This window comes from Camellia sinensis, chromosome 2, assembly GCF_055761805.1.
Source record: "Camellia sinensis isolate YWXY chromosome 2, ASM5576180v1, whole genome shotgun sequence".
Taxonomy (NCBI): domain Eukaryota; kingdom Viridiplantae; phylum Streptophyta; class Magnoliopsida; order Ericales; family Theaceae; genus Camellia; species Camellia sinensis.
This window is the reverse complement of record NC_138962.1, coordinates 117283923-117428101: the sequence shown is the minus strand read 5'-3', so window position 1 is coordinate 117428101 and position 144179 is coordinate 117283923. Positions and strand designations below refer to the sequence as shown.

The window sequence follows — 144179 nt, the reverse complement described above, 5'->3', positions numbered from 1 at the left end:
AGAGTTAGAAGCAATACGTACATTGTTGAATGTAGAAACAGATTGTATTACATCAAACAGGTTCAAGAAACAAGAAATGATGGCCAAAGCACGAAGATAAAAACATAGAGAAATTATAAATGCATATACAGATTCCACAAAAACAGGTATGAGGGGAATCGTATAGCAAAATTCAGCAGTAAGTCATATGAGCATGGCCAAGAATAGTAAACAGCAGTAGAGAATTAAAGTTAAAATAAAAAAGAATCGGAGGACTTACCGATTGAAGCCAAAGTGAGATATGCCGAAATCAGACAAGCTAAATGATCAAAGTCAAATGATGAGTGGTGTGCTGACGGTAAACGACGAATGCAGTTGTAGAGAGCTTGTGAACGCAGCAATAGAAGATTTGGAAATGTTAGAGGGAGAGAGAGAGAGAGAGAGTCTAAGAGACAAGGGAAAAATTGTGAATTGCAAAAGTGAAAAGACGGAGAGAGAACGAAGAGTTTTGTCAAAAACGCGAAAATGTAGCAAACCATAATGAAATATTTTGGACGTCATGTTTGTCAGGCGGCGTGTGCAGAAGCAACGCATCCTGATAGCGCGTGTCAGGTACGGACCAATGAGGGATGGACGCGTGGAGGAAATGGCTGAGAAAACTGTGCGTGACAGCTCATATACTAATAAAACTCTTGGAGTTCTCAATTTAATGAAGCGAAAACCTTGGCTAGTGGAACGATCTGGGGTTAAGGAACTCGAAGAACTTGGTTTTTGGTTCTTGGTCATTGATAGAGATGGGCAGTTGAGTCCTGAGTACTTAAAACCGACGAGTCATGATCTAGGTCGAAGAAAAGAGTGAATTTCAGTTGACGTTCTTCAAAAAGAAACAATGTAGGTTCCATCATCTCAGGTTGCTGAAGTAATAGAAACTAAGGGGCAATTATGTATTTTGTAAATGATAACACATGGCAAGGTGATGCCGAAGTGTCAACCGAGGTGCCACGTAGCTTGGTCATGACGTCGAGGTGATCTCGGCTAGGCCGAGGTTATCTGCGGGGATACCGGAATCTGTGATAAGCAGATAAGGGGTAAGAGTCCTAGAACATGAGAGGATCTCAGTTTAGATAAAGATAAAGCTCTTAGGGAGTTATTTCTATCTGGCTGAGGGTCCAGGATAGGCATTAAGCCTGAGTCCACTGAAGTGAGGCTTCTACAGAGATCAGGTCGCTGTTGGCTATAAAAGTAAGGCACCCACGTGGGTCTCAGGTTTGTGTAATAGACTGCGAGCAGTAAGTTCTTTCTTGTGAGTTTAAGCACAATTTGCTATCTTTGAGAGATATCGATTATTGACTTGATCGTCGGAGTGCTCCCGGGTGGACGAACCACCGCCGGATTCTTATCTTTCTGTGACAGGTTATTTGGGCTTAATCTATTATGCAGGTACTCTCTAATTGAGTTCCCCTTTTGATTTTCGTCGAAAATCAACACCCACAGTTGCATTTTTTTTAATTTTGTTTTCTTTTGTACTGCCGCCCTAACAATGGTAACTAACTTTTTTCTTTCTTTTTTTTTTTTTAATAATTTGTTTTTACATAATGTCGTTGCAAGCGTGGGCACCTAGTCAGCAGGACAAATTGATAGGTTGTAACTTAGTATATATAATTACATATTATACAATAACTAATTTAAGAGTATAGAATATTTATGAAACTTTTCATAATATTTCTTTCTTAATGCCTAACATTACTTATATATATATATATATATATGGAGAAAGATTTCCTCCAGTCCAAAATCTAGATTGGAGGGGACTGTTTGGGCCTGTAGGGCTCACCACGGGCCACATTTCAATAATTCAAACTATTCATTTTGTCAGGCACTTCGTGCATTTAATCCACAAAAAAAAAAAAAAAAAAAAAAATTAGATTGATTTGATAAACGCAACTTGTTTAATTTATTATTCTGTCATAAAAAAATATAGTTTATTTTTTAAAAACATAATTATAGCTCATTTTTTTAAAAAAAAATAATATAATAAATTGAACAAGTTACAGTTATCAAATCAATCTAATTTTTTGTGTGGATAAAATATATAAAATATCCAACAAAATGAACGATTTGAATCATCAAAATGAAACCCTGATAAGCTTCATAGGCCCACAGGTATTCTCTTCTTCCCTCTTAGTTTCAATACCTATTTGTTCTTGTTTTCTTAATATGTATGCATGTAGGATAGTTCTTATGGCATGATCATTATTTAACTCATGTAATTTCTTCATTTTATTAACTTTTTCACATTTCTCTTGCATGTTCTCTCTATCTTATTAGAAAATCATATTTTTAGGCTTATTTTAATAACATAGTAATCATGCATGGCTCGGTTTGATCATCGCAAGGGTGCTTACGGATCGGTTCTGTGTAGTTCGGATGACGGGTTGGACCCGCTTGATGGGGCACAAGTTTGGAAAAAATGGAACCGCATCCGCCTGCAATGCGAGTTCAGATTGAGCGAGTAGGTCATGTGATTGTGCGGACAATTGCAGGCAGTTTATGAATTAGATTTTTCTTTTTTCAGGCTTTTGTGTTGGGGCCTTCCCCACTTTTTGAAGCCATAAAAAAACAAACATAAATAAGTTTTTTTTGCACTTTGAATATGCATATAACAAACAAAGGCACAAAAAAACAAGACAAACATTTTTTTTTAATTATTATTATTCAACCTAGCTTTATCACATACAATAATGAAAACATTTTTTTTTATTACATAAAAAAGCAAAATATTACAATTGTGGGAACAAAAGTCTGCAAACCCACAACACAACCAGCAAACCAAATCATTAATAAATGAAGATGGAGGATTCCAGATTTGAGATTCATACTTTCGAACAATGAAACATTTTTTTGTTTGTTTGTTTTGTTTTGTTTTTTTTTTGTTTTGTTTTGTTTTGTAGTTTCTATTTCTACATCTTCCAGATCTGGTTTGCGATTGGGTGACGACGACTGGGAGAAGAAGAGGGAATGACGGCAAGCATCCAATGACATGGCTGGGTTGATGTGCGAGAGGTGATAGAGCGGCGATGGACTAGGAGCTGATCTGTGAGAGATGACAGCGACCGTAGAGGAGAGAGATGGGTAAAATAGGTCAATGTTGGGGTAAAATGGAGAATTAGTAGATGTCAATTTTTGGATTAGATAAAATGGTTGCTTTCATTCAATGACCTTTTCCTTTAGTATCCTAGCTCCCGAATCTAAAATTCTTTGGTTATGATCAGGTCCTTAACTTAGTTTTTATCGTTAAATGTTTCTTAATTCTCTTTTAAAAATTAAGTGGCGACTCTTTGTTGGACAAAGCGAGTTGGTGTGGGAAAAAGGTTTAGACTCAAAAAAAGGTACGTGGCCCACACATACATTACCAAATTCCTCATTAAAGTCTAAATACATATCATAAGTGCAAAAGTAAGAGTACAAATGAATGAATGAAAATATTCTTTCTTGTATTATACAAATGATGAAGCACATAATTACAACATATTACAATGCATGCCCTAAGGCTTACATCAAGATTTACAAATAAAATAATTACTACATTCTTGTTACATTACATGGGTGTTTCGCAAACAATCCATCGATGTTTAAATTACAATAAAAAGAATTCCTCAATTCTTGAATCACGCATCCGATTCTACACTTAAAAAAAAAAAAAAAATTGTTTTACAACTTGGATGAATACAACGGTCTGTTAGGAATTTACAATGATTCTAACCAATAACATTCTATAGATAAAGATGATCATGAATGCTTACGTTATTCATATACATACATATATATATATATATATAATGATGTCTTTTGATATCCAAAATATTTATATGCATACATATATTTTTCAAAAGAAGTCCTCTTTTGCAATTTAAGAAAAAAAATTCTAATTAAGCAATTATTTTTTTAAAAGTGTTCTTGGTCCTTTATTACAATTTAAAAGCTTTACACACATGAACAAACCCAATAGAAGGCTTTAAACATTTTAAGGCCATGAGAACATGCTATTTTAGTAATTTTTTGATTTTTTATGAAAAGATATATAGAAAAATAGAGAGAATAATGTGATAATTTATAATATTTTTTGACTTTTTAACTAAAATGATTACTCCCCAAACGAGACCTTAAGTCATTAGTAACATACTTTTCATTATCACCAACATATCATTCTTCTAAATCATATTTTGGTCTGGGAATCCTCTTCCTATATATATATATATTGTACGGGGAGGAAATAATTCTCCTCGTATAATCTTGTTGACCAAGTCCACGCTCCTCCGTACGACGTCGCTTTGTCACCTGAAAACACAAACGTGAGCTAGCCGGCGGGTGTGTGCCGGAAACCTCTCCGATGCCTAAGTCAGAAAACTTGACAAATAGACAAAGCTCTAAGTTCTCAGAAAGATTGTGTTCAATTACCTCCTCCAAGGTGATGCTTGTGAGCTTTTATAAGTTTCATATGGCACATTCCTAGTAGGACTTGTATTTCTCCATGTAGAGTCCTCCTAGGATTCATACTCTTAAGGATAATGCTTATCCTTTCACACCCTCCCCCACTGCTTAAACCAAGTGGGATGGTTTTCTCCATAGCCGAACTACCACACGGCCGAAATAACACTGGCTATGCTGAGCCACAGAGAAGGCCGAACTATCCTTAGCTCGGTCTTCTCCTTTAACTCATTACTTCGGCTGCCCCTGTTCAACCTTGGTGTGCTTAGATCAAACTTCCAAGTAACAAGTTTTGACCGACCTAACCAGATTGTGTCACGACCGGACTAATTCTGAAACCGGTCTTCCCAGAACATACTGCGACCGGACTAACTCTAAGACCGGCCCTACTCCGAGTTGTCTCTGGACCGGAGTAGCCTTACTCTTCCTTGGGCCGAAGCAACTATCTCTTCTTGAGCCGGAATAAACTCACCTCCTTGGGCCGAAGTAACTTTGTCTCCCCAAGGCCGGAGTAACCTTGCCCTCTAGGCCGGAGTATTCAGTACGGCCTTTTTACCTAGTCCTCTGCGTTTTGGGCCTCAAAACCCAACTCGAAGCTCGGCCCAATTTTTCCAAAAATTACCCTCTCAATTGCCCCTTAATTCCATCTGTGCAACATGATTGGGATTACCAGCCTTCTGGCCGAGCTAGAGTTTGTTACGCTTTTTCAGCCGAGCTAAAAAACCCTTTTAGCCTTTCCAGCCGAACTAAGTTTACCTCGGGTATCACTATGTCCGGTCAAAACGTCTCTTCAATCACAGCGACTGTAACGCTTCCCATTCCAGTGACACGTGGCAAACTCTGATAAGCTGTGACCAACTGTCATGCCGCCCTTCAAAATTTTTGTACTGTTCCCGCTTCTTTTTGCCGCCTTTTTCTCTCCCTTCTTTCACAAAACAACCTTTTTACTCTTCTGAATCATTTACCTGCATCTACCTTCTCTCTCTATCTTCATCTTCTTTCTGTGCCTCTACTTCCATACTCAAGCTTGTGTTCTTGCTGCCACCGTTTCCGACTCCAGTCTCCTTTCTCTCTTTTCTGGTAAGAAAATCTAATCATCTTGCTCTCTATGTTTTCGTAATTTACTTTCCATGCCTTGTATGTTTTTTGCAAACATCTTTCTCCATTTATCTGCTTTGCTTTTGTACTTTTTATGAAGAAACCAGTAGAACTCCATGCATGTATGAACTATTTTGTAGGAAAATAGTCTTAGATCCAAAATCACCTAGCAACCGGACTAGGATACTGTTTGTGTTATGTATGTAGATAGATTCAGAGAATGACCGAACTAGAACTTGTAGGAATGTCAGTAGTTTCTTCTGACCCACTCGAGCCAAGATAAGTTCACCGAACAAGCTTGCACTTACCGAACTAGGTACTTCGGTCTCCAACCGAGCTAAGACCTTGGGGCCAAGCCGGCTTTCTTAGTTCTGAAACCGAACTCGGAAAGCCGCCCCTAGGGGCTCAGCCGGAGTAACTTTCCTCACACCGCAACCGATTTAGGCCTTGGGACTAAACCAGCTTTCTTAGTTTTTTAGACCGAACTCAGAAAGCTGCCCCTAGACGTTAAACCGGTCTAAACTGCTCAAAACCGAGCTAAGAAACCTTCTGATGAGCCGAGGTAGAACCAGCCCACTAAGCCGAAGTAGGATTTGTATATCTTGCTTATAATTTGTAGCGCGGTCCAACGATCTGTGCTTAACCCCTTTGTTTTCTACTTTGCAGACTTAGGTTGCCCAGGCACTCCTGCGTGTGCTCAACCGAGCTACTGAGCCTAGTTTTTGTACCGAAATAATTTATTCATAAATTATACAACAAATGGGTAAGTATAGATATTTAGTCGAAACCCCTGGTGGCATGGCCGAATTTAGGCAAGATTACCAGATTCCTAATGATGTCCATCTGACGTTGGCCGAAAAAGATGCTACCCCCTGGAACAATGAAGGCTTCGTCCCCTTTACCCTTCAATCCATAATAGAAACCGGACTACGGTTTCCTGTCCAACCGCTAATCTGCGAATTTCTTAGACAGACTAGGTTATGCCCCACCCAACTATCCACCAATACATATCGTATTATAATGGGGATAGCCGCATTAAACCACCAAACCGGACTAAATCTTGGTCTGGCCGAGATCTTTCATCAATACTCTATTGGCTCAAAGAATGCTGGGTGGGTCTACTACCTTAGAATTCGCCGCCGTCGAGAGAAGATAATCAAACACACTCCGGATAAAGATCTTAATGATGATGATTTCTTTTGGGTCTCTGGGAACTTTGAGGATTTTCAAGCTCAAATTCCTGGCCGACCTATAAATTGGAAAATGGGAGAGCCTGGTAATTTTACTTCGGTCTTCTGCTTTGTGTGTTATCTCGGTTGTTTAGTCTATTAGCCGAACTAACACTTCTCTCTTTTGTGCAGATTTCGCCCATCTCCATTCCTTGTATAGCTATCCCAACCTCGGAGTCTTGCGAGCCGCATTTCGGATTAAAGAAAGAGATTGGGCCAAGCTTCTAAATTTTGAGCCGACCTATCGCTACAGCGGTCGCCGAAAAGCAAGGGTGACTGACTTCCTTCTTGAAGAGGCACCGGAGCCGGACCCAACTTTGCCCGAGATAAGACTTGTCCCTCTAACCGCAGAAGAAGAGATGGCGAAAAGGAGCAGAGTCAGGGCCCTTCTCACCGAAACAGCTAGGCCCGAAGTGGCGCCTCCCAGCCAACCGCAGCCTGCTGTTGTCGCCCTTCCTTCCCAACAGCCATCCTCTTCCCACCGAACCAAACGTGCCCGAACTTCCGAACCCGAACGAGTTTTGATTGATGAAGAAACTCCTATTCAGCCGAGCTTACCACCGAGTCCCCAACCGGAGTCTTCCGACCGAACCATCGGCTGCTGGGCACCGAAATTATCCTTCAACGACCGAGACATTCTAGACACAGACTCGGTCGTTGCTGAGAAAGACCACCTGTTGGCCATCAACCTGGCCAAGAGCGTGTGTCTGCCCAAAGACATGGAACATCACCAAAAACAGTTAACCACCGAGCTGAAGTCCATCCGGTCTGCTACTAAATCCATGATTCTGGTTAGTGACTTCGGTTGCTTTTCTGTTTATGTTTCTTTTTCTTTTTAACTCTTTCTTCGGTTAAAGGGAAGTTGTTTTCTTTGGCAGGCTATTCAGAAAAACCAAATCACCCACAGGAGGGTACTGGAGCTGAGGAAAGTGACTAGGCAAGCAGCGGCCGAGGCAGAGGCGAAATCGGCCGAACTCGAAGAAGCCAGAAAGGAAATGGCCGAACTCCGAGGTGAGGTCGGTCGTTTGACCGGAATGGTTAGTTCGGCCGAGGCCGAAAAACAAAGACTGCCATTGTGCTGAAGGACAAGTACTTGCGTGAGCTGGTAAAGCTTGAAAGAAAGAAAGACGCCGAAATGAAGGAGAAGGCGAAGGAGGCTGAGAAACAAGGTTTCAAGAGGGCAAAGGATGCTTACGCCCAACAATGCAATGCTGCCAAGGAGCTTTTCTTTAAGTGCGGCTGGAGGGGAGCCGTTGAGAAGCTCGGTCATGATCCTCAGACCGAGGTTTTCAACCCTCCAGCCTACTTTATACCGAACTCCCTGATGGAATATGCCACGGCCATGCAACAGCAGTTCCTTGAGGGCTCAGATGATGAAGACTCTGATGAAGACTCTGCCCCTGAGGATACTTCGGTTGTGAATGCAGATCAGGTAGTTCGGTCGGAGCCCATGGTGGAAGATCTAACTCTTGATCAACCAAGTGAAACCGTGGCTCCAGCCGAACCCATTCTTCCTTCTGAAAATGTTGTTGCGTCCGAAACCGGTCTTCGGGTTGACGCCGATGCTGCCTTCGACGCCGAAATAGATGAACTTTTCTCTTAATTTTGTACTCTTTTCTTTGTAACCGAACTAAGCCCCCTTGTAATGACTTCTCTTTTGAATGAAAATTTTACTTCTCTTGTTCCGGTTATTGTGTGTATGCTTGCATTTGTAATGTCTTCTATTACTCCAAGTGTTATTTCGGTTTTTGGTTGGTTAAACTATACTTGCCAGCCAACCACTCCTTAGCCGACATAATTACTTCGGCTGAGGAGTATTAAGTGTTGGCTTAATCCAGCCAACCACTCTTCAGCCTTACACTTACTTCGGCTGAAGAGTGACAAGAGTTGGTTTATTCCAGCCAACCACTCCTTAGTCATGCACTTACTTCGGCTAAAAAGTACAAAGTGTTGGTTTATTCCAGCCAACCACTCTTCAGCCATACACTTACTTCGGCTGAAGAGTAACAAGAATTGGTTTATTCCAGCCAACCACTCTTCAGCCATACACTTACTTCGGCTGAAGAGTAACAAGTGTTGGTTTATTCCAGCCAACCACTCTTCAGCCTTGCACTTACTTCGGCTGAAGAGTAACAAGTGTTGGTTTATTCCAGCCAACCACTCTTCAGCCTTACACTTACTTCGGCTGAAGAGTAACAAGAGTTGGTTTATTCCAGCCAACCACTCTTCAGCCTTACACTTACTTCGGCTGAAGAGTAACAAGTGTTGGTTTATTCCAGCCAACCACTCTTCAGCCTTGCACTTACTTCGGCTGAAGAGTAACAAGTGTTGGTTTATTCCAGCCAACCACTCTTCAGCCTTGCACTTACTTCGGCTGAAGAGTAACAAGTGTTGGTTTATTCCAGCCAACCACTCTTCAGCCTTACACTTACTTCGGCTGAAGAGTAACAAGAGTTGGTTTATTCCAGCCAACCACTCTTCAGCCTTACACTTACTTCGGCTGAAGAGTAACAAGTGTTGGTTTATTCCAGCCAATTATTGAAGTTAGTTTTTCCAGCTAACTTCTAGTATTTGGTTATTCCGACCAAATGTCCTGCAGCCTGGATCCTTATCATGGGCTTAGGAAGGGTGTTGGTTTAATCCAGCCAACCTCTAAGTTTGTTTTTCCGGCTAACTTAGAATGGAATGCTTGTAATATACTTAAGTCTTGAAAGCTAACTTTTACAAAGAGTAATCTGTGCTAAAAAGAATCTCATTTTATTGAAGGAAGAGAAAATTACATAATGTTTGAAAGAGAAAAGCTAAAAGTAAAATATCTTGAGATTGGCCGTATTCCATGGCCTAGGGATTGCCTTGCCATCCTTGTCTTCTAGGTGGTATGCCCCTTTGCCGGCTAACCCAACCACCTTATAAGGACCTTCCCAATTTGGGCCCAACTTGCCGTCTCCTGGGACCAAGGTGTTTCCCATTACTTTGCGCAATACCCAATCGCCAATTTTGAATTGTCTTGGATGAACCTTTTTGCTGTATTTTTTGATTAACTCTCGTTGGTATGAGGCGATGTGGACCAACGCTCTTTCTCTTCTTTCTTCTGCAAGGTTGAGTTCTAAGGCTATGGCTTCTCCATTTAAGTCTGGATCAAAATTTTCGCTTCGAATTGTGGGGAGGCCAACTTCTAGTGGGATCACTGCTTCCATGCCATAGGCTAAGGAAAATGGTGTTTCTCCAGTTGATCGCCGAGGTGTGGTGCGGTAGGCCCATAAAACATGAGGAAGTTCATCCGCCCACTTGCCTTTTGCTTTCTCTAGCCTTTTCTTTAGTCCATCCAAGACGACTTTATTTGATGCTTCAGCCTGCCCATTTGCTTGAGGATACGCCGGTGTGGAATTGTAGAACTCTATCTTGTATTCTTCACAAAAGCTTCTGAAGATTCTGCCGTCGAACTGAGTTCCATTGTCTGAGATCAGTGCTTTTGGTATGCCAAACCGAGTGATAATATTTTGCCAAACAAACTTCTTCACATCTTTTTCTTTGATTGATGCCAATGCTTCTGCTTCCACCCATTTTGTGAAGTAGTCTGTTGCTGCGAGAAAGAATTTTCTGCCTCCGGGTGCTGTTGGAAGTGGTCCTACTATGTCTAAGCCCCAACTCGAAGCTCGGCCCAATTTTCCCAAAAATTACCCTCTCAATTGCCCCTTAATTCCATCTGTGCAACATGATTGGGATTACCAGCCTTCTGGCCGAGCTAGAGTTTGTTACGCTTTTTCAGCCGAGCTAAAAAACCCTTTTAGCCTTTCCAGCCGAACTAAGTTTACCTCGGGTTTCACTATGTCCGGTCAAAACGTCTCTTCAATCACAGCGACTGTAACGCTTCCCATTCCAGTGACACGTGGCAAACTCTGATAAGCTGTGACCAACTGTCATGCCGCCCTTCAGAATTTTTGTACTGTTCCCGCTTCTTTTTGCCGCCTTTTTCTCTCCCTTCTTTCACAAAACAACCTTTTTACTCTTCTGAATCATTTACCTGCATCTACCTTCTCTCTCTGTCTTCATCTGGCGTTTTAAAGCCTCCATGTCCGCCGCCATCCTTCGAATTAGTTCATCTTGTTCCTTCACGTGATCTTCCAGGGCTTGAGGATCAATCCTCCTCCTTTGCCTGTCAGGACTCTGAGAGTGACGAGGGCTGCTATTCCGCCTTCCCCTGCCACTCCTCCTGGAGTTATGTTTTTGGGGCTCCAGATCCGCCATAGGAGGGACAGAGGGTAATCCTTCGCGCCTTGCGCCCCCCTCTGGAGTTAGTCCGTCGACGGCGGACTGCGGCAAGTCTTCAATGTGTGCCATTGAATGAGAAAAGGAGAAGCTTAGTCAAGAGGTTTTTGTTCTTGTCTGTTCTTCCCACAGACGGCGCCAATTGTACGGGGAGGAAATAATTCTCCTCGTATAATCCTGTTGACCAAGTCCACGCTCCTCCGTACGACGTCGCTTTGTCACCTGAAAACACAAACGTGAGCTGGCCGGCGGGTGTGTGCCGGAAACCTCTCCGATGCCTAAGTCAGAAAACTTGACAAATAGACAAAGCTCTAAGTTCTCAGAAAGATTGTGTTCAATTACCTCCTCCAAGGTGATGCTTGTGAGCTTTTATAAGTTTCATATGGCACATTCCTAGTAGGACTTGTATTTCTCCATGTAGAGTCCTCCTAGGATTCATACTCTTAAGGATAATGCTTATCCTTTCACACCCTCCCCCACTGCTTAAACCAAGTGGGATGGTTTTCTCCATAGCCGAACTACCACACGGCCGAAATAACACTGGCTATGCTGAGCCACAGAGAAGGCCGAACTATCCTTAGCTCGGTCTTCTCCTTTAACTCATTACTTCGGCTGCCCCTGTTCAACCTTGGTGTGCTTAGATCAAACTTCCAAGTAACAAGTTTTGACCGACCTAACCAGATTGTGTCACGACCGGACTAATTCTGAAACCGGTCTTCCCAGAACATACTGCGACCGGACTAACTCTAAGACCGGCCCTACTCCGAGTTGTCTCTGGACCGGAGTAGCCTTACTCTTCCTTGGGCCGAAGCAACTATCTCTTCTTGAGCCGGAATAAACTCACCTCCTTGGGCCGAAGTAACTTTGTCTCCCCAAGGCCGGAGTAACCTTGCCCTCTAGGCCGGAGTATTCAGTACGACCTTTTTACCTAGTCCTCTGCGTTTTGGGCCTCAAAACCCAACTCGAAGCTCGGCCCAATTTTCCCAAAAATTACCCTCTCATATATATATATATATTCACTCTCATTCTCATCTCCAATTCAACCCAACCCAACCCAACCTTCTCTCTCTCTACTCTCTCAAAATAGAAAAACAAGAAATGGGTTCGACAGGAGAGAACAAAACAATACCCATGGAAGAAGCAGAGGAAGAAGAAGCATGTTTGTTTGCCATGCAACTAGCCAGCATCTCAGTCCTTCCCATGGTCTTGAAATCAGCCATAGAGCTCGACCTCCTCGAGACTATCTCTAAGTTGGCTAGCCCTGGTGGCTATGTGTCTCCCTCGGAGATCGCAGCTCACATCCCAACTAAGAACCCAGATGCACCGGTGATGGTGGATCCACTACAAGAAAATCCAGCTTTGGCGACTAAAAAATGAATTTTCGTCGCTGAAAGTAGGACAATCGGCGACTAAAATGGAATTAGTCGCCAAAAGTGTTCACTTTTGGCGACTAAGACAATTTAGTAGCCAAATGCATAGTTATTGGCGACTAAAATCAATTTCGTAGCCAAAAGTAAGGGTTTTGGCGACTAAAATTCAGTTTAGTCGCCAAAAGTGCAGATTTTTTGCTACTAAAAAAAATTAGTAGCTAAAAGGAGGGGTTTGCCGACTAAACCCGACTTTAGTCGCCAAAAGTGCTGTTTTTGGCTACTAAAAAAAATTAGTAGCTAAAAGGAGGAGTTTTGGTTACTAAACCCGACTTTAGTCGCCAAAAGTGCTGTTTTTGGCTACTAAAAAAAAATTAGTAGCTAAAAGGAGGAGTTTTGGCTACTAAACCTGACTTTAGTCGCCAAAAGTGGCTGTTTTTGGCTACTAAAAAAAAATTAGTAGCTAAAAGTAGAGGTTTTGCCGACTAAAACTGACTTTAGTCGCCAAAAGTGCTTACCCTATTTTTTTTTGTAAATATTTTATTTTTTACATAAAATATATTAAATAAAAAAAATTATTTTCATATATACAATTTTGTATTAATGCCAGTGAATATAGTATATAAATAATATTTGTTGCAATAATATTCATATGAATTGGGAGTGGCGTAGTGGGGGAGCAAGCCTTGGGAAGGCGTAGTGGGGTGCAAGTTGGGAACACAGGTTCGAACCTTGGGACATCCAGCAAAGGCAATATTTTTTTTTTTTTGAAATATGGTTTTGGCGACTAAAGGCGTTGGTCGCCGAAAGGTATACCTTTTGGCGACGAAAATCTTAGTCGGGAAATGTTTAAATAATAAATAAAAAAATCACTATTGGCGACTAAAAATTTAGTCGCTAAATGTATGATTTCAAAAAATGGAATTGCATTTGGCGACAAAAAAATTCGTCGCTGAAGACCTGTGAATTGGCGACTAACAGGTTTTTAGTCGCCAAAGGAATGGGCGACCATGAATTCGCGACAACAGTGGCGACTAAAAGTTTTTGTCGGGAAAAGTGAAAATTCGACCTTTGGCGACTAAAAAAGGACCTTTGGCGACTAAAAATTTAGTCGCCAAAGGTGTATTTTCTTGTAGTGATCGGATTCTCAGGGTGCTGGCGAGCTACTCTGTTGTAAAGTTTAGTGCCAGAGAGCTCCCCGGTGGAGGAGGGATCGAGAGGCTCTATGGCCTTGCTCCGGTGTGTAAGTTCTTGACTAAAAATGATGATGGAGTTTCGATGGCTCCTCTTCTTCTCACGAGCGGTGACAAGGTCCTTATGGAGAGTTGGTATATTCTTCTTCTGAACTTCTGTCTCTCATTTTCTTTTTCTTTTCTTATTTTAAAGGATAAATTATATTGGTAGCCGTGTAGTTCAATTTTGGTTCTTAATTTTAGAATTTTTGAAGAAAAATATTTATTGAGTTGAAAAATTTATAATTTTGCATATAAAACCAAAATACTGTGTATTTATGTTATTTTTATTTTTTTAACAGTTGTAATCATTTGGATCAAGTTGAAATAATTCAAATTATAAGGAGCAAAATAACACAAAAACTAAAATATAGGATTACCGATATAATTTACCTTCTTCTTTTTAATAAATATTATTGTATATTTTCAATTACATTACATAACTTAAAATAATATATTTCTACTATAATAACTTAAAATTTGAACGTTGAACACCATATGTTAATAAGTTAATAAAATTAAATTATTATAACACAATTTTTTTATCGATATAAGTGAATTGTTTATTATTATATTAACACTCTGGTGAACTCCCAACCTTACTTTTATAAGCACTACAACCCCATGCGAGTGTGTTTACTCATATTTGGAATACTAGGTCATTGCGGCGATCGCTTGAGGGACAATCCAAATCAAACTTGAGTTAGATTACAAGACAAAATTATTGTAGAGAATATCATTTTGGAAAGTGACAATAGTATAAAAATTTGTACACCCAAAAAAACTCATACAAGGGTAATTTTGTAATTATGAAACAAAATGATGAATTTTTTATCATTCATTATTATTATTATTTTGAACTTACTCATTATTGAGTTTGGCATGCATAAATGAACAAGTCTGATCCCTTTTCTCTGTGTGTGTGAACAAATGTGTTTTGTAGTAAAAAATTAAGCATGACGAAGATGTCTGTGACATGGAAGGTTTAAATTTTCTTCTTTTTTGCATTGTCTACGTGATTACTCTAAATCAATTCACATGACATAAAACTTTACTAATAAAACATATTGATTCACCTTTGTAAGCCAGTTTAGCCTCGTTTGGGATGTGGGTTGGCTTTTTGGCTTTTTGATTTTTTTGGCTATTTTAGTCTGGGCTAAAAAGTTTAGTTTGGAAAGGACTTTTTGGCTTTTTAGCTTTTTTGACTTTTTTTTTGTGAGAGAAGAGTGTAATGATTATGGGTTGGATGTGATGTTTTGTTTGTTGTGGCTAAAATAGCCTATTTTGTCTTTTGTGGCTATTTTAGCCCCAACCTTCCTTGCCAAACGGAGCCTTAGGAGACAAAAAATAATCCATCTAACATGTGTTACAGTTTCAAATTGTCCAAGAATACTATATTTCAAGTTATTCAATACTTTTTTTTCATGTGCAATTCTGTCTGGCACATGAAAAGAACCAAACAGAAAGGAAAAAAATAAAACAAATAATCAAACGGGAACAAAAACTCATTGGTGCATGGGTTCAAATATATAATAAGAAAGAGTTGGTATGGTCAAATATAATAAGACAGTTGTTCTTTGAAAAATAGCAGATAAAACTAAAAACATTTGAAATACTTTTATCACTTCAAAAAAAAGATTCGAATATTTGATTTCAAGTCTCACTACTATACAATGAATCCGTTCTCTGATTCCTGTCCCACGACAGCTGCTAAAAAAATAATTAAAAATAGGTAATCATTAAAGGACAACTAATTTATTTTTATCATTTGTAATTATCATTAAGCAGGCCATCAATTATTAATTTATTTTCAGCCTTTGACACAGTTTTATACTAAAGTTTTCCAGCTTTCTATTTTTAAAAAAGGACAAATGTTCCACCGAGATGAGATCTCTCTAACTTGACCATGTGCTACTTGAGCCATAGACAAAAGGAGAGAGAAGATTAGGATAGATCAGGCAATATAATTAGGTTTCATAGAGATTTTTTTTTGATCGGCAAAGAAAGAACTTTATTGATGTAAGAGTATAGTATAACGTACGTAAACAACAAACATCAAAAAAGAAAAAGGGAGTGCAAGACATCACAATGAGTTAAATCATCCCAACTATGTTGGCACCAAAAAACCCATCCTATCATTTGGTTCCAAAGAGATTGTCTCACATGTTTGGTATTATTAAATTGAATGCAAGTATTATTTGAAAGATGCAGTTCTTGATGGTGGAATTCCATTCAATAAGGCCTATGGAATGACTGTATTCGAATACAGTAGCACCGACCTCAGATTCAGCAAGGTGTTCAATCTGGGAATGTCTAACCCCACCACCATTATCATGAAGAAAATTCTTGAGACTTACAAAGGTTTCGACGGCCTCACCACACTCGTCGATGTCGGAGGCGGCATCGGAGCTACACTTAACATGATCGTCGCCAAACATCCAACCATCAAGGGCATTAACTTTGACTTGCCTCATGTTGTTGAAGATGCGCCATCTTACCCCGGTAAACATTTTAGCTTAGCAATTGGAATTCAATTGGTTGGACAGAATAAACCCTTTGGCACTGTCCAATATCACTTGTCATATATAAAAAGTTAAAAAAAAACTAAAAAACTATGTGGGTGTTTGGGAAGTGGGTTTTCATGTAGGTTTTTTTAATTGTAGGATATTATTAAAAAAATTTTTTCTAGTGTTTGGAAAGATAGTTGAGTTTTTTTATAGTTGGATGTGATATTTATGAGAGAAAAAGTGAAATAATTATAGGGTTAAATGTGATATTTTGTTTGAATTTTTTTTTTTTAATTTTATAAAAATTTTGTCTTTTAGTATAAAAAATAAAAAAAAACCTAGGAGAAAAACTTGCCACACACCAAATAAGTTAGACAATATGATTTATTTTGTCTTTTAATTCCATTTGACTCGAGATAAGTCATGTGCAATCAATAATTGCTAATTAATGGATCGTATTGATCATCATTCATTCAGTACGTTTAGTTTTAATTTTTTAGATTCAATTTTTATTTTTAAATTGAATTTTTTTTTTAATTTTTAGTGAATATTTTTAAAATTTTAAGTAATTTTTTTTTATTTTTAGTGAATATTTTTAAAATTTTAAGTAATAAAAAGTAAAATATTTTAAAAAATCAATAAATATACAAGAATACAAAAAATGTATTGAATTATTGTATTTTTTTATATATTTTTGATATTTAGTGAATTTTCTAAAGTTTTTTTTTGCAAATATTATACTTTTTAAGTGTAATCTATGTTAGGTGTATCTAAAAATTAAAAAAAAAATACTTAGAATATTAAAAATATTCAATGAAAACAAAAAAACACAAAAAAAAAAGAAATTTAATTTTTTAAAAGAGAAAATCCAAACCAAATAAACTATGTCTGTCTGAATTTTATTTTATTCTATTTATTTACTTTCAATGTTGAAATTGTGCGTGCACGTAGGAGTGGAGCATGTTGGGGGTGACATGTTTGTTAGCGTACCAGAAGGAGATGCCATTTTCATAAAGGTAAATTTTGAAACTTTATCATCTTGACTTACTTGCATTGAATTCAATTATAAAATTAGACATAACTCTTTTATAGAGAATAAAATTTACAAATTTAATAAATTTCATCTTATATCAAATAATTATTTCTAATTTTATGATCGAATTCCATAAACTTAGAATTTTTCGTTGTTGTTGTCGTCTTCGTTGTCTTACCTGCTCCATTTCTTGGCTCCTTAGTGGGAGAACTAGTTATTGGTGAGTGATAGTGCTCAAGGCATTTGAGTTCTGAGTGGAATGGAAATGGACTACTGAAAATAATCATTCTATAGGTAAGATTAATTAATAATCATTTCATTTTATTCCGTTCCATCTCATTCCTACGAGCCAAATGAAGCATTAATATTTTGGACTCATTACCAATGCTATAAGTTTGGTAGCTGAGAAAATTTTGTTCATACTTTGTCTGGATCACCCTTAAACTAACTAAGCTTGTGTTCCAAACAGTGGATATGCCATGATTGGAGCGACGAACACTGCTTGAAACTTTTGAAAAACTGCTACAAAGCATTGCCGGACAATGGGAAGGTGATTATTGCCGAGTTGATTCTCCCTGAAGTCCCGGACACCAAAATCGCGACTCAAATTGTCATCGGTGTCGATGCTATCATGTTGGCTAACACCCCGGGTGGGAAAGAAAGGACAGAGAAGGAGTTTGAGGCCTTGGCAAAGAGGGCTGGATTTGCAGGTTCCCGCCTTATGTGCTCTGCTTACAATACGCATGTCCTAGAATTTCTCAAAAACATTTGAGTTTTTTAGTCTGTGAGTTGGTCAGGGTTGTTTTCCAATCCCTGTAACTTTTTTTTCTCATTGAAGGAAATAAAAATGTGCTGAACTCTCTACTTCTACCAAGTTTAAGTTTTGAGGATGTGGAAGTATGTGGATTATTATTTTGGAAGTACTATGAAAATATGAATCAAACCCACAAATGACTTAACAATGCTTATGTATTCCAATATATATATATATATGTATATTTTTTTGCAAATGGCATAATGTAACTTGGTACTAGTGATGATGATGATGATGAGTGGGTATTTGATTTCTTTCATCAATAAGACACATGATTATCAATTTGAAAAATGAGGCAAACTGATAATGTGTCGACATATTATAACATATTTTATATTTTAGTGTGTTTATAGAGATGTTTAGGTCTCGTTTGTCAAGTGGTGATTTTAGTTAAAAGTCAAAAAGTCACCAAAAAAATCAAAAAGCTAATAACCTATATTAAAAAGTCAAAGATTTCTTTTTCTCTCTACTTTTTACACATCTTTTCGTAAAAAATTAAAAATTTATCCCAAATATACTAGTTTTTTTTATCTCATATTTTAATAAAAAAATCAAAAAGTTACTAAAATAATATGTTCCCAAACGAGGCCTTAAAACTTTTTTTATTTTGAAGATTTGTATAAGATTCTTTGGTATAGTTCTTTTATACATCTTATGAGACAGAAATAACTTAAATAAACTTTTTAATAAAAGAAAACTGATTATTGAAAAGCAGAAGAAAAAGTATTTTTAATTTCTCCTTTCTAATTCAATTTACTAGAAGTTGTCCCAATCAAACCCCTATTAGAAAATCATTTACGCTTACAGACTCTGGGCAAATGTTCAATACTTTCCCTACAATTGCATCAACAATTGCATGAGGCCATTCCATGGACAAATGACAATTTCACCAACAAATTTCCAACAAAAAATAAAAACAACCAAAACAAAGAAAATAAGATGTCACTGCAGGCATCAACCATTTCATAAATTATGTAGTGTTCTGCCACAATTAATTACAACATTGAAATGAAGTCTTTTACAACATAACAATGATATTATTTTAAATCAACTAACCCCCCCCCCCAAAAAAAAAAAAAGAAAAAGAAAAAAGAAAAGCCATACTAGAGTAGAAGGTTAAAGCTCCAAAACATCTGAAAATGAAATTAGACCATGTCGAGAAGAAAGGAATCCACTTCTGGTATGCGTCAATACCGTTTGGCGGTGCGACAAATTCTGTTTGGTAGTTTTGGTCTCTACACGTGTAAGGAATGCAGAAGGGAGCACAACCGCCTGTCCACTGAAGGACAACAGAGGTAGTGCGCCCGCAATCTCTGAGACTGCATAACCAGCCTAGAAAAGGGAGGTGCATAGAGACGTTGAGGGTAAGCAATCTTTTGTGATTCTCTCTCTACAGTGCTCTGCCATCTCTCTTCTCCAAGAAAGCTAACTTGGCCGCTGGACGGATTTTCCAGCAAATCCATCCGCCAGGTAACTCACCTTTGTTTTGTTCACAGCACGACAGAGTTCTAAAGGAGCGAGGCAAGCTTAGTAAAAAGGAAGTACGGAGCGAGGCGTATATTTCTCCCCTGTACAATTGGCGCCGTCTATGGGAATCTTTGGCAGACAAAACCTTATCCAAGCTTTCTGATCATTTTCCATGACAAGCAATGATAAAACCCCGCTATTCGTCGTCGACAGTATCACTCCAGAGTCAGTCTGGAAAAGAGATGGCCCTCCTGCCATTTTGACCATAGCAGGGCTGAAGACCTCCTCCAGAGGGCTACCCAGGGACGCGTGAGACAAGCGTGCGACGAGCATTGACCATTCACAGAGTCCTGAAGGATGCCAACAAAAAAAAGGGACACACGCTCAACGCTTGGAGCACAAACTAAAAGACCAAGAAGTCATTATTCGAAGGATGGCAGCAAAGATGGAGGCGTTGAAGTGGCAGATCAAAGGGAAGGGTGTTGTAGGAGTGGGAAACCACAGTGAGAGCACCCAACCCCATCGCTTAAGCAGTCGAAACCAGCGAGGGACACCCTCCCTTTCCATCACCAAAAGCTATGGGGTTGGTGATTTGAACCTAGCGGCGGAGAAGTCAGGCACACGAGACAGTAGCTACCGTCCCTCGCGTCATCGTTCGCTACCCCTCTGTCTCTTGAGATTGAGAGCACACCACTTCCTGCTAAATTCCATCAACCCAAGTTCACACTATAGACGTAATGACACCCTTATGACAAGACGGATTCGTACATGCACGTCAGCCACTACCGACAAGTAATGGCAGGGCATAGACGTAATGACACCCTTATGTGCCTTATTTTTTTTGAAAAGCTTGGAGGAGTTGGGCCAGAAATGGTTCAAAAGGTTTCCAGATGAGAGTATCGAATGCTGGCAACAATTAGCGGAAGCGTTCGTCGTGGTTTGAAACCAATACTTGAACGCCGAAGGAGGTCGATCACCTCTTGAACATCAAGATGGAGTCAGGCAGTTCATTGAAGGCATTCAATGCCAAGTATTGTGAGACCTGCAATGAGATCTTTGATTGCCTCACCAACCTGGCAATCACTCAATACAAGCGAGGCCTACCAGTCAGACACAGACTGCGAGACTCGTTTCTGATGCACCAGCCTACAACAATGGAATCATTGATGCAGCAGATTAACGAGCACATCCGAGTTGAGGATGATGCCGCAACGGCCACCAAGAAGGTGAATCCGGTAGCAGCGAACAAACGTGCGGCTATGAGGGTTAACTTGGTAAGGTAGGAGTATAACTGCCCCAATAACTGAACCAGAGAACAAAACCGTAGTGTTGGCCGCAATGACAGAAACAAGGGCCGTAGAAACGACTGGGCTAACGTTCCTCGCAATGAGGAGGAAGATGCCAAGACAAAATTGAAGGCATGGACCGGTATCACCACGTTCTTCAAATTTTTGATTTATTGCATCCTCAGTGAGATCCAAGGTGAGTCGTATGTCTAATGGCTAGCAAAATTGGGGGATGCTCAGAGGAGATTTAACTCAAGATATCGCTGCACTTTCCACGAAAAAGTGGGGCACCGAACGGAGGACTGCATACCACTCAAACAGCACTTGGAAGAGTTAGTCACAGCAGGCCATTTGGACCAATACATCAATGGCGGCCTAAGAGCAGCCCTACAGTGGCAGGCCAAGCCAAATGGGCTAGCCACCTTCAATGCCGCACCACAAGGAGTCATCAATGTTATCGACGGAATCATTGAACCAGTGTAGGTATGTGAGCTCAGAGGAATGATTAAGAAGGCTAAACCCATGAGGGAAGTGTTATCGGTTCAACCCGCCGTAAAGAAGGGAAATGCCGAAGTGCATGACATAATGACATTTTCAAGCAAAGACTTGGAGAAAATTCAAACCCCTCACAACGATGCCTTGGTGGTAACTCTTCGTGTCAAGGATTTCGACATCAAGCGAATTTTGATTGATCAGGACAGTTCAGTCAAGATCATGTATTGTGATGCATTCAAATAAACAAAGCTGGAGGACAAAGACTTAGCTCCAACAACTTCCCCTCTTGTAGGCTTTAACTCACAGTCGGGATGACCAATTGAAGATCATATTGCCGGTCAAAGCGGGGTCAATCACAAAGCAAGTTGAGTTCTGGGTATTGAAGGTCCCATCGACATACAAACTGATCTTGAGGAGGGGATGGTTGCACACCACGTAAGCAGTGGCTTCAACTTATCACTAGGTCATGCGCTTCCCTGCCCCAACCGGACAAATTGAAGAAGTTTGGGGGGACCAAGTAATGTCAAAACAATGCTTCGTCGTAGTGAACGGCACCTAGGCTGCTGTCTAAATGATAAAAGGACCAGAAGGGAAAGAGGTCCTGGAAGATGTGGGTAGAAAGACAGAGGAGAAGTCAATAAAAGATTTAGTGGAGGTTCGGATTGATAAGAACGATTCGAACAAATTCTTCCTTTTAGGTTCATCATTGTCTAGCATCAAGCAGATGGACTATGTAAAATTTTTGGTCTCCAACATTGAAATCTTTGCATGGACGCCTTACGATATACCTGACATTTATCTAAACTTCATTTTCCATCAACCCAATGTCTTTCCAAAGGCTCGGCCGGTCATACAGAGAACTCGAAGCTCGACCTTGCACTATGCCGAAGTGGTGGTCGATGAGGTCAAAAACCTGTTGGAGGCTGGGGCGATTGAGGAGGTGTAATGCCTAAAGTGGATCTCTAACATTCTGGTGGTTCCAAAGAAAAATGGGAAATGGCGAGGGTGCGTCGACTATAAGACGGTCAATAGAGTTTGCCCCAAGGATAGTTTTCCTCTCCCAAGAATCGACCAGTTGGTGGATTTAACCACTGGCACCTAAGGTTTAGCTTCCTCGATGCATACCGCGGCTATCACCAAATTGTCATGTGTGAAGCAGACCGAGAGATCACTTCCTTTACCAAGCCAAAAAGACTATATTGCTACAAGGTCATATCCTTTGGCCTGAAGAATGCTAGGGCAACTTTCCAAAGAATGGTGGAAAAAATGTTTGCTCCTTTACTTGGCCACACCATGGAAGCATACATTGACGACATGGTGGTCAAAAGTAAGGATGAATCTCAACACCTCGGCGACCTAGCTGATATATTCACCATCCTCAAGTGCCAAAAGTTGCGGTTGAATGCTTCCAAGTGTGCTTTCGGAGTGGGAATTGGAAAATTTATGGGCTTTTTGGTTACCAACCGAGGAATTGAAACTTCCCTTTCACAGATCAAGGCAATACAAGAGCTAGAACGACCAAATTCAAGAAAGGACATGCAACATCTTGCCAGAATGGCAGCCGCGCTGAACAGATTTATTAGCCAGTCATCAAATTGTTTCAGGCCTTTTTTCAAGACTTTGAAATCCAAATTTTTCTAGGACGAGGAATGTGACCAAGCTCTGGCGAACTTAAAAGTGTATCTTTCTTCCGTCTCAATCCTAGTCACCCCACAGCTAGGTGAAGAGCTCTATCTTTATCTGGCCGTATCTCAACACGAGTTCAGCGCTGTATTAGTTCGAGCCGAGGGAATGCAACACCTCCCTATTTTCTATGTCAGCAAAACATTGCTCCCTGCCAAGTCAAGATATTTGCCACTGGAAAAACTGGCTCTAGCTATTATAATGGCCTCCAGAAAGTTAGCGCACTATTTTCACGCCCACACAATAGTAGTACTGACCGAATTTCCACTGAAGGTGGATTTTTCTGGTAGTCTTGAAGTGGGCAGTATAGCTGGGGCAATACGACATCAAATTTCAGCCCCGAACAGCCATCAAGCCACAAACCCTAGCCGACTAATGTAGGCCGAAAGGTACCACATTGAAGCCACTTAAGTTAGATTTTCAGTCTTTCAATTTTGTTCATTTGGTGGAAATGATGTGTTTGGTGTACTTGTACAAATTTGGCAAGAAATACGCAAATTCAATAAAAAAGGACGCGAAAACAGATTCTCTATGCGAGAAGCAAAAAATCCGAGGTAGCCACCTCAGTGCGACCAAGCCTCACTGCACGTGTGGCCCACTACTGCTCGAGCGGTCCACATGGGTGCTCGAGCGGCCCACCTAGGGATGCGTGCGCAGAATTTTGGGTTTGTTTTGTTGAGAATAAAAGGAAGAAAAATAGGCTAACATAGGGTAAAAAATTATTCTAAGAAAATGAGAGGCTAGGGTTTGAAAGGGTGATTTTTCCTCTAGCTTCAATGAGAACTTTCACAGGGGCTTCCACCTCTTCCATCTCTTCCACCTCTTCCCACTCCTCCATGAGTGGCTAGGCTATTCTTTTCTAGGGTTTTGATGAAACCTTAGCCATGTAAAAAGATTTTTCTTAAGATTTGATTGTGAACCGGTTTGAATTAATGTATGGATGATTTAGAAGTTTTTAATAATTGTTCTTTTCATCTCTTCAAGTATTTTACTCTCTGTGATTGTTTAATGCTTTCCATACATTAGTTTTCTTTGTGTTTGTGTTCAAAGTATGAGACAAGTCATGCTATGAGAGACGGGTCGTGTTGCTATTATAGTTTAGAGCAACCGACTCATACTACTCGGGATGATTCATGCCTGTACATTGAATGCAACAACCCTCTTGATCAATATTTCAAACTTGTAGTTGTGAAATATTGGGTATTTCAAATCAGATTGCAATTGATGGCCGATGTTAAATCTCATTTATGTGGTTAGTAGCGAATTCTTTGCCCTAGGACTTTTTTTTTCCAAAAATCAATATCTCAAGCTCTACGTTTAATTGTCAATTTAATTTCTCAATTTAATTTAATTCTTGTTTAGTTATAATATCTATCAATCTTTTTAATCAAAATTAATTTAGGAATTTAGCAATTAAATTAGTTTAATTTCTCAATTGTCCTTGTAGATCAATACTTGGACTTGCCATTATTGTAAAAGAATTTGGTATAATTTAGTATTTATATTTGGTGTGTGAAACGACCTATCACCGACTTTCTTGCGGAATTTGCACCAGGTACCCATCCTGTCTGCTCGTTAGATTTGGCGCATAAAACCGAGCAGAAAGAAGTGGCCGGTGCGGATTTAGCATGGCCAATGATCTCTACGCCACTAGAAAGGAGTGAGGTGCAAGCTATAGAAAGGCAAGACAGTGTTGAGAAGATGGCAAAAAAAATAGCCGACCTTTCGAACAACAAGATAGATGCGCGTGCAGGAAGGCTGCACATGATGGAGACTAGAACCTTGGGCTTTCACAATTCTCAAAACCCATCTACTTGCTAGAAATTGTTCATTGGTATGGTATGGAAACTTTTTGTTGATGGAGCATCGAATAGACATGGTGCCGGGCTAGGAGTTGTGTTAACTTCGCCAGACGGGCTAACCATTGAGCATGCTATCACACTGGGACTCCCAGCGTCCAACAATGATGTAGAATATGAGGCCTCCTAACCAGACTAAAAAGTGCTCTGCGGATTAAGGCAACCGAGCTCATGGTATTCAGCGACTCTAAACTTGTCATCAACCAAGTCTCTGGTGAATACGAAGCTAAGGATGAGAGGATGGTGTAGCTTGCTTTTCGTGCTCCTTTCGGATATGATAGCCCTACAGTTCAGACTCCCATAGTTCTGAATCTGATTTCACAAGTGCAATGTGAAACAAATAAACATGAGTGAGACATATTTGACAATTCTTTTGAAAAATTGATTTTGAATCAAAAATGCCAAAAATGGACTGCATTGCCAGATTTCAGAGTTGCCACCTATATATTTTTGAAAAATTTAGGAAACCCCGAGACTCGTGCCAAAGGCCACTTATCTGTCATCACCAAAGTGTCTTGGTTCGGGAACTTAGGTATGAGAGGGGAAAGTCATGAATTGAGCACCCCACTCACCCGATCAAAGATCGGCCTCTACTAATCGTGATGTGATTCCTAGTTACATTATATGCTCTTTTTCTGATTATTAGGCTAATTTTACTATGTGATGCACACAAGTATAGACTAATTTGTAAAATTTGGAACGCTTTGATTTCATGCTTGTTTGAAAATTGTTTTGAATATGCGCCACTTAGAAAAGGTGGGCTCACATGTACGTTAATCAAATCATCTCAATTTAAGTAGAAAAGCCTTCATCCACAGGTATTCAAACAAGTATATCAACTAAGCACCTAGCCTCATGGTAAACATGCTTGTTATGGTAATGCTCACCTAGTACTCCAAGGCAAGCTAAAGAAAGCCTAAAATAATTAGAAAAATGCATGATCCTAAACAATGCAACATGACTAATGCAACGCATACAAAATGCAACTAATAGGCTCAGCTACTAGCATGGCATGTGAGTCAATTCAAGGCATGCGACAAAGCACGTATTCAAGTAAGGATTTGAAATTTCACATTGGTTAGCATGATGAGTCGAACCTTTATGCATGCAAAACGAATGGATGCAAATCATGAAAAATGTTAAGGAAAACATGATGCTTCATGCTATCCATCATAAGCGAGTAAATAAAAGGGAGAAAGAAATAGGGGTTGAAGACATACACAATATTACAATTTTGCCCTCGTTCAAGAGGGAATGAATGTCCTAGCTAATTACTGAATTAACTAGCTATTATAATACCAAAAATAACTAGCTACACTAACTAATTATTACAAATTAGAATTAAACTAATTATAACACACTAATTATTCTAGAGCAATTAATTAGGTTAACTAGTTATTACAAACTCAAAGGAATTTTAACTAATTAATTACAACACACTAATTTAATCTAAGAGCAATGTAAATTAAATAAAATGAGCCGGGGGCAAAGAGCGATGCGTGCAACCGAAAATGCCTCTATTTTGCTGCCAGAACTGTTTTATCGGCAGTCAAAAAATACTTTTGTTTTTACCCCAGCCTCTACTCTATTCTACCAAGAAAATGGCACTGCTAACCTAAAATGAGGTGGCCTACCGGCCAGTAAAAGTGGTCGGCCGTACAGAGAGGTGGCTGGTAGGCCACTAGGTTTTGCCACTACCCTACTGCAACAGACACAAAACAAAGCACAAACAGAGTATTTTCAGGAGATATTCGTCCACCATACCTCTTTTTATCATCAAACAGATCAAATGAGGGGTAGGCTTGATTTGCAAACCATCAATCAAAGCAAGTTTATTGCGTGATGATCTATGAATCAAGAGACAAAATCTCAATAAATGACAATGAAAGACCTACAAAACCTCATCCCCATCATGGAATTGATCAAGAGAAGTGGTAGACCTTGAATCTTGAGCCATTATCATCACTAAAGAGTATGAAATGATTCAAGACTCAATGAGTTCAACTAACGTCCGATTGAACCCCAAACTTGATTTTATTATCTTGTTCCATTTTAGTCCAATTGTATTGTCTCTTTTACTTACCTTTCCATTCATTAGTCATTTTAGTCCAAAAATAAGAATTAAGTTCACTAAATGGAGGGAAGTGTCAAACAATAAGTTGTTTTTGACATGAGAGAAATATAATGCCTTGGTAATGAACCTCCGAAGAGGTTAAATCATTAAGTATGGAAGGGTCTCTTTCTCAAGCTTAAACAACACTCATTTGAAATAACTCTCCAACAAAGAAAACCAAGAAACAAGGGAGGTTGCAGAGATGATTAGTACAAGGTGAACACATGTATGAAAGCTATTAAAATAAAGGCTATCAACTCAAATAGGTTGGTGTCTAATGCCTAAACCACCAAACCTATGAGGACCACTACACTACAAGCATATTATACAAAGCATAAATGAAATAAACACTCTAAAATAGTCCTAAAATCAGCAAAAATAGTGTTGGGATTATCATGGAAAAGCTAGAAAAAGTGAACTACAATAATGGATAAATGAAGCTAGTAAACAAGCCTAAGGAGGGGTGGCTAACCCCTCAATTTTTGGGACTTCAAAACTACATTTTTAACCTTTGAAAAACATTGGTAAAAAGTTGGAAAAAAAATTGAGAAAGAAATGGGAAACACAAGGGCAAAAACTTAGAAAAACAAGGTTCAAAGAAGGATGGTTAACCCCTCCACCTTTGATAGCTTTAAGCCACAAGTTTCAACCCATAAAAATAGTGCAAAAATAATACAAAAACAACAAGAAAAGAGAGAAAAGAAGTAGTGTAGAGATGGACAAAATTATACCTCTTGAAGAGAGGTAACTCCTTTGTTGACAAACCAACAAATTCTCACTCTCAAGGGCTGAGATTTGAGCTCAAGAACCTCAGCAAGAAAAGCTAAAATTTTAGTTTAGGAAGTGTAGAGGGAGAGTGGGTAGGTTGCAAGATAGACAGAGAGAGAATTTTACAAGTTTTGGTCCTTTAGGAATTTTTTCTAACTTAATTTCAAGAGGGGTGGTCATCTATATATAGAAGAACATGTGCCTCAATCGGAAATATCTATATTGAGCAAACTGATGTAGTGCATGCACATGAGGGGACAATTGGGCCACAAATATCTGTTTTACCAGAACACTTGGCTGGCCGGCCATTAAGGGGACGGCCGGCCACGAAAACTAGCCTATGGGGACACCTGGTTGGCTGACTAAGGACTTGTACGGCCGGTCACAAAAATTTGCTCTCAAGCCCAACTTCAAACGGGCATATCTCCCTCATTTGTACTTGGTTTCAGGTGATTCTTGAGTCTAAATTGAAGCCCCGGAAGTCTAATTTCCAATGGTGGTGGCCTCATATCTAAATTCTAAGTGTACAAAGAGATATGCCTATTTTAGTGAAGGCTGCTCATTTCTTTCTTAAAGGTTTGATGCCCAACCTTTCCTAAACTAGTTTTCTTCCCTCCTTTCCTATTTCGTTCAACTCCAAACCTATAAAAAAAATGTGAGCCTCAGAACATCGTAGAAACATTTAGAAAAATAATAATTTGAAAAAGAGGGTTTTAAGGTCTAAAATAGTTTTGGTTAAAATGGGGTGTAAGGTTGGGATCAGAAATTCAAAAATTAAAGCCTTTTGCTGAAGAACTTGACGATTGTACAGCGTAAGCTTTCATCATCAAGTGATCAACCTGAGCCGCCCAAGTCTTAAGGGCGGTCAGAAATGGGGTGTCTACAGATGGCCAAATATCAAGCGCTGGTTTGCGCTGAGATCAAAAAGTTTGCCGCAATAAAAATGGAGCAAATCGGCTGCAAAGAGAATAGTTAAGAAGATGAATTAATTGGCTTGGCATCCATGCAAAACACCTTTCCCAATCCTTTGATGATTGAGTTCTTGCCCAGACATAGCATTGAAGAACCTAAGGCATCCGAAGTACTCTGCGTTGATTTAGGGCCATCTTGGATGGACCCCGTCATAACCTTCCTCAAAGATCGAGTCCTGCCCACCGAAAACAAAGAAGCCAACAAGATAAGGGCCAAGTCATAGCACTTTTTGCTCTCTCAATCTGGTGCCTTGTATGAAAAATCCTTTACTGGGCCATACCTAAAATGTGTCCATCTCAGTAAGGTTGAGGATTTCGTTTTCGAAATTCATGAAGGCATGTGTGGCAGCAAATTGAGGGCAGGTCGCTGGCATACCAAGCAATTTCTCAAGGTTATTGGTGGTTGTGCATGCAAACCAACGCATAGAAAAATGTGTGAAAATGTAAGAAATGCCAAAAATTTGCACACCAGATTCACCAGTCAGCCAGCGAGTTGCTCTCCTTGACGAGTCATTGGCTGGACATTATAGGGCCACTCCCAACAACTGAACAATCTCATGTTTTTCATCGCTGCTACTGAATACTTCACCAAATTGATGGAAGTCGAGCTGTTGGCGACCATCAAGGAAAGAGATGTAAAGAAGTTTGTCTGGCAGAATGTCATTACCCGGTTTGGAGTTCGAAAGACCCTTATCTCAGATAACGGTACACAATTTGATGGCAAATTCTTTAGAGGATTTTGTGAAGACTTAAAGATCGAGTTCTATAACTCCACGCCGGCCTACCCCCAGTCAAATGGCCAAACAGAAGCTTCTAATAAAACCATTTTAGATGCGCTGAAGAAGTGCCTCAAGAAAGCTAAAGGTAGATGGACAGAGGAACTCCCCAACATACTATAGGCATACCGCACTACTCCGAGGCGTTCTACCGGAGAGACTCCATTTGCCCTGGCTTATGGCATGGAGGCCGTAATTCCACTAGAAATCGGCATGCTGACCATCCAATCTGAAAACTTTGTGCCAGACCTAAACGGTGAAACTATTGCCCTAGAGTTTGACCTAGCTAAAAAGAGGATGGAAAGGGCGCTAATTCACATTGCAGCCTACTAACAAGAGCTCTCCAAAAAATACAACAAAATCGTGCATCCACGCATGTTCAAAGTTGGGGACTGGGTATTGAGGAAATTAATGGGCAACACTCTGGCTCCCGGAGAGGGAAAATTGGGCGCAAATTAGGAAGGGCCATACAGGATAACCGGTCTGGTTGGCAAAGAGGCATACTATCTGGAAGATTAGGACGACAAAGCTATTCTAAGACTATGAAATGCGCCAACCTCAAGCTGTTCTACTTCTGATGAGCAATGAAAAGAATCCTTTTATTTCTCTTTGTATTATGGCATTTCATGTAATCTCTTTAAATTAAAGCATTGCATTATGCAACTGGGCACTAGGGGCAATTCATTCACCCTTAGCTGATATGGCGCACCGCATAGAAAGTTGGTGTTCTGCCCACCTTGTGACATAACACCGAGCTAACCTTGCTTGCTGAGCTAGCAGTTGGTGTTTTTCCTAATTACAATCTTCTATCCCGAACTGATCTTGCTTGCCGAAAGGGAAAATTGGTGTTATCCCCAATTTTGGCCATAAAACCCGAGTTGATTTTGCTCATCTCCCTCGAGCTAATTTTACTCGCCGATGAGAGAGTTATTGTTTTATCCAACGTTACTAACCCACACCAAGTTGATTTTGCTCGTCTTTCCGAGCTTTTTTGCTTGCTGGCAAAAAAGTTGGTGTTCTGCCTAACTTATAATTTGAAATCGAGTTAATTTTGCTCGTTACCCCAAGCTGCTTTTGCTCACCGGGGAGAGAGCTAATGTAATTTAAACAACACTGATTTTTTGTTCCTCTAACCGAGCTAATTTTGCTCGCTAGGGGAGAGTTAAGGTTTTCCACAATTTTGCTGACCTTAACCGAGCTGATGTTTGCTCGCGTCTCTGAAGCTAAACTCCCTAACCGTGGAGAAAGTTATGCTTCCCTAACGGTGGACTAGTTTGGTTCATCAAGTAGGAAGTTATTTGGCATATTTATCTGATCTCATCCAAGCAGAAATTAGCTCGGCACGACAGAGATTGCATTCCACAAGAAAAGCATTAAAATTGAGAAGACGAAGGAATGAAGCGAGCAAAAAGTTACAGATTTTTCATTCATAATATGGTTCAGTTACAAAAATGGGGTTTGCGGCCCGGTTACATCAAAACAATAAGAACAACAAAAACAAAAAAATATAGTAGAAAGAGCAGGCTCCAATTGAACCCTTAATCCAGGTTTATAACATCATCTAGGTCGACCACGTCCTCCTCAACATCATCCTGCCGGGTCGAATCCATCGTATCATCTGCACCAGAACCAAGGCCTAGAACGATTTCTAGCTTAGCCTAGCTGCCGCTTGGAGAGGATTCTCTAAGAATGGCCGGCTGTAGTGCATTATGGTTGGTGGCGGAGGCGATGATTCAGCCGCACTAGCTGCATTGGCCATCTCTATCATCTTTTACCGTACGACAGCGGTGTAGGTTTGCATATATGGCGGGATGAAGGCAAGTGGAGGATTCTTAAAAAAGTCAGAGTCTAGCTCATGGTCAAGTTTCTCTGCGGCAACTTTCCAGCCGCACTGGAAGAAGATATCCTTTATTCCCTCCACTTGCTGTTCATACACTTTTTCTCCTTTAGCATAGCTGCGATCCTCTGCCTCGTCGACTTACTTCGTCAGCTCGGTAGTATGAGCAGCGCGGCGCTTGTGTAACTCGATGAGATATCTCGTCTTCTTGGCCTAAAAGACCTTCTGTTTATCTTTTTCTTCCTTAGCCATTTGCTCGGCTAGCTGGTGCCTCTCGGCCGAAATGGCAGCCAGAGTAGCTTTGACCTTTGATAGGTTTGACCTTCGATAGCTCGACCATCTTTGCTTTATTGTCTGCAATGGCCTCACGCAGACTTTGCCGCATAACAATCATCTGCTCGTGAGCAACATAGTTCTTTTACGCGGCTTGCCAAAGATGAGACGTTAGTATAAACGAATCGACCAAAAACTTGACGAGTTCAAGTCACTTGTGCTTACTAGGACGATGGACTTCGCGGCCAAGCGAAGGGCCTTCAGATCAAATAGCTCCTCATGCCTCTTCATGTTCTCCGGGAGGAGCAAACCCTTGGTCAAATTGAAGCCCAGGGACAGATCTTTATCTGTATAAATGGAGTCAGCACTGGTCACAGCTCAGCCCTTGTATTTGAGTTCAGGTGCCCAAACTGGAGGGGCAGGGGGGCAAATGGAACGCTCTATAACACCCCAAAATAAATGCAACTAATCCAACTCATAAGAGAAATGAGTATGATAGAATTGGTGTGCTTTCATTCATCAGAGTTTGTATTACAAAAGATAACACATACAATATACATTCATAAATGTTCATCCTGAATCTATAGCATGTAATACCAGTTAATGATCAACAAAATAAATGCCCTACGGGTTTACATATTTCCAAGACATTGCTTGGTTACAGCAAAAAAGGAAGAGTCTAACTCAACACAACTTAGCCCTTGGCTATACAAAATAAATAAACAAAAGGAAGCTTTTGCTCCAAGTCTCCCCAAACTATTGTCTCGGCGGAGGCATGTCTCCAACACCTTAAAATGGTTCCCAAGTAAGGTGAGCCAAAGCCCAGTAGAAACATACTAACACAATGTATAAGAATTAACAAGATATAAGTATGATGCACATGTTCATTGTCCTACGACAAAATCTCTATAACTCTTTCCAAAACCATGTTATGCCAAACTCGCATCTCAATTCATTCGTCTTGGTTCAATAGATACATCCACTGCATTTAACCCATCAACGGAGGTTACACCTCACAAGTGTCTAATAGATGAAATCATCATATAAATACATTCACTTCTATTTGCCATTTTACGAAAATTTCGTTTGCGAGAATCGGCACCCATGTATACAAATGGTTTTCGAGACTTTCACCCTAGACACACAGGCCAACTTAGTTCAATGGGGTCTATCCCATTTCTTCTCCTCAAAACATGGAGTACATCCCATATTTTCTTCAAAATATCATACATATACAATGTATATCATTCACAATCATATTCAATGATAATGGTTAAAGAATTAGTTTTAATTCGCCTAATCCACATGCGATGTCTACAACAATCATAACTATCATCCACCGATAGCCCAAAGCAGATATTTCTAAACAGATATTCAATCTCTATAACAGATAAATCATAAAATTTTCATAGGTGAGTGATTAAACAAATCCAACAACACCATTCATGTAGACATCCTCCCAATTTCACATTTTCCATACCAATTTCATTATTTATACAAAATAACTATTCAAGACATTTTAGTGTAAAACTCCTCATTTTTCAATTATTAACCCAAAGGCCAAAATCAACTATTTTAACCCAAGATGACCTAATATCCAAACCCCATGATCATTTTTATAACACCCACATAAAAATCCCTCTTTTCAAATTTGAACCCAAACCCTAGGTTTGCTTAAAACACCCCCAAATCTCACCATTTTCACACAACCTATAACCAAGTTAACACTCATATTAAGTTGTAGAGAGTCCCTACCTCAAAGAAAGAAGGCAAGCCAAGCAATAGTAAAACTTCAAGGATGCCCAAATCTAACTCTATTCGGAGCAAAATGGAGATCTTGAGATGATCTACCTTTTTATCAAAGGGATTAGGGTGAGGAAATCACTAGAACTAGGTGAAAATGTATAGAGAGTGAGAGAGAGAGAGAGAGAGTATTTTAGAGAGAGAAGGTCCCAACTTTACGTTTTAGGGAGAAAAGATCTGAAAAGTGATGTAAAAAGTAATTTTCGCGATCTGATATACGCATAGTCTGCTCGAGCGCCAAGACACAATCAACAAGACACTCACCACTCGAGCGCAAGAAGTGACGCTCGAGCGTGGAAAACACAGTTCTAGTAGTTTTGCAGACAATAGACTAACGCTTGAACACAAGAAAAGCTGCTCGAGCGTCCATTCGCTCGAGCGTAAGAAACTCTGCTCGAGCGTAGAAATCACTCTCCTAATACTTTTGCAGACCTACAAAAGTAATGACTATTTACAAAGCCCGCTCAAGCACAAGAAGTGCCGCTCGAGCGAAGGACCAAAATTCTGGGCAACACAAGGTTTGAAAAATAAGTGACTAACCTGCCCAAACACAACCACAACAACCCAAAGGCCAATTTCAAAGAGACACAAAGGAAGTAAGAGGTAAACAACAATATGAAACCATTAGACCCGAGTCTGGGATACCACAAGAGTCAAGTCAAAACCGGGGTCGCTATAACCTTCCCCCCTTAAAGAATTTCGTTCCCGAAATTACAAATCACATTTCAAAACCATGTGTTTAAACAAATTTCCACAGCAATTACAAATCAATTTTTTTACACCATGACCTATCCACCGGTCACTCAATCCCATCACACGATGAACAAGTCTCAATACACATCTCAATATACCTTTCCCACAATTTTAACCAATTTCAATATGCATTCCATATTTCCAAGACATATTCAATGTTTATGATAAATTCGCATTTTTCAAAACTTAAACAACATATACAATGTTCATGTTAAGCCTGCGTTTCCAAAACATATTCAACATATACAATGTTCTCATAATTTAAAACATATACAATGCTTGTACTTTTTATTAACATAATCAAAATCTCAATATATGTTCAGGCACCAACAAACAAGTCTGGATATTTCTTTAAGGCTTCCAATTTACGCTCCCAAGTCGCTTCCTCGACCCCGTGATGATTGCACAATACCTTTGCTAAGGGAATTGTCTTGTCTCGCAAGACTTGGTCCTGTCTATCCAAGACTCTTACTGGTCTCTCCTCATACGAGGCATCCTCGTCTACCTCTAAGTCGGTCCAATCTAACATGCGATGGATCCGACTCATACTTCCGGAGCATACTAATGTGAAAACACGTCATGAACCCCGAAAAGCTGCGGCAATAATGCCAAATGGTAGGCTACCTCTTCGATTCACTCAAGGATCTCAAAAGGTCCAATGAATCGGGGGGGGGGGGGGATAACTACCCACTGTTTCTAAACCTCATCAAACCCCTTATAGGTGATATTTTCAAGAACACATGATCCCCCACCTCAAAAGACAAGGCTCTCCTCCTACAGTCGGCATAACTCTTTTGGCGACTCTGGGCTGTAACCAATCTCTTATGGATAAGTGCAACTTTCTCCATCGTTTCCCGGTGTAGGACCCCGATTTAATCGGATGGAAGGCTTCAACGGGAGGTGGTGAGTCCAATAAAGCAAGAAAGATAGCCTGAAACTCATGGGGCGACAGTTGCGACGGCGGCAAAGCTCAGGGGTTTAGGGTTTTGTGCAAGAGAGAAGATGAATAGTGATGGGAGTGTTTGGCCTTTTGCGTATATATATGGGGGAAAACCCAAAGGGTGGTAACTTTTTAAATTTTTCGGATAGAGGGGAAAACTTTGGGGTTGCATAGAACAAAGGAGGGAGTGCCATGTGGCATGGAGATGACGGCTTGTCAATACGACTAATGAGTTATTAGTACGGCTAATTGATTAATGACAAGACAACTGACACAAGTCTCAACGACCAGCCAAAATTGATAGCTCGGCTAGCAAAGGTAATCCCAATCACGTTCAGCATCGATGGGATTAAGGGGCAAATGAGAGGGGGATTTACGCCAAACACTAGTTCAAGCTAGGGACTGCACAGTTGTGTTGGGCCGAGTTTGGGTCAATGCGAAAATGTTGTTGGGCCAAGTAAAGATCGCACAGCATACGCGATGGGCCGTGTTGACTTGGAATAACACTTGGTGCACCCGAGCTAAATTCATCACCGTGGTTGAAAAAACTCCAACAAGATCATCTTGATCGGGATAGCAGACAATGTGCCCACGTTCAACCGACCTGAAAGAATACGGACTGTGCTGTGACCAAGCTACTGGCCGTTCATATTCAACCTCATATTAAGGAGACCAGATTTGATATAATTTAGCCTTGACGCTGAGCTAGTAGTCGACCAGATTTAATCTGGTACTTGGAAATTCAGAGTTGGTTCTATTGATTGCCAAGTAATGGCACAGTTGGGTGTACCACGTGGACCAATGGCGAGGAAAAAGGAATCCACTCCTGGAATGCGTCAATACCGTTTGGTGGTGCGACAAATATTGTTTGGTAGTTTTGGTCTCTATACGTGTAAGGAGTGTATAAGGGAGCATATCCGCCTGTTTAGTAAAGGACAGCAGAGGTAGTGCACTCACAATCTCTAAGACTGTATAACCAGCCTAGAAAAATGAGGCGCATACAAACATTGAGGGTAAACAACCTTTTGTGATTCTCTCTCTCTAGTTCTATGCATTCTCTCTTCTCTAAGAAAGCTAACTTGGCTGTTGGAGGGGTTTTTCGGAAAACCCACCCACTGGCTAGCTCACTTTTGTTTTGTTCACAGCACGACGGAGTTCTAACGGAGCAAGACGAGCTTGGTGGTAAGGAAGTACGGAGTGGGGCATATATTTCCCCTCCATATAACAACTATTACCGATGCTGCTGCTACTACTAATTTTGGTAGGGATCAGAACCCCAAGGCAACTGGCTTACCAACCTCTACTGTTGTGACCTCTGTGGTCAACCCTGTTGCTACTCCTACTATCTCGGGAGGCCCGCTCAATCATCATGAGCACCCAGAGAAGTTCATGAGAGTGAATTTCAAGACATGGCAGCAGAAGATGTTGTTCTACCTAACTATTCTAAGTCTTGCAAGGTTTTTGAGTGAGAATCCACCAGCAGTGGAAAAGAATGAGCAAGACAAGCAGAAGCTCATGGCTCTAGATGCTTGAAAATAGTCAGACTTCCTTTGCCGGAACTATGTTCTGAATGGCTTGGCAGACCCACTATTCAACGTGTTTTACGTCAAGAAGTCGACAAATGAGCTGTGGGATGCTTTGGACAAGAAGTATAAGACCGAGGATGTTAGGGAAAAGAAATTTGTCATTGGTCAATTTTTAAACTTCAAAATGATGGACTCAAAAACCGTCATTAGTCAAGTCTAAGAGTTCCAAGTAATTCTGTATGAGATTCATGCAGAGGGAATGTTCCTGAGAGAATCATTATAGGCAGCTACGCTGATTAAGAAACTGTCTAACGACTGAAAAGATTTCAAGAACTACTTAAAGCACAAGCAAAAGGAGATGACAATCGAAGAGCTCGTTGTCAAGCTCCGTATTGCGGAAGACAACATGAAGAAATGGAGGAGTACCTCTACTGTGAAAGCAAATTTAGTTGAGCATGGCCAGTCCTCGGGGGGTGAAGAAAAAGCCACCGAAAAACAAAAGCTCGAAGTTGGGAGCTAGATGTGGAGTCTCCAAGAGGCCGGTGTACAAGCCGTAGGAACCTACTTTTAGGTTCAATGGAAAGTGCTTCAACTGTGGAAGCGATGGGCATCGAATAGTTGATTACCTTAAGAAGAAGAAACCCTACAAGAAGAACCCTCCACAAAACAAAAGTCGGGCTCACATGGCTGAGATGGAGGATTTGTCTCAAGATGTTGACGACATGCATATGTCAGCTGTCATCTCAGAAGTAAACATGGTGGGGTCTAACCCGAAAAAATGGTGGGTGGACACTGAGGCCACTCGCTACATTTGTGTTGAGAAAAAGATGTCCCCAACTTTCGAGCCGGTTTTAAACATTGAGAAGTTGTTCATGAGGAATTCTACAACCTCAACTATTGAGGGTAAAAGCAAGGTGGTGCTGAAGATGACTTCAAGAAAAGAGCTGACTCTGAGCGATGTCCTATTTGTGCCGGACATTCGTAAAAACCTTGTCTCAGGGTCACTCTTAAGTATACATGGCTTCCGCATGGTGTTTGAGGTTGATAAGGTCGTGTTGACCAAGAGCAGGGTCTATGTGGGAAAGGGATATATGTCGGGCGGTATGTTTAAGCTCAATGTAATGACGCTTGTCCCTAAAATTAATGAGAAAACTTCTTCTTCTGCTGCTTATATGCTTGAGTCCCCTAAGTTATGGCACAGTAGACTTGGTCATGTAACGTAGATTAATCAAATTAGATCACATACCATCTTTCAAGATTAATCTAAATTACAAGTGTGAAACTTGTGTAGAAGCAAAATGGACAAGGACTTTGTTTCATTCTATTGAAAGAAGTACTGAGCCTTTAGATTTAGTGCATAGTGATGTGTGTGACTTGAAAGTCGTACAATCATATGGTGGCAACAAGTACTTCATCACTTTTGTTGATGATTGCACTAAATACTGCTATGTGTATTTACTTAAAAGCAAAGATGAGGCAATTGATAAATTTATTCTTTTCAAGAATGAAGTTGAGAATCAACTAAGCCGTAAAATCAAGGCTTTAAAAAGTGATCATGGTGGTGAGTATGAATCCCCATTTGCTATGATTTGTGCTCAATTTGGGATTATTCACCAAATTACAGCGCCTTATTTCCCTCAGTCAAATGGTATTGCTGAGTGGAAAAATAGGACGCTAAAAGAAATGAGGAATGCAATGTTAATAAGTTTTGGGTTGCCACAGAACTTGCAGAGGGAAGCGAAAATGGCAGTGCCTATACCTAAGCGGGTTTAGATAGGTCCGGAGTCAGTAGATTGTATATTCATTGGTTATGTACATAATAATAGTGCATATCGATTTCTTGTTTATAGGTCTATTATTTCAGATATATACAAGAATACTATAATGGAATCAAGAAATTCATCTTTCTTTGAAGATGCATTTCCTTGTCTCCAAGAAGGGGTTCCGAGTTCCATAAAAGAGGTTAAAGGTAATAATGATCACATAAATGATCAAGCAGATGATCACATAGATGATCAAGTTGAGGAAGTAGACGAGCCAAAAAGGAGTAAAAGGGCTAGGACTGCAAAGTCCTTTGGTCCGGACTTCTTGACTTATATGTTGGAGGGAGAACCTCAAACTTTCCACGAAGCCATGACTTCACTTGAAAGTCCTTTGTGGAAAGAAGCAATTAAGAGCGAGATTGACTCCATCTTACAGAACCATACTTAAGAGTTAGTTGATCTACCCCCAGACAATAAGGTCTTGGGGAGCAAGTGGATCTTTAGAAGGAAGATGAAAGTTGATGTGTCAATTGATAAGTATAAAGCTAGGCTAGTTATCAAAGGATACAGGTAGCGAGAAGGCTTGGATTACTTTGATACGTATTCACCTGTGGCAACGATTACATCTATTCGCATGGTGATTGCGATAGTAGCTTTACATGATTTGGACATACATCAGATGGATGCAAAAACAACTTTCTTAAATGGAGATTTAGATGAAGAAATCTACATGAAGCAACCCGAAGGGTTTTCAGCTCCAGGACAAAATAAGAAAGTCTGTAAGCTTGTCAAATCATTGTATGGCTTGAAGCAAGCTCCTAAACAATGACATGGGAAGTTTGACAACACTATGTTGTCAAATGGGTTCAAAATCAATGAGTGTGACAAATGCGTATATGTCCGCTTTGGGTGTACCCTCACGGCTTTGTTCTTTCCTTAAGAAAAGGCCTTGTGCTAATTTAGCACAATATTGTCCGCTTTTGGCATACCCTCACGGGCGTACTCTCACGACTTTGTTCTTCCCTTAGGAAAAGGCCTTGTGCTAATTAAAGGAGTTAGTCAACTTATGTAGTGGAGTGTGGTTTCCTCACGGAGCGATGTGGAATGGACACCCATTGGGCTCCCACATAGGTCCTTATTTGACTGGCTTCCTGAGAAGGGAGTTCCCACATACGGCTCCAAATAAAGCAGCCTACCCCCCATTAGTACAATATTGTCCGCTTTAGGCATACCCTCACTACTTTGTCCTAATTTGAAGGAGTTAGTCAACTTATGTAGTGGAGTGTGGTTTCCTCACGGAGCGATGTAGGATGGACACCCATTAGGCTCCCACAGAGAAATAATGACACAATTTTTCTATACATGTTTTATAAATAATTTTTGGTGATATGCTCTCTTAGGACACATGTTAAAGTGCTTAAAAGAATTATACATTATGTATGAAAATGAATACAATGAAAAATGTATAATATTTTGAGATAATTCAAATTATAGGAAGCAAAATAACACAAAAACTAAACTATAGGACTTCCAATATAATTTGCCTTATTCTTTTTAACAAATATTATTTTTTATTTTCAATTACATTACATGTCTTAAAATAACATATTTATGTTTTATTTTAACTTAAAATTTGGACGTTGGATACCATATGTTAATAAGGTACTAAAGTTAAATTATTATAACATAATTTTTTTATCGACAAAAGTAAATTGTTATATTAGCACTGTGAGGTGAACTCCCAACCTCACTTTTATAAGCACTACACCAATTTAGGGGGTGTAAAAATGACCAGTGGGTTGTCGGAAGCCCGCCTATGGCCTAGGTGGGCCCGACTCGGCTAAGCCCGGCCAAGCTCGGGACCTTGGGCCATCTATTTGGAAGCCCGGCCTAGCCCACGACCTCGGCCCGACTGGGCTCCTGCATGCCAACGGTAACAAAATTCAAAACAAAAAAAAAAATTCAAATAGTCATTCGACCATTTACACCCAACGGCCAAAAAAATTTCTTTTTTTACAAATTAACCCCTCCTCCCAAGCTCCTATAAATATCACCGCTTTCCCATTTTATTTCTCACAAACAATTCTCTCTCACAAACTCTCAATCTCTCTCAACTCTTAACTCTCAACTCAATTAATTTTGAAATCTCATACCTAAGTGGCAATTATAATTGTGCAAGAAGAAATTTTTTTCAGAAGAAATTAATTTTTGTATCGCATTCACTAGTCGATAACATTAATTATTTGAATTAAATTTATTAGTTACTCATTTTTTTACATTAACCAAAAAAATATAAGTAATACATAATTAAATTTAAATACCACTACATAAAACATAACCAAACATCTCATTAATCTTAACTAAAATTCTCTAGTACAATTTTTCTTTTATTTTTTATTCCTCATAAATACTCTATATATATAATATACTTATCGGCCTACAGCCCGACTTGAAAAAATATGGGAGCCTGCGAGGCTCGGTGCTAGGCCGGCAAAACCTGAGCCCGAATAGACCGGGCTGGACTGGAATTACACCCCTGCCATGCCAGTCTATTTACTTCCATTTGAAACATTAGCTCATTGCAGAGTTACAATGTCATGACCTGAACCCGCCCCTAAAGTTTAGGATCATAACCGACCAGTAATCATTCGATTACCTACGGCCTCAAGCATAAATTTTTTTTTTAATAATCATATGGGGCCAAAAGCGGAAGCACAAATATAATATTTGTCCAATGAGCTTGTGCATAAATGGAATGAACAAAAACATTTCTTATATTAATAACTCACACCAAACATATCCACATAAAAGGCATTCTGTGTCTAGGTCCATGCAACACCGTACTTATACAAAACCATAGCTTATATACAGATAAGTTCAAACATGACCATCAAAGAAGACGAAAGGGTCAAAATGAAAGTTCTAAAACTAAGGCCCCGTTCATGAGGCGTGTCATGGTTGGCTCCACAAACTTGGCATTCTTTCTTGGGTTCATTACAGTTGGGGTTGGGCATCCTGCTGCTCACCTACATACATATATACAAAGAGTGAGCGAAAGCCCAATGAATAATACCATAGTAAAGAGGTTATACGAATGAGATTCATATTAAGTACATCGTACCCGTAAATTTCATATACAAACGGCCTTAGGCCCATTCTGTGTTTTCTTGTACATGTTAAACGACCTTGGGCCCAATTTAGATCCTTATCAAACATATCAAACGGCCTCAAACGCATTGTATCAAACATGTCAGACGGCCTCCGGCCCATTGCATAACTTGTCGGACTCATCAAACGGCCTCGGGCCCAATTCAAACACTTCAACATGTATCAAATGGCCTCGGGCCCATTATTTCTATATTCGTATCTATATGCATTTCATATTCATGGTCATGATAACTTTTCATTCAAATGGCCTTTGGCCCACTACATTCATATTCAAATGGCCTTTGGCTCATCACGATATTCAAACGGCCTTCGGCCCATCATAACATTCAAACGGCCTTTGGCCCATCATAATATTCAAACGGCCTTTGGCCCATTGCATTCGTGTTCAGACGGCCTTAGGCACATTGTGTGCCAATGATTAACAGATAGGAAATCATGATCAAACAATTCACATATGTAAGCATAACTTTGCATGGAATTTCACGTTAAACATGTAATTTCTCAGAGATCTAGGGATGTAAAGCATATAAGAGGGTCGAGTTATTACATTTGACTAGCTCGAATAGGTGAATGACCCCCAGTTTCTTTCTTCCTTCGGGATGGATCCTTCTGCACCTCCTCTTCCTAGAATCCTCATTTGATGGAGGAACTGAAACTTGCTCTTTTTGAGAATTAGTTTTTTCCTTCCTACCAGCCTCCAGCTCTTCCAACTGCATTTGAGCAATAGAAAGCTCAACTTCTGCTTGCTGCCATCTCTCATTTGCCTTTCAATGTTCTTGAAGACGAGATTCCTCTCAAGAACTTCCAATGGGCCTGCGATGTTATGGCTCGGGGTCATGTTCTCAACCCCATTGCCCACACAGAGCTTCAAGCTTTTTCAGATCAACTCCCACTTCTTCTTCATTGGTATAAAATTTCTTTAGCTACCAGTGACTTTTTGGATGAAATCACAGCCAATCGAATTCAAACTCAGTACGAAGCAGAGAACCTTATTGAAGAATATGATGACTCCAAGAATAAGGATTTAGAGTACTGGGATGATTTAAATATGGATGAAATGGAGCAAGGTTTGAAAGAGACAGAGTTCAAGGTGAAAGCTGAACAATTTTTTCACCAAATAAGAGCATACCAGCTGCAACAACCTTGCTTTGATAGGATAGAAAATAGAATAAAGAAAGAACATAAGTTCATTGAACACTGTTGGGTGAAATTTAATGAACTTGTTACTTTTTCTATTCCTTATTATTATGAAACCAAATTCGTAGCCAAGTAGGCCTTTCTAATGTAATTACTTACATATCAATAAAACTAGGGGTTTTCTTCCCCCATTTGGCATGATCTGGTTTTATGTTCCAATTGCATGCTTGTGACCATTTTATTCACACAATTCAAATAAAATTAGAGCTTCGAATTAACCAATTTTTGCTTCGAAGCCTGATTTGAACATCTCCAAAGTATGGAATACTTGAAGCCTGATTTGAATATCTCCAAAGTATGGAATACAATTGACAATTTTTTCTTGGGTATCCCAATTGCATGGTCAACATGGTCTAACAACTTTGAATTAACCAACCTCTGCATCAAAGTTACTTTTTCGAAGTATGGAACTACTTATAAAAGTAACAATGCTACTTCCCAAAAAAGGGTTTATTTTGACAGAAAATTCTAAAAGGAATCTTTCATGTTCAGGTAAGTTTTTTTAGATTTCGATCCTTTACTTGACTTGGTACGGGCTTCGTAACTTGGAAGTCTAAAACATTAAATAAGAATCAAATTCCAGTTACAGAATACTTCAAAGTTCACTTCGAAAGATTTTATCTTTTACAAAAACCTAAGAGCAAGTCCCTAATCCCTTCAAAGCAGATCAAACCCCATTATCGGATGGAAGCTGTTCTACCGATTGAAACTGAGGTACTGTCGCTGCGAGTTATGGCTAAGTGCCAGATAGCAAAAGCGGATTGGCAGAAGAGCAGGTTTGAGGAACTTATGCTGTTCGACGAGACGAGGCTGAAAGCACTGTACCACGTCCAAAGTTATCAATGCAGAATCGCTAGGGCTTTCAACAAGAAAGTTAAGTCTAAGAATCTGAAAGAAGGGGATTTGGTGCTTAAAGACAACCGAGCTCCCATCCATGACCGTAGGGGCTAGTTCAGACCCAAATGGACTGGTCCTTACATCATCAAATCTATTTGGTTGGGTGGAGCCGTCATTCTTATGGACTTAGATGGCCTCGAATTCTCCCAACCAATCAACATGGACAAGTTGAAGAAATACTAACCTTGAGAGGCTTGCTAGGCCAAAAACCCGAAAGGGCAACCTAGGAAAAAGTTAGAGCATAAAAAATTTGAAATAAGAAAAACTGAGCTCGCAAAGTTGAAAACTCGAAAAGGGAGGCCTTTGCAAAAGTTAGAGTGCAAAAAGAGAGTGTTAATACCTGAGTGAACCTGAACCGAACTATGTAAGGCTTGATTCCCATCTTTGGGATACGTAGGCAACTTCATTATGAAGTCTAGCCATAAACACTTCCAAATCAACTGTATCCATGAGTTTGTTTTGGTCATCTTTGTCTTTTCTGTGTCCAAGAGTTCGATTGTGATCTTTGCTATGAGAGCTGGTTACAGTTCAGTGCAGTGCAGTGCTATTCAGACAAGGGTTAACTTTCCAGCTATTGGATTCAGGGTTGTACATCTCGAGGATAGATTCTGAGCATGTCCAGTTGTGATCCTTATCGAAAATGGTTTTGAAAAGTTTTAATAAAAGTTGATTTTGTTCAAATTAATCTTTGTACAACTTAGACCATTTTTGGACCAAAAGGAAAATTATTAGTGCCCACAACCTTCAATTTCATTGATTTCAATACAGAGCTCTCTACCTCTTGATACAAATCGAAGTTGCTTTTTATTACATTCAAAAGGAAAACTTGAAAGTACAGGTCAAAGCTTGGGGCGCGGCTAAGTCAGGTGTTCCTGCACCCCCTCCTAGAGCTTGTGGAAGCTTCAGATGCTAAAGTAGGCCTGGTTTGTGCCTCATCTTCAAGCCAAGCTATGCATTCGCTAGAAAGGGCGCAACTGAAATTAGGAGTGGGAGCCAGAAGTTCTCTTGTCCTCCATGCAGTGGGATGTCGAGCTAATTGTGAATCTTGGATTGGAAATGGAGTCGGGTACTCTACCCCCTATTTTGGGCAAGTTTGGTCATGTTCGAATTGACGCCTAAACCAGAATAGAAAGTAGAAGACACAGTGTGTCAAACCAACCAACTGAATGCCAGGCAGGTGAGACATGCTGTAGCTCATCTTAGGCAGATCAGACCAGGGGCAACGCCAAGCAATGTCAACAGCGGATCTGTTGTACATCCAGTGGCACCACCATCCCTCGTTCGGGAAATCAACTAGCTGTTGGCGAAAGAAATAGCCCCGTACTGAATATGCAGCACAAGAGTCCACTACTTTCAATTTGTCCATGAGCCATTCCTGGGGAGGGATAAAAAATAAGAGAGATTAAAGAATAGAGAGGTGTATATGGAGAGAAAAGTGAGAAAGGGTTTTGAGAGAAAAACAGAGCCTGAGGGCTGAGTGATGTGAGAAACATATGTGAGAAGGATGGGAAACATTACCTGTAAGAGTAGTAGACTTCCTGTGAACTTGGTTGTCTCCCGGTGATGGAATGCATCCAAGCCCATCAAAGTCTTGGCTGGTGTCAAGCCAATACAGTCATTGCTCTCTTTCAAGCCTTGGGCAACTTCGATCAAGCGAATGCTAGACCCTCTGAAGCCAGGGGCAAGCAAAAAATGAGCCAACATTCACAAGCAGAGGACATGTTGTCGAAAACTTTACTAGAGACGATCGCCAAGGTCTCCGGCATCAAAAAATCGATGAATCAAGCTGGGAATATCCAGCTCTCCGTTGTGAACCAAAGATCGGGCATTATGTAAAGTGAGCTCACACATTCTTCCTAAAGCCTAGATGTGACCAAAACGCGACTGGCGCAGGATTTCCTCGTCACGCAGGAATTCCACCAAAACTTGGAATTCTTCGAATGTGGGGCATATCTCTTGTCCTCTAAAGCTAAAAACATGTGTAACCAAGTTCCAACATCTAGCCGCGGCGTGGAGGAACGAAAAACACAGCGGGGTACGGCTTAGCGGGAATAGTGCATTTATCTCGAAACCTCAAAAATCTAACTTTTCCGAGCCATCTAAAGTTGCAATCCAAGTCGAGAGTTTTTCGGTGAAAAATGGCTCTATTTGTGGCAAAAACAGAGCTAGAATGAAGAAACTACGAAGTTCCAACTTTTGTAGAAGATAAGGTGCTGAGTGGAAAACAAGTGGCAACAATCTGGAGGTTTCCCACACTAGTGGCTGACCGGTCACTTTTTGTGGTCGACCGACCACTTTTGTAGCCGACCGACCAGTGATAATGGTCGATAGCCATTTTTGGTGGTCGGCAGCAACTGTTTATGGTCGATGGACTCCTATTTTGCCCTCTGGTCTATCCATGTGTTGAAAGTGCTAAGAACCTATGTCTTGTTCCGCTCTCGGTGCATTTTGCCGTCTCTCTTTAAGAATTTTGTTTATTTGATTATGAAGTTATTGTTTTGCTTATCGAGTTGTATTTGTATTGATTGTCGAGTTGTTGTTTTGTTGATTGAGTTATGTGTTGGTTGGTTCATTACCTCATTAAGTAATTGCCAATACAGTGTACAACAACCAATTTCCATCAAATCCTGTTTTCTTGTAAAATGGTGCAATGCGATGCTCAAAATATAAAACATAACACTTTTTTTTTATCAAAAAGTTGATTTTTCATTCCAATCATGGTTTCTTTTTACAAAAGGAGTACAAGTTTTTAAGAAAATAAAAACTGCCTAGAACTATACAATGCGCTAACACTACTAGCAAAAAGAAAACTAAGCAAGAAACATCTGAATCGGCGCCAGCCACCTCAGGATCAAAAGGCCCTCTTCGTCCTCTCCCTCAGCAGAGCGGACTCTGCAGAGCTATCGCCATCGGCGCCACTGTTTGAATCTGAGCCGGAGCCTGAACTAGAGCTGCCTCCGCTCCCCTCCTCGGAGCCCTCCTCAGCATCGCCACGGCTTTCAGAACCCAAGCCCGTGCCGCCGCCTCTACCCTCAGATGACTCTGACTGGGGGCTCGCTGGCTCCTCGCCCTCATCCGTCTCATCGTCATCTGGGACAGGCTCTGATGGGCCGCTCTCGACACAAGTACGTCTAGCTCCACCTCGGCTGTGCGTTAGAGCCCCTCATCTCTTTCTCTCTGCTGTCAGAGAAGGCACCGATGGTCCTGCTATAACTCCTGCAGGAGCGCCCGGTGCGGCTGGTATCTGTAAAGGGCAGTTTGTCAAATACATTAGTTGTGGTATATATCAGATGCAAAGATGGAATGTAGTATGCAGTGTTTGGGTGCAGTGTGTCAGAGTAATGCAAGATGAAACAGATTATATTTGAAATACTGATGTATCGGCAAGGAGCTTGACGGCATGAAATGTAAGCTGAAGAAACTCATCGGAATGCTGTAGATGCTGAGGAGGTTCATGCTCGTCTGAACCATCCCCATCAGAGAAGCTGCTAGCTCGAGAGCCTGTCCGATGTACTCTATAGATGCCTGTAAATGTGTTAAGATGATCAGCGGTCTATAAAGCATAACTGAAATGAATTGAATGTGCAAAATGTAAAGTATAGTACATACCGGGGTCGAGCCTTTAACTCTGACAAGCTCGTGACTAGCTGGTGCAGGCTTGATGGGAATCTGGTAAGCCTCCCCTGTGGGTCACCAGCAAGTTAGTGTAGTGGGTAGCTCTGGCCATCCCGCCCTCTGCCTTGTCTGATAGCCTCTCCTATCATGAGCTCTGGTTGCCCTAGACCCTCCGGCTCTCCCTCTCGCCGCTGGAGCTCTAGCTCTCTCACCCCCACGGGTGCCAGCTAGAGGTGGCATGAGGTATGTCTGGATGAAGGCAGTGTAATCACCCTCAAGTCTGAAGAAGTCAGCGTCCCAACCTCTGGTGAAATCGATCATCTCATGTATAGTGTATCTCTCTATGATCCTCATATATGTAGGAGGCGGCATCGAAACTACCAGCTCGGGCAAGCTGAGGCTCTAGCATAGGAATCGCTCCCCTAAGAACCACATCCGACAAACTGGGCCCTCGAGCAAGATCTGAAATCGAGAAGCCTCCTCCCGAGCTTCGACAAACTGATCTCTGACCCCGTCAGGCATCACCGCCCAGGGCTGCTAGGTGATATGCAAATAATGAATATACAGATTGTTAACTGCTATTAGATATGCAATATGAAGTAGAGCTGAAATAACTGTAAGGTTTGAGTTACCTCTGCTGCGGTCACAGTGTCGAAGAATCAACAGAAAAATGAGAAGGACTCTCGGGGCCTCCGCTGGCATCTCCCGTCATAACTGTGGGAGTACAGCACTGCAGGTGGCATCACCACCTTTGGCTCTAGGGCGAGCCTCGAAAAATAGGCGTACACTTATAGCTGCAGAAGATGGAAGGACAACAGTGAGAATACCACAGATGAATACAAATGATGCAGAAAGCAGATTGTGTATATAGTATACAAAGAATGCAATGCAGAAGGCAGACAGTGTGTGCAGTGTGTCGATAATATAAAGCAGAAAGCAGATTATGTGTGTATAGTATACAATGTGTGCAGTGTACAGAAAATGAAAAGTAGAAGAAATAACGGGAAATGCAGAACAGAAGGGTAGGACATACCTCCTAGGCCCTCCAGTAGCCTCCTAGCAGATGCCTGCTCCGTCAAGAGGTGGAGCTCATATACCCGTATAGTGTGGCCAAGCCTGCGCCGCCCCAGTCGTAGAGCCAGACACGGGACAAGTCCACCAAGGCGCTCATCAAGTAAAGCCCAACGGTGTTCGCCCAGCCGACGAACAGAGTAGTGCTAAATTGGAATATCAAGAAACCTCGGGCATAGTGCTTGGTCTCCTCGTGGGTCATCGGCGTCGTCCCTTTGAAGTGATCAGCAAACCATGTATATCGGACCATCTCTGATCAGAAGATGGGTGGGTGAATCCCCAGCAGGTAGATCTGAGCAGCCTCCTACTCGCCCATGTCTGTGTCGTAAGGAATCGGATGACCACCTAACGCTATGCCGGTGAGCATAGAGAAGTCAAAGGGAGTCATCGTCATCTCCCCTGCAGTAGAGAAGTGAAAGGAATCGGTGGTATCCCACCACGTCTCTACCAAAGCGCCCAGTAGAGGTCGGCTCGCTATGAGACATGAGAGCCCCATGCAAAATGCGCTGAAGCCGGCCTCGTCGATGATATGACGGACTGCGTCGGGAAGCTCCATATACCACTCCCTCGCGGAGGTGGTCCCGTATCCTCGGATGGCATGTGAATCCCCTTGTAAGCAAGACAAGCAGATGCATGGCAGTGTAAGAAATACAGTGCAAGGGTATGTTCAGGACAAGCAGATGTAAGCCAGTGTAAAAAATACAATGCAAGAATGTGTTTGGGATGAACAGATGAAAGATAGTGTGAGCTATACAAGAAATGCAACCTACATTGCGGAAAATAAAGAAAACATTTATACCTCAGAGGCGCCATGGGATAAATGTGACTCCGGCTCGCACAGCAAAAGGTCCTTGGGAGTGCCTCGTGCAAACCCCTTGAACTGACGGATGCTATCGGGAGGTAGCACGTGTATCTCGGGATAATACGTCACCGGGTCGAATGCTGAGCGGCAATGGCTCAAACTTTGGATCCACCTCCTTCTCCGGAGGAGCTCCGTCGTGTGGGATGTCGTCCGCCACCTCGAGGAAAGATGAGAAAATGATCGAAAATGTGGAAAGTGGGCGGGGAATGCCAAAAGTCAACAAAAGTCAACTCTGAGAGAGGAAAAATGAAAGAAAAGGTCAAAGCTTGGAAAAGGGCACTGAACTCAAGGGTAACTCGAGGAAGACAAACCTCAAGTGGTGGAAATGAAGAAAAGAACACTAAAAGTAACTTTCGATTGATTCAAAGCAGTGTAAACTATGAGGGTTTAGCGAAGAAAATGTTTTTGAGGCGTTGGAAAACATGTTCAAGGCTCGAATCTAAGGAAAATGAAGGTCTAGAGAAGGAAAAGAGTGAATTTCGGCAATGAAGAAGTGAGGGAATGAGGGTTGAAGCCCTACATTTAAAGACACGTGGTGAAATGCCAAAACTACCTCGAATCTGCCATCGGTGGCCGACGGACACCATTTGTGGCCGATGACATTATTTTGTGGTCGATGGGTGGCCGATGGCTTCCTAGAGTGGCCGACAGGCTTCCAATGCTCTTCTTGATTGCTTATATGTTGTTTTATGCCCTGATCCCTCAAGAAAGTGCAAGGAAAGTACACTTTTAAGCTCAAATGGTCTCTGCAGAAGCTTTGGACCATGTTTTAAGTGTATGATACTCAACACGTGCGAGGTGTATCCTTTTGGCCTATTACAACTCCTCCGGGAGGTAGGTTAGAGGTTGCAATCGAGTTGTTTCCACCATGCACTGCTTTTGTCTTTGCATAGAATGTGCGCCTCTTTGTCATTACATGGAACGTGCCTTTCACATGAGGTCTTGCATAGTCTCACTTGCATAGAACGTGCATTTGTCGTGAGTTACACATTTTGTACGTTTGCATAGAATATGCACGTTTGCATGGAATTTGCATTTCTCACACTTGCATGAATATACACTTCTCACCTGCATAAAACATGAATTTGTTAATCGAGCATGGAGCATGCATTTACTACGTTTACATTGAGTATGCACTTCTCACACTTGCATAGAATATGCACTTCTCACGTTTGCATAGAATACGCGCTTCTCGCATTCGCATAGAACATGCATTTGGTATTAAGCATAGAACATGCTGTTAATCTTGCATAAAACATGCATTCCTATCTTGCTGTATCTATTAAGTTTTTTTCTTATGCAGGCACGATATTGTATGTATGGTTCATTCAAAGCTGGTGTAACCAGATGATATTGTATGTATGGTTCATTCAGAGGAACTCCAGGTAAGATCATTCCTGTCCCTTGAACACCTTGTTTGGTTAGAAACACTCGGGTACGTCTGGTGTTTACACCACCCTCTCTTGTTGGTTAGAAACATTGGGATGTGTGCCCGATGTTTATACCACCCTTCCGGTTAGAAGCGTTTGGAACATGTTCTGATGCTTATACCATCTCTTTGGTTAGAAACATTAGGATGTGTGCCCGATGTTTATACCACCCTTCTGATTAGAAGCATTTGGAACATGTTCCGATGCTTATACCACCTCTTTGGTTAGAAACATTGGGATGCGTGCCCGATGTTTATACCATCCTTCCGGTTAGAAGCGTTTGGAACGTGATCCGACGCTTATACCACCTCTTTGGTTAGAAACATTGGGACGTGTACCCGACGTTTTACCACCCTTCCGATTAGAAGCGTTTGGAATGTGTTCCGACGCTTATACCACCTCTTTGGTTAGAAACATTGGGATGTGTGCCCGATGTTTATACCACCCTTCTGATTAGAAGCGTTTGGAACGTGTTCCAACGCTTATACCACCTCTTTGGTTAGAAACATTGGGACGTGCTCCGATGTTTATACCACCCTCCGGTGTTTGCACCACTTTCTTTTCCCTCTCGCGTGTAATGCATTAAGACGTTTTGGTTAAAAGCATTCAGATGGATTCCAATGCTTATACCGCTCTTTGTTTTGATTGCATAATAGTTGGATGTGTTTCATTTGTTATCACTGTTCTCTGTGGTTCGGAACCTTAGGGTGTGTCCCTGGGTTCACGCCATTCCTTTCCTCGCGTGTGCCATGCGTTGGAATCTTGTTTGTCGCCTCGGGTGTGCCCTATGGTTGTGTTGTTCTTTCCCTTCTCTGCGTAATGCATAGTTAAGATTGCATAATTTTCTAACATCCTTTCTGCATAAAATGTGGTTTGGTTCATAATTCTCCTGCGTAGCGTGTTTGTTTACTTGCTTATGCATGAGTTTGATGTAGCATTTCTTTGCATGACATTTGTATCTAGATGTTTCGTTACAGTCTCATCGCATGATCATAAGTTATGCTCTTGCATCGTGCATGTCATTTGCATCTTGCCCCAAAACTACGTTGGTTTGATTCCTTGCAAAGGGATACGTAGGCAGCCTGTGGGCGCAACCGTTCTTTGTTTTTGCTTGCTTGTTTGTCCAAGTCTTCAGCCTTGTCAAAAATGGGTTGTCTCTGGGCTTTGACATTCACTCCCGTCATTTCATGACTTCCGAGTTCTGTCAAAGAGGGGCAACTGTGGACACCCCATTTTTAACCGTCCTCAAGACTTGGACGTCATCGTTTGAACAGCCGATGATTGTGCTTGCTCTTTGTAGACACCTCATTTTTGACCGTCCTCAAGACTTGGACGTCATCATTTGAACACTCGATGATCGTCCATGTTTGTGTTCGTTTTGAGATCTCGGAAGTTTCAGTTGCGCACCTTGCCTTAGGATCTCTCAACTTGACTATTTTGTGCTTGGTTGTGGACCAAGAACTTGTGGTTTTTACACCTAGGGGTACGAAGTGGCTTGTTGGTCATCCCTTTAACACACCGGCCATGGCCTGAGGCCACCGGCCTTGTTTTCTTGCCACCGGCCAAATGCATTGGTCGATCGGCACTGTATGTGGTCGACCGGCCATTGTTTTGGTCGATCGACCACATTTTCTGGCCGAGGCCTTTTCTTTGCCTTTTTCAGGCATTGTGCATGCCAGCTGTGCCAGCTGGTGAGCACAGACTCTGCCCTCCATACACATGTATAGAGGGATTTTATCCTTACACTTAGCTTCTCTAAGAAGCTTAGAAGTTGATTTTCTATAAGAGGAGGGCCTCTCCTCCCTTTCCAGGGGTTGAACAATCTGAGAGAGAAGATATATCACTCTCTCTCTATATCTCTCTCTCTCTCTATATTTGTGTGTGTAATAGTGTTCTAAAGGGTGTTTTTGTTCATATTTTTGCACTAAGGCACCTAGTGTTACACTATCCTTTAGTTACTGAGGTGCTAAGGAGTTGATTTCAGAGTTTTTGAGTTGGTTTTGATCAGAAGGAGGTGCTAGAGTTGGTGTTCTTGAAGTGTTCTTCAAGGGTGAGAAACTACTCTTTTATTTCCCATTTTTGCTTAAGCTTTTAGCAATACTTGCATGCTATTTTGAGCTTAGTGTCCTACTGAAAAAAGTTCTGTATTTTCATGCTTCAGATGTCTCGTTCAGGTCACTTTTGTGTTGGGGGTTGTCTACCCCCCTTAGGCCTTGTTTGGCCTCATTTTGTGCCTCTTACTTTTGGCTTTGGAACCTTTCTTGTTTCAACCTTCTCACCACTGAAATCCAGAGGATTTTCAATGGTGGAGAAGTGGTTTTGAGGTCTTGTATAGGGGAGGGACAGCCCTCTCTCCTTATGTCTCATTTGCTTGCCTTAAGGGCTCATAATGGTAGCATATTTACTTAGTTTGTTTTAACTCCATTTTAGCAAGTATTTGGTGTTGTTTGGTCATGTTGTACCTCTGTTTCATGTTGGTTTGATGGCCTCATGCATGCACCATACACTTGTCTCGCAATCCTCTCATTTGCCATAACTTGTATCTTGCATTTGGACAACCATGCTTGCATATTTTGACTCGACCCAAAGGAACTTTTAGTCATATTTCAGCATGTTAAAGCTCTGTTTGGTGTCATTTTGATCATATATGTCATGTTTTGTATAGCCTTAGTTCATCCTAGCTTGTTAGCTTTGAAGGCCTAAGTCGCATGATTACATTACTTGGCTCGTTTTCATGATTTGGCATCATTTCACATGAGATTTCAGTCCATATAATGTGGCCATGCATTCACATTCATAACATTTTCCATGCATTAGAAGGTTTGTGCTTTATGCTTCAAGATTGGACCATTGTGCATGCCTCTATGCTTAGACCATTTAGATACCATCTAAGTGGGTTTTTGAGTTTGTTTCAACATGCCATGACTCTTTTTTCCATTGCTTAAATCATGCCATGTTTGGTTGTGTTAGGCGTAGTATAACACCTCTTTGACAGCATTGTATGCCCCTTTGTTTTGGCATTGTATTCTAGCTTGTTTTGGCTAGCTTTGAGCTCACTTTTGGTCTTCCTTAGACCTGCCTCGGGACTGTTCTAGGTCCCCTTGGCCCTTTGGGACTTGCTTCACATAGCCATGGCTTGAGCCCCTTGGCTAGTCTCAAGTTTTAGGCTCCTTTGTATGCTTTACTTGCATGGCTTGGTTGATTTGGCATCATCCCTTGCATATTTTCAGAGCTTATCATGCTTGTTATTTGTCCATATTTGTCTCTTTTAAATGTGCTTAAGAGTTGAATTTTTTGTGCCTAAATGTTGGACCTTTACATACGCATGTTTGCGTGTGTTTTGTCCATCATTTCTTGGCACTTTGGCCACTGTTTTGGTACGGCTGAGGTCCATCCATCTTTAGTGTAAGTCCATGGATCATGCATTTGTGTATTTGTTATATGCTTATCACATTGCATGTTGTTGCATCCTTATGATTGGTATCTTTGTTGCATGCCTATCACTTTGCATGTTTGTACACCTAGGTTGCACCTTGCATGCTTGTTAGTTTGCATCTTGCCATATGTTAACTTAGGTTGCATTGCATTTGGCATGTTTGCTACCTTAACCTCGTGTGCATGTCGGGTCATATTACTTTTGGCATGCTTACGTTGCGTTACATTGGTTGCATGTTTTGCATTGTATTTGGACTACATACATTGCATTTTGTTTGGTTTGGGGTGTCAAACAAAACATGAGGGCCGAGGGACGTTTCGTACTTGAAGTGATGAAACGTCCCCCAACCCTTAGTCGCCGACGCTCTTGATCAAGCATGATAGAGTTTTAGGCATTCATGGGTTTTGTTGCATTCATTCCGAATTAATTTGCACTCTTGGCACCTTGGGCCATCATGCATTGAAATGCGTGATTGGTGGTCCGAGGGTCGAGAGCCTTACTCCCTTGAGTTCATAGTATGATAGGGAGGGTGGTCGTGCACACATTGTCTTGTAAATGCCCTGCCATGCACTGTCTGTCCTCTGCTACAGCAAAAACAAAATTTTGCAGGAAGATATGGCCGGTCGGCCATATTCAGTGCCGACCGGCTAACTTAACCTGACCGAGAGCTCCACTTTTGGTCGATGATCATGTTCCCATGGCCGGTGAGTTTATATCTTGGCCGGTGACCTCCCACAGTGCTCATGGAGTGTTTCAGAAGCATCCCAAGGATTTTCATAATTTTCAGAGATGCAAAACAGTGCAAACAGAGGCAACATGTGGCATGGCAACGGGTTTCCAAGTGAGGCGATCGAGCATGCATCATTCAATCATTTCGAGGTGGAGCTGCGGCGGCCTCCTTTTTTGTAATTAATTTGTTAATTAATTAAGGGTTTGTAATAATTAATTAGCTAGGATAGTTGATTAATCATTCGGATTTGTATTATTTATTTGGACCCTCCGTCGAGAGGGCGAATTTGTAATAAGTGTGCGTGCGTGTGTGAATGTCTTCCAACCCCACGTCTTTCTCCCTTTTACTTACCTACTTTTGATGGTTAGTTTTAGGTCATGTTTCAATTAGCACACTTATGTTAGCATGTTTGCATACATTCATTCGTATTGCACGCACCGGGCTCGGCGTAACATACTAATCGCATAGTGTTTCAATTCCAACTTGAATACATGTATCGAGTTGTCACATTTCACATGCCATTCTTAGATTAGCCAAGCCTATTCTAGTTGCATTTTGCATGTGTTGCATTAGCCATCTTAACATAAACTAGGATCATGCATGATTTCTAACTAGTTTCTTGTTTTGGCTCGGAGTACTAGGTAAGTGTTTATGCTTTAGCATCTTGCATGAGTGTGAGTGTTACCATGATAGCATGCTTTCCATGAGGCTAACTGCTTATGTGATATAACTGCCTGAATGCCTGTGGGTGAAGGTTAGATTACTTGAATTGGAACAATTTATCAAAATGTGTGTTTTAAGCCCACTTGAGAGTGGCAAAATCATGTTTTCTCTAGCCCACTTGAGGGTGGCAAATCCACGTCTTAGCCTACTTACGAGTAGCACCATCAAACCATTTTCAAATAAAGAAACATGCGATACTTTGTTCCAAATTAGGCGATCTAGTTTATACTTGTGTGTTGTGTGCATCACATGGTAAATTCTAGTTAATAACCGGAATAAGAACACATGTTTTCAAAACAAAATATCATGCTTAGTACAGGCCGATCCTTGATCGGGCGAGCGGGGGTGCTCATAGATGACCTTCCCCAATCGTACCCAAGTTCCCGAGCCGAGGCAACTTTGGTGATGACGGACACGTGGCCTTAGGCACAAGTCAGGGTTTCCTAAATTCAACCAAAATAAAATATTTAGGTGGCGACTCTGTATCTGGCAAAGCAGTCCATGTTTGACACTTCTTTCTTAAAAATCAGTTTTTCAAAACGATTTGCCGGATTTGGACTCTTTGGTGATCTATCAATCTCACATCGCACAATGTGAGATCAGATTAAGAACCGTGACATAACGAGTCCGAATTGTAGCATGAGGCCCCTCGAGGGCGCGTCTATAGTTTCTGGCAACTCTGCCGGGGAATTAGAGAACTTGACTCGAACTCATGATATCTTGTTTTGATTACACTTATGTGTTTCTTTGCATTGCATTTGCATTGGTGCGGCTAGGACACCGTGTTTTCCATCTGCTATTCCTGAACGGTTTGCCGAAGGCTCGTTTTGAGAAGCGTGTCATAAGGCTGACCGGTTACGGGCTTTACCACGATGGGAACACAAACCCCAGTTTTGACCGAGGCACCCTTTTTGACCATTCGACCTAGTGCATATCGAAATCCGTAGTGACCATTCCAAACTAGGACAGGTTGCTTACCCGATTATAGGTTGTTTGAAACCGCTGTGTGCGTAGTGAAACCCTAGTTCTTGACGAAACTAGGACAGGGAAACCCTACCCCTCTATAGGGGTGTTTTGGCTCTCACTTGCTTGCTATGTGCTTTTAGAGTGCGTCTCTATAGGAATGCATGTATCAGTTTGCAAGTCTGGGCATCAGGCCTGAGGGCATCAGTGTTTTGCGAATCAGTTATATCCACGGGTATCAGATTCAAATTTGGGGCAGTGGTTTGGAAACAATGATCAGTAGTTGAGAACAGTATATTCAGCTTACAAATGCCAACTGTGTGTTGTCATACCGACTGTGTGTTGTGTTTATTTAAGCCGTTATGCTGTCCGTTTTTCTGGTTGTTTGTTTCCTTATATTGCTTTATTTATCTTTTTGCTAGGTAGTTTAGCACAATTGCTTCCGACCAAGCAGATATTCCCCAAGCACTCTGGACTAGAGGTCGCAGACTCCATCGATCTGAGGATCTGATAGACGAACAACCAGTGTTCTACTCTTTACCCCCGGTTGCTAGACGGAGGTCAGTGAGGCACAGCGTATCGGTACCGCGGTTCCCAGATCAGTGGTTCTTGAGCAATCAGGTTGAGATTTCCGAGTCTACTGCAGAGGCAGATATAACGGCAGTTTAGTTAGATCAAGGTAGTATAGCAGGAATGGAGGAAATGATGCGTCAACTCCAAGAAAGTATGAAAACTATGCAGCAGGACGCTGTTCGTCAAGCAGAATTTGCCAAACAACAGGCTGAGGTCATGGCTCAACAGGCATAGTTAATTGCCAGGCTACAATAGCAAACCGGAGCATCTGCTTCACACCAGGCTCCTCCCCCACCAAGAGTCCCAATACCCGGGGAGACGGCGAATGTCCAGAATGTCCAGGAGGATACAGACATCCCAACGGGGCCACCTTCACCCCCGATTCTACCTCAGCTGTCCAAAACACCTACCAACCTACCAGATTCTCCCTTTGAGTTTGAGGTGGACCCTACAGCGTTAAAAGTGAGCAAGCTTGAAAAGCTGTTCAAGAAATCCCAGGGTGTGAAGTCCATTCCAGATATAGAGGTTGGGTATACCGACTCGGCCGTGACGCTGCCAGATCGGTTTAACATGCCACACATCGACCGCTTTGACGGGTCTGGGGATCCTATGGTGCATCTACGGTTGTTTTTGGATATACTGAGGCCAATGGGCCTATCCAGGTTGCAGAAGCATTCTTTGTTTGGCTGGACCTTGTCAGGTGTAGCGGCCATCTGGTATGCAAAATTGGAAGATTCCGTCAATAGAAACTGGGAGGAGATGGCCAAGGCCTTCATAGCTCAATACTCCTACAATACACAGATCGAGGTCACAACTCGTGATCTTGAGACTATCGGGCAAGAACTGAAGGAGAACTTCTTCGATTTTGTGACTCGATGGAGGGCCAAGGCCTCGATGCTGACCATCAAGCCTGTTGACAAAGATCAAATTCGGATGGTTGTGTGCAACCTCCAGCCCAAGCTTATGCAGAAGATGATCGTTCTCCCCCTCGCCACCTTTGCAGATTTACATGAGATAGGGGTGCAGATCGAAGACGCTATAAAGCAGGGCCTCATTGATGATGAGAGAGAACAGCCCAAGAGAACATTCAACCGCAGTACGAATGCAGGCACGAGCAGTGCTGCAGCTACTAGATCTTCAGATGTGAGCATGGTTACCACCACCAATACCCCAAGAGCCCTTGCAGCTACGCCATTCATCGGTACGTCCGGTAGTAGCTCGCAAACAGCCAGATATGCACCCAAAGGCCAAAGAACCTTCAATCCACTATATATGTCCCTGTCCAAAGCTTTGGGGGTTTTAATCAGAAAAGGGCATTTGAAAGCCCTAGAGCCGCGGCCATTGCCAGAAAAACTTCCCCCCTCCCATAACCCGGCGAAGTACTGTGCATTTCACTAACAGCATGGTCATGACACCGACCAGTGCTATAGATTGCGTCACGAGATTCAGCATCTCATCGACAACAGAGTGATCGTGCCTCCGGAGAAACCGAATGTCACAACCAACCCTCTCCCACCACATAACCAAGCTTCACGTCCCAAACATATCAATATGATCCAAACTGGGGTTGTGCCATACGACACTAGTATATATATCACCCCTTCTCACCTACCCAAGCTGGAGGTGTTCATTTCTGACAGCACTGACTTGTGCGTGTTGGACATCTCCCAAACCCAACCTGAAACGGTGGTGGTAGCTGTCGAAGATAAAAGTGGGTCGATTGCGGAGGCAGACGAGAATGCAAATACAGAGCCTGAGAGGTCTGCAAGCTTCATGTACAACCCGAGCGGTTACATTACATCAGCAGGCCAGGCTAGGCCGAATGTGGAATTGCCAGTAGGGGCAGGGGTTTGTGTAGTCCGGGAGGATGGACTCAATCAGGGGCTAGATGACTTAGCAGATCTGGAGGAGGACATCGCGAACCTTCATTTCTTCAACGAACAAGACTCGGGAGGTGTGACAGTCAACTGGTTTGATTCGGATAGGGCAATGGAGCCTACTGGGTGGCTTGACGACCAGCCGAATGTTTTTGAACAACCTCAGCTAGAACAGGGTCCGTCAGGGACGTGGACATCAACTGTGGCCGGAAGGGCCGAGAATCTGGATTTATCGTCAGAGAGCGCCGGTGTTAAGAATTTCGCTCGGGATTTGGGTATTTTGAGTACATGAGATGTTGAACAACAGGCTGCACTAAAGCGGTTTGAGCAGGAAGGGATCGAAGATTTTAAGAGAGCCAGAAAGGCCAAAGCCCCTATGGGGATAGAATGCGTTGTGTGCACAAGACCAGAGCATGCTACGGGCACGGGAATAGAAGGTGCTGTGGGCACCAGAACAGTTGTGACAAAGCCGGACAGGTGTCTGTCGGCTGCCGATGGCATGTGGTGGAAAGATGACGATCTATCTTTGGCCCGCACAGATGAGAACTGGGGGAGTAACCAGCTGGATGATACCTGGTACATTGGCGAAGTTGATCACATGACTAGAAGCGGACGGTATTTCAAGCCCCCGCACTTAGATCAACCAGAAGCGTCCGGAAATGACAGGGAGGCAGACAAGCAGAAGGATAAATTGCTCGAAGAGGAGGCTGTACTGAAACAACTGAAGAAGATACAGGCAGACATCTCCATCTGGGGACTGGTTATGGCTTCGCAAGTCCATAGACAAGCCGTCCTATCTGCAATGGACAAAGCCAAACTCTCGATAGACACCACGCCTGAGCAGCTGGTAGGATTAGTTTTTTCGGGAGGAGTTTCCCCGACGTTGACCTTTTCTGACAGGGAACTGCCGCCTGAGGGTGCAAACCATAACAAACCACTCTACATCTCTGTAGAGTGCAGAGACAAGTGGGTACTGGTGGTACTTGTTGATACAGGATCCGCTATTAACGTATGCCCGTCAAGGACAGCATATGCAATCGGGTTGAAGCCCGCGGACTTTGAGCCAACTGCCCAGGTGATAAGGGCTTATGACAATACTAGCAGAGAAGTGATGGGGACTGTGCAGATTCTGACCAAGGTTGGTCCAGGACATCACGAGATTGACTTTCATGTCATGGACGTTCCCGCGACCTTTAATCTACTCCTGGCGCGGTCGTGGCTGCACCAGGTGAAGGCAGTCTCTTCCACACTGCATCAGATGTTGAAATACCGTCACAGGAAGGGGGTGGCTATAGTTTTTGGGAATTCGTCAATCCATCCGCCGCCAGAAGTGTCTACACCAATTTTGGAAATCGAGCATGGCACTGAGGATGTGTTCCTATCGGGTTTTACCCTAGCCGAGGCCCGGGTCGTACAGAACATATTAGCTGTTGAGGAAGGGTTGTATGTCAGCGCTCAGTCAGTATACCTCATGAACAAACTCAAGCACATCCCTGGGATGGGACTATGAAGAAGTGGCCGGAAAGGCATTGCAGTATCGGCCGAAGTGCCGCACAACGCATATACCTTTGGTTTGGGCTACCTACCCACCAAAGAGGACTGGGTGAGGAAAGGCAGGGAGATGGCTGGGAGGGCCAGAGCAAAGCAGGCGGGGAAAGCTTATGAGTTAATGCACCGACCCATCCAGGGTACCCTAAACGAACGTTTTGTCCGGGAGGGGGAGATTTTCCATTCTGCGGCTTCCCAAAGCCATGGTTGAACGCAGAGAAGCGTCGCTTGCCAGGGTTTGAGATCTTCTTTGACCTGCAGTTATCCGGGGATAATGTTGCCGAGGAGTAGGCAGACCCGTCAGCTGAAGTTGAGCAGTGTGGGAAAGTGGATTCTGAGAACACCGAGATTGAAATGGGGGTAGCACTGGCTTGTCTACTTTCAGATCCTCCGATCGTACAGAAGTGCTTGGGGGATAACTTCTCGGTGTCCATGATCGGGAATGAAGCGGCTGCGCGCCCACCTTCAAACATTTTGGATGCATCCATTGCACCTTCTCTCGTTTGGCAGTACGAGGAAGGCTTTTTATCGAGCAGCACCGAGTTAGGTAGTGAGTCGTAATCTGATTCCACCAAGTCTGTGGAGTCAGAATCAGGTTCCATCTCGTCTGAGTCTGAGTCCGGTATTCTTGGGGGTGACAACCCGAATGCCACAGTCCTGTCTAGGTTGTCTTTTTCTTTCTCTTTTGAGTCTGTTGTAATAGAGGAATCGGACGATTTGGAAGTGATTAATGAGAATGGAATGGCTGTGGCTTCTGAGTACTTTTCTGTGCCTTTGATTTATTATATTAATCAGGACTTTCAAAATTTTGATGAAAACGACGAGGAAGAAATTCCTCCGGTTATACAATGGTTAATTGATCAAGAGCAGGAGAGATTTGTTAAACCCTTGGTTAATGAAATCGCTACAGTTAATGTTGGTACTGAGAAGGACCCGTGGCTGGTCCAGATCGGGTCCACGTTGTCTTCGGAGGAGCACGAGCGCTTAGTCGCTTTATTAAAAGACTTCAAAGATGTTTTCATGTGGTCCTACGAAGACATGCCTGGAATCGATCCTGAGATTGTACAGCACCGGATCCCTCTTGACCCAGATGCCCAACCCGTTAAACAGAAACTCAGAAGGATCCACCCCGACTGGTCCATCAAGATCAAAGAAGAGGTCACCAAGCAAATCGACGTAGGGTTCCTGCTGGTATCTGAGTACCCAACTTGGCTGGCCAACATAGTTCCACTGTCGAAGAAGGATGGCAAGATTCGAGTATGCGTGGATTTCAGGGATTTGAATAAAGCCAGTCCGAAGGATGACTTTCCTCTGCCGCATATCGATGAGTTAGTGGACTTCATAGCAGGGCATGCATTGCTCTCATTTATGGATGGCTTTTCAGGCTACAACCAGATTGTAATGGCACCCAAAGATCGGGAGAAGGCTGCTTTTACCACCCCGTGGAGAACCTATTGTTACAGGGTGATGCCATTTGGGCTGAAGAATGCTGGAGCTACCTATCAACGGGCCGCGACCACAATATTGCACGACATGATCCACAAGGAGGTTGAGGTGTACGTGGACGACATGATTGTCAACTCTAAAGAAAGAGAGGGCCACTACACCGCCTTGCAAAAGTTTTTCCAAAGGATCAGGGAATTTCGGTTGCTGCTGTATCCTCAGAAATGTACTTTTGGTGTTACAGCAGGAAAAATGCTGGAGTTCTTGATTACACAGAGAGGTATCAAAGTCGACCCTTCCAAAATCAAGGCTATCTTAGAAATGCCACCACCGAGGACTGAAAAGGAGGTGTGAGGCTTTTTGGGTAAAGTGCAATTCATAAGACGGTTTATTTCTAAATTAACCTTGACTTGTGAACCACTCTTTGGCCTCCTGAAGAAATGAACGAAGTTCCAATGGGATGGCCGATGCCAAGCTGCTTTTGCACAGATCAAGCAATATTTACAGAACCCACCCGTGTTGTTATCGCCTGAGCCGGGGAAACCGTTGATTTTGTACCTTTCAGTAACTAAAACTACAATGGGCTGCATGCTTGCGCAGGAGTCTGAGGACAAAGTGGAGAGAGCTATCTACTACCAAAGCAAGAAGATGCTGGATTACGAAACCCGTTACACTTCGTTGGAAAAGGCTTGCTTAGCCTTGGTATGGGCTACTAGGAAGCTGAGGCACTACCTGTTAGCTCACTCTGTAATGTTGGTTTCAAGATTAGATCCCATCAAATATCTCTTCGAGAAACCGACACTTATGGGTAGGCTAGCTCGTTGGTTGCTTCTGCTTTCCGAATTCCATCTGAAGTATGTGACGTGCAAGTCAGTGAAGGGGAGAGCGGTAGCCGATCACCCAGTGGAAGGGGATGAAGCAGTTGAGTACCTATTCCTAGACTAGGCCATTCTGTATGTTGAAGAAGAATTTTGGACGATGTACTTTGATGGAGCGTCAAACCAATACGGATATGGGATAGGGGTGTTGCTGATAGCACCCGATAATTCTCATATTCCTCTAGCATTCAAACTCCGATTCAAAGTCTCGAACAATGAGGTAGAGTATGAAGCGTGTATTGCTGGACTAGAAACAACTCTGGAACTAGGGGCAAAATGGTTGGATGTCATCGGAGACTCGAACCTTGTTGTATCTCAAGCAAAAGGAGATTGGAAAGTCAAAGAAGAAAAGATGAGAATTTACCACCAGACCTTAGACTTGCTGATTTCTCAGTTTGAGAAGCTGAACTTCGCTCATCTACTAAGAGAGAACAACAGGTTCGCAGATTCACTAGCAACTCTATCCTCTATGATAGACATCTCTTTTGGAGTCCGGATGCGTCCGATCATCATTGACCAGAAATTTGTGCCGGCTTACGAGCTGATTGCTGCCATAGATGAGGTTCAAGATGAGAATCCCTGGTATTACGATGTATGGAACTTCTTGGAGAAAGAAGCATATCCACCAGGGGCAAATGCCAAGGATAAAAGGGAAATCAGAAGAATGGCTGCTCAGTTCATCATTTGCGGAGGTAAACTATGTAAGAGAGGTTATCTAGGAATGCATAAGTTGTGTGTTGAGGCTGAAGAGTCGAAGCGCCTAATGAAGGCCATTCATAGAGAAAAGTGCGGAGCGCACATGAACGAGGTGATGCTGGCCCGAAAAATCCTTAGACAAGGTTACTACTGGTCCACCATGGAGGAAGATTGTATCGGCTTTGTTCGGCGATGCCAGAAATGTCAGATCCATGCAAACCGCATGAACATCCCGCCGTCGAAGCTGTACAATATGACTTCGCCATGGCCATTTTTAGTTTGGGGAATTGATGTGATCGGGGCTGTCACTCCGAAGGGGTCCAATGGGCATGAGTTCATTTTGGTCGCAATAGACTATTTTACAAAGTGGGTTGAGGCCCAATCTTATGCGGTGTTGAAGGCTTCACATGTTGCGAAGTTCATCAGGAACAACATCATCTGTCGCTATGGGGTCCCGAACGAGATCATTTCAGATAATGGTTCCCACTTCAAGAAGGAAGTGATCGACTTGTTAGAAAAATACAATGTGGCTTTTCACAAGTCATCTACATATCGGCCGTAGACCAACGGAGCAGTTGAGGCCGCCAACAAGAACATCAAGCATATTTTATAGAAGATGGTAGCAACCTATCCGAACTAGCCAGATAAGCTGCCATTTGCTCTGTGGGGTTACCGGACGTCAATTACAACTTCTACTGAAGCGACTCCGTATTCATTGGTTTATGGGATGGAGGCCATTCTACCTATCAAAATTGAAGTTTCGTCATTACGAGAACTGGTTGAGTGCCAGATAGCTGAGGCAGATTGGCAACAGAGCAGGTTTGAAGAACTCATGCTCTTTGATGAGAGAAGGCTGAAAGCACTGCACCATGTTCAAGGTTATCAACGACGAATTGTCAGGGCTTTCAACAAGAAAGTTAAGTCCAGGAATTTGAAGGTAGGAGATTTGGTGCTCAAAGACAACCGAGCTCCCATCCACGACCCCAGGGGCAAGTTCAGACCCAATTGGACTGGTCCCTACATCATTAAGTCTATCTGGTCAGGTAGAGCTGTCATTGTAATGGACCCAGATGGCCTAGAGTTCTCCCAACTGATCAACATGGACAAGTTGAAGAAATATTTTCCCTGAGAGGCTCACTAGGTCGAAAACACGAAAAGGTGACCTACGCAAAAGTTAGAGCACAGAAAATTTGAAATTATAAAACTGAGCTCGCAAGGTTGAAAACCCGCAAAGGGCGGCCTTGGCAAAAGTTAGAGCGTAAAAGGTGAGGGTTAATACACGAGTGAACCTGAGCCAAACTACGTAAGGCTTGATTCCCATCTTTGGGATACGTAGGCAACTTCATCCTGAAGGCTAGCCATAAACACTTCCCCGATCAACTTCGTCTATGTGATCATGTTTGGTCATCTTTGTCTATTCTACATTCAAGAGCTCGGTTGTAATCTCTAGTGCAGTGCTACTCAAACTAGGGGCAACTTTCCAGTTGCTTGGATCCGGGGTTGTACATCTCAGTGATAGATCTCAGGCATGTCCAGTTCTGATCCATATCGAAAATGGTTTTGAAAAGTTTTAATAAAAGTTGATTTTGCTCAAATTAATCTTTTTACAACTTAGACCATTTTTGGACCAAACGGAAAATTTTCAGTACCCATAACCTTCAATTTTATTGATTTCAATACAGAGTTCTCCTACTCTTGAATACAAATTGAAGTTGCTTTTCACTACATTCATAAAGAAAACTTGAAAGTTCTGATTAAAGCAAATAAATCCGGGGCATAGTCAGGTGTTCCTGCGTCCCCTCCCAGAGCTGGTCGAAGCCTCTGATGCCAAAGTGGGCCCTATATGTGCCTCTTCATTGAACCAATCTATGCACTCATCAGAAAGGATGTAACTGAAAGTGGGAGCAGGGGCCAGAAGCTCTCTTGTCCTCCATACCGCGGCATGTCGAGCTAGCTGTGCGCCTCGGACCAGAAATGCAGCTGGATACTTTATCCCCTCTGCCGGGCAAATCTGATCATGACCGAACTGGTGCTGGAACCGGAAAGAAAAGTAGAACACGCAGTGTGTCAGGCCAATCAACTGAATCCCGGTCTGCCAGGACATGTTGTAGCTCATTACCGGTAGATTGAGCCAAGGACAATGCCAAACAATACGGTCTGCGGTCAAACTGCACATCCATTTGAACCACCATCCCTCATCAAGGGCATCGACCAGACATCGTCAGAAGAAATAGCCGTGAGATGAATACGCTGGGCATGAGTCCACAACCTGCAACTTATCCATCAGCCACACCTGGGGAGGGATGAAAAATGAGAGATTAAAGAATAGAGAGATGTATGATGAGAGAAAAGTGGAGAAAATGGTGTTGAGAGAAAAATCGAGCTCGAGGGCCGAGTGATGTGAGCAATATATATGTGAGACAGGGTGGGAAACATTACCTGCAGCAATAGTGGACTCCCCGCGAATCTGGTCGTCTCCTGGCGATGGAAAGCGTCCAAGCCCATCAATGTCTCAGCCAGTGTCATGGCAATGCAGCTCTTGCCCTCTTTTAAGCTTTGGGTAACTTCGATTAAACGAGTGCTAAACCCTCCCGAGCCTGGGGCAAGCAAGAAATGAGACAGCATGCACAAGCAAAGCGCATGTCGCCGAAAGCCCTGCCAATGATGGTCACCAGAGTCACCGGCATTGGAAAACCGATGAATCAAACTTGGAATGTCCAACACTCCGTCACAAATCAATGACCGAGCGTTGTGCATAGTGAGCCCACACATTCGTCCTAAGGTTTGGGCGTGGCCGAAGCGAAGCTGGGGCAAGACTTCTTCGTCGTGCTCGGATTCCATCAAAGCTTGGAAGTCTTCGAAGATTGGACACACCTCTTGCCTGCCAAAACTAAAGACGTGCGTTACCGGGTTCCAAAACCTTACCGCGGCATGAAGAAATGGAAGGTGCAGCGGAGTACAACTTAGCGTGAATAGTGCATTAATGCTGAAGCCTCGAAAGTTCAACTTTTTCGAGCCATCTAAGGTGGCAATCCAAGTTATGAGATTTTGGATGAGAAATGCCTCTATTTTGATGAAAAACAGTGTTGAAATGAGGAAAACTACGAAGTTGAGACTTTTGTAGAGGATAAGGTGGTGAGTGGAAGACAGGTGTCAACTTTTTGGAGGTGTTTGCCATTTTTGGCAGATCGGCCAAAATTAGTGCCGACCGACCATCCATTTTGACCGATCGGCTAAAAATTGTGGCCGGTGGGCTTTCCCTTTGGCCGATGGTCTTCCTTCTTGTTCCCTGAGTTGATTATGTATGGAACATGCTGAGAACTTGTAACTAATTCCACTTCCAATGCCTTTCGGTGATGATTTTGCGAAGTCGCGCCTATTACTGCAATTTGTTTATCGAGTTGTTGTACATTTGCTTATCGAGTTGTATTTCACATTCTTTAAGTCTTTGCTTTGCTTATCAAGTTGTATTTACACTTGGTTAGCTTATCTAGTTCTTTATTTTGATTATCGAGTTGTTTTTATCGTTACTCGGTTCACTACCTGATTATTACGGTGCAAATGCTTAATTTTCAAACAAAAGTTCAAATCTCATTTACATTGTTGTGTAATGCGATGCGATGCGATGCGATGCAGAAAATGTATAGATGTAACACTTTTGAACAAAACAGCTGTTTCATTTCATCATGTCTTTTACAAAAAGTACAAATGTCTGGATCAGTATTAGTCATCTCAAGTGCGGGAATCCGTCCTGGTCCTTTTCTTGGGCGAGGGTCCAGGATCACCGCCGCCAGCTCCATAGTCTGAATCTGTGCTATCTCCAGCCTCGCCCTGAGATGACTCTACCTCCTCATCTGACTCATCGTCATCTGGAGTAGGCTCTCGCGAACTGCTCTCAACACGAGTGCGCCTGTGTCTGCCTCGGCTGTGGATCGTCATCCTCCGCCTGACTCCCCCTCCTTCTCGAGTAGGTACAGATGGTCCAGCTGGAGTACCTCCCGCGGCCGGAATCTGGAATGAGACCTGGAAAGGGAAAATAACAAATGCATCAGTCATGCTACGCAAAATAGTATATGAATGCTTTGAGCAGTATATCAATACAGAATGCAGTGTATGAGTACAGTGTATGAATGCCGTGAGCAACGCTATGAGCAGTATGTGGGTTACAGTGTATCAGTGCCGTGAGTACTGTGTATCAAGTGCCGTGTTGATAGTGTGATACATCAGATTATGCATGAAACAGATCAAGCATAGTTCGAGACTGCGATTGAAAGAACTTACCGAGATATTGTAGATGAACAAGCCGATGCACCGCTGCAACATCCCCACCGCTGAGGCTGTCAACTCCAGGGACTAGCGAGTGTACTCGACGGAAGCCTGCGAAAGTGTTAAAGTCATTAGTATTCTGCGGGATATCAAATGAATTGAATTGACTGTACACAATGCAAAGTCTAGCAGTACACACTGGAGTCGAGCCATAGACTCCGACAAGCTCATAATTAGCCGGAGGAGGAGCGAAGGGAATCTGATAAGTCTCCCCACCCTGTCCTCGGCATGTGATCGTCGTGGGCAGCTCTGGCCATCCAGCTCCCTGCCCTCTCCAGGAATCTGATAAGTCTCCCCACTCCTACCTCGGGCCGGAGGTGCCCTCGGTGCCCCCGCTCCCTCTCTTGCTCTGCTCGACGAGCACCAGTCAAAGGCCGCATGATATAAGCCAGAATGTACTCGGCGTAGTCACCCTCGTCTCTAAAGCCCTCAGAGTTCCAGCCGATGGTGTAATCCATCATCTCCTTAAAGGTATACCTCTCGATATGCCTTATATGGGTGGGAGGCGGCCTCGGGACTACCTGCTCCGGTAAGCCGAGGGTCTGCCGCAAGAAGCGCTCACCCAAGTACCAAGCGCGGAAGACTGGGCCCTCTAGCAGAACTCTGAAACGGGCAGTGTCTCGAGCACTGGCGTACCGCTCCCGAACCACGTTAGGCAACGGGGCCCACGGTTGCCAGGTGATCTGCAAACAAAACACAGTTTTTAATCTACTGATATTGAGAGTATAAAATAAAGTGAAGCTTAAAATAAATTAAAATGTTTAACATACCTCGGCTGCAGTGATGGTGTCAAAATAGCGGCGGAAGAACATGAAGGACTCCCGTGGCCTCCGCTCGCATCTCACATCGAAGCGATGAGAAAATGGAACACCGAGAGGCATCTCCACATTCGGCACTGGAGCAAGCCTAGGAAAGTAGGCATACACCCACAACTACAGAATGCAACAGAGCAGATATGAGTATGCTTATCAGATAAAGCAATATACAGATAAAGCAGAGTGTGGTACGTGCAATGTATTGTGCAGTGTGTGCAGTGTACAAACAGTGTGAAGCAGATTGCGTGCGCGTAGTGTGTGTGATGTATAGGCAATGAAAAAACAGAATTAAAAAGACAGAAAAAGGAACATGTTCCTCCTAGGCTCGCCAGTAGCCTCCAAGCAACTGCCCGCTAAGGCGGGAGGATGAGCTCATATATCCGTAAAGAGTGGCCAAACCTGCGCCACCCCAGTCATAGCGGCAGATCCGTGTCACGTCCACTAATGCGCTCAGCAGGTAGAGGGCGACGGTGTTCGCCCGATCGGCGAAGAGTGTGGTTCCCAGCAGGAACATAATAAAGCCACGGGCATACTGCTCCTCCTACTCCCGAGTAGTAGGCGCCTGGATCCGGAAGTGATCCTCGAACCATGAGTACCTTACGAATCCTGCCCGGGCAAGAGGTGGCTGAGTGCCGAGCAAATATAGATGAGAGGTGTCCCACTCGTCCATGTCTGTATCAAAGGGGATCGGATCCCCCCTACTCCGATGCCTGTAACCATGGAGAAGTCAAAAGGAGTCATCGTCATCTCCCCGGTGGCAGAAAGGCGAAAGGAGTCGGTGATGTCCCACCACCTCTCCACCAGAGCAGCAAGAAGGGGCCTACTCGCAGTGAGGCGCAAGAGTTCCATGCAGAAGGTCCCAAAGCTGGCCCGGTCGACAATATAACGGACCGCATCGGGTAGCTCCATGTACCAACCGCAAGCAGCAGTGTTCCCATACCCTCGGAAGGCATGAGAATCTCCCTGTGTTCAAAACAAGCAGTTGCAAAGCAGTGTTAAGAATTGATGAAAATGCAGTGTATGTGCATGTGTCCGAGTCCACACAGATATTGAGTGTGGGTGTGCTCACAGTGAACTACAGCATATGATGCATCAGTATGTTTGAATTGTTCAGTTGAGGATGCAGCGTGTGTGCGTGTGTTCATATTTAAACAGATACCGGGTGTGGGTGTTGTAACAAGCCCGCGGGGGACCTCGCTACAGCTCAGACTCGATTTTGTAGTCACGGTTCTAAGTCTGAACCAAAGAGTCCAAATCCGGCAAATCGTTTTGAGAAAACAGATTTTTGAAAGAAGTGTCAAACATGGACTGCTTTGCCAGATACAGAGTCGCCACCTAAATATTTTATTTTGGGAAATTTAGGAAACCCTGACTCGGTGCCAAAAGGCCACGTGTCCGTCATCACCAAAGTTGCCTCGGCTCGGGAACTTGGGTACGATTAGGGAAGGTCACTTCGTGAGCACCCCCGCTCGCCCAATCAAAGATCGGCCTCTACTAACCATGATATGTATTTTTGAAAACATTGTGTGTTCTTATTCCGGTTATTAGCCTAGGTTACTATGTGATGCGTACAGCATACAAGTATAGACCGGATCGCCTGAATTGGAACAAAAACATTTCATGTTCGCTTTTTGAAAATGGTTTGCTACCCGCAGGTAGGCTTGAAACATTTGATGATTTATTCCGATTCAAGTAACCCAACCTTCACCCACAGGCATTTAGGCAGTTATATCACATAAGCAATTAGCCTCATAGTAAGCATGCTATTCATGGCAGTCACTCACACGTATGCAAGGATGCTAAAGCATAAAACTTACCGAGTACTCCAAGCCAAAATAGAAAACTCATTAGAAATCATGCATGACCCTAAGTATACAGAAATGCCTAATGCAACACATGCAAAAATGCAAACTATAGCAGGCTCAGCTATTCTAAACATGGCATATGAAATGCTACAACTAACATGTATTCAATTTGGAATTGAAAGTACGATGCAGTTAGTATGATGCGCCGAGCCTGGTGCATGCAAGACAGATGAATGATGCAAACATGCTATCATACTGTGTACTAATTGAAATATGCTCTAATCTAACCATCATAAGCAGGTAAATAAAAAGGGAGAAAGACGTGGGGTTGGAAGACATACAACACACACGCGCACACTTATTACAGTTTTGCCCCCGCGCAGAGGGTCCGAATAAATATACAGTCCCGAATAAAAGAATATTACAGTCCAAATGTTACAGTCCGAATAATATACAAATTCCTAATTAATTAACAGATTAACTAAGAAAGCTTAATAAAACAGGCATGCAAGCCAGGGACTGCCTTGCTTCTGATGGATGATGCATGTCCGGGTTGCCTTGCGCGGAAATCCACCGGGATGCCCCAATTAGCCTCTGTTTAGCAGTTATTCTTGGAAAGCGTGCCGAGCTCCGAAAAGTTACTGATTCTTCATTTTGCTGCAACAGAGAGCAAGAAAGGGGCATAACAATGTATTTCACAAATATATGCATGCCTCGATCCTCGTGCCACCAATCACGCATACCGAGGCATGATGGCCGAGGAGTCGAAATGCACAACTCAATATAGAATGAATGCACGTATAAACCCAATAAAACCTAACTCCATCATGGATAATCCAGAGTGTCGGTGACTGAGGAATTGAGATACATTCCGTCACTCAGAGTACGAAATGCACCTCGTTTCCCATGCCCGGGCTAACTCCTATTCCGAACACGATGCAATATGCATGACATGCAACTAAGATGCAATCCTAACATACACCATGCTATGAAAGTGAGATGCCTCGAAATGCGTACACACGGGCACGCAAACTGAGAAAATGACAGAATACGATCTAAGATACAACCTAGTATGCACTATGCCATAAAAAAGAGATGCCTTGAAATGCGTGCACACGGGCACGCAAATCGAGGCGATGATATATGCAATGCAAATGACATGAAAACATGATATGGGCTTATACCAACATGAGTGAGCCTCAGCCACACTCACATAGGATGCCGATGGATGAAAATGAAGTGCCTCGAAATGCGTGCACACGGGCACGCAAATCGAGGCGATGACAGAATGCGATGCAATGACATAGAAAACATGATATGGGCTTATACCAACATGAGTGAGCCTCAGCCACACTCACATAGGATGCCGATGGATGAAAATGAAGTGCCTCGAAATGCGTGCACACGGGCACGCAAACCGAGGCGATGACAGAATGCGAAGCAATGACATGAAAACATGATATGGGCTTATACCAACATAAGTGAGCCTCAGCCACACTCACATAGGATGCCGATGGATGAAAATGAAGTGCCTCAAAATGCGTGCACACGGGCACGCAAACCGAGGCGATGACAGAATGCGATGCAATGACATAGAAATGGAAAGCAATCATTCTAATGGAATTTCAGCACTAAAATATGGGGGAAAACAGTCCCGAAATGAGGCGAAATGACACCAAATGCATGGAATAGTCCCGAAATGCGAATTTAGGCACCCGAAATGGCCTATAGCTATGCCAAACATGCACGATATGGACATGTAATGCAAAGACAGAAGCTAGGAAGTCCCAAAAAGGGCACTTTCACAGTTATAAACATGGCCAAACAGCAAGCATAGGTAGGGCAAAAATGGCATGCAAGAATAGGGGCCAAGAGAGGGGTAATGAAGCAAGTGATATAAGCAAAATCAAAACTGAAAAATTTCCTTCTACAACATTGAAGAGGGACCAAAAATATGAATGTTTACAGTATATGGAAAGCCTCAAATCAATATACAAACATGCTAAAAAAACGGCACAAGATTGAGGCTCAAAAGGTGCTATAACATGAAGTATACAAAATAATCACCAAACAGAAAAAAAATGTTAATGAAACATGAAGTATAGGCCAAAATAAGGCCACTTTCAGTTCTGTGAAAAAGCCAAAAACAGAAGCAAGGGGGGCTGCCAATTTATGCAAAAATGGGGGCCAAATAAGGGATATAACTACAAGTGGCACATGGAGGCATCAAATGGTGAGGGGTCCTTCAACAATGTTGAAGAAGGGCCCAAAATAAGCACATTCACAGATTACATCATGCTCAAAAACAGATTTCTCATGGGCCAAAAATAGCATGCAAGATTATGACATATAAGAGGATCAATGAAGCAAGTGCATCATGAAGGGCTCAAACAGGGTTGAGTCCTTAATGAAAAGTGAAAATGAGATCAAAAGAAGGCCACTTTTAGGGCCGGAGCTTGAAGCAATAAGCATATAGGGCTTACAAATGGATCAAGAAAAAGGGTCAAAAGAGGAGAAATGTCACTCACCCTTGAAGACCAAAGCTTTTGTTGCTTCTTGGACCAAATTTGTTGCCTTTTAGCTGCTGGAATTCCTCCTCTTGCTGCCGAAATGGAGTGGTGGTGGTAGAGCTTGGTGGTGATGAAGAAAACAAGGTGTAGGACTTAGGGATTTTTAGGAAAATGAGAGAGATGGAGGGAGATTTGTGTCTTGAGGGTTGAAGAACAAATTTTCTAACCCCTAAATGTGATATGGCTTGCTGGTTATAAGGACCAAAAAGGGGGTGTAAAGGTGGGGGAAAAGGAGGCCAACTTTCCCCCACAAAATATCCCCCGGATATTGATATTTTCTGGGGGATAAAGCTATACAGCTGTAAAGTGAACAGTGTGAGGATTACGGCCGGCCAAGTATTTTTGCTGCAGGTGGCCGGCTGGCCACATCCCCTAGCCGGCCGGCTAGGGGTCAAAAGGGTCAAGCTGGTTTAGTGGCCGGCCACCACATGATGGTGTCCTCCCATGTGTGTACATCACAAATATGTGGTTCAAAGTTCAAGAAAGTGGCCCCAACGTGTTCAACATTAGCCCGGAAGGAGGGGTTCAAAAGGGTCAAATGGAATTACTGGCCGGCCACCAACTTTTAGGATCCTCCCAAGTGTGTACATCACAAATATGTGGTTCAAAGTTCAAGAAAGTGGCCCCAAGGTGTTCAACATTAGCCCGGAAGGAGGGGTTCAAAAGGGTCAAATGGAATTATTGGCCGGCCACCAACTTTTAGGATCCTCTCAAGTGTGTACATCACAAATATGTGGTTCAAAGTTCAAGAAAGTGGCCCCAAGGTGTTCAATATTGGCCCGGAAGTGCGAAAAACGGATGTCGGAGGGCGAAAATGGAACATAATTGGTTGCCAAGATAAATTCTAGCCTCCCACCCTCCTACGGCCTTCCCGGTGATAAAACAGAGGTACCTGCCAAAAATGAACAAAAACCGATGCAAAACGAATGCTCGGGGGCCAAAACACGCAGTTCGGGGTCCCGAAAATGGGCTGTTAAGCACCGAAAGTGGCGTTCAGCCACGAAGTGGGTTTCTCAGACCCCAGTGTCCCTCAAAAGGGAGAAAATAAGATGTATGCCAAAAATCAGAGCGAATGGAGATGGTTAAGCGGTCCCGAACCGAGGCACACGAACGGTCCCGAAAAACCGGAAACCGGACTCTGAAATGGGCAAAATGGCCTGCGGCCACAAAATGTAGCCCACGGCCACTGAGAGATGGTCTACGGGACCTCTCCCTCCCCTCGAGAAAAGAAACAGAGAAAACCGAGTCTGGTTCGCAAATCGAGACAAGGCACAGATGAGGGTTCGGAAATCCGGAGGCAGGGCTTACGGCCGCGACTCTGAGACTTCTGAACGAGCACGATATGCAACGTCACCGAGCGCTCAATCGGTGATGTCTGAGTCTTAAGGTCGGTCAAAAATGGGGTGTCTACAGTTGCCCCTCTTTGACAGAACTCGGAAGTCACAAGTGACGGGAGTGAATGTCAAAGCCCAGAGACGACCCATTTTTGACAAGGCCGAAGACTTAGACAAAGCAGACAAGATAGACAAAGATGTGCCCGCAGGCATGCCCGCAGGCAGGGGCAAAATGCAAATGATATGCCAGAAGATTTTGAAGATTGGGCTTATACGCTACGCGAGGCCGGTTTTGAAAGTTGGACTTATACGCTACGCGAAGCCGGTTATCACTCATGATCATGCAAAGAGAGCTGTAATGAAGCAATTATGCGAAATAAATGCAACATTTTTAAGCAAGAATGCAAAGCAACAACTACATTTCATGCAGTTAAGAATGCGGAGGATTATTCAATCCCCGCCACGTCTCACACGGAGAAGATACGATACCTGCGCGATTCGTCTGGTCGCACCAGCCTCAATTGAACCGTACATACAATATCGTGCCTGTAAAAGAGAGAAATTGCAACAAGTACAATATGCTACCAACATATATTTAATGTGATTCCGAAAGTTTGACACACGCAGTGCTGGTGAGTGAATGGATCGCAATGAGAGAGTGGAACATGCGTGACAACGCATGCTCAAGCATAGAGGTATGCCAATATCAAGAAATATGCATAAAAATGTGAGTATGCTCATGAGAATGCAAGTTATGTGCATGATAGTGCGAAACAAGCATAAGTCAACGTGCCCGTTTGTTACGAAACAACGAGCAATGGAAACGCGTGTTTCGGCGAAGGCAACTCGATCACGGCCTCCGATCCGCTTCCCGGAATGGCTACAACACATTCAAAAAGGATACACTTCGATTTCGATGAATGATGACGAGACATATGTCAGAACTTGAAGCTGAAGTCCCGGCGGAGCAATTCCGCGACCGGAAAGTGCACTTTTCTTGAATTTTTTTTTAGGTCCCGAGAACTCCGATCTTCCTCAAAATTTGCAGAGAGCTAGGTGGGCATGTGGGGGACACCACCGGCCGTTTATCTTCCCAAGGGGAGGCCACCGGCCACTTTTGCCAAAAGGAATTAGCTGGCCGGCCGGTTTTCCAAAAAGAAAATGGCTGGCCGGCTAGAAAAGGTGGCCGGCCGGCCATATGCCCAAATCCGAGGGCATTTTGGTCTTTCACCTCCTTTCTTCATGCTCTCTCACCCCAAGACTTGGAGCCTATATAATGCAGCCGAGATCTTCTCCTCTCTTGCCTCCTACAACATTTTCTTCTCCAGATCTGAGTTCCATACGCGTTTTCCAACGCCCCACGCAAGTTGTTTCCGCAAAAATATTCAGTTTCAAGCACTTTGAAGCGATTAAATTTCGGTTTCGGAGCTTCTTTTCTCATTTTCGTCACTTGAGGTAAGTTTGTCTCAATATTTGGAAGATTTTCTCGGGAGTTGACTTTTGTTGACTTTTTCATTTCCCGAGAGTTGACTTTTTCCAATTTTGGCTCATTTTCGCTCATTTTTGCTCCTTTTGCAGATTCTTTGAAAATGGCGGGCAATTCTCCCCACGGCGGAGGCTTTCCAGGTGCCGGAGACGATTTTGATCCCATGACTCTACCCCCGAGGGTCCGCCCTTTTATTCCCGGGAGTAGGGGTGTGCGCGGTGCGGGTCGGTGCGGTTTGAGAGGAAAATAGAAACCGTATGGCGGGTGGCGGATTGATAAAAGTTTCACTAGAATTTGCCATTTTCCTTATCAAAAACCGGCGGTTCGGTTGGCAAATAATGGCGGATTTGCCTTGGCGGTTCGGGCGGATTGGCGGTTTATAAAAAATATAATTCAAATTACAAAACTTAAATCAAAGAGTAAAAAAAAGACGAGAGATACCGTGATGTTAAGCATCTTGCGAAGTTTTCTTCTGATGCAGCAAGTGTAGCAACAACATGATAATATCAACGACTATGCCATCAGTTCATTACAAGCATCTGTGGAAGCTACAATGATCAAATACAATACATAAAATTCCCCTTGAGCAGTAATGTAATACTATATTCTAAGGTATAGAACAACAAGCAAATTTAAGTAAAAAAGAATTTTTAGAATCTTATAAAACATGATTTAATAGCGGTGCGGGTCGGTGCGGTTTGGAAGAAAAATAGAAACCGGCGGATTGATAAAAGTGTCACTAGAATTTGCCATTTTTCTTACCAAAAACCGGCGGTTCGATTGACAAATAATAACGAATTTGCCTTGGCGGTGCGGTTCGGTGCGGTTTTGGCGGTTTCAGCAGTTTCGGCGGTATTATGCACACCCCGGGCCGGGAGGTACAATCCGCCAGCACATGTCCTTCCGCGTGCCGTTTTCCGTCACTTCACTAGCTTTGACGAGCGAGCACCTGGGGATCTGCTTCTCCGGGAGCCAGAGCATCACCTCTCTCATGAGGCCCGAGAGGTATTTACTTCGTTTTCTGCATTTTTCCGTACATTTCGCACCTTTGCCATGCTTGAACACGCAGTTTAGCTTATGACATAGTACTTTGCTTGCATCCTGAACATGTAGTTTAAACATTCAAATTTCTGAACACTTGGCTCATTAATTAATTGTGAACGCACAGTACACATTAGTTAAGAGGTGAACACACGGCTCAAACACTGATTTGTCGAACACACAGCCCGAATTCGAAAGTGAACACACGGCCCACACTTTAAATTTTCTGAACACACAGCCCAGATTAGAATAGTGAACACGCAGCCCACACTGATTGAAAGTTGAACACGCAGCCCAAACTTTAAATTTCCTGAACACGCAGCCCAGATTAGAATAGTGAACACGCAGCCCACACTAGTTGAAAGTTGAACACGCAGCCCAAACTTAAATTTTCTGAACACGCAGCCCAGATTAAAATAGTGAACACGCAGCCCAAACTTTAAATTTTCTAAACACGCAGCCCAGATTAGAATAGTGAACACGCAGCCCACACTGATTGAAAGTTGAACACGCAGCCCACACTAGTTGAAAGTTGAACACGCAGCCCAAACTTTAAATTTTCTGAACACGCAGCCCAGATTAGAATAGTGAACACGCAGCCCACACTGATTGAAAGTTGAACACGCAGCCCAAACTTTTAATTTTCTGAACACGCAGCCCAGATTAGAATAGTGAACACGCAGCCCACACTGATTGAAAGTTGAACACACAGCCCAAACTTTAAATTTTCTGAACACGCAGCCCAGATTAGAATAGTGAACACGCAGCCCACACTGATTGAAAGTTGAACACGCAGCCCAAACTTTAAATTTTCTGAACACGCAGCCCAGATTAGAATAGTGAACACGCAGCCCACATTGATTGAAAGTTGAACACGCAGCCCAAACTTTAAATTTTCTGAACACGCAGCCCAGATTAGAATAGTGAACACGTAGCCCACACTAGTTGAAAGTTGAACACGCAGCCCAAACTTTAAATTTTCTGAACACGCAGCCCAGATTAGAATAGTGAACACGCAGCCCACACTGATTGAAAGTTGAACACGCAGCCCAAACTTTTAATTTTCTGAACACGCAGCCTTGATTAGAATAGTGAACATGCAGCCCACACTGATTGAAAGTTGAACACGCAGCCCAAACTTTAAATTTTCTGAACACGCAACCCAGATTAGAATAGTGAACACGCAGCCCACACTGATTGAAAGTTGAACACCCAGCCCAAACTTTTAATTTTCTGAACACGCAGCCCAAATTAGAATAGTGAACACGCAGCCCACACTGATTGAAAGTTGAACACGCAGCCCAAACTTTAAATTTTCTGAACACGCAGCCCAGATTAGAATAGTGAACACGCAGCTACTTCATTTTATTTGCATGCAGCTTATTTCACTTCATCAGCACACAGCCCATTTCATTCCATTGGCACGCAGCCCAGTTCATTTTATCGGCACACAGCCCATTTCATTTCATTATTGACACATGTATTCATTCTGAATGCAGGTTGGTTCTCGCAGTGTGCGGGGGTATGGTTCCACCGCCGCGCGGGACTGGTACGCTGAGCTCCCGGAGGGTGTCCGAGATTTAGTAGACTTGGCAAGATTCGGGGCTTTCTGCATTGGGTTGTCACGTTGTTCTTCCAGGAGGACTCTGATGGCAGCCTTGGTAGAGAGATGGTGGGACACCACCAACTCCTTTCATTTCTCTACCACTGGAGACATGACCATGACGCCTCTAGACTTTGCTGTGCTGACCGGCCTGGACATAGGAGGTTGGCCCATCCCCTATGATAAGGATATGGGCGAGTGGGAGGCTGCTTGGATGTATCTATTGGGGGCTCGCCCGCTTGTTGACAGGGTTTCTGGGAGAGTCCGATACACTTGGTTCTCTTCCCACTTCCGGCGGGCGGAGATGGTGCCCGAGACTCCTGAGGAGACGGAGCAGTACGCCCGTGGTTTCCTTATGTTCCTCTTCGGGACTACCCTGTTCGCCGATAGAGGGAACACAGTCGGGTTATATCTGCTGAGCGCTTTGGTTGACCTATCACAGGTCAGTAGATATGAATGGGGTGGCGCCGGCCTGGCTACCCTTTACTTTTATATGAGCGCGACCTCCCGCGGGCGGGGCGATTTACTTGGCGGCTACTGGAGAGCCTGGGAGGTACTTTTCTGTCCCCTTGATTTGCATTTCTGCTTTTCATTACTTGTACATTGCACACACAGCACACTTTTACAGTCTGTACTTTGCTCTCAGCATTTCGTACTTACATTCTGCACTGCTTTTCTCAGCTATGGGTCTATGTATACTTCCCAGCATTAGCCCCAGAGTTGGAGGTGGCAGGGCCCCCCATGACCCCATATTCACTAGTGTTCGAGGGCCCGCACCGGCCGAGACCCCGAGAGACCCTCATTTACTTGCGACAGTATTTTGACACTGTGCGGCATTCGGAGGTACTTCAGAACTTTCAGTTCCTTTCATTTTCATCTTTGATTTGCTCTGTATATTCTCGATTTCTGATTGGTTTATGTATTCATCATCCGCAGATCTCATGGCAGCCTTGGGCGCCCCTGGGTGATGGTCTCCGACTTCAGTATACCGGAGGGTCAGACACCTCCCAGTATAGGGTCCTGCTCGAAGGGCCGGTTGGCAGGGCATGGTTCCTGGGGGAACGCTTTCTGCGTCAGGTATGGGGGTATCTTTCTCAGGATCCTCCCGCAGTGCCCCCAGTCAGTATGCGGACTGCTGACAGGCTCTCTTTCTCGGAGGTAGTCGGCGCTATGCTGGGTAGCGATGCTTTACTATATCTCGAGGAGGGGGACTATGCCACTTACCATCACATATATTTGATGCCTCCATTGACGGGAGCTCGCACCCCGATGACGAGGCCTGCCGGTATGTCATCCTCGGGCCAGGCCCGAGCTCGGGCTGCAGACGCCCCTTCTACTAGTAGGGCTGGTACATCTAGAGGTGGGGTTAGACCGGTTCCTCCGATTCCGTCGACTTATCCTCATCCTGGATGGCCAGATATGCCGACTGAGTTGATGGCGTGGCAGTATGGGGCTATCTCTCCGACCCCGATCCCGCTAGAGCCTCCGATGCCCAGTGATCGATACGCCATTGATCCTGACTCACCGCTGGTATGCTTCACTGTTTTTCATTCATCATTCAGACGTTTAGACACTCTTTCATTCACTGATGATTATGAGCTCATATTTGCAGCCATCGCGAGGGTACGTGGAGGAGGTGGTTGGACTGGTGGCCACACTCGAGGGCATGGTCCTGCGGAGGGAGGCACAGTTGTCTATCGCGGGCATTCAGGTACCCTTCAGTTTTCTGGCATTTATCATACTTCTGATGACATGCTGATTTCTACTGCATCGATAGACTACTTGTGTAGAGCGCATCTGACACACACCCCACTTGTACACTGTATTTACATGCACCCACTTCACGTAGCCTTTGCTTGTATCTGCATCTGATGTATATATTTGGACTGATGTATTTGAATGGAACTCTTTGTTTTCAGATGCCTTCATGGTCCGGTCAGCCGCAGGCCAGGCCACCTGGGCCTCCTTGGGGAGCTGGGCCGTCTGGGCCTTTTCAGGGGGCTGGGCCATCCCGGCCTTTCCGAGGAGCCGGGCCATCGAGGCCTTTTCGAGGAGCTCGAGGAGGGCCTGTCCTCAGACGCAGGGTTCACGTTGTAGAGGCGGAGCCTGATGAGGAGGAGGAGGGGGAGGATGATGAGAAGGAGGAGGAGGCTACCGATCGTCAGTCAGAGACATCTGCTGAGGAGGGGGGCTCCGGTCTTGGTTCGGGGAACAGAGGCGAGGCTGAGGGGGATCCTGAGGATGACAGCTCCGACTCAGATGATGATGATGGTGCAGAGGTTGTTCCACAGAAGAGGATGAGGAGTGCTTCTCATTCCCGCTCCCGAGGACATTGATGCTGCTGTTTCCTGCTTTATTTTTCTTTTTGCTAGTAGTTTGTAGCACTTTGCACATTGTTAGGCAGTTTTATTTTTTGTAAAACTTGTACCTTTGTTTGTTGTAAAGCATGATGGAATGAAACAACTTTTGAAAAGGTGTTTGTATTTTAAACTTTAGCATCGTATCGCATCATTTTATTTCGCACAAAATGAAATTGAATGGGAATGTGCATTGCGTAATCACCAAGTCAGGTAGTGAACCGACGCAACAAACTAAGCAACTCAACTTACTAAGATATAACAGAACCTTTAGCAAGTTTACAACTCAATAAACAAAATGCAATAACGTTGATAACGCAAATAAACAAGACTTAAACAAAGACTGCTTAAACAGAGCGCAATGACTCAAAAACACGAAACACGTCCGCTCGACAAACAACTCGATAATCAAAACAACAACTCGATAATCAAAACAACAACAACAGAGTGTACTTCGGACGATCTGGGCATCGGAACGCATCCGAAACAGAGGGAAATGAAGGCCTTTGACTCTCCCGTTGCATGGAGATGCTTAAAACTTTCCCTCGAAGGGTAAAACAGGGCCAAGGGGATACACTGCAGCATTGCCGGCCACCTTTGGGAGCCGGCCGGCCAATTTTGTGGAGAGAGGGAGCCGGCCGGCCAGTTTTGTAAAAAGTAAATGGCCGGCCAGCCAGAAAAGGTGGCCGGCCGGCCACTTATTCCTGCAGCCACCTGGTTTTTGACACGTGTCCCCGTGAATAGTGTTTTTCCCTCTATAAAAGCCTCAACTTCGGGAACATTCATTTCATCTTAGTTTTACACAAAGATGGAGGCGTTTCTCGCGGAAAATCTCACATCTTGGATCTCTTCTCTAGATGGCTCGGAAAAGCTGAACTTCCGGGGTTTCGGCTTGAATGCACTATTCACGCTGAGCCGTACTCCGCTACAGCTCCCTTTTCTCCATGCCGCGGCAAGGTTCTGGAACCCAGTGACACGTTTTTAGCTTCGGCGGCCAAGAGGTATGTCCCACTTTCGAAGATTTTCAAGTTTTGATGGAGTCTGAATGCTCTGAAGTGATCTTGCCCCAGCTCCGTTTTGGCCATGCCCAGGCTTTAGGGCGGATGTGTGGGCTCACGGCGCATGATGCTCGATCTCTGATCTGCAGTGGGGAACTGGAAATCCTCGGCTTGATCCATCGTTTTTCCGACGCCGGTGACCGCAGCAACCATTATTGGCAGGGTTTCCGGCAACACGCCCTCTGCTCATGTTTGTTGTCTCACTTTCTGCTTTCCTTGGGCTTCGGCGGGGCTAGCATTCGCCTGATTGAAGTTGCCCAAGGCTTGAGAGAAGGAAAGAGCTGTATTGCCATGACCTTGGCCGAGACACTGATGGGTTTAGATTCTGTCTATCGCCGGGAGGCGACTAGGTTTGCCGGGAGTCCACTGCTGCTGCAGGTAATGTTTCCCACCCAACCTTACATATATATTTGCTCACATCACTCGACCCTCAGGCTCGGTTTTTCTCACAAAACCCTTGTCTTACTTTTCTCTCATCGTACATCTCTCTGTTCTTTATTCTCTCATTTTCCATCCCTCCCCCAGGTATGGTTAATGGACAAGTTGCAGGTTGTGGACTCTTGCTCGGCCTATTCAGCTCGAGGCTACTTCTTTCGGCAGCGCCTAGTCAATGCTCTTGACGAAAGGTGGTGGTTTGATTGGATGTGTAATTTGTCCGCAGACCACATCGCTTGGTGTTGTCCTTGGCTCAACCTCCCGGCAATGAGCTATAGTATGTCCCGGCTGATTGGGATCCAATTGACTGGTCTAACCCACTGCGTATTTTATTTTCCGTTCTGGTTCCTGCGTCAGTTCGGTCATGATCAGACCTGCCCACCGGAGGGGATTGAGTACCCAGCTGCTTTCCCGGTCCGGGGTGCACAGCTTGCCCGATATGCCTCAGCATGGAGGACTAGAGAGCTCTTGGCCCCTGCTTCCACTTTCAGCTGCACTTTGTCCAATGAGTGCTTGGATTGGCTCAATGAGGAGGCACAGGTTGGGCCTAGCTTGGCATCAGATGCTTCGTCCAGCTCTTGGAGGGGACGCAGAGATATTTGATTCAACTATGCCCCAAATTTATTGCTTATTAGTATTTTCAAGTTTTCTTTATGAATGTACTAAAAAAGCAACCTCGATTGTATGCAAGAGCAAGAGAACTCTATTTTGAAATCAATGAAATTGAAGGTTATGGTACTGAAAATTTTCCGCTTTGGGTCCAAAAATGGTCTTAGTCGTAAAAAGATTAATTTGAACAAAGTCGACTTTTATTAAAACATTTCAAAACTATTTTCGATGTGGATCAGAATTGGACATGCCGAAGATCTGTCACTGAGACGCACAACTCCAGATCCCCGCAACTGGAAAGTTGCCCCTAGTCTGAAGAACAATGCGGCACTGCACGGCAACGAAAAGTTGCCCCTAGTCTGAGTAACTTTGCACCATCGCGGCAACGGAAAGTTGCCCCTAGTTTGAACAGCACTGCACCGGAGATCGCGATAAATGCTGATAGATAAAGATGACTGAGATGATCGAAATGGACAGAGTTGATCGGGGAAAAGTTTATGGCTGAACTTCAATGTGAAGCTGCCTACGTATCCCAAAGATGGGAATCAAGCCTTACGTAGTTCAGGACAAGGTTCACTCGAGTATTTTCACTCTCCTTTTGCGCTCTAACTTTTGCCAAGGCCGCCCTTTGCGGGTTTTCAACCTTGCGAGCTCAGTTTTTATATTTTCTAATTTTTTTGTGCTCTGACTTTTGCCTAGGTCGCCCTTTCGGGTTTTCGGCCTAGCGAGCCTCTCAAGGGTAATATTTCTTCAACTTGTCCATATTGATCGGTTGTGAGAACTCCAAGCCATCTAGATCCATCAGAACCACAGCTCCACCTGACCAGACAGCTTTGATGATGTAAGGACCAGTCCAATTGGGTTTGAACTTGCCCCTTGGGTCGTGGATAGGAGCTCGGTTGTTTTTGAGCACCAAATCTCCTTCTTTCAGATTCCTGGACTTAACCTTCTTGTTGAAAGCCCGGGCAATTCTGCGTTGATAGCCTTGGATGTGGTACAGTGTTTTCAGTCTTCTTTTATCAAAGAGCATGAGTTCTTCGAATCTGCTTTGCTGTCAATCTGCTTCGGCTATTTGGCATTCAGCCAATACTTATAATGACGGAACCTCAATCTCGATGGGTAGAACAGCCTCCATTCCATAGACCAATGAATATGGAGTCGCCCTAGTAGAAGTTCTGATTGAAGTCCTGTAGCCCCACAGAGCAAATGGCAGCTTGTCTGGCCAATCCCGGTAGGTTCCCACCATTTTCTGCAGTATATGCTAGATATTCTTGTTGGCGGCCTCAACCGCTCCGTTGGTTTGTGGCCGGTATGTAGATGACTTATGGAAAGCCACATTGTATTTTTCCAACAAGTCTATCACTTCTTTCTTGAAATGGGAACCATTATCTGAAATTATCTCGTTTGGCACCCCGTAGCGACAGATGATGTTGTTTCTGATGAACTTTGCGACGTGCGATGCCTTCAACACCGTGTATGATTGGGCCTCGACCCACTTTGTGAAATAATCTATCGCTACTAGGATAAACTCATGCCCGTTTGACCCCTTCGGGGTAACAGCTCCGATCACGTCAATTCCCCAAACCGAAAAAGGCCATGGTGAAGTCATGTTGTACAGTTTTGACGGCGGGATGTTCATGCGGTTTGCATGAATTTGACACTTGTGGCATCGCCGAACAAAACTAATACAATCCTCCTCCATGGTTGACCAGTAGTAGCCCTGTCTGAGGATCTTTCTGGCCAGCATTACTCCATTCATGTGTGCACCGCACTCCCTCCCATGGATGGCCTCCATCAGGCGCTTTGACTCTTCAGCTTCTACACAGAGCTTATGCATTCCCAGATGACCCCTTTTGTACAGCTTACCCCCGCAGATGATAAACTGAGCAGCCATTCTTCTGATGGCCCTCTTATCCTTGGCATTTGCCCCTAGTGGATATGTCTCCTTTTCCAAGAAGTTCCAGATGTCGTAATACCAAGGGTTGCCGTCTTGAGCCTCATCTATGGCGGAAATCGACTCGTATGCTGGCGCAAGCTTCTGATCAATAATGACTGGACGCATCCGGACTCCGGACGGGATGTCTATCATGGAAGATAGAGTTGCTAGTGAATCTGCAAACCTGTTGTTCTCTCTTACGAGGTGGGTGAAATTTAGCTTCTCAAACCGAGGAATTAACAAATCCAAGGTTTGGTGGTAAATTATCATCCTTTCCTCCTTGACTTTCCAATCTCCTTTTGCTTGAGACACAACAAGGTTTGAGTCCCCAATGACGTCCAACCGTCTTGCCCCTAGTTCTAGGGCTGCTTCCAGGCCAGCAATACATGCCTCATACTCTGCCTCATTGTTCGAAACTTTGAACTGGAGCTTGAATGCTAAAGGGATACGGGAATCGTCAGGCGCTATCAGCAACACCCCTATCCCATACCCATACTGGTTTGACGCTCCGTCAAAGTACATCGTCCAAGTTTCATCTTCGACGTGCAGAATGGCTTCATCTGGGAATAGATACTCAACCGCTTCATCCCCCTCAACCGGGTGGTCGGCAAGGAACTCCGCTACCGCTCTCCCTTTTACTGACTTGCGCGTTACATACTTCAAATCAAATTCGAAGAGCAACAGCAGCCAACGAGCTAGCTTACCCGTAAGTGCTGGTTTCTCGAAAAGATATTTGATGGGATCCAAACGCGAAACCAACATTACAGAGTGAGCTAACAGGTAGTGCCGCAGCTTCCTGGTAGCCCATACCAAGGCCAAACAAGCCTTCTCCAGCGGTGTATAGCGGGTCTCGTAATCCAGCATCTTTTTGCTCAGATAGTAGATGGCCCTTTCCGCTTTGTCTTCTGATTCCTGCGCGAGCATGCAGCCCATGGTAGTCTCAGTTACCGAAAGGTACAATATCAACGGTCTCCCCGGCTCTGGTGGTGACAACACGGGCGGGTTCTGTAGATATTCTTTGATCTGCTCAAAAGCTGCTTGACATCGGCCGTCCCATTGGAATTTCTTTCCTTTCTTCAGGAGACCAAAAAGTGGTTCACAAGTCAAGGTTAATTTAGAAATAAACCGTCTTATGAATTGCACTTTACCCAGAAAGCCTCGCACCTCCTTTTCAGTCCTTGGTGGTGGCATTTCTAAGATGGCCTTGATTTTGGAAGGGTCGACCTCGATGCCCCTTTGTGTAATCAGAAACCCTAGCATCTTCCCTGCTGTAACACCAAACGCGCATTTCTGGGGATTTAGTCGCAGCCGAAACTCTTTGATCCTTTGAAAGAATTTTTGTAAGGCGGTGTAGTGGCCCTCTCTTTCTTTGGACTTGACAATCATGTCGTCCACATACACCTCGACCTCTTTATGGATCATATCATGCAATATTGTAGTTGCTGCCCGTTGATACGTAGCTCCAGCATTTTTCAACCCGAATGGCATCACTCTATAACAATATGTACCCCACGGGGTAGTGAACGCAGTCTTCTCCCGGTCTTCGGGTGCCATTACTATCTGATTATAGCCTGAGAAACCATCCATAAACGAAAGCAAGGCGTGTCCTGTCGTGAAATCCACCAATTCATCAATGTGTGGCAAGGGAAAGTCGTCCTTCAGACTGGCCCTGTTCAAATCTCTGAAGTCTACATAGACCCGAATTCTGCCATCCTTCTTTGGCACCGGAACAATGTTGGCTAACCAAGTTGGGTATTCAGATACCAGCAGGAACCCTGCGTCAATTTGCTTGGTGACCTCTTCCTTAATTTTGAGAGCCCAGTCCGGGCGGATCCTTCTGAGTTTCTGTTTGACAGGGCGGGCCTCGGGATCAAGAGGGATCCGGTGCTGTACAATCTCAGGATCGATTCCAGGCATGTCTTCGTAGGACCACGCGAAAACATCTTTGAAATCTTTTAATAAAGCGACTAAGTGCTCGCGCTCCTCCGAAGACAACGTGGACTCGATCTGGACCAGCCGTGGGTCCTTCTCAGTACCAACATTCACAGTAGTGATTTCATCCATTAAAGGTTTAACAAATCTTTCCTGTTCTTGATCAATTAACCGTTGCAAAACCGGAGGAATTTCTTCCTCGTTGTTTTCATCAAAATTTTGAAAATCCTGATTTAAGCAATAAATCAAAGGCACAGAAAAATACTCAGAAACCACATCCACATCATTCTCATTAAATATTTCCAAGCCGTCAGATTCCTCTGTTACAACAGACTCAAAAGAAAATGAAAATGACGACCTAGACAGGACTGTGGCATCCGGGTTGTCACCCCCAGGAATACCGGACTCAGACTCAGTCGAGCTGGAATCTGATTCCGACGCACCAGATTCGGTGGAATCAGATTCCGGCTCACTACCTGACCCGGAGCTGCTAGATAAAAAGCCTTCTTCATATTGCCAGATGAGAGAAGGTGCGATAGATGCATCCAAGATCGGCGCTGGAAAGCCCGCAACTATTTCATCTCCAATCATAGAAACCGAAGAGTTATCCCCCAAGAACTCTTGGTCGATCGGAGGATCTAAAAGTAGACTCGCCAGTGCTACCCCCATTTCAAGCTCTGTGCTCTCAGGATCCACTGTTCTACACTGCTCAACCTCAGTTGGTGGGTCTGTCTGCGCTTCGGCAACGTCATCCCCAGATAATTGTATGTCAAAGAAGATTTCAAAACCAGGCACGCGCTTCCTCTCCGCGTTCAGCCATGGCTCCGGGAAGCCGCAGAATGGAAAATCTTCCCCCTCCCGGACGAAGCGTCCGTTTAGGGTACCCCAGATGGGCCTATGCATTAACTCAAATGGCTTCACAGCCTTCTTTGGCCTGGCTCTTCCGGCCATTTCTTTTCCTTTCCTCACCCAGTCCTCTTTGGTGGATAGATAACCCAGTCCAAAGGTGTGAGGGTTGTGTGGCACTTCGGCCAACACTGAGACGCCCTTCCAGCCGCTTCTCCCTAATCCCATCCCGGGGGTATGTTTTAGCTTGTTCATGAGGTAGATAGATTGAGCACTAACGTACATACCCTCATTCACAGCCATGACATTTTGCACCATTTGAGCCTCGGCCAAAGTGAACCCCGACAAAAACACATCCTCCGTGCCGTGCTCGATCTCCAAGACAGGTGTGGACACTTCCGGCGGCGGATGGATTGATGAATTCCCAAAAACGATCGCTACCCCTTTCCCGTGAGGGTACTTTAGCATCTGATGTAGAGTGGAAGAGACTGCTTTGACCTGGTGCAACCACGGTCGCCCCAAAAGTAGGTTAAAGGTTGCGGGAACGTCCAAGATATGAAATTCGATGCTGTGTTGTCCTGGACCAACCTTGGTTTGAATTTTAACAGTCCCCATCACTTCTCTGCTGGTATTGTCGTATGCTCTGATCACTTGGGTAGTTGGGACGAAGTCTACGGGCTTTAACCCGATTGCATATGCCGTTCTGGTCGGGCAGACATTAATCGCAGACCCGGTATCAACAAGTACCACCGGTATCCACTTATCTCCACATTCCACAGAAATATAGAGAGGTTTGTTATGATTTGTGCCCTCAGGCGGTAGTTCCTTGTCCGAAAAGGTTAATGCCGGGGAACCTCCTCCCGGAAAAACCAGCCCAACCAGCTGTTCAGGCGTGGTGTCTATGGAGAGTTTGGACTTGTCCATGGCAGATAGGATAGCTTCCCTATGTACTCGTGATGCCATTAGCAGTCCCTAGATGGAGATGTCTGCTTGTATCTTTTTTAACTGTTTCAGCACAGCTTCATCTTCAATCTGCTTCTTCTTCTGTTTCTCCGCTTCTCTATCCTTCCCGGATGCCTCGGGTTGGTCCAGGTGTGGGGGTTTGAAGTACCGTCCACTTCTTGTCATATGGTCAACCTCATCGAGGTACCAAGTGTCATCCGGTTGATTGTTCCCCCAGTCTTCATCCGTGTGGGCAAGACATAAGTCATCGTCTTCCCACCACATTCCGTCGGCAGCCAACAGACACCTGTCTGGCTCCGGTTTAGTTGCACTCGCAGTACTCCCTGTCCACATGCTCGCAGCATTCTCTATCTTCGTGCACACAGCACTTTCAGTCCCCTCAGGGCCTTTAGCTTTCCTAATTCTCTCAGCTTCCTCAAACTTTTCTCGTTCCAGCTACATTAGTACAGCTGTTTGTTCAACAATTCCTGTATCCATAATGCCCAAGTCTCGCGCGGAATTCTTAGCACCGGCGCTCTCCGGCGATACAACTTGACTTTCGGCCATTCCGGCCACAGCTGATACTCCTGCCCCTGCCGGGCCCTGTTCTGGTTGGGCTTCCCCCACTACATCTGGTTGATCCTCGAGCCATCCAGTGGCCTCTGCCGATTCCTCATGGTCGAACCAGTTGATTGACGCATCCCCCGGTTCCTGGTCATCGAAAAATTGCAGGTTGGCAAAGTCCTCCTCTACGACTGTCAGATCATCTGCCCATAGCCCAGATCCATCCCCTCGGATCATGCATAGCTCTCCTGTCTCTGGCAATTCTATACCTAGCCCAATTCGGCTCGTTGATAGGATATACTCGTTTGGATCATAGGCTCCCCCAGCAAAACTCTGTCCAGTCCCAGATTCAACAATCTCATTCTCTCCCAAAATCTGCCCTGCCCTATCTTCGACGGTCACCACCATCGGTTCTGGTTGGGTTTCGGAGATGTCCACCATGCACAAGAAGTCAGTGCAATCGGGGAGGAGCACCTCCGGCTTGGGTAGGTGGGTGGGCGTAATATAGATGCTAGGATCGTAAGATGCGACCCCAGTCTGGATAAAATTGATTCTATTGGGAGGAGGAGCTTGGTTATGTGGTGGGAGAGGGTTGGTTGTGACATTGGGTTTATCAGGAGGCGCGATCACCTGCTTGTCAATAAGATCCTGGATCTCATGACGCAATCTGTAACAACGGTCAGTGTCGTGACCGTGTTGTTGGTGATACGCGCAGTACTTTGCTGGGTCATGAGAGGGAGGGAGTGGGTTCGGTAGTGGCTTTGGCTCCAGGGGTTTCAAATGCTTCTTTCTGATCAATACCCCTAGAGCCTTTGTCAGGGGCATATATAGTGGGGTAAAGGTTCTTTGGCCTCGCGGTTGGAATCTGTTGGTTTGTGTGTTGCTTCCGGACACGCCGGAGAAAGGTGTGGCAGCCATGGGCCTTGGAGGGGGAGGGGGAGTGGTGGTGACCATACTGACTTCCGAGGCTCTTGTATTTGCAGCGCCACTCGGGCCCGCATTGTTGTTACGGTTGAAAGTCCTCCTCGGTTGCTCCCTATCGTGGTCAAACAGACCTTGTTTCATTGCATCTTCGATTTGCACCCCCATCTCGTGTAAATCCACGAAAGTAGGAAAGGGGACGACAATCATTCTCTGCATCAACTTTGGGTGGAGATTGCGCACAATCATCCAGATTTGATCTTTGTCAGTGGGCCTTAAAGTCATCATTGACGCCTTTGCCCTCCATCGGATTACAAAGTCCGAGAAAGTTTCCTTGGGCTCTTGCCATGTCGTTTCGAGATCACGGGTTGTGATCTCGATCTGAGTGTTGTACGAATATTGCGCGACAAAAGCCTCAGCCATTTCATCCCAATTCCTTTTCACTTCATCTTGTAACTTTGCATACCAGTGGGCGGCCACACCCGACAGGGTTCGGCCGAATAGTGAAAGCTTCTGTGGTCGTGTTAGGCCCATTGGCCGCAAAATGTCTGCAAACAGTCGGAGATGGACCATGGGGTCGCCGGACCCGTCAAAGCGGTCGATTTGTGGCATTTTGAACCTATCGGGGAGTGTTACGGCCTCCTCGGTATATCCGTCTTCGATATCCGGCATAGCCTTGACCCCTTGGGATTTCTTAAAGAGCTTCTCCAGTTTGCTCAATTTCAGAGCTGTATGATCAACCTCGAACTCGAAGGGAGAATCGGGGCGATTGGGTGCATGGACCTTAGACAGTTGTGGTGGAAGCGGGGGCGGAACTAGCCCCGTTGGAAGATTCGTGTCCTCTTGTAAGTTTTGGACATTCGGCAGGGTATTCTGGGCATTTGGTAGGGCGTTCTGAACAGTAGGTGCCTGCTCAGGTAACGGAGCCTCTGCCGGAGGAGGGACTTGATGTGAAGCAGATGCAGCATTCTGCTGTTGCAATCGGGTAATTAGCTCAGCCTGCTGGGTCATAATCTCGGCCTGTTGCTTGGCGAGTTCATCTCGGCGAACGGCATCCTGCTGCATGGCCCGCATGGTTTCTTGTATTTGGCGCATCATCTCCTCAACTCCTGTTGGCGTTGCCATACTGTTTTGATCTATCTGAACTACTGGCAGATCTGTCTCAATGGGGATCTCAATCCGACTGTCCACTGATGGGGGAAACCACTGTTCTGGTGATCTCTGTTCAGATACACTGCGCTTTTTCTGCTTTCTTCTGGTAACAGGGGGTAGAGAATGGAACACTGGCTGTCCGTCGATTAGATCCTCAGATCGATTGAGTCGACGACCTCGTGTCCAAAGTGCTTGGGGAATGCCTACTGGGTTGGAAGCAATTGTGCTAGAACTGACCTAGCAAAAGATAAATAAAGCGAAAAGGAAATAAATAAACAGATAAACGGACAGCATAACAGCTTAAAATAAAATGCATGACACATAGCCGGGCATAACAACACACAGTTGATAAGCTGAATACACACTGTCCTCAAACACTGATTATTATCCCTGTATCACTGTCCCCTAAAACAGAATCTGATACCCGCAGATAACCAATTCTCAAATACTGGCTGATGCCCGCAGGCCTGATACCCATAATACTGAACTGATGCCCGCAAGCCTGATGCCCAAACTCACATACTGAACTGATGCCCGCAGGCCTGATACTGGCAATATTTGACTGATGCCCGCAGGCCTAATGCCCAAACTCATATACTGATACATGCATTCCTGTAGAGACGCACTCTAAAGCACATAACAGATAAGTGAGAGCCAAAACACCCCTATGTTGGGGTAGGGTTTCCCTGTCCTATTTTGTCAGGAACTAGGGTTTCACTATGCACGCAGCGGTTTCAAACAACCTATAAATGGGTAAGCAACCTGTCCTAGTTTGGAATGGTCACTATGGATCCGAATATGTACTAGGTCGAATGGTCAAAGAGGGTGCCCTGGTAAAACCGGGGTTTGTGTTCCCATACTGGCAGAGCCCACAACCGGTCAGCCTTATGGTCATGCCTTGACAAGACAAGCCTCCGGCAAACCGTTCAGGAATAGCAGATGGCAAACACGGTGTCCTAGGCGCACCAATGCAAATGCAATGCAAAGAATCACACAAGTGTAGTCAAAACCAGATATCATGAGTTCGAGTCAAGTTCTCTAAATCCCCAGCGGAGTCGCCAGAAACTGTAACAAGCCCGCGGGGGACCTCGCTACAGCTCGGACTCGATTTTGTAGTCACGGTTCTAAGTCTGAACCAAAGAGTCCAAATCCGGCAAATCATTTTGAGAAAACAGATTTTTGAAAGAAGTGCCAAACATGGACTGCTTTGCCAGATACAGAGTCGCCACCTAAATATTTTATTTTGGAAAATTTAGGAAACCCTGACTCGGTGCCAAAAGGCCACGTGTCCGTCATCACCAAAGTTGCCTCGGCTCGGGAACTTGGGTACGATTAGGGAAGGTCACTTCGTGAGCACCCCCGCTCGCCCGATCAAAGATCGGCCTCTACTAACCATGATATCTATTTTTGAAAACATTGTGTGTTCTTATTCCGGTTATTAGCCTAGGTTACTATGTGATGCGTACAGCATACAAGTATAGACTGGATCGCCTGAATTGGAACAAAAACATTTCATGTTCGCTTTTTGAAAATGGTTTGCTACCCGCAGGTAGGCTTGAAACATTTGATGATTTATTCCGATTCAAGTAACCCAACCTTCACCCACAGGCATTTAGGCAGTTATATCACATAAGCAATTAGCCTCATAGTAAGCATGCTATTCATGGCAGTCACTCACACGTATGCAAGGATGCTAAAGCATAAAACTTACCGAGTACTCCAAGCCAAAATAGAAAACTCATTAGAAATCATGCATGACCCTAAGTATACAGAAATGTCTAATGCAACACATGCAAAAATGCAAACTATAGCAGGCTCGGCTATTCTAAACATAGCATATGAAATGCTACAACTAACATGTATTCAATTTGGAATTGAAAGTACGATGCAGTTAGTATGATGCGCCGAGCCTGGTGCATGCAAGACAGATGAATGATGCAAACATGCTATCATACTGTGTACTAATTGAAATATGCTCTAATCTAACCATCATAAGCAGGTAAATAAAAAGGGAGAAAGACGTGGGGTTGGAAGACATACAACACACACGCGCACACTTATTACAGTTTTGCCCCCGCGCAGAGGGTCCGAATAAATATACAGTCCCGAATAAAAGAATATTACAGTCCAAATGTTACAGTCCGAATAATATACAAATTCCTAATTAATTAACAGATTAACTAAGAAAGCTTAATAAAACTGGCATGCAAGCCAGGGACTGCCTTGCTTCTGATGGATGATGCATGTCCGGGTTGCCTTGCGCGGAAATCCACCGGGATGCCCCAATTAGCCTCTGTTTAGCAGTTATTCTTGGAAAGCGTGCCGAGCTCCGAAAAGTTACTGATTCTTCATTTTGCTGCAACAGAGAGCAAGAAAGGGGCATAGCAATGTATTTCACAAATATATGCATGCCTCGATCCTCGTGCCACCAATCACGCATACCGAGGCATGATGGCCGAGGAGTCGAAATGCACAACTCAATATAGAATGAATGCACGTATAAACCCAATAAAACCTAACTCCATCATGGATAATCCGAAGTGTCGGTGACTGGGGAATTGAGATACATTCCGTCACTCGGAGTACGAAATGCACCTCGTTTCCCATGCCCGGGCTAACTCCTATTCCGAACACGATGCAATATGCATGACATGCAACTAAGATGCAATCCTAACATACACCATGCTATGAAAGTGAGATGCCTTGAAATGCGTGCACACGGGCACGCAAACTGAGAAAATGACAGAATGCGATCTAAGATACAACCTAGTATGCACTATGATGTAAAAAAGAGATGCCTTGAAATGCGTGCACACGGGCACGCAAATCGAGGCGATGGTATATGCAATGTAAATGACATGAAAACATGATATGGGCTTATACCAACATGAGTGAGCCTCAGCCACACTCACATAGGATGCCGATGGATGAAAATGAAGTGCCTCGAAATGTGTGCACACGGGCACGCAAACCGAAGCGATGACAGAATGCGATGCAATGACATGAAAACATGATATGGGCTTATACCGACATGAAAACATGATATGGGCTTATACCAACATGAGTGAGCCTCAGCCACACTCACATAGGATGCCGATGGATGAAAATGAAGTGCCTCGAAATACGTGCACACGGGCACGCAAATCGAGGCGATGACAGAATGCGATGCAATGACATAAAAAACATGATATAGGCTTATACCAACATGAGTGAGCCTCAGCCACACTCACATAGGATGCCGATGGATGAAAATGAAGTGCCTCGAAATGCGTGCACACGGGCACGCAAACCGAGGCGATGACAGAATGCGATGCAATGACATGAAAACATGATATGGGCTTATACCAACATGAGTGAGCCTCAGCCACACTCACATAGGATGCCGATGGATGAAAATGAAGTGCCTCGAAATGCGTGCACACGGGCACGCAAACCGAGACAATGACAGAATGCGATGCAATGACATGAAAACATGATATGGGCTTATACCAACATGAGTGAGCCTCAGCCACACTCACATAGGATGCCGATGGATGAAAATGAAGTGCCTCGAAATGTGTGCACACGGGCACGCAAATCGAGGCGATGACAGAATGCGATGCAATGACATAGAAATGGAAAGCAATCATTCTAATGGAATTTCAGCACTAAAATATGGGGGAAAACAGTCCCGAAATGAGGCGAAATGACACCAAATGCATGGAATAGTCCCGAAATGCAAATTTAGGCACCCGAAATGGCCTATAGCTATGCCAAACATGCACGATATGGACATGTAATGCAAAGACAGAAGCTAGGCAGTCCCAAAAAGGGCACTTTCACAGTTATAAACATGGCCAAACAGCAAGCATAGATAGGGAAAAAATGGCATGCAAGAATAGGGGCCAAGAGAGGGGTAATGAAGCAAGTGATATAAGAAAAATCCAAAATGAAAAATTTCCTTCTACAACATTGAAGAGGGACCAAAAATATGAATGTTTACAGTATATGGCAAGCCTCAAATCAATATACAAACATGCTAAAAAAATGGCACAAGATTGAGGCTCAAAAGGTGCTATAACATGAAGTATACAAAATAATCACCAAACAGAAAAAAAATGTGAATGAAACATGAAGTATAGGCCAAAATAAGGCCACTTTCAGTTCTGTGAAAAAGCCAAAAACAGAAGCAAGGGGGGCTGCCAATTTATGCAAAAATGGGGGCCAAATAAGGGATATAACTACAAGTGGCACATGGAGGCATCAAATGGTGAGGGGTCCTTCAACAATGTTGAAGAAGGGCCCAAAATAAGCACATTCACAGATTACATCATGCTCAAAAACAGATGGCTCATGGGCCAAAAATAGCATGCAAGATTATGACATATAAGAGGATCAATGAAGCAAGTGCATCATGGAGGGCTCAAACAGGGTTGAGTCCTTAATGAAAAGTGAAAATGAGCTCAAAAGAAGGCCACTTTCAGTTAGGGCCGGAGCTTGAAGCAATAAGCATATAGGGCTTACAAATGGATCAAGAAAAAGGGTCAAAAGAGGAGAAATGTCACTCACCCTTGAAGACCAAAGATTTTGTTGCTTCTTGGACCAAATTTGTTGCCTTTTAGCTGCTGGAATTCCTCCTCTTGCTGCCGAAATGGAGTGGTGGTGGTAGAGCTTGGTGGTGATGAAGAAAACAAGGTGTAGGACTTAGGGATTTTTAGGAAAATGAGAGAGATGGAGGGAGATTTGTGTCTTGAGGGTTGAAGAACAAATTTTCTAACCCCTAAATGTGATATGGCTTGCTGGTTATAAGGACCAAAAAGGGGGTGTAAAGGTGGGGGAAAAGGAGGCCAACTTTCCCCCACAAAATATCCCCAAGATATTGATATTTTCTAGGGGATAAAGCTATACAGCTATAAAGTGAATAGTGTGAGGATTACGGCCGGCCAGGTATTTTTGCTGCAGGTGGCCGGCCGACTACATCCCCTAGCCGGCCGGCTAGGGGTCAAAAGGGTCAAGCTGGTTTAGTGGCCGGCCACCACATGATGGTGTCCTCCCATGTGTGTACATCACAAATATGTGGTTCAAAGTTCAAGAAAGTGGCCCCAAGGTGTTCAACATTAGCCCGAAAGGAGGGGTTCAAAAGGGTCAAATGGAATTACTGACCGGCCACCAACTTTTAGGATCCTCCCAAGTGTGTACATCACAAATATGTGGTTCAAAGTTCAAGAAAGTGGCCCCAAGGTGTTCAACATTAGCCCGGAAGGAGGGGTTCAAAAGGGTCAAATGGAATTACTGGCCGGCCACCAACTTTTAGGATCCTCCCAAGTGTGTACATCACAAATATGTGGTTCAAAGTTCAAGAAAGTGGCCCCAAGGTGTTCAACATTGGCCCGGAAGTGCGAAAAACGGGTGTCGGAGGGCGAAAATGGAACATAACTGGTTGCCAAGATAAATTCTGGCCTCCCACCCTTCTACGGCCTTCCCGGTGATAAAACAAAGGTACCTGCCAAAAATGAACAAAAACCGATGCAAAACGAATGCTCGGGGGCCAAAACACGCAGTTCGGGGTCCCGAAAATGGGCTGTTAAGCACCGAAAGTGGCGTTCGGCCATGAAGTGGGTTTCTCAGACCCCAGTGTCCCTCAAAAGGGAGAAAATAAGATGTATGCCAAAAATCAGAGCGAATGGAGATGGTTAAGCGGTCCCGAACCGAGGCACACGAACGGTCCCGAAAAACCAGAAACCGGACTCCGAAATGGGCAAAATGGCCTGCGGCCACAAAATGTAGCCCACGGCCACTGAGAGATGGTCTACGGGACCTCTCCCTCCCCTCGGGAAAAGAAACTGAGAAAACCAAGTCTGGTTCGCAAACCGACACAAGGCACAGAAGAGGGTTCGGAAATCCGGAGGCAGGGCTTACGGCCGCGACTCTGAGACTTCTGAATGAGCACGATATGCAACGTCACCGAGCGCTCAATCGGTGATGTCTGAGTCTTAAGGTCGGTCAAAAATGGGGTGTCTACCGGTGTGCTCACGGTGAAATACAACATGTGATGTATCGGTACGTCTGAGTTAAGTAGTTAAAGAACAAAATTGACTATTGCAGTTATATGTTCTACATTGCAGAAATTGAAACAGAGAAAAAATATACCTCAGCGACACCGTGAGACAGATGTGACTCTGGCTCGCGCAGTAGAAGCTCTAGTGGCGCGCCTCGTGTATAGCTCCGGAAGTGGCGGAGGCTGTCAGGAGGGAGCACATGTATCGACGGCCTATAGGTCGTCGGATCAAATGATCGGACGCGAAAAGGTAGGAGCTCGACCTCGGGGTCCATGTCCATCTCCGGAGGACTCTCACCTTGTGGAATGTCGTCAGCCATCTCAGAAAAAGTGCGAAAATGGCCGAAAATGTGTAAAACGAGCAAAAATGCCAAAAGTCAACTGAAAAGTCAACCCCGAGAGGGTGAAAAATGGGAGAAAAGGTCAGAGTGTGGGAAAAGGCACGAAGACCGAGGAAAACTTGGGGAAAACAAGCCCCAAGTGGTGGAAACCAAGGAAAAGTCACCAAAACCGAGTTTTGTTCGGTTCAAAATGTGCGAAATGGGAAGGGTTTCGCGAATCAAACGACGAAAAGGGCCCAAAAACTAAGGAAAAATGAGGATCGAAGGTTGGGAAATCACCTAGAGAGAGAGATGAGGGATTTTCGAGTTAGGAGGCAGTGAAAATATAGGGTTTGAGGCCCTATATTTAAAGACCCATGGCTAAATGCCAAAACTGCCCCGACACAGCCATTTTTGGCCGGTCGGCCAAATTGTTGGCCGGTCGGCTAAATATTTGGCCGATTGTCTCATTTGATGGCCGATGGATGGCCGGTGGCCTCCCCTTGTGGCCAATGCACCTCCTACACCCTTGTTTGGGTCAAATATGATGTTTGGGACCTCCATTCCTCAAGACAGTACAATAAAATGCATTTTTGAAGCTTAACCGGCCTCCGTTTTGACCTCGGACTGTGCCATCTGTGTGCGATGCTCGAATACGCGCAAGGTGTATCCTTTTTCGTATCCTTTTGTATCTTGCGAGTTTCACAAATCGCTTTAAATGTGTTGCATTACAATGTATTGTCATGTTTATAACAAGCGCATAGTGGTTATAGTTTGTTTTGTTCTTGCATTTAACATGCTTCATCTTACTTTATAGTTTCAAGTTTCTCTTATTACACACATTGTACACGTTGTCGCGTGTGCTTTACTTACATGTGTTCAAGTTCCTCTTATTTCACGCATTGTACACGTTGTCGTGTGTGCTTTACTTACATGTGTTCAAGTTTCTCTTATTTCACACGTTATACACGTTTTCGCGTGTGCTTTACTTACATATGTTCAAGTTCCTCTTATTTCACACATTGTACACGTTGTCGCGTGTGCTTTACTTACATGCGTTCAAGTTCCTCTTATTTCACACATTGTGCACGTTGTCGCGTGTGCTTTACTTAGATGTGTTCAAGTTCCTCTTATTTCACACATTGTACACGTTGTCGCGTGTGCTTTACTTACATGTGTTCAAGTTCCTCTTATTTCACATATTGTACACGTTGTCGCGTGTGCTTTACTTACATGTGTTCAAGTTTCTCTTATTTCACACATTGTACACGTTGTCGTGTGTGCTTTACTTACATGTGTTCAAGTTCCTCTTATTTCACACATTGTACACGTTGTCGTGTGTGCTTTACTTACATGTGTTCAAGTTTCTCTTACTATACACATTGTATGCGTTGTCGCGCGTGCTTTACTTACATGTGTTTGTGCCCTTTTTTTTTGCATTGATATGCTTATTTCAAATTGCATTGTTATACATCCCACGGTTTGCATTGTCATGCATGCCTTCCTAGCATTGTTATGCTTGTTTCAAATTGCATTGTTATGCATCCTACTCGGCTTGCGTTGTCACGCATGCTCTCCTCGTATCCCTTCCGCATTGTCATGCGTCATACTTAGGTTGCGTCATCATGCACCCTTTCACCCGCGTTGTCGCGTATTTTTCAATTGCATTGCTATGCATGTTTCTAACAGTATTGTACTTGTTAAGTTTTCTTCTTTTTTTTTTTAGGCACGATATTGTATGTACGGTTCATTTGAAGCTGGCAAGACCAGACGAACCGCACTGTATTGTATTCTCTGCGTGAGACGTAGCGAGAATTGTATAATTCTCTTACATCCCTTCTGCATGTAATGTAATTAGATTTGCATATGCCTGCTTAAAACTATTGCATGTTTTGCTTCGTTACAGCTTTCTTTGCATGATCATAAGTTATGCTCGGCTTTCTACATTGTTCTTGCATCTTGTCCTTGCCTTCGGGCTTATATCTTTATCTGTATTTATTATGCTTTGTCTAAGTCTTCGACCTTGTCAAAAATGGGCCGTCTCTGGGCTTTGACATTCACTCCCGTCATTGTTATGACTTTCGAGTTCTGTCAAAGAGGGGCAACTGTAGACATCCCATTTTTGACCGTCCTCAAGACTTAGACGTCATCGTTTGAACACTCGATGATCGTTCATGTTTGTGTTCGTTTTGAGATCTCGGAAGTTTCAGTAGCGCACCTTGCCTTAGGATCTCTCAACTTGACTGTTTTGTGCTTGGTTGTGGACCAAGAACTTGTGGTTTTTGCACCTAGGGGTTGAAAGTGGCTTGTTGGCCATCCCTTTAACCACCGGCCATGGCCTGAGGCCATCGGCCTTGTTTTCTTGCCACCGGCCAAATGTATTGGTCGATCGACACTGTATGTGGTTGGCCGGCCATTGTTTTGGTCGATCGGCCACATTTTCTAGCCGAGGCCTTTTCTTTGCCTTTTTCAGGCATTGTGCATGCCAGATGTGCCAGCTGGTGAGCACAGACTCTACCCTCCATACACGTGTATGGAGGGATTTATCCTTACACTTCGCTTCTCTAAGAAGCTTAGAAGTTGATTTTCTATAAGAGGAGGGCCTCTCCTCCCTTTCCAGGGGTTGAACAATTTGAGAGAGAAGATATATCACTCTCTCTCTATATCTCCCCCTCTCTCTAAATTTGTGTGTGTAATAATGTTCTAAAGGGTGTTTTTGTTCATATTTTTGCACTAAGGCACCTAGTGTTACACTATCCTTTAGTTACTGAGGTGCTAAGGAGTTGATTTCAGAGTTTTTGAGTTGGTTTTGATCAGAAGGAGGTGCTGGAGTTGGTGTTCTTCAAGTGTTCTTCGACGGTGAGAAACTACTCTTTTTATTTCCTACTTTTGCTTAAGCTTTTAGCAATACTTGCATGCTGTTTTGAGATTAGTGTCCTACGAAAAAAAGTTCTGTATTTTCATGCTTGAGATGTCTCGTTCAGGTCACTTTTGTGTTGGGGGTTGTCTACCCCCATTTAGGCCATGTTTGGCCTCATTTTGTGCTTCTTCCTTTTGGCTTTGGAACCTTTCTTGTTTCAACCTTCTCACCACTGAAATCCAGAGGATTTTCAATGGTGGAGAAGTGGTTTTGAGGTCTTGTATAGGGGAGGGACACCCCTCCCTCCTTATGTCTCATTTGCTTGCCTTAAGGGCTTATAATGGTAGCATATTTACTTAGTTTGTTTTAACTCCATTTTAGCAAGTATTTGGTGTTGTTTGGTCATGTTGTATCTCTGTTTCATGTTGGTTTGATGGCCTCATGCATTCACCATACACTTGTCTTGCAATCCTCTCATTTGCCATAACGTGTATCTTGCATTTGGACAATCATGCTTGCATATTTTGACTCGACCCAAAGGAACTTTTAGTCATATTTCAGCATGTTAAAGCTCTGTTTGGTGTCGTTTTGATCATATATGTCATGTTTTGTATAGCCTTAGTTCATCCTAGCTTGTTAGCTTTGAAGGCCTAAGTCGCATGATTACATTACTTGGCTCGTTTTTCATGATTTGGCATCATTTCACATGAGATTTCAGTCCATATAATGTGGCCATGCATTCACATTCATAACATTTTCCATGCATTAGAAGGTTTGTGTTTTATGCTTCAAGATTGGACCATTGTGCATGCCTCTATGCTTAGACTATTTAGATACCATCTAAGTGGGTTTTTGAGTTTGTTTCAACATGCCATGACTCTGTTTTCCATTGCCTAAATCATGCCATGTTTGGTTGTGTTAGGTGTAGTATAACACCTCTTTGATAGCATTGCATGCCCCATTGTTTTGGCATTGTATTCTAGCTTGTTTTGGCTAGCTTTGAGCTCACTTTTGGTCTTGCTTAGACCTGCCTCGGGACTGTTCTAGGTCTCCTTGGCCTTTTGGGGCTTGCTTCACATAGCCATGGCCTGAGCCCCTTGGCTAGTCTCAAGTTTTAGGCTCCTTTGTATGCTTTACTTGCATGGCTTGGTTGATTTGGCATCATCCCTTGCATATTTTTAGAGCTTATCATGCTTGTTATTTGTCTATATTTGTCTCTTTTAAATGTGCTTAAGAGTCGACTTTTTTGTGCCTAAGTGTTGGACCTTTACATGCACATGTTTGGGTGTGTTTTGTTCATTATTTCTTGGCACTTTGGCCACTATTTTGGTACGGCTGAGGTCCATCCATCTTTAGTGTAAGTCCATGGATCATGCGTTTGTGTATTTGTTATATGCTTATCACATTGCATGTTGTTGCATCCTTATGATTGGTATCTTTGTTGCATGCCTATCACTTTACATGTTTGTACACCTAGGTTGCACCTTGCATGCTTGTTAGTTTGCATCTTGCCACATGTTAACTTAGGTTGCATTGCATTTGGCAGGTTTGTTACCTTAACCTCATGTGCATGTCGGGTCATATTACATTTGGCATGCTTACGTTGCGTTACATTGGTTGCATGTTTTGCATTGTATTTGGCATACATACATTGCATTTTGTTTGGTTTGGGGTGCCAAACCAAACACGAGGGCCGAGGGACGTTTCATACTTGAAGTGACGAAATGTCCCCCAATCCTTAGTCGCCGACGCTCTTGATCAAGCATGATAGAGTTCTAGGCATTCATGTGTTTTGTTGCATTCATTCCAAATTGATTTGCACTCTTGGCACCTTGGGCCATCATGCATTGAAATGCGTGATTGGTGGTCCGAGGGCCGAGAGCCATACTCCCTTGAGTTCATAGTATGATAGGGAGGGTGGTCGTGCACACATTGTCTTATAAATGCCCTGCCATGCACTGTATGTCCTCTGCTGCAGCAAAACCAGAATTCTGTAGGAAGATATGGCCGGTTGGCCATATTCAGTGCCGGCCGGCTAACTTAACTTGGCCGAGAGCTCCACTTTTGGTCGATGATCATGTTCCCATGGCCGGTGAGTTTATATCTTGGCCGGTGACCTCCCACAGTGCGCAGGGAGTGTTTCAGAAGCATCCCAAGGATTTTCACAATTTTCAGAGATGCAAAACAGTGCAAACAGAGGCAACATGTGGCATGGCAACGGGTTTCCAAGTGAGGCGATCGAGTATGCATCATTCAATCATTCCGACGTAGAGCTGCGGCGGCCTCCTTTTTTGTAATTAATTTGTTAATTAATTAAGGGTTTGTAATAATTAATTAGCTAGGATAGTTGATTAATCATTCGGGTTTGTATTATTTATTTGGACCCTCCGTCGAGAGGGCGAATTTGTAATAAGTGTGCGTGCGTGTGTGAATGTCTTCCAACCCCACGTCTTTCTCCCTTTTACTTACCTTCTTTTGATGGTTAGTTTTAGGTCATGTTTCAATTCGCATACTTATGTTAGCATGTTTGCATACATTCATTCATATTGCACGCACCGGACTCGGCGTATCATACTAATCGCATAGTGTTTCAATTCCAACTTGAATACGTGTATCGAGTTGTCGCATTTCACATGCCATTCTTAGATTAGCCAAGCCTATTCTAGTTGCATTTTGCATGTGTTGCATTAGCCATCTTAACATGAACTAGGATCATGCATGATTTCTAACTAGTTTCTTGTTTTGGCTCGGAATACTCGGTAAGTGTTTATGCTTTAGCATCTTGCATGAGTGTGAGTGTTACCATGATAGCATGCTTGCCATGAGGCTAACTGCTTATGTGATATAACTGCCTGTGGGTGCAGGTTAGATTACTTGAATTGGAACAATTCATCAAAATGTGTGTTTTAAGCCCACTTGAGAGTGGCAAAATCATGTTTTCTCAAGCCCACTTGAGGGTGACAAATCCACGTCTTATCCTACTTACGAGTAGCACCATCAAACCATTTTCAAATAAACAAACATGCGATGCTTTGATCCAAATTTGGCGATCTAGTTTATACTTGTGTGTTGTGCGCATCACATAGTAAATTCTAGCTAATAACTGGAATAAGAACACATATGTTTTCAAAACAAAATACCATGCTTAGTACAGGGCGATCTTTGATCGGGCGAGCGGGGGTGCTCATAGATGACCTTCCCCAATCGTACCCAAGTTCCCGAGCCGAGGCAACTTTGGTGATGACGGACACATGGCCTTAGGCACGAGTCAGGGTTTCCTAAATTCCCCCAAAATAAAATATTTAGGTGGCGACTTTGTATCTGGCAAAGCAGTCCATGTTTGACACTTCTTTCTTAAAAATCAGTTTTTCAAAACGATTTGTCAGATTTGAACTCTTTGGTGATCTATCAATCTCACATCGCACAATGTGAGATCAGATTAAGAACCGTGACATAACAAGTCCAAATTGTAGCATGAGGCCCCTCGAGGGCGCGTCTATAGTTTCTGGCAACTCTGCCGGGGAATTAGAGAACTTGACTCGAACTCATGATATCTTGTTTTGATTACACTTATGTGTTTCTTTGCATTGCATTTGCATTGGTACGCCTAGGACACCGTGTTTTCCATCTGCTATTCTTGAACGGTTTGCCGAAGGCTCGTTTTGAGAAGCGTGTCATAAGGCTGACCGGTTACGGGCTCTACCACGATGGGAACACAAACCCCAGTTTTGACCGAGGCACCCTTTTTGACCATTCGACCTAGTGCATATCGGAATCCGTAGTGACCATTCCAAACTAGGACAGGTTGCTTACCCGATTATAGGTTGTTTGAAACCGCTGTGTGCGTAGTGAAACCCTAGTTCTTGATGAAACTAGGACAGGGAAACCCTACCCCTCTATAGGGGTGTTTTGGCTCTCACTTGCTTGCTATGTGCTTTTAGAGTGCATCTCTATAGGAATGCATGTATCAGTTTGCAAGTCTGGGCATCAGGCCTGAGGGCATCAGTGTTTTGCGAATCAGTTATATCCACGGGTATCAGATTCAAATTTGGGGCAGTGGTTTGGAAACAATGATCAGTAGTTGAGAACAGTATATTCAGCTTACAAATGCCAACTGTGTGTTGTCATACCGACTGTGTGTTGTGTTTATTTAAGCCGTTATGCTGTCCATTTTTCTGGTTGTTTGTTTCCTTATATTGCTTTATTTATCTTTTTGCTAGGTAGTTTAGCATAATTGCTTCCGATCAAGCAGATATTCCCCAAGCACTCTAGACTAGAGGTTGCAGACTCCATCGATCTAAGGATCTGATAGACGGACAACCAGTGTTCTACTCTTTACCCCCGGTTGCTAGACGGAGGTCAGTAAGGCACAATGTATCGGTACCGCGGTTCCCAGATCAGTGGTCCTTGAGCAGTCAGGTTGAGATTTCCAAGTCTACTACAGAGGCAGATATACCAGCAGTTCAGTTAGATCAGGGCAGTATAGCAGGAATGGAGGAAATGATGCGTCAACTCCAAGAAAGTATGAAAACTATGCAGCAGGACGCTGTTCGTCAAGCAGAATTTGCCAAACAACAGGCTGAGGTCATGGCTCAACAGGCAGAGTTAATTGCCATGCTACAACAGCAAACCGGAGCATCTGCTTCACACCAAGCTCCTCCCCCACCAAGAGTCCCAATGCCCGGGGAGACGACGAATGTCCAGAATGTCCAGGAGGATACAGACATCCCAACGGGGCCACCTCCGCCCCCGATTCTACCTCAGCTGTCCAAAACACCTACCAACCTACCAGATTCTCCCTTTGAGTTTGAGGTGGACCCCACAACGTTAAAAGTGAGCAAGCTTGAAAAGCTGTTCAAGAAATCCCAGGGTGTGAAGTCCATTCCAGATATAGAGGATGGGTATACGAGCCTTGTTTTGCATAGTTGTAGTGCAAATTGCTTCACTAGCTTGGCATTCTAGCCCTTTAAACTTGATTTATGTGAGATGGTTACATGTTAAAGTGCCTTTTTACATGTAAGTTCAGTGTTTATAGTTCTGTCACATACTCATCTGCTTCACTCTTTGATTGCTTTTTAGAGTTGCTCTTGAGTCGTGTTTGCAAGCTAACATGTGAGCATGTTTTTCTAGCCTTTTGTGCCTTAATCTCAGCAAGTTTCGGCCACTGTTTTGGCATATTTTAACTCTGTTCTAAGTTGGTTTGGTCAATTAAGGCTTCTATTGCATGGCTATAGTTTAATGGTCTTCACTAGCTTAATGAGTTAGGCTCTTAAACATGCCTTCATGTGTTGCTTGCATGATTTAGTGTCATTTTGCATGCCATGTCAGCACTGAAATATCTGCAACCTCCCTCATTTCTTCACTTTTTCATTTGATTTGAGGGTTGGTTAACCTTCGGGTTGTGTTCAAGCTTGAGATTGAGATTCGTGCTTAACGATTTTAATCCTCGTTTGAGGATTTCTACTAACCAACGGCATGATCTCTCTCGTGCCTTAAATCTTCCCTTGGTTGACACCTCCCTCATTAGAGGACTCTCACCTTGGACCTAACCGGTTAAAGAATGGATCGGTAATTAAAATGAGTAAATAAAACATGACAAGTAAAACTTGAGCAAGTTAAGCATGTTGTGTTGCATTGCATGTGTTTGGATCGGGCGTTAATCCAAACACAAGGAAAATGGGGCGTTTCGTACTCAAAGTGATGAAACATGCCATTTCTCTTGGTCACCGTCACCCTTGATCATGCATAATAGGGTGGTGGTTGTTTTGGTCTTGTTTGTGCATTTATTGACCTTGTAGAAGCTTGATTCTATAGCCATCATGCATTGAAAATGCTTGGTTGATGGCTTGAGAGCCAAGAGCTACACTCCTTTGAGCTTGAGAGATGATAAGGAGGGTAGAAGTACACACATATATTCCTTAGAATACACTGCTTTGCCTTTGTTTGCTCTCTGTTGTAGTAAAAGGGAAATCCAGGAAAGCAGTGGCCAACCGGCCAGTTGAAGCAGCCGACCGGCCACCATTGGTAGCCAACCGGCCAGAAATGAATTTTGCACCAGTGTGTTCCTGAGTTAGAGCAGAGTCATTCTGGGAGTTGGCACAATTTTTAGAGATCAAACGAGCGCAAGCAGAGGCATCTGATGGCAAGACGGTGGATTTTCGGGAGGAAGCCAACCGAGCATGCATGCATCCCTCGCCCCGAGGCCATTTAATTGCTTTTGTTACCTTAGAATAAGTTAGCTAATTCATTCGTACATGTGTTGTACTTAATTAGCTTAATTCGTTTTGTAATATTTTAATTAGCTTAGCATAGCTAGTTATTCAATTGTGTTGTAATAATTAGTTAACTAAAATAGTTAATTAGTTTCGCTTAGTGTAGCTTAGCTCTTATTCATTCGGACCCTCCTTCGCGAGGGTGCAATGTTGTAAGTCTGCGTGCGTGTGTGCATGTCTTCCAACCCCACGTTTTTCTCCCTTTTATTTAACCGCTTTTGATGGTTAGATTAGGGACATGTTTTGATTAGCATTCCTTATGCTTGTATGTTTGCATCCATTGATTTGTTTTGCATGCCTGAGGCTCGGCTCATCATTCAAATTGCATCGTTATTTCAATATACTTCTTTGAATACGTGTTTAATCGCATGTTGTTCAAATTGTTGCATTCATACACCATATTAGTAGCCGAGCCTATTAATTTCATGTTGCATGTGTTGCATTAGGCATCTTAACATAGTTAGGATCATGCATTGTTTCTAATTAGCTTTTATTTTGGCTTGGAGTACTCTGTAAGTTTTACGCTTTAGCATACTTGCATGAGTGTGAGTATTGCCATGATTCACATGCTTGCCATGAGGCTATGTGCTTATTTGCTAAATTGCATGAATGCCGGTGGATGAAGGCTTTGTTGTTTTAATTAGAACAATTCAACGAGTGAGAGTTTTGAGCCCACTTTGCGAAGTGGCAAATCATGTTTTAAGCCCACTTGAGGTGGCAAATCCGCATTTTAGCCCACTTGAGGGTGGCAAATTCAAACCATTTTCAAAAAACAAACATGAGTTGAATTCGTTCCAATTCTTGTGATTTTAGTCTATACTTGTGTGAGACCATAAAATATCCTCTCACATGGATTGTAGAGATCCAACGAAGAGATGAACTTAGTCCTGGTATACCTGCAAAGATGAGCAGGATCGGTGCCATCCAACCGGGGTTGCCGGCCAGAGGCACTCTGATGGTGAAGTCAGTCACCTGTTAAGCAGAATAAAAGTCTAGAAAGTGTAGAGTACTTGGTGTGTAGTGTAGAGAGAGAGAGAACATACCTCAACTTGGGATCCCCCCCTTTTATATAGGTGGGGGCGTGTAATATTTGTTTGGGCTGGACACATTGTAGGCCTTGTTTGGGTTAATCCTAATAGGCTAATATATATTTTTTTCTAGCTCCCACAACTGCCCCAAAACTTACATTGTCTTTGGTAGAAGGAATGAGAGTTTCTATTGCCGAGTTATGCTATTCAAATAGATGTTAAGTCCTTTGACAAAGAATACATTTGATAAATGAATAACATAAATGAATGAATGACTGGATGAATGCATGTATGCATAAATGTATGTACAAATATATGTATATAAAGGAGAGAGGTGAGCTAATGCCTAATGAGTAATACTATCTCTATAATGGTGGGTCGCGGTATTATAACCCTCAGGCAAGGGTGTTGGCCGCGGTATTGTAACCCCGGGCAAGGGTGTAGTATATTGCCAAGTGCAGAGATTGCTGCCAAATATAGACTTTCGTGCCGAGCTAGAAATATTTTTATTTGCTGAGCACAAAAATGATTACCTGAACCAAATAAGACAAATTAAATAAGGTAGATATATCAGCCAAAAAATGGACCACGGTATTATTACCCCCAGGTGAGGGTGTAGACCTCCGGTATTATAACCCTCGGGTGAGGGGTATAGACCTACAGTATTATAACCCCCGGGTAATGGGTATAGACCTGCGGTATTATAACCCCCGGGTGAGGGTGTAGGCCGCGGTATTCTAACCCCCAGGCATGGGTGTAGGCCGCGGTATTATAACCCCCGGGCGAGGGCGTAGGCCGCAGTATTATAACTCCCGGGCGAGGGCATAGTGCATTGTTGTAAAAGCAAATATACGAAGAACTGCACGCAAATAATGTAGATATATCGGCCACAAAAAAGTGGAAAGCTGTAAAGGCTATAAAAATGACGGCACGCAAAACATGTGAAGAACTGCCGAATGACGCAGAGGTTTTGCGTAGTAGGTTTTGATGCGAATGAACGGAGATTGAATTACCAAGTTGCTGAATTGAAAGCGCCGAGTGAGTGTAAGAGTTGTTCAGTGACTTCGGTGAGGAGCGTTAAAAGAGCGTTAAGTCGACTAAATTGTACCATCACCACATTGAACTGTCATGGAATTAGTTGTAAAATTGCTTCCAGTGTCATATTGCCCCATTGCGTTCGAAGGATAGGGGTGATTCGGAAGGAATTCGGAATAGACTTGAGCCAAAATTGCCGAATGATGCGGGTGGCTATAGTGGCGGGAAGACACCAAAATTGTTGAATTTGGCATTGATCAAATGCCAGGCTGGACGGCAAAAGTGTTGTTGGAGTTGCGATATGTGGTGGTACTGCATATAAAATCTACAAATTATTGGTATGAAATGTACAAAATTAGACCTTATGGATGTGTTCAGAATACTCTAAATAGTTGGAAACAACTATAAGGTCGTTGGAATCGGACTCCGAATGGAGTAATTGTAGTCAAAATAGATCCGACGGCTCAGATCAATGTAGAATTAGTCCCTGCGAAGTACTGGATAATTTCTCTAACAGATGCTGCATCGGACGGCTTAGCTTGGTGGGTTGGCAAAAAATATAAGCAAAGTTGCGGCATGAAGATTTGAACTCATGCCTTTGTGAGGAAAATTTAATACTTAACCACTTTGCCACCTTAGAACCTTGTGTATATATTTTATACATTATCTATTTGAACTTGATTATTCGGCTATGACAACAGGCAACTTAGCCGCAATGCACACAATAATTTCTTAATTTGGACAGCTTCAAATCCAATCGTCTTTGCCAATGGAATAACGACGTTGCTCGGCAAACTTCGACGAGCTCGTACGGCTTTGATTGTGTTCAGATTTGGATGCTGTTTGTTGTGTTGGAATCGTCTCTATGAGTACTTCACACTGGTATGGTCAAAACTTTATTTCGATAACGTAAAAAATGTCAGTGTGCTGAAAGTTTTGGTCCATTTCGCAATTGTCAGCAAACTTTGGTTAAATTATGACTCCTGGTTGGTGTATTTGGACTCTGAGCTGACACGAATCCGAAGAGGTAGATGAATTAATATGTGGCCGAGTAGCCTTGCCGAGTAAGCCGAGTAAGCAATGTTGCAGAATAATGTTGCCGAATAAAGTTGATGTATTGCCGAATAATGTTCATGCATAATGTTGAATAAATACTGGTGCCGAATAATCTTGTCGAAGCTGAGTTGATATGCAAAATGCTATGCCGAACAACTACCAAAGGCAAATTTAATGCTTCCGTTACTGCCGAGGGAGATGGATGAGCAACAGGGAGCTCAGTGGTGATACCGAGTTTAGCCACTGTGTAGTTGAAATAGACACTCGTGTTATGTAGTCTCGGCGCCAATCAAAACTTGTTGGCGAGTTTGAGTTGGGAGGTGCCCATGCTAAGTGTGAAATATTTTCTCGGCGGCGGAATTGTAGTGTAATCATTTTCAGTTGGCTGAGTTCCATTAGACCATGCAATTTCATATCACGGTGAGGTGAAGGCATGTTATATGTTGCCGAGCAAGCTTTTCGTTGCCGAGAAGGATGGAAGGTAAGTGGAACATAAATGGAACTTCATTGCTGAGGAAACTATTCATGCAAAATTGTTAATGATCATGAAATTATATTAGAGAAATAGAATGAAAAGCTTGGGGAAATATTGTAAGCCATTCTAAATATATCTGCATATAGATGTGTAAGAGGGGCTAATTTGAGCCCACTAAATTATTTAGGCCCAATAGCCCAAGATTAGTGGGCCCGAATTTATTGCAAGTCCAAGAATTGGTGGGCCCAGATTTATCGCCATCAAACGGGCTGAATCGCTCTAAGCCTCGAAGGGGTTCGGATCCACGAACTTAGAGACTTAGAGACTTACTCGGGCCCGGACTCGAAAGGGTGTTGAACAAGCCTAGAGATCCGAGGCACTCGGACTCGAAAGGATTCGAACCTACGAATCTAGAGATCCGAAGCACTTGGCTTCGAACGGATTCAGATGCAATCTAGAAGCCGCTCCGTTAATGAGTCCCAGAACACTTGCGGGCTCGGAGCTTTCCGGGATCTACGCACCAGAACCATGGGCGTAATGGAGTTCGAACAAAGGACCCGATCCCGAGGACGGTGAGTGGAGATAAATTCACTCTTCGGTTAAACTAGCCTATACCCGGGTCGAGGTGGCACGACCCCGGGGGGGTCCATGAGACTCGGCAATATTTTTGCGGCAGGACGTCCTCTGGGACTACCCCTGACCCTTTGGGATGATTGGGGATCATTGGTTAGGTGTGGCTAAGAAGAAGGGTTCGCCGAGGGATTGATCTCCTCTTCGGGGTTTTCTCATCCTCGGAGAAGTCACCTCCTCGGAGAAGTCACCTCCTCGGAGAGGTCACCTCCTCGGACAAGGTGGTTAGAGAGAATATCCCCCATGTGCCTTGCACATGGGCTCCATCCTACATCATGAGGTGCCTATAAATAGCACCCACCCATAGCTTTACAAGGGATGAATTTTGGAGATTTTTGAACCCTTGGGAAAGAATTAATTTCCCCTCTCCATTATCAACCTTGAGAGTGAAAGTGGGAGATCCATGGGAGAGCCTTGCCATTATTCTATTCTCTAGCCATTTTGCCTTCTTCTTCACCCAATCTCTTATCTCCATCATCTCCTTTGTTGTTGTGTTCCTAAGTTGAGATTATTGAAGAATCTAAGCCTCTCATCATATTCTAGAGAATTCGAAGTTGTTTTTCAAGGATCTTTGAAGATCTTCGAATTTTCTAACTCCTTTATTGAACCCTTTCCTACATTTTGGCGACTCTGCTGGGGAGGCGGATTGGTTAATGGTCTCAACGAGATCTGGAATCCACACAACTCCAACAAGGATGGCAGGAGAAGATGAAGTTCACCAACAAGGATCCTCTAATGGTGGTGATGACAGAACCACGGCTCCAGATCAACCACTTTTGCTTGAAGCCATTCAAGGACTTCAAAATACTCAGCAGGAGATTCTTACCACTCTTCAGAATCTCACTCACACCATGTTGGTGATGAGTTCTAACTTTGCACCGGCGCCAAACGGAAATCAAACTGGTGGTGGAGTTATTCCCGCCGGAGCGCAAAATCAAATCCAAGGAGAAGTAAGCCCCAATCAGCCTATGGCTCATGGCAACACGGCCACAGTAACACATGCTCAAACCACAGTAGGCGGCGGCAGTTTGCCCATGCCCGGGCTCCATGGCGTGCCAAGCCAAGATCCAATGGTGACTAGGGGAGTTTCTAGTGTAATGAATGGTGCTCCGGCGACTGTTGGTGTCCAGGAAAACATAAGGAGCGTGATGGCGCAAAAGGGAGCTCTGCCCGTACCTAATCTTGTCACGCCACCAGTAAATGTTACCCAAGCACCAAGCGGGCCTCCTTTGGTGCCGACAACAAATCTGCAAGCACAACCCGGTATAGCGGCGCCGTACGGTGGACTTTACGGGCCTCAGTTCAATATCCCATCACCAACTGGCTTGTCTATAGGCGCTGATGGCCAGTATCGTCAAATGTCCTCACCAATGATGAATTCGCAGCACCAGAATGGCCAAGACGCCCCTAGCTCAGTCTTCGGGTACATAAGCCAAGTTCCGGGAATACCACCATCAAACTCTCTCCCTCAACAGTTTCTCACTCTCGCCGATGTGCAGGCCATGTTCGATCTCGAACGGGGCAAGAGGACCTTACCCTCTTTGCCTGATCCAGACGTCAAGCCGCCTTACCCCATTGAGATGCTGAGTTATCCATACCCTGAGGGGTATACAGTGCCGAAGTTCATCAAGTTCGACGGCAAACAAGGAAATGCCCGAGAACATGTTGTGCGATTCATCGAGACTCTAGGTATTCATGGGTCAAACCACGTCCTTCGACTGAGAGAATTCTCTAAGTCCCTCACCGACCGAGCATATAGTTGGTATGTTAATTTGGCCCCAAACTCTGTCCGAAGTTGGGAGGAAATGGTTAACAAATTCCACTCCAAGTTCTTTCAAGTGGCGGAGAAGGTGACCACACTTACATTGTGTAAAGAGAAGCAACAAGAAAGTGAAGACATCCTTGACTACGTCAAAAGGTTTCAGGACAAGGCCGTGGATTGTCATGAAGCAGTTGAGGAGAGTTATCTGGTTCAAATTTGTTTAGAAGGGGCATTGAGCAGGTACAAAATGTTTCTAGTTAACCACAAGCTACCCACCTTCTCGGCATTAATAGAAGCAGCTCGGAACATTAGCATTCCTCAGGCTCAAGAGTCCGGATTTAAAGCTAGTTACAAGACTAGTTTCAAGTCATCTCGTGGACCTATCGTTGCTGCTGCCTCTGCCCCGGATACCCGAAATTCACAAGGAGGAGGTCATAGAGGCCAGAAAAGAAAGCAATATAATGGTGAAAAGGGGAATGTTTCTTATCCATGTGGAATCGAGGAAGTGAAAGCTCTAGTTAAGGAATGGGTGGCTGACGGAGAGCTAAAATTGCCTTATGTTGAAGAAATGCCATCAAAAAAGGACCGTGAGAGCCCTGAATTTTGTGTCTACCATCGTACATTGAAACATCCGACAGAGAAGTGTTGGACTCTCAGGAAAATCTTCAGAGATAAAGTCGAGGCAGACGAATTGAGGTTCAAAAAGCGAGGGACTCAAGACATCCGAGAACAACCATATCCTCAACACCGAGACAAGGGCAAGAATGTTGCTATGATAGCTTATGAAGGCCCAATGATCGAGGCTATCGCTAATCTCGATGACGATGATTGTTATCTAGACGATATCCTCGAGCCAGAGGGTGAGCAAGTTTACTATAGAAGAGGAGGACACCATGTTTATGTGGCATCTTATTTTGAGGAGACCGAGGAGATGGTTAACTACGAGCCTCCAAGAGTGGAAAAAGATCCGGATCACTATGCCAAAACCCTGCAAGACTGTGTAAAGTTCAAGCAGTTCTTTGACCAGCTTGGACTTTCCAGGGAGGCAAGAACGGAAATCACCAAGTCTATCATTAATATAGCCGAGGCACACCATGAGGAATGCATGTCGACTGAGGGGTCTATCCCGAGGAAGGCAAAAGAGCAATCTAGTGCCATTACTTTCTCCGAGGCTGATCGAAAGTATCCTTTTTCTCACAATCGCCCGCTTTATGTGACTGTTTTTATTAACGGGGTTGAGTTCAAAAGGGCCTTTCTAGATAGTGGAGCCTCTATCAACATTATGACTCGCGCTACTCTAGAAAAAGCCAGAATCTCTGAAGAACGCATTGTGAAGCAGCCGATAGTCATCACTGGCTTCGGTGGAGAAAGGAGAGTTACTATCGGATGCATAACAGTTGATTTAGCCGTTGGAGAAATTCGCTCGGCCACCAAGTTCCATATTATCGATTCTGAGGCAAATTATCACATCATTCTAGGGAGGACCTGGATGCATAGATATGGGGCTGTACCATCAAGTTATCATCAGTGTGTTAAGGCTAAATGGGGAAAGAAGACGGTGACAATTCAGGCTACAGAAAGGCCGTTCGAGATCCATGAAGCTCATTATTCTGATGCCATCTACTTCACCGAACTGGCTATCGAAGAAGTTCCCACCACCTCTAAGCCTCAAGGGGTCAAAATTCCTCGTTGGGAGGATATCAAAGATGACAAGGAGCCGATGGCAGAGTCAAGTAAGCGGACAATGTCTAGACCAGAAAGTCCGCCTATTCCTCGGAAGGTGATGAAAGTTCGAGAAGGAGGCAAGATGGTGTACTATTTATGAAGGTGCGGGGAGTCGGTTTCTTCAGTCACCGACTCCGAGTCAAAAGAAGAACCTCCTGACAATGATATAGTAATAAAACCTGAAGTGGCTCCAGAATGCATGCAAGATGGGCCGAAGCCTCAGCCTGAACAACTTATCGAAGTAGATTTGAGTGATGGACAAGATGCACCGAGGCCGGTATTCGTAAGTTCGAGCCTTAGCCCAGAGAAGCGGGAACATTTGTTAAAGTTGATAAGCCGATACTCAGATGTGTTTGCTTGGTCATATAAGGAAATGCCCGGACTAGATCCTGACCTAGTCTCCCACTATCTTGATGTGTTCCCAAACTCCAAGCCAATTAAGCAAGCTGCTCGAAAATATCATCCAGATCTCGAAGAGAAGATTAAGGAGGAGATTGAAAAACTTCAACAGGCTGGTTTCATCCGGCCAATACAGTACCCCACGTGGTTAGCAAACATCGTGCCAGTAAAGAAGAAGAATGGCCAAATCAGAGTATGTGTAGACTTTCGAGATTTGAACAAATCTTGCCCGAAGGATGAATTCCCTCTTCCTCACATCGACACCCTCGTGGATACTACCTCGGGACACCAGATGTTCTCATTCATGGATGGATTCAGTGGATACAATCAGATTAAGATGGCTGAAGAGGACGCAGAAAAGACTGCTTTTAGAACACCTCTCGGAAACTTCTTCTATACAGTCATGCCTTTCGGACTCAAGAATGCCGGTGCAACTTACCAAAGGGCTATGACTGCAATCTTTCATGACATGATCCATCATGAGGTGGAAGATTATGTTGATGATCTAGTGGTGAAATCCAAGAAAGAAGAAGACCATCTCCGAGACCTTGAGAAGGTATTCAAGAGGTGCCAGAAATTCAAAATGAGGATGAATCCTCTCAAATGTGCTTTCGGGGTGACGGCCGGGAAGTTCCTCGGGTTTCTTGTACATAGGCATGGTATCGAGGCAGATGAAGACAAGGTCAAATCTATCAGAGCAATGCCTCCCCCGCATTCTCAGAAGGAGTTAAAGAAGTTCCTCGGGAAAGTGTCTTATATTCGGAGGTTTATCCCAGCACTTGCAGAGATCTCGGCCCCTTTCGGTTCATTGTTAAAAGGAGATGCCAAGTTCGAGTGGAACCAGGAGCACCAAAAGGCCTTCGAGAGAATCAAGGCAGCCTTGACCTCGCCTCAGACCATGATAGCCCCGCAGCCCGGGGTGCCGCTAATGTTGTACTTAACTTCAACCCCCAAGTCCATAGGGGCATTATTGGTCCAAGATGTAGATGGAGCAGAACGCCCGGTGTATTACATCAGCCGGAAGATTCGAGGAGCAGAAGTCCGATATACCCCGGTAGAGAGACATTGTTTAGCTTTGGTATTCACTGTCCAAAAGCTCAGACATTACTTCTTAGCACACCAGATTCGGATTGTCACTAAAAGTGATCCAATCCGATACCTCCTCAGCAAGCCTGCTCTAACCGGGAAGGTGGCAAGATGGTTGTTAGCACTAGGTGAATTCGAGATCACATGTGTAGCCCCCAAGGCGATCAAAAGCCAAGCCTTAGCTGATCTCCTTGCCCAATTTCCAAGTGGTGACTATGAACCAGTGAATGAAGAATTAAGAGGAGAGGTGCATGCAGCTATGGCTTCTGAGGAAAACTTCTGGACATTGAGCTTTGACGGAGCAGCAGCCGGAGGGAAGGGAGGAACCGGGATAGTCCTTACAAGCAAAAGTGGGGAAAAGTTATATTTGTCTTATAAACTGGATTTCCATTGTTCGAATAACGAAGCCGAGTATGAGGCTCTTATTTTAGGCTTGATAGCAGCTGAGAAGCACAGTATCAAGAAGATTCGGATCCGGGGGGACTCAAAGCTGATAGTGAAGCAAGTTTCAGGACAGTTCGTCTTAAAGGAGCCTGCCTTGGCCACATATCGAACAACAGTCCAAAGGCTTCTTGACAAATTTCAGAAGGTCGAAATAGAGCATGTGCCTCGCTCCGACAACAAGTTTTCAGATGCCCTCGTAACATTAGGGGCAAGAGTTGACATTCTAGAGGAAGAGGCAACAATTGTTATCAAGAAGAGAACAGAACCTTCAATAATACCCGAAGACAAAGGCCTTCCGGAGGACTGGAGAGGAGAAGTCCTCGAGCAACTCAGAAGCAAAGTTGGAAAACTGACTATGGCCAAGCTTGCCCAATTCACAATTATTCAAGGTGAACTTTACTTCCGAGGAGGTACCGGATTCCTAGCCCGGTGTATTGGCCAACAAGAAGCAAGCTTCCGACTACAACAGATCCATGAAAAGTCTTGCGGGGATGGGGATATCAGTCTGTATAGAAGAATCCAAAGACAAGGTTATTATTGGCCCGAGATGGAGAAGGACTCAAATCAATTACAGAGGGAATGCCCCAAGTGTCAGTCATACATCCGGGAGGATGAGAGTTGCTTTGAAATTGATACCCCTGACTGGAGGCAAGTCTACATTGACTATCTCAAAGAGGGAACACTACCTGAGAGCCCGAGGGACATTGCACACCTCAAGAGGAGAGCGAGGCGGTACTTTCTTGATCAGGACAAGCTGTATAGAAGAAGTATTGAGGGCACTCCCTTGAGATGTCTCTCCAAGGAGGAGTCAGATCTAGTCCTCGGAAGAGCCCACGAGATTGAACATCAAGGAGGGGCTCGGCTGTTCGAGCAACTTATACACCTTGGGTATTACTGGCCGACCATGGAGTCAGATGCATCCCATCACGTGAAGAGGTGCCAGACTTGTCAGAAACACGGAAATTTGATCCATGCTCCAGCTGTAGACCTGCATAGTATCCGAACGCCATGGCCGTTCCATACCTGGGCTTTTGATCTGATAGGGCCCATCTCTACATCTTCTAAGGGGTACAAGTGGATTCTCGCAGCCACAGAATTGAGTACAAAGTGGGTCGAAGCAATTCCTCTGAAGAACGCTACGGGGCCTGCAGTTGCGAACTTCATCAAGGAGAATATCATTTGCCGATTTGGAGTACCAAACACCATCCTCTCGGATAACGGCACTCCCTTCATAAACAAAGATGTGAAGAGCCTCCTAGAGACTTACCAAGTGAAGCATCACAAATCCACACCCTACTATCCAAAAGGGAACGGGCAGGCGGAAGCCACAAACAAGACACTGATAAGGATTCTGAGCAAGATGATGGATGAGTTTGGGGGGACTTGGTCCGAACAGTTGATAGTAGCCCTATGGGCGTATCGCACTTCGAAGAGAAAGCCAACTCAAGCAACTCCTTACTCCCTTGTGTATGGGTCCGAGGCAGTGTTACCTATAGAGTTGGAAACGCCATCTGCTCGAATGGCTCTCGCCTCGGGAATGGTATTGGAGCCTCGAACCACCAGATTGGAAGCATTAGAGGAAAAGCATGACAGAGCTGCAAAAGTCATGGAAAGGTATCATGAGTCCATCGCCCGAGCCTATAACCAGACTGTGGTACCAAGGAAGTTGGAAGAAGGTGATCTAGTATGGAAGATTGTAGACCCAATCATGCGAGGACAGCCTTTACCCAAGTTTTCTCCAAAATGGGAAGGGCCCTACAAGGTGGTTCAGGCAAGCTCAAGCGGGTACTACAAACTTGTAAGGGTTGAAGACGGCTTCCGAACTGGCCCGCTCAATGCAAAGTTTATCAAGCATTACTACCCATAGTTGGACTCATCTATGTTGAAATTCATTTTCACTTTCTTACTTTGTCTAAAGGTTGTATTTCCCTTGCGTTATGAAGAAGCTGGTTTTCTCTATGGTGTATGTTTTATCCCATCACTTACAGTGAATCTATTATGCTTTTGTCAAGAAAGTTGAAGAACTAATGAGAATATTTCAGCTTTTATAAACATGTGCATATGATTGTTCTATCATTCGAAATAAATATTTTATCAAGTAGAATGAGAAAACAATGCGAAAATATCCAAACAACAAAAATTTTGTCATTTCATTGCATTGTCCTAGATAAAACATTTTTATCGAAAGGGGCAAGAAAGTAATGATAAAAAAAAAACTCAATCTTTCCTAAAGACACCTTCGAAGAAGCTGCCCGTCACATCTACATCTGGAGGACAAACAGTAGAGTGTGCCTCTAAAGTCTCCAAGGCCCGAGCATAACCCGACTCAAGTTCACGAAGAGTTGCCTTTGTCTCATCTATAGAGGTGCGATAAGAGGCAAGCACAGACATAAGTTCCAGCCGATGACTGGCGTTCGAAGCTATATCCAGGCGCTTCCGAAGCCATGATAAGTCCACTTGGTGACGCTCCATGTCAGAGATCCCCTGATACGCCGTCTCGACTACTTTTCCATTAAGGTCACACAACCGTTGCGTGTCCAAGCTATATAAGATAGTGGCAAAAGACTCGAGAAGAGCAGTCTGAATGAGTGGACACTGGCAAGCAAATGAAGCAAAGGTCTCCGGGTAACTTGAATGCACAAGCTGTAGAACTGAAGCAAACTCAGGAGCTACCCAATAATGGAGAAATGATACTTTGCCAGAAGTCGAAGGAGGAATTGGGGCCGAAAAGTTGCTAGTCTCAGGAATCTCCCCAATGTCTATCGGGTTAGATGAACCACCCGGAGGGGTAACTCCCGGCAGAGGTCCCGAGCCTGAGAATGCCGAACGATAAGGGGACAGACCAAAAGCATCACTATCAATGTGGAAATCACTGAGATTCAAATCCAAAATATTTGAAGGCACTGGCGATGAAGAACCTCTGGCAGTCGTCTCAAAGGCAGGTGTTCCCCCTTGAGAAGGAGAACCGTGAGGAGTTACAAAGAGAGTCGGAGCAGAGTCCGAGGCAGGTGAAGGCAGGACCCCGGTAGCAGCTAACACTGGAGCAGAGTCTGAGGTAGGTGAAGGCAAGACCCCGTTAGCAGCTAACACTGAAGAAAAGATAAGAAGGCCTTATTAGAGGTAGGGAACAGGAAAGTCATTTCAGTAAAGATTTCTCACAGATATAAGTAAATGACAAACTTCAGAAAGAAAGATTACCAGAGGGAGAATCAATATGCAAAGCAGGGGCAACTGAAGGACTCCTAGCATCAACAAAGTCACTTGGTCGTGTAGAGACCACCTGATCGATCTCAATGTCTGATGAAGCCTGAACAGTAGTAGTCATCCCTGAAGAAGGAAGGAGGGCCGGAGGATGAGAATCACCATAAGTGCCAGAGCGAGTCTCAGAGATCTCTAGCACATCCACCTCCACACCATTCCCAGAGGCGCACCTCATCTCTACATCGCTTCTAGAAGCATGGCCCGCGACATCAATTTCTGTGGCATCAGTCCCTCCAGCAATCTCAACATCAGAATGGTGAGCCCCAATAAACTCGTCACCAAGGCAGTGCTCCTCCTCAGCTACGGTAGGGCGATGACGACGCGTGCGTCGAATAAGGTCACAAAAATGATCGGAGGACTCAGCCTCACCATCATCGTCATCTATAACTGCTATACGAGGGGTGCACATCTTCACAAGTCTTGCAGACAAAGGGAGGGTGTCGTCCAAGTCTGAGTCCGGCCTGGGGGAGGCAGCATGGCCAGGAGCCACGGTACCGAGAACGTCAACAACCGCAGGATCCTACACAACATGGGCAAATAAAAGTTTTCATTTTAGAAGGTATAGTCGCAAGAAGGAAAGTAGCTTCAAATCAAGAATTTCGGGTACCTCATGAAGCCTTTTGGAAAGGCGAGGAGCGGAAGGACTGGCATCAGAAGTCCTCTTGTGAGCCATCTTCTTAAGGCGGGTCGTCCGAGGACCAGAGGCCTTATTCAAAGGGACTGGCTCTGGAGAAGTAATTGCCAAGCTAGAAGCAGATGCCCGAGCAGAAGGGTCAGTTGGAGCAGATGAAGTGAAGAAACCCTCGTACATGTGGTCAGATTTTCGGCTCTCGGGTAGCCGAAGAGAAGAATCCTTCTTATAAATCGGCGGAGGCAAACATACGGTCGGTCTGCTCTGGACAAATGCAATAAACGCATCGATATTCTTCTGCCAATACCGCCTGAAAGAGGGGGTGAAACCCCCTACTCGGCTCAAGCCTGGCATCGTCAAAGAGCCGGATATGGGAAGCACGGTGTGTATAAGTCGGCGACTGAAGCGCCCGTAGCTCTCTGAAAATGATAATAAATGAGGTGCTGGCCCCGGGGCACATTGATCAAACCCGAATTGACATGCTACACGGTCAGGCCTATAAACGGCACTATCAACACCTTCCTCATGCCACACCGGTAATGAACTCGGACGGATCATAATCAGCATATCAACAAAGGGTGCAGGGATGTTCTTCGGCAAAGGAAAGGACACCGAGCGGGAGGAACCATGATAGATAAGCGGTGTGGCCACACCTACAGGTGGGCATACATACGGCCGTGCCACAAAGCGTCGGGGATCATCCACCAGAGTATTCAAGGATAAGGTGGAAATAGTACGTGACCAACGTGTAATCAACGGCTGGCAAGACTTCGCTTTCTCAAATGTCCGAGACCCATCAGTATCGAGCACGGGGATGCCATCTTTATCCACTATCTCCCGAAGAACTTCCGCCTCAAATACAGTCGGAGCAGGGGCAAATTTTGGGAACCTCTCGAAGAAGAAACATAGCAGGAACTGGCTGTGAATAAAGGAGACAGGCTCATATCGACCCACGGAGCGAACCATATCTCGATGTAGCAGATCCAGCCGATAATAGAGATTCCCAAGAAACAGGGGAGCCAAAGGGATCCGATCTCCTCTGAAGAGCCTGACTGCCAAGGGGAAGACGAAAGGATTGAGGGAATCCGGAGGTGTGCTCGGAAGAATGAAGAATGAAAGGAAGCAAGCCAGAAATCCTAAGAAATAGAGCCTGGAGCCATACATCGGACCGGCTTCATACTCCCGAGAGTCAAGATCAGCATCTCTGGCCAAGGGCTGAAGATCCTTGAAGAAGTGACGGATCCATGCAGTATAGGAGGCACGGTCCGTCCTTACTCGACTAGTCCTCCTCGCTGAACCATCAAAAACAGAACTCCACCGACCACAAGTTTGAAGATTTAGCTTCAGAGATTGGATCAAAGAATCATCTTCGGGGGGTGTCTGCTCAGGGTCGAAGGCATCAGGGCCGGTCACTTCCAGACGCAGCAACATGAACACATCCTCAAGGGTGGGCCCCATCTCGTGCTGGCCAAGTATAAAGGTGTGTGTCTCGGTGCTCCATCGAAGAGCCATGGCTTCCAGGCTAGCATTGTTGCGACGGATGGATAGAGATCTAGATATTTTCACCGGGATCAATAGCCGGGCCTCCTGAAGTCGTTGACAGAGGCTCCTGTCCGAGAGGACATCATCGACCCACTCTTGCCAACCGAAAGGAGGGTTTGAGAAGGCCTTGAACTGAGGATAACAGTATGGAAAGTCCCCCTGCTCAATTCGAAAGCGTAGCACCGAGGAAGGAGAAATGAGGGCCTCATGTCCAGAGTCAGTGTCCTCAGTGAGACATAATGGAGCCGCCTTCGGAGATAGAAGAGAAGTGGTGGAGGTAGCCGCCCGCCAGAAGGGGTCCTTCCGACCAAAATAAGGAGATTTCCTCCACTCAGATGCCGGAGGTACATCCCTCTCTTTCATGAGAGCCGGTTCCGATGACCCCGGGACAGCGGGTTTCTTTCGAGAAGACATATGGCTGAAATAACAGGTATAGATAGTAAGGAGTTGACCGTATTAAAATTCAGAATATTGGAATTAAAGCAACACATTCGAATGAAATTTCGGCATCAACTATTCGTTTCTCTGAGAGTCCATGAGTTCAACAAATTCTACGAGGAATTTTTTTTTTACACCAAGAGTCCAGGTTCAACCCCGGAAGTCATCAACAATTCTTTTTCTCGGGTGTTCCTCAAGCTCAACAAATTTTAATACCAATGGGTGCATCATCAACATATAGATTTTCGTCTTCTATCATCAATAAGAGGTGCAATGTCATAGGTCGCTTCATGATGAAGTTCAATCGGGTCAATTTCTTAAAGTCACTATGTTCTATATTAAAGGTCCAATTTATACGGGGCTCAAAATTTGGACAGAGTGAAGTTCAATAGTAAATTTCAGGCCCGAGATCCGAAGTATATTACATTGCTTATCAGTAGCAAGATTCAATGGATCATTATGCAAATTACAAGAATGTCCTTTCCAAAGTCCATATTCATAAGTCCAGGGTTTTCTCTCTCCATGTCAAAAATGGAGCTCAAATACTAGTCAACAAGTTATATTCGGCCTTTTCTCGGTGATAAAGTTCAACAAATTATGTTCAAGCCAAGCACCTCAATACGGTTTCAAGTGTTAGTGCATGTTTTCATATGGCCAAAATCACGGTGTTTGAGCTAAAAAAAAAATATATCATTGGGATTGCCACAAAAATTGAGTCCATATTCAGATTCAGTTTTTATTTATGTATTTTATTTTTATTTTCATCAGATTGCTTGAGCCCTCTACATTGCCACAAAAATATATTTATATATATTTAAATATATTTATATTCGGAAGAGGGGGTTGAATGTCATACTTACAAATTTGGGCAGTTAGAGAGGTGAAGTCCGAAGCCGATACTGGAAATTTAAGCTGAAATCAGGAAGGCTTTACAGACTGTAATCAACAAGACTGGGCTAGGCTTGGGCAAGACCACACACGTTGCGTTGAGAGGGCGAACGTGCGTGGTCAACGTCGGATAAGCTGAAGCCGGAAGCAGCGATGTGGAGCTAGGTTGGGCAAGACCACACACGTTGCGTTGAGAGGGCGAACATGCGTGGTCGACGGCGGATAAGCTGAAGCCGGAAGCAGCGATTGATTATGCACAAGCCAAAGCTAATGTGGGTAATCCGAGCTCTAAACAAAAGAAAAATATATATGATAATCAATATATATATATATATATATTTGCCCAAAGTTTGTCAAGCAGAGTCGCCAAAATGTAAGAGAGGGTTCAAGAAAGGAGTTAGAAAATTCGAAAATCGAATTCTCTAGAATATGATGAGAGGCTTAGATTCTTCAATAATCTCAACTTAGGAACACAACAACAAAGGAGATGATGGAGATAAGAGATTGGGTGAAGAAGAAGGCAAAATGGCTAGAGAATAGAATAATGGCAAGGCTCTCCCATTGATCTCCCACTTTCACTCTCAAGGTTGATAATGGAGAAGGGAAATTAGTTCTTTCCCAAGAGTTCAAAAATCTCCAAAATCCATCCCTTGTAAAGCTATGGGTGGGTGCTATTTATAGGCACCTCATGATGTAGGATGGAGCCCATGTGCAAGGCACATGGGGGATATTTTCTCTAACCACCTTGTCCGAGGGGGTGACCTCTCCGAGGAGGTGACTTCTCCGAGGAGGTGACCTCTCCGAGGAAGTGACTTCTCCGAGGAGGTGACCTCTCCGAGGAGGTGACTTCTCCGAGGATGAGAAAACCCCGAAGAGGAGATCAATCCCTCGGCGAACCCTTCTTCTTAGCCACACCTAACCAATGATCCCCAATCATCCCAAAGGGTCAGGAGTAGTCCCAGAGGACGTCCTGCCGCAAAATATTGCCGAGTCTCATGGACCCCCCGGGGTCGTGCCACCTCGACCCGGGTATAGGCTAGTTTAACCGAAGAGTGAATTTATCTCCACTCACCGTCCTCGGGATCGGGTCCTTTGTTCGGACTCCATTACGCCCATGGTTCTGGTACGTAGACCCCGGAAAGCTCCGAGCCCGCAAGTGTTCTGGGACTCATTAACGGAGCGACTTCTAGATTGCGTCTGAATCCGTTCGAAGCCAAGTGTTTCGGACCTCTAGGTTCGTGGATCCGAACCCTTTCGAGTCCGAGTGCCTCGGATCTCTAGGTTCGTGGATCCGAACCCTTTCGAGTCCGAGTGCCTCGGATCTCTAGGCTTGCTTAATACCCTTTCGAGTCCGGGCCCGAGTAAGTCTCTAGGTTCGTGGACCCGAACCCTTTCGAGGCTTACAGCGATTCAATCCGTTTGATGGCGATAAATCTGGGCCCACCGATTCTTGGACTGGCGATAAATTCGGGCCCACTAATCTTGGGCTATTGGGCCTAAATAATTTAGTGGGCTCAAATTAGCCCCTCTTACATTTGCCCCTTGCGTGTATGAGAAATTTTAAATTTCTCAGACATGCATACTGTCATTTCTTCGACCCTGTTTCGCATCACGTTCCCCAAAAAAAAAAAAAAAAAAAAAAAAAAAACATTTTGTCACGACAGAGCCTATGGATAAAGTTGATGACGCACTTCAATTTACAAAAAAAATTGACAAGCAAAAATTTAATTTTTTTGTACTCTTTTTTTTTTTTTTTTTTTTTTTTTTTTTTTTTTTTTTTTTTTTTTTTTTAGGCTCACACGTGCCTTTGTTGTTTGGCACACACGGATAATGCTCTTTTTTCTTTTTTTTTTTATTTAAGGAAAGTGCCAAAACCCTAAGCCTCACCAAAATCTTTTACACAGCCGCCACACCTACTCTCTTTCTTTCTTTAACCCAGCTTTTCTTCTTCTTTAAGAAAAACCTGTTTCTACAATACCAGAGCCCATTTCGGCACACTTTCTCTGCTGCGATTTCACCACTTCCCAGCCTCTGCTGTCCAGCTCCGATTACGCACGTCGCCCTACTCAACGCGACGTGTGTGGCCACCGTTCAGCTTGTCGCCAACACAACAACTCGGCAGCGCACACTCACTCACGGCAGTCAGTACACTGCGTTGCTGTCCTGCTCCAGCCGCTGCTGCGCTACGGTTCGGCTCGCACCTGTGACCTCACTGCGCTACGGTTCGGCTCGCACCTGTGACCCAAGCCGCTGCTCACTGTCGGTGCTTCATTTCGGCCCAGCAACGCCACTTCAGAACTCCGAACAGAGCTCAGTCTTGCTCTGCCGAAGACCACCACTGTTTGTGTGTTACTTGTTACAGCCTTAGGTGCCGCAGCAGCCGCCTCATCCTGCGCTACTGTTCTTTGCTGCGCTGTTGTTCACTGATTATATTTGCTCCGAATACGCCAACACCGCGATCCTAGCCATCGCCCGTTCAGCTCGCCAACTTCAATGTTTGCTCACTCCGGCGCCACTTCATCACGATCTCGGTTTGTATTGTTCTTGGCCACTCTCTCTCATGGGCGTGGCCTTCAGATCTGTAAGTATTTTATCGAAACCCACTCTCGATCCTCTTGCTTTGATGAAATCTGAATTTCTTTTGATTTGGGCCTTTGAGATTTGTGGGCATTGTTTTATATCAATTTTGAATTTGAGATAACTGAAGCTTCCATTGAATCTTGACTTGCATATGAAATGAAATCCTGAAATTCATATTCTGGAGCTTCATTTTTGGTGGGCCTTGGTCTTCCTCTCAACTAATTTCATTTTTTTTTTATTTTGCTACTTGAAAATCTGTAGACAAGTATATATATTGATTATATATATATATATATATATTTTAGCTTCGAATCTGCTGGTGCTTGCTTTAGATTGAATCTGCTGGTGGTTCATTTTTTTTTTTTTTTTCACTTTGCTGCTTGACAAACTTTGGGCAAATATATATATATATATATATACTGATTATCAAATATATATATTTTTTTGTTTAGAGCTCGGATTAACCACATTAGCCTTGGCTTGTGCACAATCAATCGCTGCTTCCGGCTTCAGTTTATCCGACGTCGACCACGCACGTTCGCCCTCTCAACGCAACGTGTGTGGTCTTGCCCAACCTAGCTCCACATCGCTGCTTCCGGCTTCAGCTTATCCGATGTTGACCACGCACGTTCGCCCTCTCAACGCAACGTGTGTGGTCTTGCCCAAGCCTAGCCCAGTCTTGTTGATTACAGTCTGTAAAGCCTCTCTGATTTCAGCTTAAATTTCCAGTATCGGCTTCGGACTTCACCTCTCTAACTGTCCAAATTTGTAAGTATGACATTCGACCCCCTCTTCCGAATATAAATATATTTAAATATATATAAATATATTTTTGTGGCAATGTAGAGGGCTCAAGCAATCTGATGAAAATAAAAATAAAATAAATAAATAAAAACTGAATCTGAATATGGACTCAATTTTTGTGGCAATCCCAATGATATTTTTTTTTTAGCTCAAACACCGTGATTTTGGCCATATGGAAACATGCACTAGCACTTGAAACCTTATTGAGGTGCTTGGCTTGAACATAATTTGTTGAACTTTATCACCGAGGAAAGGCCGAATATAACTTGTTGACTAGTATTTGAGCTCCATTTTTGACATGGAGAGGGAAAACCCTGGACTTATGAATATGGACTTTGGAAAGGACATTCTTGTAATTTGCATAATGATCCATTGAATCTTGCTACTGATAAGCAATGTAATATACTTCGGATCTCGGGCCTGAAATTTACTATTGAACTTCACTCTGTCCAAATTTTGAACCCCGTATAAATTGGACCTTTAATATAGAACATAGTGACTTTAAGAAATTGACCCAATTGAACTTCATCATGAAGCGACCTATGACATTGCACCTCTTATTGATGATAGAAGACGAAAATCTATATGTTGATGATGCACCCATTGGTATTAAAATTTGTTGAGCTTGAAGAATATCCAAGAAAATGAATTGTTGATGACGTCCGAAGTTGAATTTGTTGATAAACCCATCATGTTGCATGTAACAATATTCTGAATTTTAATACGGTCAACTCTTTAATATTTATACAGGTTATTTCAGCCATATGTCTTCTCGAAAGAAACCCGTTGTCCCGGGGTCATCGGAACCGGCTCTCATGAAAGAGAGGGATGTACCTCCGGTATCTGAGTGGAGGAAATCTCCTTATTTTGGTCGGAAGGACCCCTTCTGGCGGGCGGCTACCTCTACCACTTCTCTTCTATCTCCGAAGGGGGCTCCATTATGTCTCACTGAGGACACTAACTCTGGCCAGGAGGCCCTCATTTCTCCTTCCTCGGTGCTACGCTTTCGGATTGAGCGGGGGGACTTTCCATACTGTTATCCTCAGTTCAAGGCCTTCTCAAACCCTCCTTTCGGTTGGCAAGAGTGGGTCGATGATGTCCTCTCGGAAGAGCCCACGAGATTGAACATCAAGGAGGGGCTCGGCTGTTCGAGCAACTTATACACCTTGGGTATTACTGGCCGACCATGGAGTCAGATGCATCCCATCACGTGAAGAGGTGCCAGACTTGTCAGAAACACGGAAATTTGATCCATGCTCCAGCTGTAGACCTGCATAGTATCCGAACGCCATGGCCGTTCCATACCTGGGCTTTTGATCTGATAGGGCCCATCTCCACATCTTCTAAGGGGTACAAGTGGATTCTCGCAGCCACAGAATTGAGTACAAAGTGGGTCGAAGCAATTCCTCTGAAGAACGCTACGGGGCCTGCAGTTGCGAACTTCATCAAGGAGAATATCATTTGCCGATTTGGAGTACCAAACACCATCCTCTCGGATAACGGCACTCCCTTCATAAACAAAGATGTGAAGAGCCTCCTAGAGACTTACCAAGTGAAGCATCACAAATCCACACCCTACTATCCAAAAGGGAACGGGCAGGCGGAAGCCACAAACAAGACACTGATAAGGATTCTGAGCAAGATGATGGATGAGTTTGGGGGGACTTGGTCCGAACAGTTGATAGTAGCCCTATGGGCGTATCGCACTTCGAAGAGAAAGCCAACTCAAGCAACTCCTTACTCCCTTGTGTATGGGTCCGAGGCAGTGTTACCTATAGAGTTGGAAACGCCATCTGCTCGAATGGCTCTCGCCTCGGGAATGGTATTGGAGCCTCGAACCACCAGATTGGAAGCATTAGAGGAAAAGCATGACAGAGCTGCAAAAGTCATGGAAAGGTATCATGAGTCCATCGCCCGAGCCTATAACCAGACTGTGGTACCAAGGAAGTTTGAAGAAGGTGATCTAGTATGGAAGATTGTAGACCCAATCATGCGAGGACAGCCTTTACCCAAGTTTTCTCCAAAATGGGAAGGGCCCTACAAGGTGGTTCAGGCAAGCTCAAGCGGGTACTACAAACTTGTAAGGGTTGAAGACGGCTTCCGAACTGGCCCGCTCAATGCAAAGTTTATCAAGCATTACTACCCATAGTTGGACTCATCTATGTTGAAATTCATTTTCACTTTCTTACTTTGTCTAAAGGTTGTATTTCCCTTGCGTTATGAAGAAGCTGGTTTTCTCTATGGTGTATGTTTTATCCCATCACTTACAGTGAATCTATTATGCTTTTGTCAAGAAAGTTGAAGAACTAATGAGAATATTTCAGCTTTTATAAACATGTGCATATGATTGTTCTATCATTCGAAATAAATATTTTATCAAGTAGAATGAGAAAACAATGCGAAAATATCCAAACAACAAAAATTTTGTCATTTCATTGCATTGTCCTAGATAAAACATTTTTATCGAAAGGGGCAAGAAAGTAATGATAAAAAAAAAAAACTCAATCTTTCCTAAAGACACCTTCGAAGAAGCTGCCCGTCACATCTACATCTGGAGGACAAACAGTAGAGTGTGCCTCTAAAGTCTCCAAGGCCCGAGCATAACCCGACTCAAGTTCACGAAGAGTTACCTTTGTCTCATCTATAGAGGTGCGATAAGAGGCAAGCACAGACATAAGTTCCAGCCGATGACTGGCGTTCGAAGCTATATCCAGGCGCTTCCGAAGCCATGATAAGTCCACTTGGTGACGCTCCATGTCAGAGATCCCCTGATACGCCGTCTCGACTACTTTTCCATTAAGGTCACACAACCGTTGCGTGTCCAAGCTATATAAGATAGTGGCAAAAGACTCGAGAAGAGCAGTCTGAATGAGTGGACACTGGCAAGCAAATGAAGCAAAGGTCTCCGGGTAACTTGAATGCACAAGCTGTAGAACTGAAGCAAACTCAGGAGCTACCCAATAATGGAGAAATGATACTTTGCCAGAAGCTGAAGGAGGAATTGGGGCCGGAAAGCTGCTAGTCTCAGGAATCTCCCCAATGTCTATCGGGTTAGATGAACCACCCGGAGGGGTAACTCCCGGCAGAGGTCCCGAGCCTGAGAATGCCGAACGATAAGGGGAAAGACCAAAAGCATCACTATCAATGTGGAAATCACTGAGATTCAAATCCAAAATATTTGAAGGCACTGGCGATGAAGAACCTCTAGCAGTCGTCTCAAAGGCAGGTGTTCCCCCTTGAGAAGGAGAACCGTGAGGAGTTACAAAGAGAGTCGGAGTAGAGTCCGGGGCAGGTGAAGACGGGACCCCGGTAGCAGCTAACACTGGAGCAGAGTCCGAGGCAGGTGAAGGCAGGACCCCGGTAGCAGCTAACACTGGAGCAGAGTCCGAGGCAGGTGAAGGCAGGACCCCGGTAGCAGCTAACACTGGAGCAGAGTCCGAGGCAGGTGAAGGCAGGACCCCGGTAGCAGCTAACACTGGAGCAGAGTCTGAGGTAGGTGAAGGCAAGACCCCGTTAGCAGCTAACACTGAAGAAAAGATAAGAAGGCCTTATTAGAGGTAGGGAACAGGAAAGTCATTTAAGTAAAGATTTCTCACAGATATAAGTAAATGACAAACTTCAGAAAGAAAGATTACCAGAGGGAGAATCAATATGCAAAGCAGGGGCAACTGAAGGACTCCTAGCATCAACAAAGTCACTTGGTCGTGTAGAGACCACCTGATCGATCTCAATGTCTGATGAAGCCTGAACAGTAGTAGTCATCCCTGAAGAAGGAAGGAGGGCCGGAGGATGAGAATCACCATAAGTGCCAGAGCGAGTCTCAGAGATCTCTAGCACATCCACCTCCACACCATTCCCAGAGGCGCACCTCATCTCTACATCGCCTCTAGAAGCATGGCCCGCGACATCAATTTCTGCGGCATCAGTCCCTCCAGCAATCTCAACATCAGAACGGTGAGCCCCAACAAACTCGTCACCAAGGTAGTGCTCCTCCTCAGCTACGGTAGGGCGATGACGACGCGTGCGTGGAATAAGGTCACAAAAATGATCGGAGGACTCAGCCTCATCATCATCGTCATCTATAACTGCTATACGAGGGGTGCACATCTTCACAAGTCTTGCAGACAAAGGGAGGGTGTCGTCCAAGTCTGAGTCCGGCCTGGGGGAGGCAGCATGGCCAGGAGCCACGGTACCGAGAACGTCAACAACCGCAGGATCCTACATAACATGGGCAAATAAAAGTTTTCATTTTAGAAGGTATAGTCGCAAGAAGGAAAGTAGCTTCAAATCAAGAATTTCGGGTACCTCACGAAGCCTTTTGGAAAGGCGAGGAGCGGAAGGACTGGCATCAGAAGTCCTCTTGTGAGCCATCTTCTTAAGGCGGGTCGTCCGAGGACCAGAGGCCTTATTCAAAGGGACTGGCTCTGGAGAAGTAATTGCCAAGCTAGAAGCAGATGCCCGAGCAGAAGGGTCAGTTGGAGCAGATGAAGTGAAGAAACCCTCGTACATGTGGTCAGATTTTCGGCTCTCGGGTAGCCGAAGAGAAGAATCCTTCTTATAAATCGGCGGAGGCAAACATACGGTCGGTCTGCTCTGGACAAATGCAATAAACGCATCGATATTCTTCTGCCAATACCGCCTGAAAGAGGGGGTGAAACCCCCTACTCGGCTCAAGCCTGGCATCGTTAAAGAGCCGGATATGGGAAGCACGGTGTGTATAAGCCGGCGACTGAAGCGCCCGTAGCTCTCTGAAAATGATAATAAATGAGGTGCTGGCCCCGGGGCACATTGATCAAACCCGAATTGACATGCTACACGGTCAGGCCTATAAACGGCACTATCAACGCCTTCCTCATGCCACACCGGTAATGAACTCGGACGGATCATAATCAGCATATCAACAAAGGGTGCAGGGATGTTCTTCGGCAAAGGAAAGAACACCGAGCGGGAGGAACCATGATAGATAAGCGGTGTGGCCACACCCACAGGTGGGCATACATACGGCTGTGCCACAAAGCGTCGGGGATCATCCACCAGAGTATTCAAGGATAAGGTGGAAATGGTACGTGACCACCGTGTAATCAACGGCTGGCAAGACTTCGCTTTCTCAAATGTCCGAGACCCATCAGTATTGAGCACGGGGATGCCATCTTTATCCACTATCTCCCGAAGAACTTCCGCCTCAAATACAGTCGGAGCAGGGGCAAATTTTGGGAACCTCTCGAAGAAGAAACATAGCAGGAACTGGCTGTGAATAAAGGAGACAGGCTCATATCGACCCACGGAGCGAACCATATCTCGATGTAGTAGATCCAGCCGATAGTAGAGATTCCCAAGAAATAGGGGAGCTAAAGGGATCCGATCTCCTCTAAAGAGCCGGACTGCCAAGGGGAAGACGAAAGGATTGAGGGAATCTGGAGGTGTGCTCGGAAGAATGAAGAATGAAAGGAAGCAAGCCAGAAATCCCAAGAAATAGAGCCTGGAGCCATACATCGGACCGGCTTCATACTCCCGAGAGTCAGGGTCAGCATCTCTGGCCAAGGGCTGAAGATCCTTGAAGAAGTGACGGATCCATGCAGTATAGGAGGCACGGTCCGTCCTTACTCGACTAGTCCTCCTCGCTGAACCATCAAAAACAGAACTCCACCGACCACAAGTTTGAAGATTTAGCTTCAGAGATTGGATCAAAGAATCATCTTCGGGGGGTGTCTGCTCAGGGTCAAAGGCATCAGGGCCGGTCACTTCCAGACGCAGCAACATGAACACATCCTCAAGGGTGGGCCCCATCTCGTGCTGGCCAAGTATAAAGGTGTGTGTCTCGGTGCTCCACCGAAGAGCCATGGCTTCCAGGCTAGCATTGTTGCGACGGATGGATAGAGATCTAGATATTTTCACCGGGATCAATAGCCGAGCCTCCTGAAGCCGAAATGTAAGAGGGGCTAATTTCAGCCCACTAAATTATTTAGGCCCAATAGCCCAAGATTAGTGGGCCCAAATTTGTCGCAAGTCCAAGACTGGTGGGACCAGATTTATCACCATCAAATGGGCTAAATGGCTCTAAGCCTCGAAAGGGTTCGGATCCACGAACCTAGAGACTTACTCAGGCCCGGAACTCGAAAGGGTATTAGGCAAGCCTAGAGATCCGAGGCACTCGGATTCGAAAGGGTTCGGATCCACGAACCTAGAGGTCCGAAATACTTGGCTTCGAACGGATTCAGACGCAATCTAGAAGTCGCTCCGTTAATGAGTCCCAGAACACTTGCGGGCTCGGAGCTTTCCGGGATCTACGCACCAGAACCATGGACGTAATGGAGTTCGAACAAAGGCCCCGATCCCGAGGACGGTGAGTGGAGATAAATTCACTCTTCGGTTAAACTAGCCTATACCCGGGTCGAGGTGGCACGACCCCGGGGGGTCCATGAGACTCGGCAATATTTTGCGGCAGGACGTCCTCTGGGACTACCCCTGACCCTTTGGGATGATTGGGGATCATTGGTTAGGTGTGGCTAAGAAGAAGGGTTCGCCGAGGGATTGATCTCCTCTTCGGGGTTTTCTCATCCTCGGAGAAGTCACCTCCTCGGAGAGGTCACCTCCTCGGAGAAGTCACTTCCTCGGAGAAGTCACCTCCTCGGAGAGGTCACCCCCTCGGACAAGGTGGTTAGAGAAAATATCCCCCATGTGCCTTGCACATGGGCTCCATCCTACATCATGAGGTGCCTATAAATAGCACCCACCCATAGCTTTACAAGGGATGGATTTTGGAGATTTTTGAACTCTTGGGAAAGAACTAATTTCCCTTCTCCATTATCAACCTTGAGAGTGAAAGTGGGAGATCAATGGGAGAGCCTTGCCATTATTCTATTCTCTAGCCATTTTGCCTTCTTCTTCACCCAATCTCTTATCTCCATCATCTCCTTTGTTGTTGTGTTCCTAAGTTGAGATTATTGAAGAATCTAAGCCTCTCATCATATTCTAGAGAATTCGATTTTCGAATTTTCTAACTCCTTTCTTGAACCCTCTCTTACATTTTGGCGACTCCGCTGGGGACGTCATCTTATTTCATGAGAGCCGGTTCCGATGACCCCGGGACAACGGGTTTCTTTCGAGAAGACATATGGCTGAAATAACCTGTATAAATATTAAAGAGTTGACCGTATTAAAATTCAGAATATTGTTACATGCAACATGATGGGTTTATCAACAAATTCAACTTCGGACGTCATCAACAATTCATTTTCTTGGATATTCTTCAAGCTCAACAAATTTTAATACCAATGGGTGCATCATCAACATATAGATTTTCGTCTTCTATCATCAATAAGAGGTGCAATGTCATAGGTCGCTTCATGATGAAGTTCAATTGGGTCAATTTCTTAAAGTCACTATGTTCTATATTAAAGGTCCAATTTATACGGGGTTCAAAATTTGGACAGAGTGAAGTTCAATAGTAAATTTCAGGCCCGAGATCCGAAGTATATTACATTGCTTATCAGTAGCAAGATTCAATGGATCATTATGCAAATTACAAGAATGTCCTTTCCAAAGTCCATATTCATAAGTCCAGGGTTTTCCCTCTCCATGTCAAAAATGGAGCTCAAATACTAGTCAACAAGTTACATTCGGCCTTTCCTCGGTGATAAAGTTCAACAAATTATGTTCAAGCCAAGCACCTCAATAAGGTTTCAAGTGCTAGTGCATGTTTTCATATGGCCAAAATCACGGTGTTTGAGCTAAAAAAAAATATATATATATATCATCGGGATTGCCACAAAAAATTGAGTCCATATTCAGATTCAGTTTTTATTTATGTATTTTTTTTTTATTTTCATCGGATTGCTTGAGCCCTCTACATTGCCACAAAAATATATTTATATATATTTAAATATATTTATATTCGGAAGAGGGGGTCGAATGTCATACTTACAAATTTGGGCAGTTAGAGAGGTGAAGTCCGAAGCCGATACTGGAAATTTAAGCTGAAATCAGAGAGGCTTTACAGACTGTAATCAACAAGACTGGGCTAGGCTTGGGCAAAACCACACACGTTGCGTTGAGAGGGCGAACGTGCGTGGTCAACGTCGGATAAGCTGAAGCCGGAAGCAGCGATGTGGAGCTAGGTTGGGCAAGACCACACACGTTGCGTTGAGAGGGCGAACGTGCGTGGTCGACGTCGGATAAGCTGAAGCCGGAAGCAGCAGTTGATTGTGCACAAGCCAAGGCTAATGTGGGTAATCCGAGCTCTAAAAAAATATATATATATGATAATCAATATATATATATATATATATATATTTGCCCAAAGTTTGTCAAGTAGCAAAAAAAAAAAAAAAACGAAGCACCAACAGATTCGAAGCAAAAAAATAAAATAAAATAAAAATAAAATAACATATATATATATAATAAAATAAAATATTATATATATATATATACATCATAAGCCATCTATATATATATATTCGAAATGCACCTCATGGTGGCTTAGACCACCCCTTCTGACCTTTGACACTAGAATGTCTCCGATGACTGCAAATTGGAACTTGAAGATTTAACCCTCATCTATTTCTGCATGACTCCACCATGGCACCCCACACCTGACTAGTATTGATTCTCTTTCCCTCAAAAGCGTCTAGCACAATGGTATTTCCACAACCCTCATAAAATAGTAGTCGCAAGAGCTAAGCACCAATTTGTGTCTGTCACACCCTTCCAGTGGCCTGTCTCATCATGGTCTACCGCTCTTAAAAGGAATCTAAATGATAACCAGATGTATCTAGCCGCAGAGGAAACAAATATCACACCTGAAACACGAAAGAACACTGAATAAGCTGAAGCAAACTGGTTTCATGGTGACTAGAGCATTAGGAACACACTGGATGGACATCAATTCACCTTTTAAAAATTGAAATTTTGACTGGCACCATGTTCCATGCACACTTACGTTGTACTTTCAGGTGCTATAGTAAACTTTACCTCTGATATTTGGATGAAGATTAGCGTGCAAATGGCAGAGCCTTCTTGAAGAAGAAGAACAGCTGGGTTGATCTCTGTGTAAAAAGGGGGGAGCCGAAGTGGCTGTGCAACAAAAAAAGGAAGAAGGCTTTGAGCAAGGACCAAAGACCAACAAATCTAATACAGTGAAAGGAATAAAAATAGTTGAGAGGAAGACCAAGGCCCACAAAAAACGGGTTTCATAGTAGATCGATGACGGCGCGAGCAGCGTGTGTGAACAGTGGGCTAGAAGGATGCTGGGCAGGCCAACACCGCGCTGAGTGGGCGGCGTGGCCAACGCTGGTCAGTCACGGATAGAGGCAGCAGTGAGGTCACAGGTGCCGGAACAAAGCGCAGGGCTGAGCCATGGTTAGCTCTCCAGTAGGTCGACGGGGTGCAGCACGACGATAGGCAGGCTGGTGTTGCGACGGAGCTGCGGCGGATCACGATGGTTTGCGCGATCTTTGGTGATTACAAAAGTTAAAGAGGAGCACTGAGTTGTTGCTCTGATTAAAGAATGTTAAAGAAGGAGGCCGACTGCAGCAGTATTCAACGGGTTGCAAAAAGAAAAAAAAAAAGAAAAGAGAAAGGAAGAGGAAAGTTGTGCTGTCGGTGGTTGTAGGCAAAAAGAAAGGAGGGGGTATTGATTAGGTTTGCCAAAAAACGTGTGAGCCTTTCTTTAAAAAAAAAAAAAAAAAAAAAAAAAAAAAAAAAAAAAAAAAAAAAAAAAAAAAAAAAAAATTTTGCTTGTCAATTTTTTCTGTAAATTGAAGTGCGTCATCAACTTTATCCATAGGCTCTGTCGTGACAAAACGTTTTTTTTTTTTGGGGAACGTGATGCGAAATAAGGTCGAAGAAATGACAGTATGCATGTATGAGAAATTTAAAATTTCTCATACACGCAAGGGGCAAATGTAAGAGGGGCTAATTTCAGCCCACTAAATTATTTAGGCCCAATAGCCCAAGATTAGTGGGCCCAAATTTGTCGCAAGTCCAAGACTGGTGGGACCAGATTTATCACCATCAAATGGGCTAAATGGCTCTAAGCCTCGAAAGGGTTCGGATCCACGAACCTAGAGACTTACTCAGGCCCGGAACTCGAAAGGGTATTAGGCAAGCCTAGAGATCCGAGGCACTCGGATTCGAAAGGGTTCGGATCCACGAACCTAGAGGTCCGAAATACTTGGCTTCGAACGGATTCAGACGCAATCTAGAAGTCGCTCCGTTAATGAGTCCCAGAACACTTGCGGGCTCGGAGCTTTCCGGGATCTACGCACCAGAACCATGGACGTAATGGAGTTCGAACAAAGGCCCCGATCCCGAGGACGGTGAGTGGAGATAAATTCACTCTTCGGTTAAACTAGCCTATACCCGGGTCGAGGTGGCACGACCCCGGGGGGTCCATGAGACTCGGCAATATTTTGCGGCAGGACGTCCTCTGGGACTACCCCTGACCCTTTGGGATGATTGGGGATCATTGGTTAGGTGTGGCTAAGAAGAAGGGTTCGCCGAGGGATTGATCTCCTCTTCGGGGTTTTCTCATCCTCGGAGAAGTCACCTCCTCGGAGAGGTCACCTCCTCGGAGAAGTCACTTCCTCGGAGAAGTCACCTCCTCGGAGAGGTCACCCCCTCGGACAAGGTGGTTAGAGAAAATATCCCCCATGTGCCTTGCACATGGGCTCCATCCTACATCATGAGGTGCCTATAAATAGCACCCACCCATAGCTTTACAAGGGATGGATTTTGGAGATTTTTGAACTCTTGGGAAAGAACTAATTTCCCTTCTCCATTATCAACCTTGAGAGTGAAAGTGGGAGATCAATGGGAGAGCCTTGCCATTATTCTATTCTCTAGCCATTTTGCCTTCTTCTTCACCCAATCTCTTATCTCCATCATCTCCTTTGTTGTTGTGTTCCTAAGTTGAGATTATTGAAGAATCTAAGCCTCTCATCATATTCTAGAGAATTCGATTTTCGAATTTTCTAACTCCTTTCTTGAACCCTCTCTTACATTTTGGCGACTCCGCTGGGGACGTCATCTTATTTCATGAGAGCCGGTTCCGATGACCCCGGGACAACGGGTTTCTTTCGAGAAGACATATGGCTGAAATAACCTGTATAAATATTAAAGAGTTGACCGTATTAAAATTCAGAATATTGTTACATGCAACATGATGGGTTTATCAACAAATTCAACTTCGGACGTCATCAACAATTCATTTTCTTGGATATTCTTCAAGCTCAACAAATTTTAATACCAATGGGTGCATCATCAACATATAGATTTTCGTCTTCTATCATCAATAAGAGGTGCAATGTCATAGGTCGCTTCATGATGAAGTTCAATTGGGTCAATTTCTTAAAGTCACTATGTTCTATATTAAAGGTCCAATTTATACGGGGTTCAAAATTTGGACAGAGTGAAGTTCAATAGTAAATTTCAGGCCCGAGATCCGAAGTATATTACATTGCTTATCAGTAGCAAGATTCAATGGATCATTATGCAAATTACAAGAATGTCCTTTCCAAAGTCCATATTCATAAGTCCAGGGTTTTCCCTCTCCATGTCAAAAATGGAGCTCAAATACTAGTCAACAAGTTACATTCGGCCTTTCCTCGGTGATAAAGTTCAACAAATTATGTTCAAGCCAAGCACCTCAATAAGGTTTCAAGTGCTAGTGCATGTTTTCATATGGCCAAAATCACGGTGTTTGAGCTAAAAAAAAATATATATATATATCATCGGGATTGCCACAAAAAATTGAGTCCATATTCAGATTCAGTTTTTATTTATGTATTTTTTTTTTATTTTCATCGGATTGCTTGAGCCCTCTACATTGCCACAAAAATATATTTATATATATTTAAATATATTTATATTCGGAAGAGGGGGTCGAATGTCATACTTACAAATTTGGGCAGTTAGAGAGGTGAAGTCCGAAGCCGATACTGGAAATTTAAGCTGAAATCAGAGAGGCTTTACAGACTGTAATCAACAAGACTGGGCTAGGCTTGGGCAAAACCACACACGTTGCGTTGAGAGGGCGAACGTGCGTGGTCAACGTCGGATAAGCTGAAGCCGGAAGCAGCGATGTGGAGCTAGGTTGGGCAAGACCACACACGTTGCGTTGAGAGGGCGAACGTGCGTGGTCGACGTCGGATAAGCTGAAGCCGGAAGCAGCAGTTGATTGTGCACAAGCCAAGGCTAATGTGGGTAATCCGAGCTCTAAAAAAATATATATATATGATAATCAATATATATATATATATATATATATATATTTGCCCAAAGTTTGTCAAGTAGCAAAAAAAAAAAAAAAACGAAGCACCAACAGATTCGAAGCAAAAAAATAAAATAAAATAAAAATAAAATAACATATATATATATAATAAAATAAAATATTATATATATATATATACATCATAAGCCATCTATATATATATATTCGAAATGCACCTCATGGTGGCTTAGACCACCCCTTCTGACCTTTGACACTAGAATGTCTCCGATGACTGCAAATTGGAACTTGAAGATTTAACCCTCATCTATTTCTGCATGACTCCACCATGGCACCCCACACCTGACTAGTATTGATTCTCTTTCCCTCAAAAGCGTCTAGCACAATGGTATTTCCACAACCCTCATAAAATAGTAGTCGCAAGAGCTAAGCACCAATTTGTGTCTGTCACACCCTTCCAGTGGCCTGTCTCATCATGGTCTACCGCTCTTAAAAGGAATCTAAATGATAACCAGATGTATCTAGCCGCAGAGGAAACAAATATCACACCTGAAACACGAAAGAACACTGAATAAGCTGAAGCAAACTGGTTTCATGGTGACTAGAGCATTAGGAACACACTGGATGGACATCAATTCACCTTTTAAAAATTGAAATTTTGACTGGCACCATGTTCCATGCACACTTACGTTGTACTTTCAGGTGCTATAGTAAACTTTACCTCTGATATTTGGATGAAGATTAGCGTGCAAATGGCAGAGCCTTCTTGAAGAAGAAGAACAGCTGGGTTGATCTCTGTGTAAAAAGGGGGGAGCCGAAGTGGCTGTGCAACAAAAAAAGGAAGAAGGCTTTGAGCAAGGACCAAAGACCAACAAATCTAATACAGTGAAAGGAATAAAAATAGTTGAGAGGAAGACCAAGGCCCACAAAAAACGGGTTTCATAGTAGATCGATGACGGCGCGAGCAGCGTGTGTGAACAGTGGGCTAGAAGGATGCTGGGCAGGCCAACACCGCGCTGAGTGGGCGGCGTGGCCAACGCTGGTCAGTCACGGATAGAGGCAGCAGTGAGGTCACAGGTGCCGGAACAAAGCGCAGGGCTGAGCCATGGTTAGCTCTCCAGTAGGTCGACGGGGTGCAGCACGACGATAGGCAGGCTGGTGTTGCGACGGAGCTGCGGCGGATCACGATGGTTTGCGCGATCTTTGGTGATTACAAAAGTTAAAGAGGAGCACTGAGTTGTTGCTCTGATTAAAGAATGTTAAAGAAGGAGGCCGACTGCAGCAGTATTCAACGGGTTGCAAAAAGAAAAAAAAAAAGAAAAGAGAAAGGAAGAGGAAAGTTGTGCTGTCGGTGGTTGTAGGCAAAAAGAAAGGAGGGGGTATTGATTAGGTTTGCCAAAAAACGTGTGAGCCTTTCTTTAAAAAAAAAAAAAAAAAAAAAAAAAAAAAAAAAAAAAAAAAAAAAAAAAAAAAAAAAAATTTTGCTTGTCAATTTTTTCTGTAAATTGAAGTGCGTCATCAACTTTATCCATAGGCTCTGTCGTGACAAAACGTTTTTTTTTTTTGGGGAACGTGATGCGAAATAAGGTCGAAGAAATGACAGTATGCATGTATGAGAAATTTAAAATTTCTCATACACGCAAGGGGCAAATGTAAGAGGGGCTAATTTCAGCCCACTAAATTATTTAGGCCCAATAGCCCAAGATTAGTGGGCCCAAATTTGTCGCAAGTCCAAGACTGGTGGGACCAGATTTATCACCATCAAATGGGCTAAATGGCTCTAAGCCTCGAAAGGGTTCGGATCCACGAACCTAGAGACTTACTCAGGCCCGGAACTCGAAAGGGTATTAGGCAAGCCTAGAGATCCGAGGCACTCGGATTCGAAAGGGTTCGGATCCACGAACCTAGAGGTCCGAAATACTTGGCTTCGAACGGATTCAGACGCAATCTAGAAGTCGCTCCGTTAATGAGTCCCAGAACACTTGCGGGCTCGGAGCTTTCCGGGATCTACGCACCAGAACCATGGACGTAATGGAGTTCGAACAAAGGCCCCGATCCCGAGGACGGTGAGTGGAGATAAATTCACTCTTCGGTTAAACTAGCCTATACCCGGGTCGAGGTGGCACGACCCCGGGGGGTCCATGAGACTCGGCAATATTTTGCGGCAGGACGTCCTCTGGGACTACCCCTGACCCTTTGGGATGATTGGGGATCATTGGTTAGGTGTGGCTAAGAAGAAGGGTTCGCCGAGGGATTGATCTCCTCTTCGGGGTTTTCTCATCCTCGGAGAAGTCACCTCCTCGGAGAGGTCACCTCCTCGGAGAAGTCACTTCCTCGGAGAAGTCACCTCCTCGGAGAGGTCACCCCCTCGGACAAGGTGGTTAGAGAAAATATCCCCCATGTGCCTTGCACATGGGCTCCATCCTACATCATGAGGTGCCTATAAATAGCACCCACCCATAGCTTTACAAGGGATGGATTTTGGAGATTTTTGAACTCTTGGGAAAGAACTAATTTCCCTTCTCCATTATCAACCTTGAGAGTGAAAGTGGGAGATCAATGGGAGAGCCTTGCCATTATTCTATTCTCTAGCCATTTTGCCTTCTTCTTCACCCAATCTCTTATCTCCATCATCTCCTTTGTTGTTGTGTTCCTAAGTTGAGATTATTGAAGAATCTAAGCCTCTCATCATATTCTAGAGAATTCGATTTTCGAATTTTCTAACTCCTTTCTTGAACCCTCTCTTACATTTTGGCGACTCCGCTGGGGACGTCATCTTATTTCATGAGAGCCGGTTCCGATGACCCCGGGACAACGGGTTTCTTTCGAGAAGACATATGGCTGAAATAACCTGTATAAATATTAAAGAGTTGACCGTATTAAAATTCAGAATATTGTTACATGCAACATGATGGGTTTATCAACAAATTCAACTTCGGACGTCATCAACAATTCATTTTCTTGGATATTCTTCAAGCTCAACAAATTTTAATACCAATGGGTGCATCATCAACATATAGATTTTCGTCTTCTATCATCAATAAGAGGTGCAATGTCATAGGTCGCTTCATGATGAAGTTCAATTGGGTCAATTTCTTAAAGTCACTATGTTCTATATTAAAGGTCCAATTTATACGGGGTTCAAAATTTGGACAGAGTGAAGTTCAATAGTAAATTTCAGGCCCGAGATCCGAAGTATATTACATTGCTTATCAGTAGCAAGATTCAATGGATCATTATGCAAATTACAAGAATGTCCTTTCCAAAGTCCATATTCATAAGTCCAGGGTTTTCCCTCTCCATGTCAAAAATGGAGCTCAAATACTAGTCAACAAGTTACATTCGGCCTTTCCTCGGTGATAAAGTTCAACAAATTATGTTCAAGCCAAGCACCTCAATAAGGTTTCAAGTGCTAGTGCATGTTTTCATATGGCCAAAATCACGGTGTTTGAGCTAAAAAAAAATATATATATATATCATCGGGATTGCCACAAAAAATTGAGTCCATATTCAGATTCAGTTTTTATTTATGTATTTTTTTTTTATTTTCATCGGATTGCTTGAGCCCTCTACATTGCCACAAAAATATATTTATATATATTTAAATATATTTATATTCGGAAGAGGGGGTCGAATGTCATACTTACAAATTTGGGCAGTTAGAGAGGTGAAGTCCGAAGCCGATACTGGAAATTTAAGCTGAAATCAGAGAGGCTTTACAGACTGTAATCAACAAGACTGGGCTAGGCTTGGGCAAAACCACACACGTTGCGTTGAGAGGGCGAACGTGCGTGGTCAACGTCGGATAAGCTGAAGCCGGAAGCAGCGATGTGGAGCTAGGTTGGGCAAGACCACACACGTTGCGTTGAGAGGGCGAACGTGCGTGGTCGACGTCGGATAAGCTGAAGCCGGAAGCAGCAGTTGATTGTGCACAAGCCAAGGCTAATGTGGGTAATCCGAGCTCTAAAAAAATATATATATATGATAATCAATATATATATATATATATATATATATATTTGCCCAAAGTTTGTCAAGTAGCAAAAAAAAAAAAAAAACGAAGCACCAACAGATTCGAAGCAAAAAAATAAAATAAAATAAAAATAAAATAACATATATATATATAATAAAATAAAATATTATATATATATATATACATCATAAGCCATCTATATATATATATTCGAAATGCACCTCATGGTGGCTTAGACCACCCCTTCTGACCTTTGACACTAGAATGTCTCCGATGACTGCAAATTGGAACTTGAAGATTTAACCCTCATCTATTTCTGCATGACTCCACCATGGCACCCCACACCTGACTAGTATTGATTCTCTTTCCCTCAAAAGCGTCTAGCACAATGGTATTTCCACAACCCTCATAAAATAGTAGTCGCAAGAGCTAAGCACCAATTTGTGTCTGTCACACCCTTCCAGTGGCCTGTCTCATCATGGTCTACCGCTCTTAAAAGGAATCTAAATGATAACCAGATGTATCTAGCCGCAGAGGAAACAAATATCACACCTGAAACACGAAAGAACACTGAATAAGCTGAAGCAAACTGGTTTCATGGTGACTAGAGCATTAGGAACACACTGGATGGACATCAATTCACCTTTTAAAAATTGAAATTTTGACTGGCACCATGTTCCATGCACACTTACGTTGTACTTTCAGGTGCTATAGTAAACTTTACCTCTGATATTTGGATGAAGATTAGCGTGCAAATGGCAGAGCCTTCTTGAAGAAGAAGAACAGCTGGGTTGATCTCTGTGTAAAAAGGGGGGAGCCGAAGTGGCTGTGCAACAAAAAAAGGAAGAAGGCTTTGAGCAAGGACCAAAGACCAACAAATCTAATACAGTGAAAGGAATAAAAATAGTTGAGAGGAAGACCAAGGCCCACAAAAAACGGGTTTCATAGTAGATCGATGACGGCGCGAGCAGCGTGTGTGAACAGTGGGCTAGAAGGATGCTGGGCAGGCCAACACCGCGCTGAGTGGGCGGCGTGGCCAACGCTGGTCAGTCACGGATAGAGGCAGCAGTGAGGTCACAGGTGCCGGAACAAAGCGCAGGGCTGAGCCATGGTTAGCTCTCCAGTAGGTCGACGGGGTGCAGCACGACGATAGGCAGGCTGGTGTTGCGACGGAGCTGCGGCGGATCACGATGGTTTGCGCGATCTTTGGTGATTACAAAAGTTAAAGAGGAGCACTGAGTTGTTGCTCTGATTAAAGAATGTTAAAGAAGGAGGCCGACTGCAGCAGTATTCAACGGGTTGCAAAAAGAAAAAAAAAAAGAAAAGAGAAAGGAAGAGGAAAGTTGTGCTGTCGGTGGTTGTAGGCAAAAAGAAAGGAGGGGGTATTGATTAGGTTTGCCAAAAAACGTGTGAGCCTTTCTTTAAAAAAAAAAAAAAAAAAAAAAAAAAAAAAAAAAAAAAAAAAAAAAAGAGTACAAAAAAAAAAAAATTTTGCTTGTCAATTTTTTCTGTAAATTGAAGTGCGTCATCAACTTTATC

The 144179-nt window shown here is 43.9% G+C and overlaps 4 protein-coding genes across 4 annotated transcripts; 2 read left to right on the top strand and 2 right to left on the bottom strand.

The window, feature by feature from the left end:
* Positions 1-12111: 12111 nt before the first annotated feature.
* LOC145820299 (caffeic acid 3-O-methyltransferase-like) lies at positions 12112-18164 on the top strand. Its single transcript, XM_082915475.1, has 7 exons — positions 12112-12389; positions 12519-12526; positions 13567-13758; position 14457; positions 15855-16164; positions 17121-17185; positions 17672-18164. Exons 1-7 carry the CDS (start codon positions 12162-12164, stop codon positions 17972-17974), a joined length of 1107 nt encoding a protein of 368 aa, XP_082771601.1. The 5' UTR covers positions 12112-12161; the 3' UTR covers positions 17975-18164.
* A 60442-nt stretch (positions 18165-78606) lies between these two features.
* Positions 78607-104614, top strand: LOC145818968 (uncharacterized). Its single transcript, XM_082912942.1, has 6 exons — positions 78607-78969; positions 79098-79259; positions 79353-79946; positions 80029-80127; positions 80336-80500; positions 104606-104614. The coding sequence occupies exons 1-6, from the start codon at positions 78607-78609 to the stop codon at positions 104612-104614; spliced, it is 1392 nt and encodes a 463-aa protein (XP_082769068.1).
* A 3600-nt stretch (positions 104615-108214) lies between these two features.
* Positions 108215-119842, bottom strand: LOC145818967 (uncharacterized). The gene is made up of 4 exons (XM_082912941.1): positions 119496-119842; positions 118971-119386; positions 108699-108808; positions 108215-108218 (listed from the first exon to the last, which is right to left on the bottom strand). The coding sequence occupies exons 1-4, from the start codon at positions 119731-119733 to the stop codon at positions 108215-108217; spliced, it is 768 nt and encodes a 255-aa protein (XP_082769067.1). The 5' UTR covers positions 119734-119842.
* Positions 119843-128675: 8833 nt separating this feature from the next.
* On the bottom strand, positions 128676-131371 carry LOC145820298 (uncharacterized). The gene is made up of 3 exons (XM_082915474.1): positions 130747-131371; positions 130077-130659; positions 128676-129967 (listed from the first exon to the last, which is right to left on the bottom strand). Exons 1-3 carry the CDS (start codon positions 131335-131337, stop codon positions 128943-128945), a joined length of 2199 nt encoding a protein of 732 aa, XP_082771600.1. The 5' UTR covers positions 131338-131371; the 3' UTR covers positions 128676-128942.
* Between the last annotated feature and the right edge of the window lie 12808 nt (positions 131372-144179).

What these genes read in the sequence shown, in the direction of transcription:
- LOC145820299 (XM_082915475.1), top strand. Translation starts at nt 12,162, where the DNA reads ATGGGTTCGACAGGAGAGAACAAAACAATACCCATGGAAGAAGCAGAG. An exon ending in AGATGCGCCATCTTACCCCG is followed by an intron (nt 16,165 to 17,120) that starts GTAAACATTTTA and finishes GCGTGCACGTAG; the next exon opens with GAGTGGAGCATGTTGGGGGT. An exon ending in GAGATGCCATTTTCATAAAG is followed by an intron (nt 17,186 to 17,671) that starts GTAAATTTTGAA and finishes TGTTCCAAACAG; the next exon opens with TGGATATGCCATGATTGGAG.
- LOC145818968 (XM_082912942.1), top strand. Translation starts at nt 78,607, where the DNA reads ATGGGCGAGTGGGAGGCTGCTTGGATGTATCTATTGGGGGCTCGCCCG. An exon ending in GCTACTGGAGAGCCTGGGAG is followed by an intron (nt 78,970 to 79,097) that starts GTACTTTTCTGT and finishes TGCTTTTCTCAG; the next exon opens with CTATGGGTCTATGTATACTT. An exon ending in ACACTGTGCGGCATTCGGAG is followed by an intron (nt 79,260 to 79,352) that starts GTACTTCAGAAC and finishes CATCATCCGCAG; the next exon opens with ATCTCATGGCAGCCTTGGGC.
- LOC145818967 (XM_082912941.1), bottom strand. Translation starts at nt 119,733, where the DNA reads ATGAGGTGCGCCTCTGGGAATGGTGTGGAGGTGGATGTGCTAGAGATC. An exon ending in GCATATTGATTCTCCCTCTG is followed by an intron (nt 119,387 to 119,495) that starts GTAATCTTTCTT and finishes TCTTTTCTTCAG; the next exon opens with TGTTAGCTGCTAACGGGGTC. An exon ending in TATCATTTCTCCATTATTGG is followed by an intron (nt 108,809 to 118,970) that starts GTAGCTCCTGAG and finishes ATTCCATGACAG; the next exon opens with TTCAATGTGGTGATGGTACA.
- LOC145820298 (XM_082915474.1), bottom strand. Translation starts at nt 131,337, where the DNA reads ATGCTGATTATGATCCGTCCGAGTTCATTACCGGTGTGGCATGAGGAA. An exon ending in TTTCCAAAAGGCTTCGTGAG is followed by an intron (nt 130,660 to 130,746) that starts GTACCCGAAATT and finishes CATGTTATGTAG; the next exon opens with GATCCTGCGGTTGTTGACGT. An exon ending in GCATATTGATTCTCCCTCTG is followed by an intron (nt 129,968 to 130,076) that starts GTAATCTTTCTT and finishes TCTTTTCTTCAG; the next exon opens with TGTTAGCTGCTAACGGGGTC.